Consider the following 144,179-nt stretch of genomic DNA (forward strand, 5'->3'; position numbering starts at 1 on the left):
TTATCAGGATCTGTGAGTGACTTAGTAAGAGAAGAGCAAGGTGAAGTTTTGGAGAAGATGTTGCTTGAGGAGTTCAAAGATTTATTCCCTGTGGACATACCAGCGGTCTCAGAGGAAGCTGAGGAGGAAGGGCTATTTTTTGATGGATCTTTCCCTGAACGTATGCAGAATGCCAGCTCAAAAATTCGTCACAAGATTGTTCTGAAGGACCCTGACGCAACAATCAAAGAGAAGCAATATAATTATCCACTCAAACATCGGAACGCCTGGCGTAAGCTGATTGATCAACACCTTAAAGCCGGAAGAATCAGGCGTTTGACTAGTCAATATGCATCACCAAGCTTGATTATTCCAAAAAAGGACCCTACCGAACTTCCGAGATGGGTATGCAATTACCGAGTCTTGAATAGTCTGACCGTGAGGGACCGTTCATCATTGCCTAATGTGGACGCGTTGGTCAGATTAGTAGCCACTGGCAAATTTTTTTCAATCATTGATTTAACAAATGCATTTTTTCAAACCCGGATGCGAGAAGCAGATATTCCGCTGACAGCAGTACATACACCTTGGGGTCTATACGAGTGGTGTGTTATGCCCATGGGTCTGACGAATGCACCCAGCACTCACCAAGGAAGACTAGAAGAGGCGCTTGGAGATTTATTACACTCAATATGTGTCGTGTACCTAGATGATATTGTGGTTTTTTCGAATACTGAAGAGGAACACATTGAAAATACTCGACGCGTTCTCCAAAGACTACGGGAGGCAAATCCTTACTGCAGTCGCAAGAAGACTAAATTGTTCAGGAGGGAAATTAAGTTTTTGGGGCATTGGATTTCAGGAGAGGGTATTAGAGTGGATGACGAGAAAGTTGAACAGGTGGTGAATTGGAAAACACCAAAATCATCAAGAGGCGTCAAGAAATTTCTGGGAACAGTCCAATGGATGAAAAAATTTATATGGGGACTTCAAAATTACGTTAACAAGCTAACTCCGTTGACCAGTAGCAAGCTGGATCCGTCTAAATTCAAATGGACTGAGGCAGAAGATAGTGCTTTCAATAACATTAAGAAGCTTATGACATCACTGCCAAACCTCAAGACCATCGATTTCGATTCTGACGATCCCTTGTGGCTTTTCACCGACACAAGTGGTTCAGGTCTGGGTGCGGCGTTGTTTCAAGGTAAAGAATGGAAGCTTGCATCTCCAGTAGCGTATGAATCACGTCAGATGACCCCGGCCGAGCGTAATTACCCTGTGCATGAACAGGAGTTGTTGGCAGTCGTACATGCACTTCAGAAATGGCGAATGTTGTTGCTTGGGATGAAAGTGAATGTGATGAGTGATCACCATTCATTAACATACCTCTTGAAGCAACGGACATTAAGCCGTCGACAAGCCAGGTGGATCGAGCTTCTCGCAGATTTTGACGTCGAGTTTAAATACATCAAAGGCGAAGAAAACTCAGTTGCGGACGCTTTATCAAGGAAGGAAATCGAGGAAGAGGATGTGACAGCGTTAGGAGTCGAGTGTGTGGCATCGTTAGTCGAAGCAGGACCGACACTTTCACCTAGTGTAAAAAGACGCATTCAAGCAGGCTATGTTAACGATGCATTTCACAAAGCTCTAGTGTCAGTACTGCCTCTACGAGATGAGTGTGTGGTACTGGACGGTCTGCTATACATTGAAGATCGGTTGTATGTTCCACCTGTGGAGGATCTAAGGCTGGAGTTGATGGAGGAAGCCCACAGTAGGTTGGGGCATCTGGGGTACTTGAAGACGGTGGTGGACCTGCGTCGCGACTTCTTTTGGCCACGAATGGCAAAGGATATCGAACGGTTCACACGCTCATGTGATACATGCCAGAGAATCAAGAGTGCTACGAAAGCACCTACGGGTAAGATGTTGACACCCAGCATTCCACACACCCCGCTCGAGTGCTTGGCGATTGACTTTGTAGGACCACTTCCAAAGATCAATAGCTACGACATGATCTTGACCGTGACATGTAGGCTATCAGGATTCACCAAACTGATTTCCTGTAACCAGACGGACACTGCCGAAAAGACAGCATCTAGGCTTTTTACCAATTGGATCGGGTCATTTGGACCTCCGCTATCAATCATCAGTGATCGCGATAAAACTTGGACATCGGCATTCTGGAAGGCCCTCATGAAACGTTTAGGCACCCATTTCCATATGTCAACGGTGTTCCACCCCCAAGCCGACGGTCGAAGCGAGCGCACCAACCGGACAGTCGGACAGATATTACGAACCTTTACATCCAAGAGGCAAAGCAAGTGGCTTGAGTCCTTACCGGCAGTTGAATATGCAATCAACGGTGCAATAAATGTATCGACAGGAAAATCTCCTTTCGAACTCGTCCTCGGCAGACCTCAACGTCCTTTATCAGCAGTGAAACCAGACGAGAACGACCCACCGGCAATCAAAAAGTGGTTCAATTTTTGGGAGGATGCTTGGGCTAATGCCAAGGACACCTTGTGGACCAGCCGAGTGCAACAAGCTGTACAACACAACAAAAAGGTACGGGCAGCGGCGCCTCTGGAAGTAGACTCTTGGGTTCTGCTGGATTCAGGTGACTGGAGCGGTAGACACGTGGGCGGAGCCAGCAAACTGCGCGAGAAGTTTGAAGGCCCGTATCGGGTGGTCAAATCATTCAACCACGGTCAAGACGTTGAACTCGACCTTCCAACAGGAGATCGACGTCATCCGGTTTTTCACATCTCAAAAGTCAAACCGTACGTCGAGCGTGAAAGCAGTGGGAGTGCGTCGTGAGGGAAAGGAAAGCAAAAGTAAGTTCCTCCCAAAGTATGCACCGCCAGGGCCTACTACTCCTAAATATCCTTGTCAAGAGAAAACATACCTCGGCCACTCTGTGAGCACAACTTCTTTGAATTCTCTTGTTGTTAGGAACCTCTTGGACAATGGCAACGGACAAAAGAAGAGTGGGCAGTGTTTCCTCAAGATCAAGATCAATATTAATTCACCTCAAGATTCACATATTAATTATCCTCAAGTTCAAAAAAATTATCAACTCATAATTTTATTTTGTTTCATGTTTTTTTTCTTTTCTTTTCTTTTCTTCTCCTTGCTTTTCTTTTCTTTTTTTTTGTGCTTTTTTTCATTTCTCTTTTGTGTATAATTTTCTTTAGGAAGCGTGCTTACATTACATTTCATTTATTTTCAATTTCATATTTTCCTTTTTTATTTCCTTGGTCTTTAGAGGGGCGTGTTGAACCTTTTTATAGGAGGGGAGACTGTAAGACCTACGGTCATTACACAGACATAACTCACCAATCACTTAAATATTAACACTTATACTTAAAATGATTTCTCATATATATTATTGTTCTCAATTCTACGCTTGGTTCCTTAGCGATTCGGGACTGACTTCCCACCCCTTATCCTTCGGAACCAGGTAAGCGTTCATATTCTTTCTAGTGTTATCATTCTTTTCTTTTGATGCTTGTAGAGTGTTAGAGCGATTCGGGACTGACTTCCCACCCCTTATCCTTCGGAACCAGTCTCCTATACTGGGTATTCCGTTGATTTGAAATATAAGTCTCTCGGGTTCTAGAAACCTGTCCCGCTGTGTGTTCCACGGCGCTCTCTTTGTGCATTCCCGGTGAAGGTTCTAAGGAACCTTACACTGCCACTTGGAGTTCCCTCAATACCATTGCCAATGAGCCCAAGAATTGGCTGAACCTGACACTCAAAAGATCCCAAACTGTGCATCCCAGTCAAAGCAATCCCAATTTCTCCATGCAGTAGGTGTGTTAACCCCCAACACGCTTGTTTTCATAGGTATGGTTTTTGATCATTCTCCTCCAGATTTAAAATCACTGAGTCATGTCATCTTACCTATTAATTGATCTTACAGATGAGAGCGCTTTGCAGGGGAGGTTTCCCTGGTGTAAGTTTGGCCATGCAGAACAAGGACACCACACTGATCTAAAGTTCACCAAGGTGTAAGCGCTGTGATACAACAAACAGTGGTGATCTTCAATACCATCATTAGCTCAAGCCTGATAATTCATTTCATTGTAGGCCAGATACCAGCAAAGAGGAGGAAATAATCCCAGGTGGAGGTGATAAATGCAGGGATAGTCTTCCAGGTACAGCAGGAGATGGAAGTGGGTCAATATCTGGTTTGATGGAACCAGGAATGATGGAATTGGAGAAAGCACCCAAGGGAAAGTGTTGACCATAGTAGTTGTGATGGATTACAGTCCCAGTCAAAGAGGTGGAGGTGTTGGGGTCAGGGGGAATCAATCCTAAGAGGGTGGGTTTTGCTTTCTCATAGTTGGCAACAGGAATCCAATCAAAACCAGGGCGAGTCATTGGTGGGCTCGCCTCATCAGCCTGGTGTATCCCATCAGCCTGCACATATCATATGTAATAGGTATTATGGATCAATTTAAAAAACATACAATTTGGAAAAAGCTTAAACATAAGAAACACTGATATATCCAGTCCTTGGCAGATGTGCAAATGTGTGCAGTACAACAGAGGGATTCCCCCAAGAATCTTGGGATTTGGCACAACAGTGACATTATCCCCTTCCTTCAAGTCTTTTGCAAACTGTTTCATCAAAGTGCGAAGATTATGTCTTCCGGTGCTAAGGATGCCAGACTGGCCAAAAGAAGTGTACAAGGGTCTGTTCAAAAGACTGCGGAGGAGAATCCAAGGGAGATTGTTGAACTGCTACAGAAACATCAGTCTTGTGACCATCTGACCCATTGCCTTTGCAAGTCATTTGAGCCACACTCAGGAGTAGTTGCATTGTGTTGGCTGTCTTTTGGAGACCTTTGCGCAGTATTTGACAACACATGGTTGTTGAAGCCGGTGCAGTCAGGTCAGAATGAATAAAAGATGTAAAGGAGGGGGGAGTGCTGATGGAATTCTTGTTGGTGAGCGTTTGGTGAGCTGATCCATTGACAAAGACCTTCATTTTGATGCTACAAGTAGCCCAGGTTTGGTGACAAAAATCAGAAACCCCAGTAAGCTTGTTGTTGCAGGATTCAAAATTTGCCTTCTTGAAGGCATGAAAGGAGCAGTAGCTGGCGGGCAACATGATTTTGGTGGTTTTAGGAGCATAGTTGACGTATTTGGGCTTGTTGGAATTCCTGCTAATTGGTTGGGAGCCTCCCAGCATTATTTTGTGTCTTCTGCCAACCGGATTGGGGGTGTCAGATACCTGGGTTTGCCAGATGTTGAAGTAAGTTGACATGAAAAATGTGTTGCTTTTCTGGAAGATGTGTGATGGAGTGGAGCAGTGTTGGGATTGAATGTGTCTATAGGTTTGTCAAAAATGTCACAAGGAGGATTTAAAAGAGACCTGGAGTGATTAGCTGATTGTGCCAGTGAAAGCCTTGATGACTTGACAGTGTTCTTGGGCTCAGCTTCATCAGGAGGGTTGAGCTGGATTGCTGGTCTCTTAAAAGGAGGCAATTGGGTGAGTCCCATCAGTCAGCATCAAGGTCACTGAGGATGCACCAGCTGAGTGTAAGGTGGAGTGCAGTTCTCCACCTTCACTGTATCAAATCTAGGTGCAAGCTCACAAAGAGCAAGGATTATTCTAATCCCCTTGTATGAATTACTAATCCAGCCAATAATCAGAATCAAAGAAACAATTAACAATTGAGAGAAATAGAGAGATTCAGAAATAATAAGATAGAGAACCTCAAGAGAAAAGAGAAGAATCCAAAAGGGTGGATGTTTGATATCTAAATACTCAGTAGTACACTCTAAACCCATACCCATGATCACATCTGTAACATCCTCCCTTAAACTGAGCTTGCCAATTGGTAAGAAGAAGTGTTGACTACATGGGAGAAATATCTTCAGTGATCACTGTCATCAAAAGTCATAGCAAGAAAATCACAACTCATAATACCTTGAGCCAACATAGCCTGGTTGCTCTGAGTGAGACTCACACGGGACATGTTCTTGATTTGATTATTGGATGGTGTGCTTACATGAAAACCAAACAATTCCAAATCAGCAAGAGCCACCAAATCATTGAGATGAGGATCAATATAACAAAAACAAAGGGACATGAGAGGTTTTTTTTGGTTAACCATTTCAGATTTGTTCTTAGATAGTGGGATCTTGTATAGTTACACAAACATTGAGCTGATTCTTGGGGAAACCAAAGGAAATGCCAGCTTGTAATCCACAACCTGATCCCTTTGTCCCAGAGGGTGCTCTGATAAAATTGAACTGCATACAAACACATGGCAATGTCATAATGTGACACACAACAATACTCTGCTATGTGACAGACAAACCTAAGCCCTGACCAGTTGTGTAGTGGTCACTCTTCTACAAGAAAACCCTTCTCTGGTTTGTGTTGCAGAGGTTCTTCTATATATCAAAGCACTACAGGCATAGTTGCCACAGATGAAGACATTTGAGGAATCTGTGGATAGTGCAGTGGCCCCAAGGAAAAGTGCGTGCAAGGTGTGCTTCTGAGGCAAATCATAGTCATTGGATGACCTCTTTAGCAAATGTAACAAGTACATTCAACTCCCTCCAAACCCATACCATTCTATGGAAGCCTAAAACTATGGGTTTTATGGGTGTATGGTTTTGGAGGATCTCCCTCATAACCCACAGATTAAGGTTTGGCAGGCAAAGTATGGGTGAAGAGGGAGATAAAAAAATTAACAAGCCAATCAAAAAAATCATTTCTTCATATTCAACTTGGAATAGATTGCAGCAAAGTGGCACACAGTCTTAGATGATTGCAACCATTCCATTTGTACTTGAATTTCCCAACCAAAAGTTCAAGTCTCTTCAGCTCATCATTGTTGAGTTGACTGGCAGCCTTAGCTGCATTTTATTATGCTATGATCTTCCCCAAAACAACTCTTTATCTTTCCAGCACAGTCTATGAGCCTTGTATCTGTCTACAACAATTTCTTCCCTCCACTGATAGGTTGCTTGAGAGGCTTGAATCTTTTGTTATTCTCTGTTTGTAGGGCATTGAAACCTGTTTTGATATCTGACATGCTGAATTGCAAAAGGTCTTTTGGAAGCATTTTGAGACTGGCTATGCTGAAAAATACACAAGGATGCAGGTTTTTTTCAAGCTGTGTCAAATTTTGGTTATGGCTTTTGACCTAGGTTTACTGCAAAAAACCTATGGGTCATGGGAATAGTGCGAGGTATGGGTTTTGGGCCACTTTTCCCTGCCCATAAATTTTATGGACCCAAATTTCTATGGGTTAGCTGGAAGTATGGGATTAGAGGGATATGGATTTTGAGGGAGTTGACTGTATTTATGAAGTGTGAGAAATACAATCATGATATATGCATGTTGATTCTATCATCTATGTCTATGGAAGTTATTAATATTCAAGAGAGTGCACAGATTTTTGTGCTGGGCATGCAGACATAAAGTCTTATATTGTGCCACAGGGGTGGTATATTGATATGTATATAACAGTGCTGACATCATGAAGTTGAATCTGATTCTTGATGATCTACCCTAAAAAGGCTGGTGACCACCAAAGTTAAGCCCAGTTCCCGTCTACTACTGTCCCGAAATCAGGAAAGTCAAAAGTCTTGCCCGGGTCGCGAGAGGCTGAAAGATGCATGGGTTATTGATATCCGATGTTTCAGGGCCGGGGCTGAGAGTGAACTCGAAGTTGAAACCGATTCTCGTCTGACTCACCATCTCATCTTTAACTTATCGCATTGCCATCCATCCACAATATCAAACTACCATCTACTTTAGGATCTCACAAAATGAATCACAATTCAAAGAACCAATTCAAGATGGGTTCATCAATTCAAATTAGCTCACATGACAGAAAACCCTCGAAGAAATTCACGACTATCAATCAAAACAATCGAACTGGAAGTAGCACCACCACATTACTGAATAGTTTTCAAGATCAACTTAATATTAATAATGCGAATGGAAATCATCATTTACGCCCGAATCCAATGTACGTTGTTAGGTTCATTTTATACTCTTGCATCTTCAGGCTTGATACATTTATTTAATCATGTTTGAGTATACGAATGGGTTTATAGGTCCTTAGTCCCATCACCTTCAAGGGGAATGAGTCATGAACCGGAGCATTTACAAAAACTAGATCTCACAAATCACGACTTTCAACTAAGATACTTTGCCGAATGGATCCAACCCAAGATCTCAGCACATCGTCATTCGTTCCCTAATCAATTAGCTATCAACATCCAACGTTCTCGTTTCGTGCCTACTAATACACCCGACAATTCAATCACTGACCAACTTACAAGTCTTGGTACCCTGCTTCGAGAGATTCGGAAGCTTAGGGAAGGTATCCTTGCTAGTCATCGGACCGATGAGTTTGCGATCCAAAGTAAGATTGTCAACATTCGCTTCTCTGAGTCACCTGATCTGACTTATCATTGATATTGATTTGATCTGTTGGCAGTTTATGAACTGAGTGCTGAACTAGCGCTAGAATCATGTGATTTCCAACAACTCAACTCGCTTCTTCCTCATCTAATCTTTAAACTCTACAAATCTGTCCCTCTCTCTGCTTCAAGATCTCAGAATACTTCTACTTCAGATGATCAAGACCTACAAGATCAACAAGACCGTCGATTGGTCTTCACTTGCGTGCTTTTACTCATTCCGATCTGTACAAGATTATCTCTAGGACAATTCCTTCACACCTTTCAAGAGATTCCTTTACCTCATCATTCGATTTGTAATCCGTCTACTCATTCAACCCGAGTTGCTAATACGATCAAGATCTATACCTCACTCAACCGAAAGAATTGGGTCCAATTCAATCGAATCACCACACCTCTTCTATCCAACTTAACCAACCGACTTGAAACCCATCAAAATAGTCAAATAGATTGGGATTCAGTTTTACTCTTACACGCTCAGAAACTCGTTCGTGAACAAATCGTTTGGAATTCATTAAGACTTTCTCATTATTCGATTTCAGATTTGAATTATTTATTGAAATCTTTATCTTTTGATACTTCTCATCAATTAGAAGATTGGTTAAAACTTAATAATGTTTATCGATTTCAAAATGGTAAAATCAATTTTAAAACTTGATTTCGTTGTACAAGTTGCTTCCGGAAGCATTTGTACATATTCGAGTCATTTGATCCTTTTTTCTTTATATATGTATCTTTCATTGTACTTTCTCTGTACCCATGAAGAAGTGATTTGATTACAAAACTTCTTCATCAATTCCTCATCCATATCTTTCAACGGAACTTGTTTAATCTTCATTTGTAAAGTAATATCTTGAATTAATATTCTTTTTGTCGGAATCCGTCTGCGCTGCCCGCTGTCCCTCGAGTACGCCTTCCAGAAAGCGCACAGTTCAGTGATCAAATGACTGAATCATGCGAGAGCACTTCAACCCCGCATAAAGTGTAAAAAAACTATAATCGCAATAAATTTCCACTTCTGGTGAATGACATTATTACAATCTTTAAAGAAAATTATTATTCAAGTTTCCTACAGAATGATTCGATTAGTTTATGTATAAGAGTATGAAATCAATAAAAGAACAGATCAGACAGAAACAAATAAATAAGAGTACGTCGAGAGATAATCTAATTACAAACAAAGCAAAAATCTATTTTGGAAAGAAGTATATAAAACAATCCTAAGAAACACAGTTTGATTATTATTAGTTGAAGCTTCTTTACTATACAATTTGAATCAAGAGCAAAAAAAATTAAGCAACTCTTGTGATCTTCAATAGGTTTTCTTGACTAGATCTTTCGATCGAGCAATTGTGGGTATACCATAAACAATTATATATACATCTAGTAGTAATACAAACTTGGAAAAAGATGATCAATAGTGACGATCGTATGAACGTCTTTTAGATGGATCTGATAAGGTTTCGAATGCTTCTTGAAGCTGTAGACCACGCAATAAGAAATCAAAGAGAGGGAAATTACAGATTAGCTCTGAATAGATTAGATATGGAGATAGATCAAATGAGAGAGGGATAGAGGGAAAGAAACTCGAACCTGTTGAAACACGTTGGTCGCACCACCTTTGTCGGGATGTAGTCTTCGACACAACGCTCGATAAGATCGTTTGAGTTCAGACGGCGTAACTGTATGAGAAACCTCAAGGATCTATACTCAACGCAAAGAGATATCAGTTCCACGATCCACATATTTTAAAGGATGAAATCAAGAAAACATACAGCATAATATCCTTTAGGGTCCCTTGCTGAAACTTTAGGACGAGGTGGAGGTGCTTGACGAGGTGGACTAGATCGTCTCGAAGAGTTTCGCCCAGTACTAGAGTTTCGAGACGAGTTATTACATTCTCGTTCGACCTCTCTGATCACAGCCGCTACATCAATCTTCAACCCTGTAGCCCATTGATCTTCTTTTAACAGTTTTGATATCTTTTGATAATCTTGCTGAGCTAGTTTCGTGTTTGATGAAGCGTTGTTAAATCTAGCTTGAGAAAGAAGTGCTCTGATTACATAAGTTCGATATTCAGTTTCAAGCTGTTGCCGTCGTTCAAAGTTATAATCGAGATCTGCAAAGATATGACTAAGCATAGCCTGAAGTTTATGGTTCTGGATAGGTTGCTTTCGATTTGCTTGTTGTTGCTAAAGATGAAAAAGAAACAAATGAAGAAACGTCGTAGTTGAGATATAGTGATCTAATATATGGAAAGATGGAGTTCAGAATGTTGCACTTACAAATACGAGGGCCTCACAAACTATTAATCGAAGTTCAACACGAAAGAGACGTTCCATTTTATCAAAAGAGTGCTCGAGTAATTGCTCGGCAGATTTAATAACTTGATTATGATCAGCCCGATCCATATTTTTGATTCGTGTCCAAGCATTCTTCAACACTTGAGCCCGACTCCGAATTTGACTAAACATAAAGAAAAGAAAAGTTAAAGGATTGTCAACAAAAGCTTCATATGAATCGAATCTTTCAAGTCGAACAAAATCTGTCTTCAGACTTACCCCAAACTAGAGTCTTCATGAGAGGCGAGAGAGCGATCAAAGGACAAGACGGCTTGCTCAAATTTTGCTTGAGCAAAATGAATTAAACCTTGGACTCGCTCTCGATCATATTCAGGTAACTCTCCAGCTTGAGTGCATTGGCTGTCAAAAAGATTTAAATGCAAAAGCACCCCAAAATAAGTTCGTAGTTACTTTAAGACAAAAAGGGGATTGGAAAACCTTACAGGAAAATCTCATAAGCCCCACTTCCATCACCCATGCGAGCTTTAACCTCAGCCTTCCAACAGATCAAAACTTCTGGAAGTTTTTGAGGAGAATTTGAATTACTATGAACATAACCCCAACCCATCCACATTTTTTCAATTGAAGCAATCGCATCAGCCAACATAGTCCAATTAGCCAATAACTTTGATCTTTCTACACATCCGACTGCCTCTTTCAACATATTAATTCGACTGATCAAAGATGACATCTCAGGATAGAGTGGATGAAGATAATCAATAAAGACAGAAGAAGTCGGTTTACTAAGATGTTCAATAGCTTCGTTCGCTTCAATAGGTTTCAATAAAGCTAACTGACATTTCACCAATCTCAAGACTCGTTTACCTAATGTTGATCTTAATGAGTCAGACAACCAAACAGGTAAATGAGTGGATTTTAAAGATTGAAGTAGATCTGCCGCTGCTGGAGTGAATTCTTTGAGAGCCATATAGGCTGAGGCTCGATTAGCGAGTGAGGTGGTGATACCTGGATGAGCTTGTTGATGAGGTTGATATTCGACTGGGTAAGCTTGAATGGCTTTGGTATATAGCTGAACGGCACCCTTCAAAGAGATCCATAGGTTTCAATATAATGCAACAGGAGAAAATGAGAAAATGAGTTGATGAAATTGTAAACTTACGGTATAATTTTTTTCTTGATATAGATTGTTTCCAGCGACTCTGAATCGATCGGCTCTGCCTACTTTTTCAGCATATAGAGCTGAAGTTGGAACACCAGGTACGAAGTTTGGTAAATTTAATTCCATTGAAGCAGATCTACTTGAAATTGATTTAGATTGACTTTTGATTGAATTTCTAGCAGATGAAAGATGAGAATAAGGTTTGGTTCGATTAAGAGAAGAGGATTCAGGATCGGATGGGTGTTCGTAATTCGAAGATCTCGAACGTTTTGAACGTTGATCGGAATCAGGACTGGTTCCTCTTTGTCTTTTGTTTAGGTTTGAATGAGATGGATTGAGATCTTCTTCGATTTCCATTGGCTCTGGTTCTTGATTTGATTGATGATGGTGAGATGAATCTGGTTGATGTCGTCTACGAGAAGAAGAAGAAGAAGAGTTTGAATGATCTAATCTCATTCTTTTTGAAGGATGTGGTTGAGAGTGTTGGTAGGTTAGTTCGATTTCTGGAACTGATGAACTTGATTTCTTTCTAGAATGTTTGAGTCTGATTTGATGAGTCATTCTTGAGATGAGATGAGATGAGATGAGATATCGCAAATGGGTATATTGGATGCTGGTAAATGGTAAGTACTTTCTTGCAATTTTCTTATTTCGTTTGACAATTGATTATGTAAACCGGATTAAGTATACTTAGCCACTTAAGTCTTTACTGCTTGATCCAGTCTAAACTGAAAATCAGAAACCACTTTGGCAACTGAACCATCCTCTCACTGTTAACTGAAAATTACTTTCCAACTTCATCATCATCATCAAATAAACCATCTTCCTGCGCTTGCGTGTTGCGTATTGCAGGTTTCAGGTTGAGCTTCATTCCAACTTACAATTCAAAAATAATTACCAAAATTGTCAGTAGAGTAAACCAATCATCAATTGCACCCCCGCAAAATCGAAATTTGAGTCTTCGACTTAAAGATGCCACACTTAACATCAATGTTAGGCCACAATACATAGACAGGCAAAATCCTTAGATTTGGCTTAATCTAGATATATCCAAGCGAAGTCGCAAAATGTAATTTTTTTTTTTTGGGATCTCCGAGCTTCGGACCCAGGGCTTAAGGCCTAAGCTAAGTACTTAGTTAGGGGTTTAGGGCATACTTAAGTACTTAAAGCTATGTCCTTAAGCTGCTATGGTGCCTACTGTATGTTGCTAGGTATCTTATGCACTTAGATACATAGGCTGGTGTTGGCTCAGCATTTTGCTCGACTTTGGACGTTCGATCACCTTGCTTGAGACGTATCATTGCAAGGCACATTGATCCTTGACCAACAAGAGAGAGAGAGAGAGAGAGAAAAACCACCTACCTAAATTCGCAACTTCTTGTATTGTTGAATGATATTTACTGTCGTGGCTGTGGAGCGATGACATCGACTCTCAATGCGGCATTCCTTGGAACACATTGATGGGAAGAATACAACTTCACAACCGTGGCAGCATCAACACTGTTGTATCCTTGCCTGAAATCAACTATGTGTCAGTAGGAACAAGCCTAGTCAGAAAGGAAGAGAACCTACGCATATGCTGAATGCTGCCTATCGATCTTTCAAAAGTATCTCCGGATGGTCAAAACTGGGCATGACTTCCGTGATTTCTCGAATAGGTTCTTGGAATCTGCAAAACCTTTGCATTCCCGAGAGTGCTTTCGATATTCTAAAGAACAATGTAATGTTAGCCCAGCTTCCAGCTCCAACCCCTAAGCCAACCCCTAACCCTAACCCTACGCACATTTTTTTCTCAAATCTCAAAGATTTCGGACCCGGGACCTATGCGGGGGGGACCTGTTACACATTCTTGACTTTACCCACTGTATATCAGGAGGAAACCATACATTAAACCATCCAATTTCCAAACCTATCCAAAGTCAACAAACAGGGAGGTACGCATATGTCAAGTAGGAATTTCTTCTTGATACATAATTATCCTCAGGATTTACCAAAAAGAGCCCCCAAAGATAGACCTTGAGGGGCTTGCATATCATCTCTGACACACCACTAAACCAATCACGTTTACAAAAAAATATGGTCTTACGGTTGCCTTTTAGACCTTCACAACCATCTTCATTCTTATTACTGAACAAAAGAGCCGTATTCCAAAAGGATCCCACTAAATCTAGCCCGGTGTCCGATATCCGGCGCCCCATATCGGTTCGGACACCGGGCTCTGAGCATATTAACGCCCTTATAAAAGATTGGTAGGGCGCAAAGGGGGGGGCTCATCGTTTTACACCCCCCCAAACCATCAAAACCACCTTATATGCCCCAAAAACGACCGCCAGACAATGGCGGTGGGGACCCGGATCCCCATCCCTCAAAAAACCCGGCCAGAACTTCGAACGAAGTGGATTCGATGATGAGCGAGATCAATTCTTTCTCATCAGGTATTCCAACAACTAACAATGGATTAGTCCAACTCATGCTCAAGATGATGGAAACGATCAACCAGTTGAACAATACGATCAACGAAATGCGTGAAGAAATCCGAATGCTTAAAAACAAACGCCAGCCTGCCCCAGCTAAAACGCCTCCGTCTACGACCCCACAACCTATACCACCTAGACCTACTGCTTGGATGAACCCATACCCAAAGAAGACCACAAATATGACCCAAACCCCGAAGGCCCCTCCAAAGAACTCAGAGATCCACAAATTCAAAGCTGCTACACTGATCATGCACGTTAAAAAAGACTCAGAGCCATTCAAAGGCCTTTCAAACTTAACGATTGTGGAAAAAATCAACACGGCATTAGAATCGATCAATGCAAAAGTCAATGACACCCCTGTTAGAATCAAGTGCGCGGCGCTCATGAAATCGGGAGATGTCCTAATGACTATGGATAACCGGCTGATGAAGAACTGGCTCTTGGAGAACAAGCACCGATGGACGAAACTAGCCCATAACGATTTCAAAACAACTCAAACCCGCTACCCCATCCTTTTCAACTATGTACCGGCTGAGATCGACGTACAACATTCAAGCTTTCTCATCAAATTAAGTGAACAAAACGATATTCCTCTCGAAGCGCTACACTCAGCTAGGTGGATCAAAAACCCAGAAGACACAAAGAAGAAACACGGTACAGTTGTAATCAACTTGGTCGATAAATCACTTTCACAAAAGATAGAAAAAGGTGGATTGAACTGTGATGGAAACAGGTTAAAAAGCAAGAATTATGTACAAGGGCCTACTATGTGCTTTAATTGTCTAGATTTAAATCATACTCACTCATCTTGCAAATTCACTGCTCATTGTGCTAAGTGTGGTGACCCACATAACTCGAAAGACTGTGCTAACAACGATGTTAGCCAGAACTGTGCCCGATGCGTCAATTTTGATGCACAAAGAACTAATTCTCAAATTGATAGATTTCTCCCCAAATATGCCCATTCCCCCAAAAGCTTAACATGCCCGCTGAGGAACACTCGCTTTCAAATTACTAAACCAATAATAACAGAAGATGAGTCATAAAAGCCCTCAAGTAACCCCAACCCCAGCACCAATGGACGACAAGCCAACACAAGACCTTAATTCATCAGACTTACCAACTCAATTTAATAACTTTTCTATTCTTCATTTCAACTGTAATAAATCCTCTCATGTTACCCTAGAAGTGCTTACTCAAACTCAGTACACTGTACTTGCTTTGCAAGAACCTTGGTTTAACCCATGCAACCTAAGCTTCCCAACACACGAATCCTGGCACCAAATATCAGCATACGACTACCACCCTACCTCATGGGAAGACCGCCCTAGAGTAGTTTTATACATCTCTAAACTAATCCGCTCGACCCAAATCTCAGTCCTTCCAAGCTCTAATGACATAATACTTGCGGTAGACATCAAGATGCCCAACTCTCAAACACCCCAATTACGAATCTTATCTTGGTACAATCCCCCAGGATCAATGAGGGGATTGGCCTCACTAGAAAGGTGGCTTTGTAGCCACTATGACCGCCGCATCCCTACCGTACTCACGACGGACTCAAATCTACAACACCACTACTGGAACCCCCCAAACTACAACAAAACAGACGCTCAAGCGAAGAAGCTATTACACCTATGTGGTACCAAAGGATTGAAACTCGCCTCCCCTAGGGGCACCCCCACTAGATTCTCACCCAACACAAATCCCACTACCATCGACCTGATATGGACAAGCTGGAACCTCACGGAAAAAGTGGCTGGATGCAAAGTGGTGCAAGAAGAAAGCGCCTCGGATCACCTACCAGTAGCTATAATCCTCGATCTTCAACTCATTCCCCCTGTCCTTGAACATATCTCATTAAAACTTACTGACATAGACGTTGATTTGTTCCACAGTAAGATCCGCAATGGCCTATCCCTACTCCCACCAGTGTACTTGTCAAAAAATGATATTAACTCCGGTACTATTACACTTTCTAAACTCATTCTTGATTCAGCACAAGAACAAGGGAAAAAAGTCAAAACCAACCTAAGGAAGTACAAAAACTGGTGGGATAAGGAACAACTCGACCCGATCCTCAAGAACCGAAACCGAGCTCGAAGATGGATGATCAAATCAAACCTCCCTGAAGCCCACAAGTGCTATCAGGAATGGCAAGAATTTTTCAAATCCAAAGTTCTCACTGCCAAAGCAAATCACTGGAAAAATTTCTTAGCCAGCAGTTCAGGTAATACCACATTCAAAGCTTTCAAATATGCGAAACCCGTAGCGTCTGGGGAGGTGGCCCCTCTATTTCAACAAGACGGAACAGTAACGACCAACAAGAACACCCAAGCCGAGCTATTATTCTATGGTACATCTGTTGCCCATGTGGAGGCCGACTTGTCTGACATCCCGACCAATTGTCGCCTCCCTACCGACCCCCCCAGACTCCAACACCCAATATTGAATATCGACGAACTTAGGAGAATCGTGGACAAGTCCCCCAACAAGAAAGCCAACGGTGGCGATGAACTCTCGAACGAATTGATCAAACTTGCTCTCCCAGCGATTGAAGTAGCACTATGCAAATTATTCAACGCCTGCTTCGATTTCGGTTTCTTCCCGGATGCGTGGCGCTCAGCAGTTACCATCATCATCCGAAAGGGTGGTAAGGACAATTACTCTGAGCCTAACTCTTATAGACCAATCGCACTATTAAGTTGCTTAGGTAAAGTCTTGGAAAAGATAATCACGAGTAGGATGACTTACTGGGCTGAGAACTTTAAGGTAATCTCCCCCTGTCATATGGGTGGTAGACAACAACACAGTACAGACGACGCCTTAGTCATCTTGATGTCGTGGATAAAAGACAAATGGCGGAAGAACAAAGTGGTCACAGCTCTTTTCTTGGACGTCAAATCAGCATACCCGTCCGTACACCGCGAACAATTACTTCACATCCTCAGACAACACAACTGCCCTCTATACCTGATACATCTTATTCAAGGTTTCCTATCCGAAAGAACGACAAACCTCCGTCTCCAAGACTTTCTCTCAGAATCTTTCAGTATTGAAAATGGGTTGCCTCAAGGCTCCCCGCTTTCAGTGATCTTATATATAATCTACAATTCGGGCATCTTAGGCAAAGAACCCCCCAGCCCAAACTCAGACAACCTCTCTCTAGGGTTTATAGATGACATAGTTCATGTAGTAGCGGATAACTCATTCCAAAACAATCTAATCCGACTCAATTCACATGCAGAAAGATCTTTAGAATGGGCAGCTCGTCACGGGGCCATTTTCGATAAGAAAAAAGCCCAACTCATGCATTTCACAAATAAGAGAAACTTAGTTCACCCGCCATTCAACTTTGGGAATATTATTCTAGCTCCAAAGAACGAAGTTAAATGGCTAGGTTTATGGCTAGACCCCAAGCTCACGTTTAACAGCCACCTGCATCATGTCAAGAAAGCAGCCGACTTTACGATCCAACAGTTCATCAGACTTAACAGATGTTATTCAGGTCTTGCCACTAAGGAGATCAAGAGATTGATCACAGCAATACTGATCCCTAGAATCCTTTATGGAAGTATTGCTTGGCTAACGCAGAAAAACCTCAAAAAAGCCTCAAAAATTCTAGACACGGCTCAAAACGCGGCAAACCGAGTGGCGATAGACGCTTTCAAAGGCTCCTCGATTGAAATGATGATGCATGATGTGTATATGCCGCCCTTTACACGTACTGCAATTCGAAGCCACCACAACTTCCTTCTCAAAAGATGCTCAGCACCGGATGACCACCCAACAAGAATTTTCATCGAATATGAACTTAAAACGGAACCTAAAACAATTCGAGGCCCAATCCAAGATGTCCTATGGAAACAGGACTTCAACGTTTTAGCTAAAGAAGATATTGAAATTATTTACCCCCATCCCATCGCGCCATGGTCTAACAACATGGGTGAAATTTTTAACCTTAGCTTATCAAAGGAAGAAGCGAAGAAACGCATAGCTAACCAAATCAAACAAGAAGAAGACGAAAATGATGCGCTGGTCATCTTCACGGATGGGTCAGTGACACAAGAAGGTGGGGGCGCAGCGGCGGTCTCCTCATCTATCAGCCGCACCAAAGCAGTCCTCTACCACAAACACTTTTCCAACCATGAGATGGAACTACTAGGACTCCTCCTAGCGACGGAACTGGCCAACGAATGGTTCAGACAACAACACCCCCGACCTCAAGCAGTAGCCTTTTTTAGCAACAATCAAGGAGTAATTCAATTGTCGCACAACATTCCTAAGGCTACTTCGGGCCAACACATTTTAATCCAGATTCGAGCCCAACTCAGAAGACTTCCAGAGAACACCAAGATCCACTTCTATTGGACCCCAGGTCACAAAGACGTAGAACTCAACGAACTAGCCGATCAACTGGCTGGTGAATCAGCTACCAACCAAACAGATCCAATGACTCTAAGGACAAGTCTTGGTAGCCTGAAACGGCGAACAAAAGCAATTACTAATGTTAAACTTTTTCCCTTCAAGCCAGGTAACAAACCGTACAATAGCGACCCAAAACTAACATCACAAGGTTTGGAAAACCTAGAGAAGGGTGCAACCGCAGCTATTTTCCAATTAAGGACAGGACACAGCCCGCTTAATGGTCATCTCTTTAAGAGAAACATAGTTGGTTCCCCTCTTTGTGATAAATGTGGCACGATTGAAAACACTCACCACTTTTTATTGTATTGCAGAAAATATTCGAAAGCTCGCAAAGCCATGAGATCTAGAATCAAGGAGGAGAAAGTCAAAGTTGACTGGAACAACTCCACCAAGTTATTGGATACACCTAAAGTTTTTCCCTTTTTAGCAGACTTTATCTTAAAAACTAAACGATTTGTACATGTCCGTTCTTACTTACAGGAACCAGACCAAGGAGATCGGCCCCGGAGCAAGGGAAGGAGGCGACGATAAGGACTAAGGATTCTTTGTTTCTCATTCTTATTTTATCTTTTCACTCAAAACGCTACCATCGAGCTGTTCAATCCCCATGTGGGTTCGGTTGAAATCCCACCTCCGAGACAGTCTCCCATACCAACGAGCTGCTCAATCCCAAATATAGGGCTCGGCTAGGATCATCACCTCCGAGGCAGTCTCAATTCGAGCTAGCAGAGCTGTTCAATCCCCTTAGAAAGGGTTCGGTTAGGAACTCGTCCTCCGAAACAGTCTCAACAAATGCTATCTGAGCCGTTCAATCCCCCAGAAAGGGTTCGGCTGGTACTCCACCACCGAAACGGTCTCACCAACACAAACCTGAGCTGTCCAATCCCCTTAGAAAGGGTTCGGTTGTACACCACCTCCGAGACGGTCTCCCAAGGGTTTTTAAAAAAAAAAAAAAAAAGCGAAAAACCTGAGCTGTCCAATCCCCTTGGAAAGGGTTTGGTTAGGAATATCACCTCCGAGACGGTCTCCCAAGGGTTCTTTTTATAAAAACCAGAGCTATTGAATCCCCTTAGAAAGGGTTCGGGCAGGATCATCACCTCCGAGATAGTCTCATCAAAGTTTTTCAAAAAAAAAAAAAAGTTTTCTTAAAAAGTAAATTAAAAAGTGTAGATATAAATTATCTGGATGTCCTAGAAGTCAACAAATTCCCTTGCTCCGACTAGATGGCCGCTTCTCTTAGGTAAACTAGTTCCTTCTCTTTCTTAACTTGTTCAGTTAGTGTTTTATGCAATAAAGGCTCAATGCACTTTAAAAAAAAAAAAAAAAAAAAAAAAAAAAAGGGGGGCTACTCTCCAAACCCTCCTTTCTTTTTTTTGGATCACTCACGACATACCATATACACACTCACTAACACTAACACTCTAATGTAATACAAAATGCAATTAAAGACTCGCTACTCGTCTCTCATTCATATTTGCAAAATTTCACAGGTAGATGTGTAGATGTGACCATCTTTTGTTTACTCCGACAACTGAATGTGCATGGGCATAATAAACGCATTATTCATTGGCATAGGCATAGGGGGCATACATAGCATAGGATTGTAACAATAACAGACAAGAAGGAAAAACAACCATAAGAAAAGCGGAGGCACAACACATACAAAAAGTGGTTTTAAAGTAGATCAAAGAAAGTCACGAAGAAAAGAATCAATAGAGAGAGGAATCACAAAGCTAGAGGTAGAAAAAGATTAGAGACAAGAAGGAAAGGACACAACCATAAATAAAAACGACAAAAGGTTGTCGGTCACAAACAGGTTACCACTACACCCTCGTGGTTGAGCCAAGAATCAATTTGCTCTTGATGAGTTTCAACCCACTGGGGCATTCTGGAATTGCTGATCGTGGCCAATTGGTAGTCGCCATATGTCTTTGGAAAAGGCAGCCTGCCATCTGAACGAAGGCTGACAAAGTGATTTCCATTCACAAACGCAAGTAAGATAGGAGGGTTATTGTTAGGTGCTGTGCGATACGGAAAAAAAGAGTAGCAGTTGCCTTCTTGGCGGTCGAAGAAAATGACAGGGCAGTCGTAAGCACTAGCAATGATGTAGCCTAGATAAGGCATCCGCAACCAATAAGCCTGTTTGCATGTGGGACCTTGAGGTTCGAGTCGAACCAGCAGATCTTCCATTAGTTCGGTGACATAAGACTTGCCCCGGGTTCGCCGAGTCTGCATCCCGCTCTTCATTCCTGAAACAGTTGAAATGAGGTCCTCGTGGTCCTTGCGAAAAGAAGATAGCTCTTCACAAAGTCTCATCCGTACCGATGCATAGGATTCGCAGTCGTGCAGGTTGAGTGACGCAGCAATGGCATAGTAGCCACAATTACCCAAAGCGGGTGGATTGAATAACGACGTGATGTAGGGAATGATGAAAGCAGGGAGTTGTTTCAAAATGTTGTGGTCTTCGGGGGTTAGGAGGGCCAAGGTTTGAAATATATTTGCTGAGGACGCAGTCGGAGCCGAAGAAGTAGAAGCAGTTGGTTTCACTGGAGCCGGTGCCTGGAGTTCTTTGGGTTCGATGAATTCAAATGGTTCGTCTGGCATGGGGAAGACTGCAGAACCAAAAGCGCGGCTGCATTCCAGAGTTTCTCGTACCACTGGATCTTCTCGGTCCTTCTCTAAATCTTCAGCAATCAACAATAAAGCCACTTCAGGAAGTAGCACTTGTCGAATAAAGCAATCAGCAGTAAGAGGTGATGCTTTTTGTTTGTTGAGATGATTGGCAGAGGAGGTATCTTTGATGAAGATTGACTCGAGTGTTCGGACTATTATTTTGAAGCCTTGATAACCATAACTAAAAGACACAATTGTCAACATCATCAAACTCATACTAAACGTTGTGAAAGTTAAGAGAATGATACTGACTATCCAGGGAGCTCTACCTCGATATTCTCCAATTGCCCAGGCATACGGCGACCCATTGAAAGCCTAGTCTTCTTCGCTTCTTCAAAGAAAGGGGATATTGCTCCATTGTTGACAATTTTGTTGAGAGTCGAAATATAGGTTTTGATGCGACTAAATGAAAGATATTCATGTCAGATAACAAATCAAGATTGAACAACGTGAACAGTGAACTTACAGAGGTAATCCAATAAAATCGATTGAGGTAGGCCAACCTTTTCTGACACCAAATGGTATGATCTCGCACTCGTTATGATGTAGTTGACAAAAATCTGCGGTTTGCGTAAACTGTAGATTCAAAATTAAACATAAATATCCGAATATTATGAAGAAAGATATGGTTTTTCAACTTACAGGAAGGGACATGGCTCCTGTACGCCCAATACCTTTGCGAATGTTTGGAATTGCAAGGAGGATAGCCTTCAATGCAGTGAGCTTGGAAGATGGGTCAGCTGGGAGGGGTTCATCACAAAACGGACACAAATTTTCTTCATTTTGTGATTCATCAGAAGATGAATCTAGTACTGCAACTTCTTCCTCATCTGAAGAATTGATATCAACGTCATCAACATTGTTCTCGGAGTTGGAACTTGGATGATCTTGAGCTTTATCTTGAGCTTCTTGGGCAAGACGACGCTTACAAGTAGTGACACGATGCCCACCTTCAGAACAATAGCTGCATTTGTTGACACGCCTTTTTTTGGAACTTTCAGCAACTTCAAAATCAGACTTCCATCTTCCCTCTTCGGAGGCAGCAGTTTGTTTCAAAGTGTTGTTTCGTGGGCGTCCTCGGTTATTGGTCTTCACCTCTGCATTCAAAATTGGTACAAGAGAGAAACGGTTGGTTTCCAGAAGTGATATCTCGGCAAAAAGTTTGCAAAGGACATGTTCTGGCAAGTCCAAAATATAATTGAATTTCACACGTGCGGCGGCCTGAAGCCCTTGATAGTTGTCCGGTGGAAGATCCATCGTAAGATGCCATTGGTTATGAACAGCTTCTGGTTGAAGAAAGTCAAAGTTGTCTCGGGCGGTGGCCAGTTCGTGCGAGCACGGTAAGCCCCAAGCACCTCGAAAAGTTCCAGTGCAAGGTTTCTTGAGCGAATTGGGAAGCAAGCTGTATTGAACCTTTTGATTAAAGAGGACAAAGATACCAAATGTCATTCAACAATTTGAAGAATATTATAGGAAGAAAGCTTCTTACCTTGAGTTTTTTGAGCGCAAAATGAGACACAATGCCATTCAACTTTTTGAAGAATATAGGAAGATCATGAAGCGTCTTTGTCTTCTCAATGCCCACAGAAACATTGATTTCGCTGATCTGATGCTCCTCGAAACGTTTAAAAGACTTGAAACAGGTTACAAAATCATTGTTTCGACCGTCGAGAAACCGCTTAGCTCGGAAGTGACTACCTTCTACTCGTGATGTTGAAGAATTACCAAAGTGAGGGGTTTGACCGGTGAATAAGGTGACAAATTTCTCCGTTTGATGGAGCCAAGTCCGTTCCAGGTATTCGAAGACATTGTGAGATTTTGCCATTTCGGTAACTGCCTCAAGATTAGCATTGTAATCAGTCTGGGTTGATGAGGCCACGAAGTTGTTCCAAAGCTTCATGAAGGTGGTCCAATCGGGTTCCAAAAATTTGTTCTTGCAATTTTTTGCAATATTGACGTTGATATGCCAGATACACAAAATGTGTACTGACTCAGGGAATACAGTTGCAATTGCATTGAACAGGGCTGGCTTGGCGTCAGTTGCAAACGTCTTAGGTGAGTTGACTGTAACAGACTGGTCTTCACTAGTAAAAATGACGTCTTTGAGCTGTGTGAGGGCCCATTCGTATTGGGATTCGATTTCACTGCTCATGAAGCACATGGCAACGGTGAAAGAACGGTGAGTGTTGGTAGTTCCAACGATATGTAATAGAGGAAGATTGAACCTGTTTGTTTTGTATGTGCAGTTGAGTGAGAGAACAGTTGGAAATCGGCGAGTGAGAGATATTGCTGAGGGACTAGCAAAAAAAAGGTTGAGAAGTGTGCCGTTTTCAGCAGTTAATGATTGGTGAGCCCAGTTACTAGCGGTGATTAAATCAAACAGCCCTTGAACAGGTGTTCGTCCGTCTAGCCAGTTAATCCTAAGACGAGACCGTACATTGTGAATATCGCGGACTAAGGGTTGAGACCCGGGTTCTACATCGATGAGAGTTCGAATTTGTGCCGCTCGAACTCCAGCCGAAGACAAGATGTCAATTTGATCGCGAATTTCAGGTTGGAATCGACGATAAATTGCCAAATTGTGGGGTTTAGCAAAAGGAGGGTGATCATGACTCAGTTTCACCGGATGCTTGATATTGTAAGTAACAATCCATCGATCCAGTGAGGCACGATAGTTGAGGGAGACTTCGAACATACATCCCGTCTTTTTGGAGGATGTGGATCAACCTCGGCTGTTGATATGTGTCTATCACCTAATGAACATCGAAGATAGATCCTGATGGTGGTCTGGTGTTCGGTCTTGTGGCTCTTGATGGCCAGTGCGTAGCCTTGATGGCGGGCAACCGCATTCATGTACATGATACCATTGTCCATCTGTAGAAAGCGTTTCCCAGCTTTAGGTCCTTCAAGTAAGCGTATAGGTTGAGCCCCTTTTGGAGTAAGATGTTCGTAAGCCTGCGTTCAATCAGTGAAAGATGGAGTTCGAATTGAAAAGCTTACCGATTAGGGGCCAGTCGCCATCTCGTTCATTTGCTGTGGTAAGGGTAAGCGCATCGATGCCCATGATTGGATCAATCAGATTAGGAGCAGGTGCATGAGATTCAATACCAATTGTGGTTGTATCACTTTGTGTCGATTGAATAGGAGTAGATGTTAAAAGAGTTGGCAGAACGGTTATGAATAGGTGAAACGGTATGAATAGGACTAGGTGGATCGTTTTGAAGAGAGGAAACGGTATGAACAGGCGAAACGGTATGAATTGGAATAGATGGAACGGCTTGAATAGGTGAAACAGTTTGAATGGGTGAAACGGTTTGAACAGAAGAAACGGTTTGAATAGGCGAAACGGTGGTATGAATAGGTGGAACGGGGACACTTTGAGGAACGTTGATAGAAATATTAGTGAAAGGGGGTGCAAGGTAAGCAGGATGGGGCCAGTGGTGATAGGTTACACCTGGAGGTTGGTGATAGGGAACACCGGGAGGTGGGTACCAGTAACTGGCTGGTTGGTTAAAGTGGTTATGAGGAGGGTGAGCGTGAGCAATATATGGAAAAGGTGGGTAATGTTGATCATGAATCGGAGGAGGTGGATTCTGATCTGAAACGTTTGACGACTGTATAACTTCGCCCAATGTATGTGGGGTAGATTGGGTGGGCATAACTAGGCTTTTCGATCTGCCAAAGTTGTACTGTTTGGGTGGGGATTAATCTTGTATGAGACACAATTCGTACAAGGGTGGGGATTAATTTGGTAGTTGTATGGGGGGTTGATGTATTATGCGGAGGGTTAAGGGGTTGTGAGGATTGGGATTGAATGGTGAAAACGAGTAAGGTTAAAGGTAGTGTGTGAGCGGGAAAGGTGATTAAGCAGGCAAGGGGAAGGGAGGGAAAAGGGTGAAGTTAACCTTGGAAGGAGATGTGTTATATGTAGAAGTGAGATGGTACGTACTTTACTCTCACCCTCCATCTCCATTTGGCCCTGTGTGTACTGATTATGCTGTTCGGTCCGGGCGCCAGTGGTTTAGCAGCCCCTGAGACAAACATTTATTTGTTTTAATTTGATTGATTGCCCCTTTTGAGTCAAGGAATGACATAAAAGGGCTGTGGGATGTGACAACGCCCACGTAAATAGCCCGTGTGGAGCCCTCTAAGGTCCGAGCTCAGCCAAAATGTGAGATTTTTGTCGGGTACTATTGGGTATTACCCCAAACAGGGCGGGCGCCGGATATCTCTTAAGCGGGCTAGATTTAGTAGGATCCCAGTATTATTCCCGTGATTTTTAGAAATAAAGAAATCTCAACACTATTGTAGTGTTATTCCAATCTGAGCACAACAAAACACAACTTTAATTACTAGCAAAAGCAACAATCAGTTTGATTGTTATTCCAATGAAGACTTATAGTCTTATCACACGTAAAGAAATCTCTCCTTTGATGTAAAGGGGCAATTTAGTGAACTTAGTACTGCTAAAGTAATTTAATGATGATTAAAAACACTCTAACAAAAGTATAAGATGAGTAAAAAGGGGAACAAAAGCCCGTAAAATCCTTAACAATAGTATATATCCCTCTAACAACCTTCAAAAATGGTCAACAACCTCCAAAAACCCTCAAAAACCGTCAAAATCAACAGAAAATTCTCCAATGTAACCATATGATGTCATTATTATTATTGTTTGTAATGATTCAAGGCGTGAATTTAATCAATTGATGTTAATAAATGATGAACAGATCTTCTTATGATGAATACAGGTGATTTTTTCCTAATATTCATAGCTGAAATCCATTTTTGGAATTACAAATTTTTTGTAAAGTTGTTCAATTTTTGATTACTATAGCTCATTTGATAGCCCTCGTGATGCTGATCATTTATCACCCCCATATCATCTGTTTCTGATGTGTGATGAATAAGTTATTGAGTTGTAAAGATTAAGAAAATAAAGTTTTGTCATGTAAATGTCACATGTAACCTCCAAATTCGAAATTCACTCCAGTTTCTTTGTTGCCTTATAACTTTTTCACTACTCCTCCGTTACTAATTATTTAAAGGTTGCACATTATGAAACCAATGATTCTGCGTCGAATGAACTATTACACACCCAATTCTGACAAGTCTTTCCATATGTAATTAACTAAAAACCTCCATTTTTGACAAATTTTGACTATTTTCACGTCTAATAATGATTTTTCTTCTATCAAAAGATCATTCCACAGCACTCCAATCAATCGCACAGCACTAAAATCAATCTGAAAAACTCTTGGCGCAATCGATCCATCAATGACATCACTACACAGGAATTAATACCATAGTACCCTTTTTCAAAATTTCCCTTTTCTTGAATAATTTCACATCCCTTATCAATCCTCGTGATTAAAGTTGCTGATGACTAATATTGCCCTTCCATTTCACAATAAAACCTTCCTGAACCAATAACTCTTATAATAATAACCTAAAAACCACTTTCCAGCCTTTCATACCCATATTTTCGAATTTTCCTTCAACTTTCTTAATATTCTTCTTCTTCTTTCATTCTTTTCATAACAGTTTCCATTCCTTAAGATCCAAACTGAATGTTCTTCTTCCTCAAATCCCTTCTTACTAATTCCTTTAATTTGATTCTCACTCTTATACTATTTTTATTGATCTTTTCGAATTTTTCTCCACTCTGAGATGGTCTTATCAATTGCTTATGTAATATATGATTTGAAAGATAATGAAATGAGGATTATGAATCAACTATGATACCCTTGATGACTAATAACTTCAATAATAAATTTGCCTTTGACCGAAAATACAAATTTTCACACAATTTTTAAATTTTTTGCTTAAGTAGAGATCTTGCTCACCACACCGCTAATAAAGCAAAGGCTTTAGGACAATCTAATAGTTTACTGGCGTTATTCCAGTACACTTTAATTTTCTCCTTTCGTAGTTTGGATTGAACGATTTTCTGTGCCCGTTTGTACCTGTTGCAATAAAGTAGAAAGTGTTCAGTAGTTTCTTTTACATGACAGTTTGGGCATAAAGGTGAATCTGTGAGTGTTCTTTTAAAGAGATGGGCATTTAGTGGGCTGTGTTTTGCCCTCATGCAATTGCCGCAGCTCTTCCTTTCTCCATACTTAATAGTTTTTCTGAAATTTCTTGAGGTTTAGTTTTGAAAGGATTTTTTCCTGGTCTCATGATCACCTTCTTGATGTTATATTCTTCCTTTGTCCGTTTCTTGATGCTACCTAGGCTCAATGGTAATTCAATTGAGTTCGTTCCACTTGTAGCTGCATTCTTGGCCAGCTCGTCAGCCTTTTCGTTGAGTTCAATGCCTGTGTGGCCAGGTGTCCAGTATAGTCAAATCTTGGTGTTAGCGGGTAATCGTTTTAAGCTGCTTCGTATCTTGATAACAAAGTGTTGTCCTGATGCTTGTCTTGGAGCATTATGGACTAGTCGAAGTACTCCTTGATTATTGCTAAAGATTGCTAGGTCATTATAACACGGTCGATGGCGTCTGAAGATTTCATTTGCCAGTTCCGTGGCTTGTAAGAACCCCAGTAATTCTGCTTCGTGGTTTGAGTAGTTGTCTATTGAGTTGATGGTCACTGTTTTACTAGTCGATCCGGTCACTGCTGCGGCTCCTCCCCCTTCGGCACTGACTGAACCATCCGTGAAAATGATCAGCGAGTTCTTCTCCTCTTCCTCTTTGACTTGTTTTGGGATCAGATCTTTTGCTTCATCTTTCGTCTTGTCAAAATTGTTAAGTACACCAATGTTAGGTGTCCATGGAACAAGAGAGTGTGCAAAGATTGTTTCAATTCTCTCCTCTGCGAGTTTGCGGAAAGTTGGGTAGTCTAGTACTTCTTGAATTGGGCCTTTATGTTTTGATGGCCTGAGCTTGAGCTCGTGTCTGATGAAAACTTGTGTTGGGTGGTTATTGGGTGCTGCTAGTCTCTTCAGGAGGAAGTTGTGGTGTCTTTTCGTCGCTATCATCGAGAACGGTGTGATATAGGCATTGTGATTGAGCATCTCTGTCGAAGTGCCTTTGAAGGCTCCTAAGATGATTCTGAGGCTTGCATTCTGTAGTTGAGATAGGATCCTATTTGTCTTGCCGAAGGTTCTCTCGTTTAGCCATACTATACTGCCATATAATACTCGTGGGAGTAAGATAGCGAGTGTCAGACGTTTGATCTCACCCGGCGAGAGGCCTGAATAGCACTTGTTTAATCTTTGGAGTTGATGTAAGGTGAAGTCTCCTGCTTTCTTGATGTGTTTGAGGTGCTGGTTAAACAATAGCTTTGTGTTGAACCAGACTCCTAGCCATCTCACCAATTGCTGAGGTTCTAGCGTTGTGTCTCCAAATTGGAAGCTGAGGGGTTCTTTGAGTCGTTTGTTCGTGAAATGAATCAATTGCGCTTTCTTCCTGTCGAAGATTGCTCCGTGGGTGTTGGCCCAAGTTAGCGATTCTGTAGCTTGTTGTTGAAGGTTGACCATGTTGGTTTCCAGAGATTTCGACGCCACTACATGGACCACGTCATCGATGAATCCAATCGAGAGTTTTTGTGAGGCTGGGTCTAGACCGTCTACCACTGCGGAAGCGCAGCCGGCCCGCAGACGGTCTGCGTTGCCGGTCTCAAGACCGGCAAAACCCTCCGGTGGTGTAAATGTGAAGGTGTTTTTGGCCAAATGCCCCGGCCGATCTCACGCTCGAAATTTGACATCAGCCCTACACCACAGAGGTGTCTTGGCCGCCTACAGGCGGCCATGGCAGGCCAGCGGCAGACCGCCAGCCTTTGCATAGGGGCAGGCCGTCTGCCAATAGCCCTCACGCGAGACGCCTGCCAGGCGCCTACTGACTTCGCCTGCAGGCCGGCTGGATTTTGCCTGCAGGCCGGCTGTGATCTGCCTTCCAACGGTCAGCAGGCACCATCGCCCGACGCATTCTTTTCAGCTCTTGTATCGGGCATTTCCCGGGATTCGGACATTGGTTACGGGTAGCTCGGGCTCAGCTCAGCTCAGCCTCAGCTCAGCAGCTCGCGGTACATAAAAATCATCAAAACCGATGAATTTCATGGTCACAATCTATTACAATTTGGAGGGAGGAACTCCGAACTGTGACAAACACTTTCAATAATAAAAAATTCAAGGAGAAAAAAAACTAGCAGAAGCAGAACATTTGTTTTGTACTTTTCTTGATTCAATAAACATGAATATTAATAAAGGAAAGAGGTATGTTAATTCTAATTTGCTGCTGGATTGTGGATCGAGCTAGTATTAGATCCAGACGGAGTCGGATTCGCTCCGCCCCCAGCGATGCGTGCCATGATGGCTTCGTCTGATGGCAAGTCCAAAGTGACTTTTGGCTCTCGTTCTTGCAGGTGCTTGAACCAAACTTTGCCATCGAAGTACTCGCGGTCCTCCTCATAGACAATTTGATAAAAGCTACCACAGAACGATGTCAGTCAATGAAAATCATATGTAACTATATGATTGCTCACGCAGTCGTATAGTCTTCATTCCCCTTCAATCGCAGCTCGGAAAGCTTCCAATCCACTACAGCCCAAATGGATTCAGATCCTCTACCCCCTTTGAGCACCAACCGCGCCGCTTCTCGACGCTGAGCAGAAAGAGAAATGGTATGAGCAAGTAGTTTTCCAAAAGGGATCATTTCCTTTGACTCACAAGATAGGCAATTCGTGCCCGTGTTGGCCGGTCGGTCGCTGCCCAAACGACTTCCACGCCAACCTTCTCACCGGCAACTCCACACCTCACAGCCACCTTGAGTTTAACTATACACAATTAATCAAATGTTGTATATGTTGTGAATTGTAATAACTTACGCGTTGGACCATGCCTTTGATATTCGGAACCGCCACGTCAACCCGCTCTTTGGTTTTAGAATCGTGAATGCCTACCAAGAGCTGTCTTGGTGGTGAGTTTCACTGCTCCCAAATAAATACGAGAGATGAGCAAGTGGAAGACTACCTACAACGTTGTGCAATTTTTCTCTAGCATGTTTGCCAGCCTTTTTTAGGGCGCTGGCATAGGTCTGTGCGTCAGGGGCTTCTTCCACTCCGCAGATCTGGCGAGGAAGGTGCTCGGCCGCGAATACCGCGCCTTCTTTCGCAACGGTTTTCTAAAGTATACCAAACATTAGAGCGAGTCAGATCCTTATAAGATACCAGTGTAAAGTAAAGGTACCTTACCTTGATAGTATTGAATAACGAGTCTGGAAGATACCCTTCCGACACGCTTTCGAGCGCGGTATACGACTGGATTATCGGTGAGAAAAGGAGTTTGAGGGCCAAGGGGTTGATCAACCCCTTGGCAAGTGCAATGTATATCGATGTCAATTCTCTGTTTGAACATTTGATATGTACATAAGACAGAAGCCTTACCAGAAGTTTGGAGCTGGGGCGCCACTTTAGGGCGCTGTTAGGTTTGGCCAAGGCGGATGCTGGTGCTTGTCCTAATTCGGTTTCAGGTGATGGACCTCGAGGTGGTGCTTGTTGCGAAGCAAGTGCAGCAACAGCCCTTGTGATCGTCGCAAATTGATCAGTTAACGTGTCAATCTTACCATTGACACGTGCTAACTCCATGAGGAGTTTGGAATTCGCGGTGACCTGACCCAAATGCCGGTTGGTCTCACCATATACCTGACCAAGTCGAAATTAAAAAGATATACAAAAAAAATTGATTAAACGACAACTTGAATGAAAGAAACGAAAAGAGAAGAAATCAACAAGTCTGAACAGACTTACCTCCGCTTGGTCCTTCGCGTAAGCAAGAAAAGGGCCTTCCAAACCACACCTCATCGCCATTGCGTGAAAGGTTTGCATGGTTGGGGCGGGGAGGGGACTTGAAAACATAGCTGGCCCGTCGCTGACTTCATCTGCTAGTCGATTAGGGTTTGGTAAGTCGAGATCTCGGAAATTTCGCAAATCTTGTTGATATGCGAGACCGCCGGATGGCGGTTCAGCACCAGCTTGTGTGCTGAAGCGTTGACCTGAGGGGGATCGAGACCGGTCATCGCGTTCTCTTCGAGGTGGATACTCCAAGCGGCCTTCGACATGAGGGTTGGGAGTCCTCTTGTGATTCATATTGCGAGAGGACTCCCCACCCTCATGTCGACCTCGATGGGAGTCCAACGAGCCTGGTTAACGAAGTGATAGTGAGGTAAGGTGGGATGATTCACCTGTAAGATATCATAACCGTTTACTCTCACTGTTTGAATGGTTCCTGAGCGAGCCATGGTTATTGAAACCTTGAATTGATCCACCTTGGGATGGCATCTCGAGCCCTTCGCCAAGGTCGAGACTACCTCGGCCACGGAATTGACCACCTAACAAAAGATGTCTGTCAGTACATACAAAAAGAGTAACGCCCACTCAACTTACTGAAATTGTACGGTGTTTCTGTGTTCATGGTGAACTCGAAAGCTCTCGATAAGTTCTGGGAGGAAGTTGGTGGCGAATTTTTGGGTCAGAATGATGAAAGCCCAACCTCACAGGTTTGGGCTTGCACCTTCCCAAAATAGGAGGCCAGGGGGAGCCGTGGGCCACATTTGACAGATCTGTGTGGCCCACAGGTTGACAGCTGATCGATCTGTTGGTCAAGAAAACTTCTCGAATACTTCGCAAAGATTTCGTTTGTTTGAATTTTGTTCGATATTGAATATATCGAATAAAACTTCACCTCCCGCCTTTAAACGATGTCCCCATCGCGAACTCGCAGCCAAACTTCAAAAAAGAGAAAGGTCTCGGACCAATCTTTCCTTGGGTTTGCCCATGATATGTGAGTGCTTTTTTCAAAATTGATCAATGGCTAAAGCAACCTCGACCAGGACTGACCTTGTGCTGCTTTTTAGAGTTTTGGAATTGCCAGCGGAGCGAAACCCCACTCCGATTAAGCAGTAGTCTGCCCAGCCAATGGATGACTCCAGCTTAGGCGCTCATTCGGCCTCACTGAATGTCGAAACTCCGTGTTTGGATACTCTGGAACCAGTCGATGATTTAAGTAAGTCAGTCCTTTCTATTTCCTCGCTTGTTCGAAGGCTCATGGGAAGTTCTTCTTACGTAGAGTTCACAATTGATGGGGGAACCGTCTATTTTTCGACTCTTCGACGTGTCATGGCCGCCACGTCTTTGGAAGAGTATATTTGATTCGCCCATTTGCAAGAATGTGAAACGAAAGAGGTCCTTCGAATACTTCGCCATCACGGAATCAACCACTTCGATTTGTTTTTATTTGTTGACTACGTAAATAGGGAACTGTTGCATAAATGGGGAATCTCTCACGGAAGCAGCGCTCGACTGATGGTTCACGCTGTCATGTATTATCAATTCCACGTTCACCACGGGGTTTGAATTCCTATGTTTTGTTCTTTTTTTTTGGCCTTGTTTTTGGGCTTGATATGTAACACGAGCCTTTCGCATCTTGCATGACAATGATGTTATCTCGTTTGAAATAATCAGATCTTGCCATTTAAAGTGTTCTGATGTCTTTAGCTGTTATAGCTTCAAACATGAATGGAACTTGGATTGTTGCATTCGCGCGAGGCTTTGTTTGCGCATAATATATAAAGACTCGTAGAAATTGCCTCAAGTCTACAAGACATCCATCTCATTCCCCCCTAAATATCCAAGTCATTCACATTATCACCAAACCAAAATGAAAATGGTACGGCCTAAAATTCAACCTCCTTATATTTCCTCTCATCTCATTGCCCAAATAGAGTTCATGCGCGACCTTGGTGTCAATCTCGACGCCGTGGACAACATCCTTCGTTATGTGGATCACCGCAGAATGGAAGCACACGCCAGCATTTCCCCTCGTATTAAGCGAAATGGCTCCAATTATGAGGAGTGGCTCTACGCGGTCAATGAATGTTATTGGTGGTTCACCGGTAGAGGTTTTTACTTGTATGAACCTCCCTCGGCAATTACGACCTTACGCGATTGGGTTGCAGATGAAGTGCTCATGGCCATCATTCGGGCAACTGTTCATCCAAACCTCCTACCGGCAGTTTGTATGGCGACAACAGCTCATGAGGCTGTCATGTGGGTTAATTGGTACCACGAGCGTGAAGGTGAGTTTTGAATTGTGTGCTCCTTGTGAACAATACTGATTATAATGATTCAGTGCAAAAAATTCGAGTTGGTTTCCCCTGAACATATGTCCGGCAATGTCATCTTGTTTAGTTGACAGTGTAGCATGGTGAGTATTTCATCACGATACTTACCAATATGAAAATATAGATTGACATATGTTTGAATCTTTGGCCAGGACCTGCCAAAAAGAAAGAATACAAGCAGAAGGGTTTTTTTTATCATGCTTATAATGGGATAGATGACTTGTTTTTCATCAAGGTGTTATATATATGTGTAATACCAAGTGGAACATTGGGCTGTCTATGGAATCCAAAAGGGGCTGCATCAATCACCAAAAATGTTATCCCATTGAACCATCTCCTTCTTCAAATGTTCTCTGAACCCTGGTGATTACCTTTTTTTGCTGGAGATGGTTCAGCCTTCCAAACTTTGAGACCCTTGGTGATGGCCTGGTTCCAATTCTCAGGTGAAACTGGATTGAGTTGATAATCTGAAAGGCCGCGGTGCACATGGCCATTGTAATGTGATCCCGCATTGAGGATGAATGAGTTTGAATCAACATGTTCGACCCCCCACAGGCCAATGGTTGATTCCCTCTGCTCAATTTTCTTGCGGTGGTTCTTGGCCAATTGACAACCAGCATCATGGCAGTTATGTTGAACGTTCAGCAAGCACACAATGTCCTGGGAGCCATAATATGGTTAGTCAATAAGAACACCCAGTTGCACTATGAGGAGCTGAACCTTACCTTGACATTGATGATCACAATTTCATCAGTTACTTTAAGTTCCCGCATCCCATAAAAAGGGTTGATTGGACCCTTCTGACATTTTTTGATAATAAGATGGGTGTGGGAATCAGATACCCCCTGGAGTTTCCAGATTGATTGCACTTGGCCAACCTCGCGGGAGTTCACCTGCCATACACAAACATCAGCACTCTGCCTTACTTTAATATGTATCAAAAAAATACATATTGGACAAACCACCAGAAAGTCATTTTTTTTAGCCTTGTGTCGCCCAATTAACTTGATACTTTGGTACTCTTTCAACTTTCCTCGGTCGACACTGAGTGGGATGCAAGATGGTGCAACTGATTGTTTCTCGCACAAGGCTTATGAGAGCAAGAAGGTGAGTTAGATGAAGCCTTCCAGATATTTGAAAGAAGTTTACTTACGGCCAATCTAATAGGTGGAGACACACCCCAAAGACGAGTCCAGACCCATTGCCTGAAACAACTCAGGTACTGAAGATAATAACGCTTGCAGTTTTGGGCCACTATGGACACGCGAGTTGAGATCACGGTCAAAAAATGAAGAACCAGATACAAAAACCCGCATCATCAACTGGGTGTAGGAAGTGTTTGCTATGTCTTGTCCTGGACTTTGATGGTTTGAATGAATGGATTTGTGGCGAGTGATACCGTTGAAAGATTCGAGTTTTTCAGTTGCAAATAAACAAGCCGGTCCAAACCTACGAATTGAATCTTGTAGGTGAACGAGCATGTGAAACTTGGGCTTGTTGACCCAGCGAGCGTTGAGGGCTACCAAGTTTTTGAGAAATCTGGTTATGGCGATGTCCAGTTCAGCTAGATAGGCTTCCATGTTCGGTATTTCAGTCTGAAAAATATATGATCCTAGAAGACATAGAGATGTCCACATTTCGCGTTTTTCGTCACTAAGGTGTTCAAAGAGGACAAAGGGGACGGTCTGTAACACAGTTCAAAACTCCTTCCCCACTAGGCTCTGATAGTAAGTAATCATTGTGTTTGGTTGAATGGGCGGGATATTCAAACCACTAGTATTGAAAGCCCTCCAACGACCAGAAAGATTGTTGTAGTTCTTTGAGCCGGCCTTGATATTTCCTAGTTCTTTCATTGTGTCGCGGAAGAGATACTTTGTGGTACCCAAAAGTGCCACATGGAGGACCTCGACTGGAGTATCTTTGTGACCGTCAAATCCTACAAAAAAATTTCTATGGCTCAGCTTCTTCCAACTGAAAGCAAAGTATAATGAGAGAGACTCACCTTTGAGTCTCAACATGGGATTGAAGATATGTTCTCCATGTTGAGCATTGATGTCTTGACAGAGTTTCTCCACTTCAGAAGGAGGGAGAGACTCATGGGCTACTTGAACATTTTTCTGGAAAAATTTGTTCATAGGATCTCGAACTCCAAAGTCACGGCTCATCTTTTCAACTCGAGTTTTAGTGTTGCGCTGTTGAGATGTGTTCCAAATTTCCTTGGTCCATCGTCTAGTCTGGTCCCAATCTCGGCCCGGTAATAGGCACTGCAAAGTTCATTCAGTTTTTCTATCTGGAAGAAAGAAGATTGGCCTCATACCTTCTCTCCATCTTCATCCAGGCCAAGAAAGTCTCTGACAAAATTTTCTGATTGTTTGTCAGCCTGCTTTGCTACATGTAGATCACACATCCGACATGGTGTGAGGGTGTTGGCCGGGTTGAGTGTATTTGAAATCTCTGCGTGCATTGGAGAGTCCCCCAGGTGAAAAAGAGACACCGCCATTACCAAGACTTCTTCACCCAGATGTTGGTCATAACAAAAGAAGCCATTTGTTCCATAATCACTAGAGGAAGCAAGTGCATGTTAATTACCCAAGTAGACCCATTTCAACAACAAGAACACCTCACTTTAGATCATCAACAACCTGATCAAATAGCTCCAGGGCTGTCGCACAATTTGAAGTGGCCAGGAAATGGATGTTGAACTCCTGGTTTGATAGATCAGATGGTAAGCCCGCCAGGGTAAAGTAGATACTCATGTGTTTGTTCCACTTTTTGGATACATTTCCTGAAGTGTCGTCAGAATAAAGAGCGAGAGGAACATGGCGGATCATTTTGCCTTGTGCCTTGGCTCGCCACGGGTCTTCAATTGGATTGGATGGTACTGTTGAATGTTCAGATTCTTTCAGGACAATGATTCACATTAGCTCTTGAGTACATTTAGTTCACAAATTGATATGATTGGTGACACATCGACTTACGATACATATGATTCCCACAAACGGTTTTCAGAAGAACTCCATTCTCCACCTCAATATGTCCAAATGATCGCCAGAAGTCTTTGCAAGGAATTGTGAATAGCATGTCAGAGTCAAAAGCGGAATCTTGAGGAATGATCACTTTGAGATGAGACCGGCGAAGAGGATCGTGTTTGACTATTGCTGGTAGACACTTGGCCATAAGACGACCATCCTGTTGGAAGAAGAAAATAGGTACTACAAGCTGCTGAGTCCTCAGTTGAACTGGCTCGTAGATGTAGTAGTGGACATTGTCGGATGATATCATTTGAACACGTAGATCAGGAGGGTAATCTTCACGCCACTTTTCACATTGCGATAGCCGGTTGATTGGCCCATCGATGGTGAGCTCGGGCACATATACCAAATAGGGGCTGACCAAGGGGTTTGCCAACTCCTGTGAGCGCAAATACTTTAGCTATGTCTCCAATAGTCAGAGTGAGTAAAGCTGGCTCACGTTACTTATGATGAATTTGACATCCAAACCAAACAGTGGATTCCCACATGGACTAATCCTTTCCCGTATATCAAGACCCATTTTTTTCTTCAATCTTTTGACAAGTGCCCTCAGAGTGCCCCAATCTGGCAGAGTGACTCCCAGAATGCGCAGGAGGGACCGTATTCACTGGTATTGGACACGCGAGAGGAGGTTCTGGTTTGAACCAATCATGAGCAAAGCTACCACATGCTGTCACAATTGAAAACAATCAATGAGTGTCTAGAGATGCAGTATACTTGAGCTACTTACCTCTTTCTTTTTGAAGGGGTACCATTTGGCTGACTCCTCAATTCTAATGCCTGAGAGCTCGTGGTCCAACAATTCCTCGTAGACAGCTTCATCTTCAGCATTGTCAAGTCCTGTGGTCAGTGCATCAAAGGCATCACGGAGCTTATGAAAATCCATCTGGCTGTCTGAGTCATCTGATTCATATCCATCCTTGTCTGTTTGGCCAAAGGAGCGGAGGAATGAAAGTGGTGAAGGTGGGACCGATTGTGATTCGGAAAGATGGTCATTGTCTTCAAAGTAGTGGTTCAGGTTGATTGCTGGTGGTGTTGGTGATCTCTCTGCAGGGGTCGGATACTGCTGACGTAGGGCTCGGTCTTCTGCTTGTCTTGTGAGAAACTGCTCTGAGGCATGTATGTGCGCCGGTGAAGCAATGTGAGCTTCATACAATTTCATAGTTCGGCTTTGGGTGCAGACATTACATCGATACCTTAAAGGGCTCTTGCTTTGTTCAACAATGACTGTCATGAGTTGAGTGTCAGTTCAGCTTTCATTGACATTCAGATGTGATTGAAATAAGACTTACACCGTGGTAGATCATTCATGGTTGAGAATGAGCGCGCACAAATGATAAGGTGGCTGTGGTGAGGTGTGTTTGGGACAAAGTTCTTTTGGGAATCAAGTGAAACCACCGATGTCCGTGGTGGACATCTGGTGGCGGTCTGTTGGCCGCTTGCACGCGGATTTCCGGCCGGATGAGGCCGGAAACATGATGCCCGCCTGCAGGCCGTCAGTAGGCAGCCTGCAGGCGAGTCCGCGATCTCAAATCTGACCTGGCCATCGCGTTTGGCTCGCTGGCCTCAAGATCGGCTGCAGCCCGCTTCTAAATGGCCTGCGAGTCGGTCTTGAGGCCGAATCTCGACCTGACCAATCTCAGACGGCGTCAGGCCAAAATCTGACAGAAAGCCCTTCCGTGGTGTAAGTCCCTCGCTCAAGCCTCGGGCCTTTGGCGCGAAGGAATTTGTTAAGTTTGCTTTGTACAGGCCGCTTCATCGGCCATTTCCGCGCTTTTTCTAACAGATTGAAAATCGAGAATAGGAAAGATTTCCGCAACTGCTTAAGTGTTTGTCCTTATCAGGATCGAATTGAAGGTATTTAACGTTTGAATTTAACTTGTCATCGTTTGGGATCCCGCATACGACATACTCGTTTCTTTCGTTTCTTTCCGCATCGAGTCAACGCAAGGACCCGATGAACTAAGTTACGATCAATTTGAATGATTGAATCGCTCAGAATGGAGATCAACCTTTTGTCAAAAGGTATATATGAGAGGTGCTCCGTGATGAAGTACTTCCGTTCGTTCCTGCTTTGAAATCTATAAATCTTTCATTCATTACTTTCTCAGAAGTCATCAATTTTCTCAATGCTATCATCTGTAATACTACTCATCACCCTGCTTCAGCAGACATGCGCGTTCCCCCGAATGGTAAGTTGAGCTTCTACAAACACACCTTTCAAAGTATTTACGAGCAAGGACCTCATTTTGGGCCACTCTCAATAGTTAGCGGAGCGGTCCGGCACGCTGAATGTAACATCTGAACAACAGGAGCTACAATCACGGGGGCTTCTGGACTTGGTACACTTGATACCAAGTGAGTAGTCTGCCTTGATCCATTGAAGTTGATCACAGAAAACGTATTTCCACTAATGTCACGTCACTTCTAGCTGTACTCAATCTGAAGCCCGTTCTTCCAATTGGTCGTAAGCGAATCCCGGATGCCGATCATCCGTTCATGGTCAGTCATATCGACATCCAAGACAAAGTCAATTTCTGAAAAGTCTTGTACCTTCTGGGACATTTTTCTCTCCCTATAGCCACCAGGGCCGAATGACATTAGAGGTGTAGAAATCGCTATTTGAAATATCATTATACACGATAGTTTCCTGACATCACTGTGTTCAACATCTAGGCGGTTGCCCGGGTCTCAATATAATGGCAAATTATGGTTATGTCAGTGCCTCATCACTTGATCTTGCATATTGGTACTCTGACAAAACCAAGCTCCCTCAATATCTCTTCATGTACAGATTTCTCGCAATGGCATCACCGACGCGGGTGAAGTGATGTACGGGATGCAAGAGATGTTAGGATTTTCGTTCGATATTGCTGCGATCATCTTAGTGCTAGGCATAAAATCTTCCTTTGATCTCACCACGTAAGGCCCTCTTGTCCGTTTGTTTTGTTAAATTGGCTCAAAATGTTTTCTGGTATAGACTCAAAACCTCCATCGGTCGAACAGACTCTAGGACAGATGGTCCCCTATCAGGGCTTTTTGGAACAGCTTCCGGCTTCTTTTCCAAAGCTTCTCATAACAAGTTCGAAGTCGATGGATCCCTGACGCGCGTTGATGGATATTTTGCGAATGGAAACACCGATCATTTTGATAGCAATCATTGGAAACAATATCGACAACTTGCCAGTATGATATGTTTTTCTTTGGAAATCTATTCTCAGATTTAATTCTGAGTACATCTTACATCCCCTCAGTTGATCATTTTGGAGGAGTGATGGATTTCAAATTCGAAGGAGCAGCCAGGTTCATGCAGGTCAGCCTGCAGATTTGACCAGTTGTATCATGTTTTCTACGTACTTGAGAATCAAATTCTGAAGCTCTGAATCTTTATGCAAATAGTACAAGGAATGTCGTGAAAAAAACCCCGAGTGTACATGGGTGAGCAGAAGCGCCGTTCTGAATCAAAGTATCAAATCGCTTACACGCACTGATAAAATTCCTCATCAGGCTTTGGGAGAACAGTTAGTAACCGCAGACTCTGTGGCCTTTATACTACGAACAATTGGGACGTCTAACCTTCATATAAAACAGGCTTCCACTCTATATAGCTCAGGCTTTTGTATCCGACACGTTGACATCAGCTGATGAGAATGGAAACCTGTTACCTCCCGATGTCAAATCCGTCGAGACCTTCTTTGGAATAGTTGAAAATCCAGATGGGACGTTTTCACGTGGCGTTGGTAAATTACCACCTGGTCCCGATGGATATTGGTATCGTCGTTCAGTACCCCTGACAGTGTGTATTGTTTCATTTACCAGATTTTGAAGTACGATGAAGAACTGACCCAAGCACGAATGCCCACACTCCTAGTTCGTCGAGCAGACCTTGAGTTTAACCCAAACACTTCTTCCTTGTGAGTAGGATCTCATCAAATAATCCCAAGTTTTCTTCTTTGTAGCCATGCAATCGTGCTCTAGATTCTGATTCATGTTGTTCTGTACAAATTTGAATTCACCTCTAGATCCTGTAAGTGCTTTCCTCAAGATATGGTGTGGGTGACTAGTTTTGTCTTCTGATCAGGCTTCTCGTTGCTCAATTTCCAACGCCAGGTGGTATTCGGGAGAAACAATGGAAATCTTGGCCATTGGGACGCGGACTTGACTGACCTGCGGAACATTGAGCAGGCCAATGTTGCTTGTTACATACTTCAACAAGTTAAGTTCTTGAAAACCAATACATATCCGATTCCTCGGGTAAGAGAACTCATAAGATAACTCGGTCACTACTGTAGACGCGAGATCCCAAGGACTCAAAACACGCCAATAATCCGGTATTAAATAAAGCTTTAGGTGTCCTGCTTAGCAACACTCTTCAACCCATTTTTGAACAACTTGGCTGCAATTGAGAAAACCGGTTTTCTAGGCGGCTGTCATACGCTCGTTTTATTGTTTCTTCTTCTGCATTATTTTATTTCATCAAGCGTCGTCATGCCCTACGAATCATGTACCACCACAACGTACGGAACCGCATTATTGATGTTTTGAATTCACGCAATCAATCTACATTGTTCTTGAGATTTGAGACATTCGAAAACCATAAGCAATTTCTCGAGTGCAAAGTCAGATCAAGAATCTTAGGGCTGTAAAGAAACTATGAAGGCACGGTTACCGTAAAAATTGTAAAAGATGCAACTGAGAATACTTCAACAACAGGAAAGAGAAAATGAAAAACATTCCTACACACAGATATGTCTTTATAAGAGTGCGGTGGAAATTTTGAGTGGATGGAATCTAATGAGCGCAAATGAAGAACTAACATCACATGGGACTCCATACCTCCAAAGTGCCTTTGAATGTTTCATGCAAAAAAATCGTCTAGGAAGCGGCGATGATTTTGTGATCCCTGAAAGTGCCTGGCATAACACTACATACAGCGAGACAGAATTTTGGAAAACAAAGAGTTCCACTTGTGAGGGATTACTATTAGCTTCAGCTTGAGGCCTTTTGCAACAGAGTGTTCTGTTTAGGCCAAGGATCTGGAGCTTAAGAAGCCGAGAAAAAAAGCTTCCAAAGGTGTGACCAAGGTTTGATATCAACAGGGGTTGAATCGCACCAGATCGCACCCCCATGTCCCCTCTGCCAAGGAGCAGTTCGGTATATGTGATACTCGGGGCTCAGCACTTCGTGATGATACACAGAGCCTAGTTTTGAAGTCTTCTCGGAAGATTCTAGACTCCCCTGGTGCCTCATAGGTCCTCAGGAAAATGCACGCAAAAATGTCTACACGTATCTGCGTACATCGTGCACTGACCGAAGACATCCAAACGTATTTTATTTCCAGTGATGCCTACCTTGCGCGATCATCGTGACTCAGCGGATCGAAAAGTGAATACCATGCACACAGCTCTCTGGCCTCATCCGGAATGAATTCGAGAAGCTTCATTGACACTCACATACAACATTGTGCGTATTCCCTTTGGCATCGAATTGCATGTTTGCTTGACAGCTGAAGCGCTGGATCAGCATTGTCAAAAATCAAGTCTCCATCGCTGATCGCGAAATCCCTCTCGATAGAGTTATTTTTCAACTGGTTTTCCGGCATTCCTTCACGGGATGATCTAGAATTTCTGACTATACTATAAGATTGCAATCGATTCAAACATCCGGTCTCCTCACTGCCCATAGTTCATTCGCACAGCGTCCATAGCTTCCCAATCCAACTCACAAGATGTTATTATCGCTATCAATAGTACTTCTGTCTCTGCTGAAGCAGGGTTTTGCTTTTCACATTGTAAGCCTACTTCTTAACGCCCCTTGCAAGCGAGCCAAGAGCTGACGCGTATTTCTGAAAGTTTGAAACTCGAACCAATCGCGCAAGTCCGCTGAGCACGCAGGCAACCGACAATCTCCTGAGATCACAAGTTTTGAGTGACTTCATACCGAGTCAGCCCCGTATTTTTCTTCCTTCATTGCAGTCTAATCATTCCAGAATATGAACCCACTAACACCGGAGAATTTTAGCTACCCTGGATTTGGGACCTACCATTGCTTCTGGTAGAAAACGAATTCCAGACGATGACCACCCGTTCCAGGTCAGTGGCATCATCTCGGCAGGAAAGATGCCTAAATCTCTGACGCGGTTCTTCCGGCTGCGCTCTATCTCTATAGTCTCCTGGCCCAACTGACATCAGAGGTAAAATCTCAGAAATAATATTCAAATGATCACGTCGTGTTGATATCACGTTTACAATGTCTGGCAGGTGGTTGTCCGGGCCTCAACATCATGGCAAATTACGGTTATGTTGGTCATGCATCTTTCATCTTTGAATGAGAGTATATTGATAGAGCCATGCTTCCATGATTTTTTTCATGTAGATCTCTAGAAACGGTATCACCAATGTGAGTGAATTGATGTACGGGATGCAAGAGATGTTGGGGTTCGGGCCAGATATTTCAGCGGTCATCGTGGCGCTTGGAGTGAAAGCCTCCTTCGATCTCACATCGTAAGGCCTTCTATCTATCGGTAAAGTGCTTGTTTATCAGATTAACTAACCTTTGGTCTCTCTTATAGACTCAAAACTTCCATTGGGCAAACAGACTCGAGGACCGATGGGCCTAACTCAGCACTTTTTGGCACGGCTCCCGGTTTCTTTTCGAAAGCTTCTCATAACAAGTTCGAAGTGGATGGATCTCTTTCCCGCGTGGATGGGTATTTCGCAAAGGGAAATACCGATCGATTTGACAGCGATCATTGGAAGAAATATAGAAAGCTTGCTGGTAGGAACCGATCTCATATATTCATCTATCTCAGTCTCTATTTTTATACTAATTTTGATCATTCCAGTCGATAAGTTTGGCGGCTTGACAAGTATTGATTTTGATGGAGCTGCCCGATTTGAGCAGGTAAGCATGCAGGAGCTTTATCACATGTACATCTTTCCCTTGATTGATGATTGAAAGCTAAAAATATCAAACATCATACAATCAGTATAAAGAGTGCCGCGAAAAGAATCCCCAATGTCAATGGGTAAGCATCTCTTAGAAGATCCCCAAGAAGAGTTAATCAGCACTGACATGCTTCCTTTTAGGCTGTCGGTGAACAGTTAGTACGAATACATCTGCATCCTTTCATAATGATATCACCTGAGCAACTTTCTACGAACTAGATTTCCACTCTATATAGCCCAAGCTTTTGTTGGAGACACGATGACTTCGGCCGACGCCAACGGAAACCTATTACCTCCTGATGTCAAGTCTATCCAAACATTCTTTGGTATCATTGAAAATTCGGATGGAACCTTTTCACGAGGTGATAACAAATTGCCACCTGGTCCAGATGGATTTTGGTATCGTCGTACAGTGCCACTTAGTGTAACTCTTTTTATCTTGATTATCTGTGAAACTTCAAACATGAAAAATCTTACCTCAACTACCATTATGATCTTGACAGTTACCCCAACAGGCGGCCACCCTGAACAAAACCTATCTGGCGTGTCAGTTATTTCCCATTCATGAATAACTCCTGCGCTGTATTCTGATCGTGCCTACCTTGACATATAATATGTTCACATTCACTTGTAACTTGTCAATGCGTAGATCCCGTAAGTTCTTCTCGTTTTATTTGACCAGTGAAGAATATAATCCACCTGATTTGATTCAACTATAGGTTGAGTTTGGAAGGAACAATGGAACCCTTGGCAGTTGGAATTCAGACTCAGTCGATCTTCGAAACATAGAGCAAATTGGAGCAGCCTGTTACCTACTCCAACAAGTTAAGTTGCTGGTCCGAACACGGTTGGACACCGTATTTCGCATGGGTGGCCAAATGCTGACACGGATTTGTATTTTAGATACGCAATCCCCAGTACTCAAGATACACAGATGCTGCAACTATCAATAAATTGGGTATCCTTCTTAACAACACACTTCAACCCGCATTTCAACAACTTGGCTGTGAATGACCTAATCGTGTTCTACCCAAGCCTCGTATCAATGTACTCTCTATCTTATCATTCAGCGTTTACATTTGTGCATCATCTATGGAGTTGAGGACTCCAGTTCGTTTTCCTGTGTGCATTACATCTCTTTCAAATCTCCTTGTTATATTTGTACAACATTCTTCCAGCGGTGTGTCTTCCGTGTCTTCATTGAGCCCTCTTTATCTGAGTTGAGTCAAAGATAGATTCGTCATCAAGTGTATCCTTTGTTATCCTTTGTTCTCCTTTGTAATACTAAATTCCTTTGGTTATCGTCACCGTTTTAGGCTGTGTTTCTATTGAAACCCATCAGGCTTATCAGCTGTCTGACCAGTACTTTGATATCCTCAGGCTTATTGTGACGTTACTATATGCATACAGATAATGGACTGTTGATGCTTCCTCTTGAATCTTTCTATATTGCCTATGTTTTCATCTGCTTTTACCAAAAGTGCTTTGTCGGCTTCAAAATAATTTTCTTCGTTTGATTGAAAGGCCTGAAGCTCAAATGCCCACGTCGCTTCGTTTTCTTTGTGAGCAGAGTCAAATGTAAGGAAAATGGAACGGAATATGCCTGATAGCTAAAATTGAAATCTACGGTCTACTTCAGAACCCCCCCTGACAAAGATCAAATCTGTACAACTAGTCCTCCATGCATTCCATATCTTGACGATGTACGCGGGCACTTATTTGCGCTCGGGAACAGCCTAGCGCGTGGTCACTGGCGTGCAACTTCAAGCCATCTAACTTGAGAGGGATACCGATTTGAAAAATTGAATTGATCATCGTATTTTTGAATCCCTATTCATTCGGCCACTACGAAACATTTGAAAGGAGATGTTGACATGTCTTTTGATTACAAATTAGATTGAAGAATAGAAGTAAAGGAGCTCAGAGTGAGGGTATTGAAAGTACTAATTGATTCAAATATCGGCAACGACTCGATACGAATATTCAAAAAGTAAACTCCTGCTCATCATCGCAAAACAAAAACAACAAGAACACATTTCAAACAAGAGAATGGAATGGTCACCAAACAAGACATTGAGATAAGGAAATAGATCGAGGAACACGTCGCCTGCCAAGTCACAAGAGATTTGGGAAGAGTCAAAAGGATTAGATCACTCAAAATACATAATGAATTCGCGCTCAGAAAAGATGAATCGATGGGAAATGAAGGCAGAGATAACATACCAAGATGAAATCGAGTCGAGTTCTTCAAACTTCACATGTTAAAAAAGGTCGAGGAGGACCAGGAAGACCGCAGTTTGAGGGACCTTCACCTTGAAGCAATTGAAGAGTTTGTTAGACTGGTTTATGAAATCATGAGAAAGAAGAACTGTAGGAAAGATAACATACCTAGATCAATTTCAACAAATTCAGCTGGAAGGGGGATTGGAGCATCAAGAGGTTTCGGAAGAGGAGCTACTGGACCGAGGTCGATATCGTTCTCAGGAATAGTTGAACGCTTCTTTGGAAGAGTGTCGTAGCGAGAGTAAAGAACATGAGAATGGAAATAAGCCCAAGGAAGAATGATGTACAAGTTTTTAGCGATGAGTTTAAGGATGAACGACTCTGGAACTTTGAAACGAGAGATCTTGTGAGTGCCAAAAATCAAAAAGATAACAAAGAAGAAGTTCAACGGGAAGTAAACAAAGAGGGTTTTTTGAAAACGAGGACCGAAGATCTTTTTAAAAGTTAACTTGGGGAGATTCATGATGAAAGAGAAATGGAAGAGAAGTGGGAAGGATTCAAGAGGTAGTGAAAAAGTTTTATGGAAAGGATAATCTGGTGGTGGTGGTAGAGAGTTGGGAAGGAGAGGAACAGCGATCAGAGAAACTTAGGATATTTGTACCCGATACATACAGCTTCGAAGCTGATCCACACGTGACCTTTCTAAGAAATGTTATCATATACTTAGGATGATTTTATTGGAAATGTATTGTAATGTTTTATTTCTCGTGTTCAGTAGCCCCATCTTCGCTCCGTGATGGTACTGTATGCTAACAAACCTGCTTTTCTCTGTATGTCTGCATACTATGCCAATCATTCAGTGCGGCTCTTAGTATACAACAACCTCTGAGGAAATTCCTAAAGTTTTGTTAATTGTCCTTTTCTGTTCAGTGGAATCAGCTTCAACAAACTCGCGCTAAGATTACAGGCTGATCCCAACCTTATAGGTCACATTATGCTTTCTCTTCACTAAAGTGCAAGCTGATGCAGTCCAAATCTTGCCCTAATAAGATGGATTGAATGACTCCGAAGCAAGCTATGGTGCCATCGATTGAATTACATCATCTTTTGATTTCTCCTAGGAGGTCCCTCTACAGTATCAAAGAGCATCACGAGACAAGCTCCGTCATGGAAAAGGCTTATCCGAAGACTCTGCGGTGACATGTATCTGACCACAGGCTCATTTGAACATTATCCTCAACTCACTTCATTTTCCGAAGCATCTCTTCGTAAGTAATCTGTCCCACTCAACAATGGTGAGGTGATAGCTGGACTTACGTCTCCCATTCTACCTTCCGGATTAAGATGAAGACGACATATTGCAATAAATATGAAGAGATTGGTAGAGTGTACATCTGTCTTTTCTTCAATTCGTTTTTCAGCCATCACTTCCGCTGTCGTTCAAGTGGAGAAGTCCACTGCTCTCCTCTTTCAAGCTGTCGAAAACAGGGACAAAACTGATTGAATGCTAAGAAATCAGCCGGCCTACAATTCACAAGCTGAATTCATCAACTGATGTCATTGCGAGGGGAACAAATTGAGAAACTCGAGTCTCAATGAACTGTACATTAAAAGTACTCTTTGTTCAATCACAAATTATGCAAGCAATCCAATATCAAAGCATTTCTCAAGGAGTCTTCTAAGCTTCCATACTTAGTTGATATAGGCCCGATTTATTCAATCACATGTTGCATGCAAAGCGTTCACAAATCTAGAGTGATCAGATTGGATGTTTTTCAAAGATGGCCTGAATGTCGTTTTCCAATCTTTCAACATATGAACATAATTATCAACGTCTCTCGATGGTCTCTGTTGCGCGTGATTTATTTTCTGACATAAATTGAGAGCTGGACATTTTTTGCTCTGTCTCAATGCACATCGAGTGGCTATATGCGCTAGACTTGCAAGTAGACAACTTCAGTCCCAATATGTTTAGACCTCCAAGTTTCCTTCGAAGAGTATGGTATTAGAAAGCCATCTCATCTCAATAGCATCTCCATGAAGTGCTTGATTGGGCAAGTCAAAAATAAGAAACATGTGGAATGATTCTCAGCGGACTGATTGGCCTTGATGCCATCAAATCAAAGGTTTAAGTCAATCAAGTCAATTTCCGCATGTCTTCTCTGTTCTTAGATGCATGAAAACTGCGTGTGCTTTTTACTGCAAACTCAAGTATGAAACACCACAAGACTTTGACGGATACGCGGCCACCAGAAGCGCGGAATGTAGATTCCAGCGGGAAAACGTAAAATACAAATCGTCTGATGATCCGCCATCCGGGATCCACCACAAATCGACTTGTTTACCCTTAAAGGTAGTGGATGTGTGGCCCAGGAATGGTCGGGTTAATAGTCCTGGCCAATCGGTTTCGGTAGTCGTTGGCTTGTCGGAAAGCCATTGACATCATTTGAGATGTATGCTTGTCAGTCGATTTTCTAGCCTTGCGTGACATGAGAATCTCATTATACACCAGCCTTGAGTTAACAGACGTTCTGTTTTTCAAATTCGATGAGATTCGTTTAATAAGACAAAAAATGCAAGTCGATGAAGTTGTTTGATAGCTACAAATGTGATACTGATGCCTCAAATAGACCGAAGACTTTTAAGGCAGGTCATATGGCTAATATTTGAGGGTATTTACTGAGTTTTTGTCTGTTTAAACCCAAAGCTTTCTACTTCTCACGCTTCATCACATTCCTCACCTGCGTCTTCCATTCATAAAAGATGCTACTTGAGGGTACCCGTTCATTTTTTCCCAATGTATTCACGCCTCAAGACATATCTCAGCGCCCCCAATATGTATAAGTCTGCCTTCAAAAGCCATAAAAACTGTGCCCAGGCGTCTGTTATGAAGAATCATGGAATTTGATGTTGCAGTGGTAAAACAAACGCAATGTGTTTGCATAGGTAAAATGAAGTCTTCCATGGACAAGCCAAATAACACTTTGATTGTGATACGAGAAAGATTTATTTACTTGTTTATCAAACAATGCTTACAAACCTCCTTTCTGCTCACCGAACCTTTCAAAAAAGTACATCATACATCATCTGTCTTAAAAACAAAACAAAAAGATAATTGTGAAACAAAACACCAAAATGATTACATAAGAAAAAATGATGAATCTAAGATACATGAACCTGAACTAGGTTTAGATTTAAATAAAGCTGATGAAAGTTCATCTTGAAGTATATTTGGAAACCGTTTTAAATAATAATCTTGTTTTAATCCATTTAAAAATTCATCTAAATCTTCATCTTTAATTAAATGAATGGTAGATCCACCCCAACCAGCACCTATATTTTCGCCGTCCCCAAAAGAAACATACGTAAATCAAAAGGTGTCAGAAAGACATTGAAGAAAAATCCAAGAACTCACCTGTGAGACGTGATCCTAATGATTTATATTTTAAACCGATTTCAATCAATTCATCAAGTTCTGGACAACTACAATCATAATCTTTTGAACAACTTTGATGAGATAGATTCATAAGGTTTCCTAATTTTTCCAATATATCTTCAGTTTCAGAAGTTTGATTAAGAATTAAATTTTTAAATTCTTCTACACGTTTGGCTTCGGTTAACTGAAAAAAAAGAAATTCAATAGATGATTAGAATTTAAGATTAGTCGATGAAACAAAAATGACGAACAACATGTCGAATTCGATTAAAAACCATATATCTACCCTTCAAAGGTATAGCCTCAATCCCATCCTCCACCTCAGTAACAAACTGATCCATCCCGATCTCCAACATCTCCAAAACATGACCAATCTCTAAACCATTTTCATCACCTAATACCTCATGCTTCATTACATCAGTTTCCCGGCCAATTTGATCCATGATTCCTTTTAAATTGACATGATTTTGTGATGAAGTTTTAGGTAAAAAGTGCTTTATGATCAATTTACTTCCGATTCTAGTTTCAATGACTCTTAGATTATATTGATGTTTTGCTGCATCTAATTTGGTGGATTTGATTAAACTATTGGCGATCACAAATGTACTCGGCGGGTTTGTTGGAAATGAAATTGGGATTACTTTTTAATCTGGAGTGAATTGACTGTCAACATAATTCAAACAAATAGATGAGTCAATGAACAAAATTGAAAATTGAACAGGAGAAATGAAAGTGCTCACATGTAAAGTAATTTATTGATTTCACCAAAAACTGAGGCAGTTTGATCCATCCCACCTACACTAATCCGGCATAATCTTTCACTTTCGATTGCTAATTTGATTACCAAATGTGTCTTAATGACTTTTGATTTACGACTCAATAATCTTCTAAAACTTAGAACTGATCCAATGGTCATTGTAGCTGATGATGAAAGTCCGGATCCGATTGGTAAATTCCCATCAAATAAAAGATTAATTTTGGATGGAACTGAAACTTGATAAACATTTTCTATCGAGTTCAAAACTGATTCTAATGAAGCCTAAAATGAGAAAATTGACCGATCAGAAATTAAATTGATGAATGTAAGTATGAATACGATGAAGAACATTACCTGGACATACTTGACCCAACCACCTGTAGGACGAGGGATATGATGATGAGTTTGATTAGAATCAAACGTAAAAGAGAACTGATGTGATTGAAATTGAGGATTTGTATTTGATAGAGAAACTTCAACGAATTGCGAAAACGGTTTGATCGTATATCATATTGATCTTCAGAACTTGAATCGGGTTGATGATCGAATGAACATGCTATCATCTATCATCAAATCGAATTCAATAGCAGTTGGTAAGACTGAAAAACCACAGTAATCGATATGTTCCTATATATTCATTTCAAGGAAACGGAATCAGTCTAGACCTTCGCCCCGGCCACTCCCCGGCCACTTCGACCTACCCCGCAGCCCGAACCCGCGGGACCCCCGCAAGCCGAGAGGTACAATTTTTTTCCCGAGGCCCGCCCTCGGATTTCCCGGCGGGAGGCCGGGGGATGCGGGGGGTACCTCCAAAAAAAATCCAAAAAATCCAAAAAACCCACCAAAATCCGAAAGAAGACACGCCAAGGGGTATGAAGCTTGCCTCACGACGCAAGGAGGTAAGTATTCGGTTCAATCGCGACTAGTGCGACTTTCAAGGGCTTCAAAGAAATTTTTCATCGAGGTTAGTGTTTCGATTTCATCGTTTATAACCCGGGGTTACCTTTTATTTCCACTTTCCCCCTCCCCAAAAGCCCTTTCTTATCAAAGTTAACTTCAATTTGTTCCATTTGATATCCGAATGGATCAAATCAATCTCACTGGCGATTCAGCAGTGGGGGAAGCCGGCGATAATCAGGATTCGAATGTCAGCACGACCAACAACAACGGTAAACGAAGCTGGGTATGGACTCACTTCAACCCCAGCGCCTGCGGGAAAAAGGTACAGTGCTCTGTTACCTCGAAATGAGGGATTGAATGTGGGGCCCTCTTGGCTCGTGATTCACAATCGAGCACAAAGGGCATGTCCGATCACCTGACCTCCAAACACAAGCTTGAAGATCCCAACAAGAGGACCAAACGTATGGGCATGATCGACCAATGCGTGGAGAGTGGGAAGACCAAAAAGATGGTATGTAAAGCGAGCTATTTTCATTTCTTTCTTGTTCTTTTTCTTCCACATGGACCAGTTTCAACTTGCCTCTCATCCATGTTCTTTGTTTCCTTCTCTCTCGAAGCCTCGCTTGTCTACTGCTTTGTTAAAGATGGTGATTTGTTATCTCATTAGTGATTGCGACCTGTCTTTTGCGATGATGGAGAAGAAGTCCTTCACCACCTTACTTCGTCTCTGTAACCAAGAAACCACGTCTATGCTGGTCAAAGAGGATGCTCTCTCTCGACACTTACGAGAAGTCTTTCTATTCCATCAAGATCACCTCAAAGGACAACTCCTTGCTGAAGCTCCTGCTGTATCTTACACCCTTGACGCTTGGACCGCCCCCAATAACACCGCGTTTATGGCTATTACTGCTCATATGATCAATTCAAAATTTGAGAAGGTCGATATCCTTCTTAGTATCCCGCACATTGAGGGTAAGTTGTCTATCTCTATTGAATTTTCTCATCTCAATGTTTGTTTTTTTACTGACACTTACTTTTAGGAGCTAACACTGGAAAGAACTTTGCTGAATTATTTATGGAAGCAATCAAGCGTTACGGTGGTCTCAAAAACCTGGCTTCAATCACTACCGACAATGCATCTTCGAACAACACAATGGCCAAAGAGATTGAAAACGCTTTGGGTGGTACTTTTGAGGCTGACAAGCAACTCTTAGGCTGTGTAGCCCATGTACTGAACCTAGCTGCTCAAGCTGGCCTCAAGGTCCTTGGTCCTCTTGTTGAAGACTCGACCGAGGATACTCCATCCAATTGAATGGCGATCAACGCACTTGTTGACACTCCCGATGGAGCCCATGTGGACATGGCATCTGTCTACAAACGAGTCCACGGTCTTGCTACCTACACTCGTGGCAGTCCTCAGCGCCTCGAGGCGTTTCGGAACTTCATCCGTCTATTTCCATCCAACTTACCCACTCCAACCGCGGCTGAGTGTCTAATCCTTGATGTTTGAACTCAATGGAATTCCACCTACGCTATGTTTGAGCGCGCCTTGTTACTCAGGTAAGGTTTTTTTTTCATGATCATTAACGATATCATTTCACTGATATTCAATGATTTGATATTGTGTAGGACTGCCTGCGAACAATTCTCGGCCACTCCGGAGGGCGCAAAGTCCAAATTATCGTCGATGGAGTGGAAGCAACTCGAAGTTATGATGAAGTTTCTCAAACCTCTTAGTGATGCTACCGAGCGTCTCTGTGCAACCAGGTATCCTACAATCAACACTGTTATTCCTATCTATGTGGTTGTGATTAATAAGTTACAAGCAGTGGGTTCTTTCTTCTGCTCACCTCCTTAACTTCGCCACACTGACTTTGTACATCTCTCCCAAACTCAGGTTCGGTACACATACGACTTGGCTCAGCTTATCCCAGCAGCGGACGACATGATCAATAAACTTTGAACTTACCTCACTGCTGCGTTAAAGAAGCCAGGCCCCATTTGTGCGACAATCCTTGATCCTTGTGTGAAGCTGGAGTTTTACAAAACTCACTTTGACTCACTCTCTATATGTGGTCACTCGTCAGACTCATTGAAAGCGGACTTTATCGACGCGGCACAGGCTTATGCCAGCTTTGCCACTCCTGACATCATCAATACCCAAGCTCCAACTCTCACACCTGCTACATCACTCGACACCAAACTTTTTGGGGTGCCAGATCTCGGTGACAATAATTTGGTCACAAACGAGATTACCCGTTACCTCTTGGAGCCCCTCGAGCACAAGGACAACCATATCCTTGCCTATTGGAAGGGAAGGGTGAAGGCTTACCCTGCCCTGTCTGCGATGGCACAGGCTTACCTCGCTATTCTGGCAACCAGCTGCCCCTCTGAGCACGTCTTCTCTGAAGGGCGTGCTGTCCTCCAACATCAGAGATCAGCACTCAATCCGGCTACTGTTTAGCGTCTTCTTTGTGTTAAAGAATGGTATCGTGCCTTTGGGCCAGTTTTTTTTGATTGCCTCAATGATTAGGGATTATAAATAAATTAGTCTACTTACAAACATGTGTCTTATGAAATTGAAAGTACAAATATGTACCACTTTGTCAATGCAAAACAACTCCCATCTCCCCCCCCAGAGTGTCTTCCAAACTGTGGGGAGTGTGGGGATTTTGCTGGGCTCCCGACTCCCGCCCCCGCGGCTCCCCGCGGGATTTCCTGTCCCAAATTGCCTCCCGCATCCCGACCTCGCGGGGTCGGGACCCGTGGAGTCCCCGGAATTCCGGGGCCGGGGCAAAGGTCTAAATCAGTCAACCATTTCAAGAAGGTTCGATGATAAAATTATCAATGTAAAGTTCAAACTTACACCGTTGATATTTAGGCCCTTGCCCCGTCCCCGAATGATTCGGTGGTCTCTGAAGTTAAACCCCCGTGGGACGGGGATTGATCTCTGTCCCCTATTTAGGGGACGGGGATTGGGGAATTCCGGGTATTCCCCGATTTGACTTGAAAAAAATGAAGTCAGATGAGTCTGAACGACTCCTTCATCATCAATCTTGGGAATCAACAAATGGTGTATGCAATCATCTTTGTAAAGCAAGGAAACAAAGTAAGATGATTTTGAGAACACTGGAGAGTTAATGAGAGTATGAGGATGTGATATCTGTGAAGTAGAGATTTTACAATCAACATTTTGAGGTGATTGCAGACTATAACATCAGCATTGTACAATGCACCGAATGTGCGGTACCATTCTGTTACACAAAGAATCATTTCTAATTTTTTGGGTGTTAAAGATGAGCGCTGATAGCAAAGGATTCCTCTGCCTTGAGAGAAGACCCGCTCGGACGGGGTACAGTCAAACCAGAATCGCTTGGCCGATTTGATTTTTATTTTACTTCCTTCACAGCAATACAGGCAAAGCTATAAGCATAGCCTTGTACTTGCATTGAATTTTGAACTGGGGCTGTTGACCAAATTGCTCAACAGCTCAGCTATTCAGCCACCACATCTCCCTCAAATGCCTTCTTATTTTCTTAATCTTTCGTTTTCTTCATCTATCCCATCATGCCTTACGTCAAATATACTGCTCAATTGAAAGTTATCGCCCTCACGAAGTTCATGGCGGGTCAAACGATGAAATCGATCAACGAAGACTTGACCACTGCAATCTCAGCCCATTCCTTCTCTCGGTGGAAGTCTCTCTACGACAAGACTCAAGCAGTTGTGAGGAGCCCGGCTACCTACGAAAAACACGGTCGTAAAACCATCCACTCGGACATTGATTGTCAGTTCATGGTTGAACTCCTCGAAGCCAATCCGACAATGTTCCTAGACGAGATCCAAGAAGCGATGTATGATCACACCGATCTCATCGCTTGTCAACAAACCATAGCAAATGATCTAAAAGAAAGGCTCTTTCTTACAATTCACAAAGCCTCCAAGGTCGACATCAATCAATCACCCAAACGTCGAGCAATCTATTCCGGCCAAGTTGCTCATTTGCCACCAAGTGTTTGGTATTCTTAGGTTAGTCAAACTTTCACTTCTTTATTCCAATCCACAATCTCCATGATCCTGATTTCATTTTGTTCTTATATATATGAAGACAAGACCGGTCTTTGGCCACAGGATGTGCAAAGGAACAAGGTTCGATCTCAAAAAGGAGAACGTCCAAAGGCTTTGAGACGCACCAGGGCTGGTTCTCACTATAGCATGCTAGCGTCAATCTGTGAGTTGGGTTTAATGGCAGTCAATACCAAGGTGAATGCCTACCACCAAAACAAATTCGAAGCGTTTTTAAAACATGTTTTAGTAAGTGTTTTCTCTCTCTTTCAATTGTTATTGAGCAAGTTAAATTGATTATCTTGGATTTGAATCAAGCTTCCTGTCACGCGGCCTTACCCAGAGCAAAACTCGGTCTTGGTCTTGGATAACGTGTTGACACATCACCGTGGAGCCATTGAAGCGCTGTGCAATGCAGTAGGGGTTGTCCTAGTTTACTTATCACCTTATTCGCCGTCTTTCAACCCAATCAAGGGAACATTCAAGGTGTTCAAGGATGCCCTTTGTCGGAACGGGCTTTTTGCTGAGGCGCTTGACAAGATGGGTTGTATGAAGAGGGTAATGAGTCAGATTTGCACCAGCACATTCATTAAGAGTCTTTATGTGACTTGTGGGTACAGAAAAAAAGAGTATGCAGAGGTGTGAAGAACAAAGTTGTAAAATTTCTTCATGTTTCTATTTCTAAAAAAATCAAAAACATGTATGTTATCCAAAATGATTGAAGAAATGAACTTATTTTTTTCTACTCTGAACACAATTGAGTGCAACTTGAACATGAATCAATTTGATTCAAATAGCAAACTACTTTACAATTGATGCGATGGCATGGACTGATTTCCGTGTTAGTCAGCAACTGTCAAAATCAGTTCATGATCATGAACTGATTTTGACAGTTTGACAGTTTGACAGTTCATGAACTGATTTTGATAGTTCAACAGTTCATGATCATGAACCGATCATGAACTTCTGTCAATATGATAATATCTCAGTTTTATCGAATCAATGACTCAAAACATTGAGTGAGTAGTTTGGAGCATTAAATGTTTCACTAAAGAACCATTTCATCACACAACAGGCATAAAAAACAGGCAGATAATAATGTATACGAGTACTTTAGTTATAGTATACTGTAGCTACAAGTTTTAACAGTACTCTTTGAGAAGAGGGCGGATCAGTACATTTTTTTTGAGGGTGGAAGAAAGAAGGATTAAGAAGACAGAGCCGATCTGTTTCTCTTCTTGAGGTCCTCTTGATACAACGCAGGCTTTTGATGAAGGCAAAGAGCAGGTCCAAATTCAAACCCAAACTCTCTCATCTTTGCAAAACTAAGCTCTTTGGAGAAAAACATTTCGAAGTCCACAATATTATATTTCTTGAAAAGGTGTCGAGTTTTTTGATCCTCTGGGCCGATCAAAGAACACTTGAGGTAGTCCTCAATCGGAGGAGGGGTTCCTGAGGCTGGTGAATCTGATTGAGGTGCAGGTGCAGCTGCAGGTGCAGCAACAGCTGCTTGGTTTTTGTTGTTGTTCAAGGCCAGAAGAGCACTGATGGTGTCGAGCGCAGAATTAGAGGTTGATTGGTTGTTTGATTTTGATGTTGGAACCAAGGAAACCCATTTGAACTCCGGGCCGCGAGGTGGTTTCCTGATTGTGACGCCTTGTTTCTTTTTTACCTGTGTCAAAAAGATCAAGGATAGTTAGTCTTGTGGTTTCATAAAATAAGATGAAGATTGGAGCTGAGAGGAACTTACAAGATCATTTACCCAGATAAAATCCCAGATGACTGATTGACATCGCCTGGTCGGGGTTCTTGATGTTAAGACATCCCATGCACTCCCTGCCGTTAATCGAGAAATCACTATACAAGGCCATCAACGTCGTTAGTTAGGCCTGAACTGCTGCATCAATATCTATACTCTGTTGTAGAAGAGCAATGAAGAGTATGATTTATCAGAAAAAAATTGAAAACAAGAAAATAAAGGTAAAAGAAACGTACCAACATCTCTATCTCATCTTGTTGAGCCGGAGCCAATGCATCAGGAATGTTATGGTACATTGCTTGGTTGAATTTCAATGCCTATTTGTTAATTCAAGATGTTAGTGGAAGTATCACTTCAAGATTGAGATCGAGAAGATTATTTGACTTGCCTTAGAAGTAGTTCGTTCTTGAGTCTTTGGGTTCATCATGTCAAAACAAAACCCAACCTTGTTGTTGGGTTTCTTGATCATCATCTTCTTGAACTCGTCCAATATCGCTTCCATGTTGATTACCGGCAACAAGGACTTACCAAAAGCCTCACCGTAATTAATGTAGCCCTTGAGGGTTACTCGTCCTTCGTCATCGGCATCTCTGAATAAATTGCCACATCCAGCCCATGGTATCCAAATCAAAATGTGAGGGTGTGACATAGCGGGAGCCTCCTTTGATGCATGAATAGGTTTTTCATGTCAATCTCTAATAAAATCAGATTCTTAGACCTACAGTTTCTATCAGCTAACATACTGTGCTCTATCTTTCAAAAGAAAGATCTCAACATTTCTTCAAATGAGATCACATCTCTTCAAATGAGATCATCATTGTATTATTGCCTATAACAAGTTGAGAGCAAATCTTCTTCACGCAAATACTAATGCAGTGAGAACCTGAAGTGATTTTTGCGTGAAGAAATGTTTTGATTGCATGTTCAAAAATACGCTGTCAATTCAGAAACAGTGAAACCTATTGAAACCCCAGACTTTGAGTCACTGGTCAAGAAAATCTAGAGCTCGCACAATAACCATGGCAGCTTGCAAGAGCTTGAAGCTGCTTGAAGATAGAGTTCAAGTAGAAGGATATTTATATTCCACCGAAGGGAATATGCTTATATCACTTCAGTGGTCATCATTTAGTACAACGTGAATCATCTTTTGAGTCTGGCAACGAACCTCAACTTCTCACACAGGAACAGCGCCTCTCATTCATCCTCGAAAGCAACAATGTCTTCAGATTCGATGTCAGACTTTTCAAATCCTATTTTGTCTTCTTATTTACCTAGCTTGGCTGGTCTGGATCGAGCAATAGGCAAGTCTTTTCAGATCCGCCAGCTATAATACAAGTGACTAAAGCATCAAACTACGAATCTGATCGAATCTCTCAACATAAACAACGTACTCATGGACTCTCATACCTCTAAATAAATACCAGTGATGATTGTCGTATCTGAGATCGGAGACAAGACATTCCTGCTGGCTGCCTTGCTAGCCATGCGACATTCTCGATCGGTGATTTTCCTGGGGGCCTTCTCAGCTCTTCTGGTCATGTCCATACTCTCAGCAGGTCTAGGACACATCTTACCCACTCTCATCTCCCGACGTTACACAGTTCTAGCGGCCTCAGGACTCTTCCTGGTCTTTGGGGTCAAGATGTTACACGAAGGTCTTGTGATGGAATCGGGTACAGGAAAAGTTCAAGAAGAGATGAAGGAAGTTGAAGATGAAATTAGGGAAAAGGAAGTAGATATGGATGTAACCACAGCCGAGTTCAATTCATTAGAACAGGGTAGACACTCAAGTCCAAAATCGACACCTCCTCGACTTTTAACGGGTGGTGGTAACAAGGGATCACCGGGAAGACCTCGTCATAAGAGATCAAAAAGTCAAACTCAGAACGGACTGAAGAACTTGGTTTACCTAGTTCTCTCACCAGTCTTTGTTCAAACATTTATTATGACCTTCTTGGCCGAGTGGGGAGACCGTAGCCAAATCTCAACTATCGCACTTGGAGCCGCTCATGTTCGTAATTCACATTTCAAATTATACATTTCGTATTTTTATTCAATGATTTGACGGAGTCTGACGGCTTAATTATTTTGTTCACATCGTTGTGCCTTCTTCTCGTGGATCGGCGATTATAACAGAGTGTATATCTGGTATGCATTGGTACCGTATTGGGGCACGCATTTTGTACATTCTTGGCTGTCATGGGTGGTCGTTGGTTGGCTACTAAAATTTCAGTTAAACACGGTAAGCAGCTCGATGTTAATGAACGCATTTGTAAATACTGACATTTGAACGTTTCCTCTCTCTAACACAGTCACTCTAGGAGGTGCAATACTTTTCTTGGTCTTTGGAGTGTTGTACCTCTATGAAGGATGGTTTTGGGATGAAGTAGAAGGAAGTATAAGTGATGTGACTTCTGCTGCTACCAAGATCATCAGCACAAAATCAGACAGTCCTTAATCAGTCAAACTTGAATCTGGAAGATCATTGTTCGCTTCTTTATCTTTGCATCGTCAGACAATGTCACTCTTTATTATGTTTTCTAGTTTCTACTATGTTTTTTAATTTTGTGTCGTTGTTGGATGGGTAATCATGGACCTTCTCTGGCGTACGTGTCATTTATTTAAAGCTATGGCGACTTGTTTGTTTATTTGCCTGGGTGTTTCAGATGTCAATAGATTGTTGATTTGAGATGAGTGTACTGTTACAAATGATAGAAGGTTTTGGGAGTGTCCGTGATCTGTAGGTCTTTCTATTCAATTTGTTGATAGAATCTATCTTGTTGAGTTTCATAGTGGCCTTGAAAATTTCAACTTTGATCCTTGATGGTTTGTGTGATCACATGACAATTTCTGAATGGAGTTATACTTACATCATCATTTTCGGAGCCAGACCAGTAAAAATAATTTGGCACCCATCAGACTTATTCACAAGTGTCCCATAATCTCTATTTGTTGTGTTGACGTTAGGTTAGTGTGCTGATGTAAGAAGACCCGCGGAGTGGATTATGATGTCAGCTTCGGTGAATTTTCAACATTGATTATCCTGGTTTTTCCTCCTGAGTTAAACAGGGGTGAGCTCACCAGATGAGAACCTCTGTATATGGTTCCAACAAGAGTACTGTTGAGCAGAGATGAGGGTGAAGGAATCAAATCGAGTGAGTTAATCACTGTAAAAAAAGCGTGACGATAGGACTCCAGAATTGTAAGTCAACAAAATGGTCAAGTCTTTACTGGATCTTACCTTTTCTTTAGAATAATTTTATCAGAAGGCTCACACAGTCTATCTTTCTTTTTTGTAGTTTGAGTCTGAAGTGAGGTCGAAATCTCGATTGCCATTGCTCATATATCAAAATGCGAACGCAAAGTCATTTTGCGTGAAAAGTCTGCTCATTCTCGCTCAAAGGGTCAGAGTTTGCATCAGCAATGTTACAAGCCCAAGAGCTGAGGTTGCTGATGCCCTTTCTATATTGTGAGCAGATACAAAGACTAAATCGAACGACAGGTCAAGAGACCTTTGAACTCAAATATCATATATTTACTTTAGTTTACTTTCATCTTGGATTCAAAAACAATTTAATCATCAAAACATCAAACATGTTGAAACGCTTACGAACATTCGCTCGGAAGGCTGGCAGGAAATCCATACCGTCTAGCTATAATGAGTTCTGTCTAACAGAACATGAAACGTCCATTTCTAGACGAAGAACAATTTTATCCTTCATGTCAAGTAATCCATCACTCCCTACAACAATAGCGAATTATCAATTGGTTGAAGAGATAGGTCGAGGAGCTTTTGGGGTGGTCTGGTTGAGTAGAAGTAAAAAAACCTCACAAGTTTATGCTATCAAAGTAAGTGAACCCCATGATATTTTTTTCCAAAGACCTCGAGTATCAACTTTCTTATCGTGAACATGGTTCTTGATACAATCCTTTCAGATACTCGATAAACAGGAACTTATAAGTCCAAAACAAAAAGAAAGTATAGAATCTGAAATTAAGATTATGAAAAAACTCAGAAAGAAACCATTTGTTTTACAATTTCACGAAACTTTTGCGAATTCAAGATACGTTTTTATAGTGATTGAATACGCAGAGATGGGAGACTTATATAACTTATTAGTAAAAAATGGCAAATTGAGCAAAGATCAAGTTGGATATTATATCATACAAATCTCCGCTGGATTAAATGAATTACATCAATCTAAAATAATTTATAGAGATTTAAAGCCAAGTAACGTCTTATTGACTCATGAAGGTCACGTGAAGCTTGCAGATTTTGGTTTATCTAAGGAAGTTAGTTCATTTGATGATGATAAAACAGGTTCTTTATGTGGCACTATCGTTTATTTGGCTCCTGAAGTGATTAGAGGAGAAGACTATAGCTTCAGTATTGATTGGTATTCTCTTGGTATTCTTACCCACGAGCTTTACTTCAACACTATTCCTATAGCCAACGGGGATCCACCAGGTGAATGATTTCTATCGCTGATAATTCTATCAAGATATCAAGTTTGAAGCTCATACCTTTGTTCTGCTTTGAATCATTCAGAAAACTCTCATGAATTAATGAAATTGATCATGAATGGCGATTTGACCCTTGATCCGGATCTGGAACCAGAGGGTCAATCTTTCATTTATTGGTTAACAGATTTCAATCCAAAAAGAAGACCTAAAGATTTCAATCACATCAAACTACATCCTTGGCTTTCTAATTTACCTTGGAGGAAGATTCTTCTAAATCAAAGTGATTATGAAGGTGGTTGGTGTTGATTCAATGGAGTTGACACAGAGGTCAACAGTATGGGTGATTCTTGACTCGTGACCACTAAAACCAGTTACACTTCTGGTTTGAGGTAATGGGTCCGTCTTGAACTTGTTGGCAGAGACAAACCGGTGGCTCATTGCTTCATGTGTAGCACCGCTGTCTACTAAGGCTCTCGCAACAATGGGGGTGGCACTCTTAACTTCGAAAATAGTAACAAAATCAATGATTTGCGTATCTTTTATTTCAAGTGAATTTAAGCTACTACAATCTTCAGTTAAGTAATTACCGCTCGAGTGTGGCACCACTAGCACTCCCGAGCGCCTCCATTTTTTGAGGCTTCAGCTCTTCCATCGTCCTTCTCTTCTTCCTTGACACCATCCACTTCAGCAACTTTACTTTTGAATTTCCCATAACCTCCATATCCTCCTCTACCTCTCCAACCTCCTCTACCTCCACGTCTTTTTCTAGTTGGACAGTCTCTAATAAAATGATCATCTTTACCACAACTATAACACATTCCCATTGCTCCTCTCTTGTTATACTCCTCATTTGATATGTTAACACGATAAGCCGAACAATCCATTGCATCTGGATCAGTAATAGTGGTTGAGGTTGAAGTTGTGTTGGTCGAAACAATTGGGTGGTGCGTGTTGGAGTCTCTTTTATTAATTTCATTATCAAGTTTAATAGCTAACTTTGCCATTTCTTCAACTTCCTTGAATTCGTCCCGTACCATATGCACCGTGATTTCTTTCTTTAATCCTTGCTTAAATTGAGATAGTAATACATTCTCAGGCCATTTAACTATCAACGCTAATTCCGAAAACTTAATCCAATAATCTACCACTGCCTTTGTTTGAGTTAACGCCCTCATTTCTTTTTCTGCTTTAGCCAATCTTTCAGAGTCAAAGAACGTCGCTTTAAATGATTCAATGAATTTTTTCCAAGTAACTTGTTTCATTTTATCTTGGTCGAGTAGTTGATTGGTAAAATTTTGGCTCCAAATACTGGCTTTCCCATCAAGGTAAGATAACGCGAACGCAACTTGAGCTTGTTCGTTCACAAATGCAGCAGCATTCATTTGCATATATAAGCAGACCTGATTAACATAAACTTCGGCTTTCTGTCCTTTAGTACCATCATATTTATTCGGAGTGGCGATCTTAGGAGGCTTTATTTGACTAATCGTTTGCGGAACAGAGGTCTGAGCGATCGGGGCGGAGCTGTGAGGTAGTTGAGTGGAGGTAGTGCGGGTTGTTTCAAATTGACGTAGTCGTTGTTCTGCTTCGTCACTTCTTCTCTCAGCTTCTTCTCGTTTCTGCGATTCTTCAGCTAAGCTTGCTTTGACCTCTAAGAATTGAGTGTTTAATTCTCTCATTTGCCGTAAAATCTCGGCCATAGAGGGCTGTTCGTGTTCTGGATTCATTGCGGTCTCTTCTGTCTCGTAGAATTCTTTTTCCGATGACTCCGAGTCCGTTGAGTTAGAGGGAAGCTTAAAGTTTGGCGTTTTGGAAGGATGCAGTGGTGTTCGAGATTATGCGGGGTATAAGTTATCTTCTTTAAATGTTACTTCTGTGGTAATACTGAGTAATCAACTTTCTTCTAACTTTGCTTGCGGAGTGCAGATTAAGTTTATACTTTAATTTAACTTTATTAACTTTGAAAATCTTTCTTCTTAACTTCTTTTAACTTTCTTCTTAATCGTTCGTTTTGATTTCTTCTTACTTTTGGTGATTCTTCTCTTGGATCTCTTTTGATGAGACTTAGCAATATGTTGTAGCTTCGAGAGGGAGATGCAAGAGAAGCTTTAAGGGTGGTCTCGTGAATATAGTAGATTGCTAAGTGAGGAAAAGCAATATGTACAACGGGAGACAAGACTAGTATGAACTCTACATGTAACACGCGTGACAGGTCATAACAGTCGCCTGTAGAGACTGATAAAAATTGAGACTTGATTCCAGGAGTTCCCCTGTTGTCATGTTGCTTGTATTTTTTAAAAAAGACGCACCAAAACTTATTGTCATGCTGGCTTGATAGATATCTTGATGATGTATCTTATTATCTATGTATGTATACCAATCCTAACACACTGAGTACGATGGCAATGGACAATCTTTGAATTGGCTGGAGAAATCAAAACTGAAATACAGTGGTACAGATGATATTTATCTACCCTTTCTTCATCAAAGCTTGAGAAGTTCTGTGTGAAGTTCGCTAAGATGCCCCTATGTGGCATAGCACTGGCACACCATTGGAGTCAAATGTAAAATAAATTGCAGATAGTAAGAGCACCCACAGTGGTTCCCGTTCACATATCTGTTTTTTAGTTAATTGAGATTAGATTATATGTCGACACACAAGACTGGGCTTGGTTTTCTGCTCATTCCTTTCAAAGATTGAAAAAGATGAGAAAATGACTGCCTGAAAATAGTCAAATCCACATATTTCACATTTGAGACAATGCTTATAATATGTGCAGAAAAGAGGTGTGCCCTGTGGTGCAATGAATATGTGCCTTGGGGTTTTGTGTTGTTTCTGACCATAACAAAGTCTGATATGTTGAAGCCCTCAGGCACAAGTTGTGTTTGTGAAAGCAGAGACGTTTTTTATTTGTTTTGATATGATTCTAATTAGAATACAAGTTGTAGGTGAAAGCCATAAGAAAAGATCTGTGTTTATGGTTTGTTTGGACAATGGCACAAGACAACCATGCTTAGATTTGATGTTGTGGTACCAACACCTGAAGTACTCCGCTTCAATCCGCTATTTTTTTGTGTAGTGGTGCACAAACCTGCTCTAGTGTACCCAAGCCGTTCTTGCTCCACCATTGGGACTAAACTGCTACATGCCCAAAGGAGTTCAGCAATAACCCGCTTGCGCCCCACCACCTCATACAGGCCTTGCAGCGGGCAGGATTAACTACATGTTAGGGGTTGGGCAAAAAACTGACCAACCGGTTTTGCACCCTTGAGAATCAAGTCAAAAACAGCCAAAGATGGCCAAAATCAACTGGGTGCAGGTTTCACAGACCCTTTGCTGTGCCAGGTTACCCAAAAAGACCCAAAGTCAGTCTTTGGGTCTGATTTTTCTCCTCCAGCCCCACCAATAGCTCAGCTTGAAGAACTCAGGTAAGTTTTTGCAACTTTCACGGATCTTTAAAAGGTGCAAAAAGGGTGTTTGCGAGGCTTGTGGCACCACAAATTGCTTTCCCTGTAAGAGCTTTTGAATGGTTAAAGTGTGGGCGTGATCACAAAACAAATCATACTGGTCAACATCTTTGGAAAGCAAAAAGACAGATAAAAATGTTGGTTGGTTCGTAGTGGCTTTGATATTAATTCTGAGCCATCTTGAAAGTATTCCCAAAAATTTGAACTTTGATTGAACTTTGATTGAACTTTGATTGAACGGTGTTTGGAAACTGGTTGGTTGGTTTTTTGCCCAACCCCTATTCACAGTCTTTGTCTTCAATAACAACAATAGGTACACAAGCAGCCAAACACAAGGAAACAAAGAAACACAGCCTATCAAAGAGACATAGGGTGAAAAGAAAGAAGATCATTGCTGCACCCTGCCTCAAACTTATCCCTGATATTGGTAGTTGTTAAAGTTGATTGTATCTCTTGAGAGTTGCTTGTTGTTTACTTGGGATTGACTTTTCATTTGCTAATTTGACATCTGCCCCTCATTCACCCAAATTTTTGATTTTGACTTGTAATGCCCTGATTCATTGAGGGTGTGTTCACTTAACAAATATCTGACCAGAAACCATGTTCTGAAAATTTTTCATGCAAAAATGAAACATGCACCACCAAATAGACACTTTAAATTTTGCAGAATGTGGTTTCTCACCAGAAATTGCTTATGTGAACGCGCCCTGAAAACAAGTCAAGTTCAATGAATCAAACAGTTCCACATCTTCAGGGCTCTCCTGTGCAATGTACTGAATCAAGGTTAGAAATGATTGCCCATATAACAGACCTTACTATTGGTGTGTTTGTGGATCATGATTTACAAACACAGGGGTGAGACCATGATGTGCTTAGTGGCTGGCCATATCAAGGTCAATCCAATAGAGAAGACTGTAAAGAAATCTTGGTCAGGCTTGGTCTTCATTGGTGAACTTTGATGCAGCTACTGTACAATACTCTTTGACTTGATCTCACCAATTTTCTTGCTACTATATGCAGCTCATATTAAAGCATAAGATGGTCAAAAAGTGGATATAGAATATCTCAGATCAGGTTTGCTAAACATTTGTCCCAGAGCAGCTCAAAGCTAATGACACTGCCAGATATGATGTGAGGGTTGGGTACTTTCTTGAGTACTCAGGGCTCACTAATGGGGCAAAATGGATCTTATAATTCAAGTAGATAGATTTATATTGCAATTATAAAAGTATTTACAAAGAATTAAAGACAAAGAAAGGGATGAGGAAAGGAAGATAATGTAGTACAATTGTTAATAGTGAAGGATGGATCCTAGTCCTTCCTTTAATCTTCAAGTTGACAGATTAAAGAGTGATGTAAAGTTCACTAGACTAGTTGTTCTATGGTCACTAACCTTGGGTTGTTCTTATGGTCACCAACCTTGGGTTATTCTATGGTCACCAACCTGGGTTGTTCTATGGTCACCAACCTTGGGTTGTTATATGGTCACCAACCTATGAGAGTTCTACCTAGGGGAAGTAGAGGCACCAGAGAAGGTGAAGAGTATTACTTACTTTTAATCAGGGAACAGATTAAAGTAATGAAGATATCACTAGTCTTATATTTATAAGACTCTTGATGTTACTTCAGTAGAACTTTAATTTGTTCTTAAAAGTAGTGTGTAATAAAGCTTGGGGCAAAATCCCTGAAGGCTGAGAGAGGAGGGGTTTATATACTCTCCTCTCTAAACCTAATTGTAGTGATATTTGTTTTTATCACTACAATGGTTTAGGGATCATTACTGATTATTGATTATATTGTTTGTACTTAATTACACATAGTAATATTAAGTACTTGGTATGTACTATAAATATATTAACTCTTGACACTGAGTTACGAGGTGTAGTTGATATGTTATTACATATTACATGTTGTTTCAAGTGTTCTTGTATATGTAATTGGTATTTTTATATAATTTGTTACACGTTACATACTGTTTACTAACTGTATGTATATGTAATTAGTTTTCTATATGATGTTTTTATATTATATGTTAGTTTTGGGTACATGTATATGTACTCAGGGCTGACATATGATGATGCACCACTAGATACACACTCCACTACCCACAAATTCTCAAAGAGGAAGCACTGGTGGAGCATTGTAGTATTTAAAGCTCAACAAGAGCTTTACAACACTTAAAAAGGGATAATATACCAATGTGTAACTAGTACACCACGGGGCTACTTTGAACTGGGACCACGTGAAATGTAAGTTGGGTATGACCACGCCAAGTGGTTGTGTAGAACAGGTGGCAGCAGTGTGACCGCGCGGCTACGTGGCCCTCACCCAAGCCTGTCACCCGTTCTACACATAAGCTCGCTGTGAGCAGCGAGATCACATAGATCACGTTACACTAATGTGATGTACCAGCCTTTTAGCGGGTGAGCTGATGTGGGTGAGCGGGACTTGTCAGCCAGGTGCTCAGCACCTGAATCAGCTTGGATGACTCGAATTCTTGAGAACCCAGCGAGATTTGTACTTTAGAATTTTTTGGTTTTCATTTTTATTTTTTTTATTTTTTTGAGGGACAGTGACGTCACAGGTTGTTACTTCTCCAAATCCCATTGACCATCCAGATTCCGAACTTAACATAAGTCCCATGCGGACCCAACCACCAACACCACCGTTGTTCTTCTAAGTCGTTCTGCACATGACCCCCTCAAACGTCAACACGTTGATTGATCACAAGAAGCCTCACTCTCGCATATTCAATAGCGAGGTTCATCAACTGCACCACATTAATGTAATAGATTGCAAGAACAAACTTGGTAACATCATGGTAAATTTGGCTGTCCTTCACATCAATCTTTTCTGTTTGATTTTCTTTTTATCCTATCATATTCAGTGATGCCCTTTATTTTCCTTTAACAATATCATTTCACTTATATTATTGTAAGTTTCCCTCTGTTTCTCTTCTTCAAAGACTCATTTTGATTTGATCATCCTTGGTCCTTCCTATCTTGTTCTTTGTGCTGATGACATTGTACTTTGATGATCCACAGATTGACAGCTTTGAAAATATCCTGTGTTTGATCACTCTTTACTCCACCTCTAGACAAAGATGCAACAAAGTTCAAAAATTCTTTAATCAGGTAATTTGTTTGTTCTTCTTTATCTCTATCCACTGAATCAACTCTGACACAATCAAAATGAAAGCAATGAAGAATAGATTGAGCCGAATGGAAATAGGAATTTCAAAAGAACTTAAACAATAAAACTTCATCATGCTACTTCAAAGCCAATTTTTCTGAAGTTCAATAAATGATCACACAATTCAAAATACAATGAACCAATCAAAATTTACCATTCTTTCTCAATTCTATTGGATCAGGTGAGTCAGTAAAATCAGCTATAGTAAAACAAATAAAATCATTCAACAAAACGGATACACTCAAGACAAGCTCCTTTCTTTCAAAGTAACAATCTATGAAAACTCAATAGATCAAGTGAGATGTTCTTGTTCTCAAACATCTTAACTTCACGATTCAAATTTACTGATTTCTTGCAACAGCTTTTTATTCAACTCTCCCTTTTTATCTGACTCTCCCTTGTCCATAGATTGCTCAATCACTGGCTTGATCACCTGTACATATTAGGCAAGTAATACATACATCTATTTGGCTTCATGTCTCACATTCAGTCATATCTACATCATCAATTCCTTTGATATACAAAGATCCCCATCACCTTTGGATCTATTTTATTCTATTTGAGTCTTTCTCTCTCTATTTTTTGGCTGTACTCTTCCAATCTTATCTTTTGTATCAGCTTGATATATGTATGCAGTATTTGAGAGTATTTGCCAATGCAAACAGTAGATTAATTCCGTTATGCAAAATTCTGTCAGCAAAAAAACTGCCCATCTCAATTCAAGTGGGCTGGCTATTGAGAACAAATAAGGCGGAATGAGCACTGAGGGGAATTACTCAACCTGTCATTGGGTGATCAAGCCCGCACCGTTGTCATTTTTGATAACTCACCTTGTCACTGTGTGAGTCATTCCACCTTGTTATGATGTCAGATGCTCACCTTGTTATGATAAGGGTCAGATTGGGTGAACCTCACACTGGCTAGCATGTGTGGCTCACATTGGGTATGACGATGTAGACAGCATGCAGAGTCAAAATTCACGTGAGCATCACGTGCCAGCAGCCCCGTGGTGTAGAAGTTGTCTGAGACTGCCGTCTTCAAAAAAACCAGCACAAGGGCACTTGCTGACCGCTTTGTGATGACAGAGAAAAGTATAAAGGCATCTCAGGTTGTACATGAACTTCAGCAAGGCAAGGTTTGAAGATGTTTTAATGAGTAATTGATTGGTTGAAGAGAAAAATTGAGTTCCTCTTTGGTGTGGTTTGATTATGTGAAAGGTAAAAACACTCAAGAGACTTTTGCTATCAAATTACCAGATGGTAAATTCTTTCTCGTGTTAGAAACATCAGTTTGCTTACAAATAGTCAACTCGATGGTTTATTCAATTCTTCAGATAACCGGTACACAAAAAAACAAATCTAGATCAAAACCGTCTGTTCAAGAAGACTGCTCGGAGGCAAAAATTCATGAAGAGTGAAGTGTATATAAGATTAAGGTGAGTTCATAGTTTATGAAATGCACGGTTTTGGTTGAAAGATAGAAACCGACATGAAAATTCATGTGGCCTTTCACAACCTCCTCTGTTGACTCCAATGCGTCATGGATTCTGGCAAGATCTGACAAAAGTTCTGGACAATCATCACTTCGGACACTTCATGTCCTGACGAATCGTTCAAAAACCGTAAAAACCGTTACTCGAATCCAACCTTTTCGATTCGACTTTGATTTCTTTTTTTTCGTCTTTGCTCCTGAACAACAGGATTCTTGACAGGCACTCACATAGGAACTTCGACTATTTACAACACAGAGATTTCAGTGTCAAGATTCGAAACGAAGTAAAACCACAGGTGCGGTAAGGCAGTGTCGCCCGTCTATGATGTGCTTGACAAAAGGCACATGATTACGTGAGTTAAGGAGACAAGGTGAGCCATTCACATCTTGAAGTTTGTCAAATTATTTCGTATAAGAAGATGAACTTCATTCGAACGTCCATGAGGATCAGTATAGCTCGGAAACCCTTTCTCACTTTTATTCTTGCTGACATACGGATTACGGCCACTTTGATCATTTACTTTTGTCTTTTCGGGCAATTGTTTACGCCACGCCAATTCTCTCCAAGACTCACAGCCAACCTTCGATCAGGCCGAGTTCCAGCTATCATGGACAGAATGTCGCCCTTGCTGACACCCAATCCATCGCTGGTCTCATTATCAACTAATAATCAATTGAAGTTTGACTTTTGTAATTGAACTGAAACTCCCGTGGTTTATGATGGCAATCAGCGTCCAAATCCTTCATGATTTTGCCTCGGTCACAACGGCCATTATCAAAACTTAGTGGTATGTCTTGCCCTTTGATCTGATATGTGGCAATGCAGGGTGAAGATAGGGCTTTTCAATTAATTTAAATTGAGATATGTTTGGTAGTTATTCAAATTTCTCATTGAAACTCTACAAAGCCCACTGATTTGATAAGATGGCTGTTGTTTGATTGATTAAAATTCAGGGAGGGATGATCAATTCAATTAAGAAAGCTGGAAGATGTTGTGGATACGAAGGCAAATTTTGATTTGAACTCGGTATAAGGATATTCTTGACTTGAGAATATGCTTATGTGAGTGTATAAGACCCTTTTTTGTTTTGTATAAAGTGTATGCGCTGTTCCAGAATCCAGACTGATTCCCACTTTACTCTGACTCAACTTCAACTTCTATTGATTGACACTTTAAATTTTATTTCCAATCCATCAACATTCATCTCACTCACTTTTCAAGGAATCGATTATCATTATTCAATTGGAATAGCAAAATACCTTCTTGATCAATCAAACTACCACTTTATCATCTTTCAAATCAACCAATCTCATCATGACTATCACCACTTCATCGATCTCAACTTCAGCAGCAAATCAAACCAAACCTCATTTACCACTCTCTGCTTCAAAATGGGCTACTCCAAACCACAATCAAGCATCATACTCAAAACCGATCAACAAAAAATCAACCTCACCGTTCTCACCATCTCCTACTATCATCTCGTCATCTTCATCATCTTCTAAACATTCATCACCTAATTCGACTATACCGTCAACTTTATCTCAACAACGAGCTTCATCAATCATCACACCTTCACCCTCATCATCGCATCAGCAGCAACTTCCCTTACGTCATCAAAGGCTGCCTCGCTCAGGCCAATCTATACATGATCCTCGTCATGTCTCAATACAGACATCCGAATCAGCTCAACTTAAGACCCTTGTACCCAATTCTCGCAGTCTACATCAAATTGAATCATTACTAAATCGACTCAAACAAAAATCACCTCGACCGCGTCCTCCACCAACACAAGCACGTAGCATGACTAATGTTTCAACGGGTCACATTTCGACGTCTTCAAATACTGCTGATCTTCCTTCATCAGTCATCAAACCAAAAATCCATTCCACTCCAGATATCATTCAAGCACAATCACTTGAATCCCCAATTCCCATTCCCGAACCTCAATCAGTGGAACCGCCAATCACCATTCTCGAATCTCAATCGATTCAACCCTCGATTATCACTGCAGAAACTGATTCAGCTGAACCCACTATAACAATTGTCGAAGGTCAATCAGATGAATCCACTGCAACCATTATTGAATCTCAATCAATCGAACCCCCAATCAACATGATCAAATCTCAATCAGTTGAACCATTGATCACTACTCCTCTCGAATCTCATCCAGCTGGAACTCCGGTTACCACTGTCAAAGCAAACCCTTCTTTCCTCCTAACAGGCAGCCCAAACCCGCCTGAACCATCTCTTTCAAAGTCCTTGACTCCACCTCGACTTCGGGTGGACACCATCACGGCATCCAAATCATCAAACAAGCTTCCCACACATTCTCCTACTACTGCGACTCACACTCCTGCCTCGAGTCTGTTTAGCTCCAAACTGGATTGGGCGCGTCTGGTTGACGATTTCGAATCATCGGAAGGAGCTGATGAACTTCCAGATTTGACGGAATGGGCCTCTGAGTGCACTGCTACCACATTGCCACGTCCTCAGACTGGTGATGTTCGTTGCCTTTACAAGTTTTCATTCAGAAAAAGTTATTCAAGGTACTGATCTCCTTTGTTTCTTCTCTCCAACAGTCAACACAAATTGAAAACGAGGAATGTCGATCAAAGTATGAAAGTCAGAGTACATCGAATTCCGATCGATCTTTGCTCACAAAACCAAGCGCTGAACTACGGCAGGCAAAATCAGCTGATCCTTCAACTGGCCGTCGATTTTTCTCTGAGCAACAGAAAAAATCAATCACTTCTTTGTTACTTTCACCCGATCAGAGCTCCAGTCTAGACACAAAACCAAGTGAAGCAGCTCAAACACTTAGTCCGAACCAACGTAGACGTCAGCCAAGGAGACAAAAACGCTCTGGAGCAGCCAGTCCAACAGTGCCCAAACAGATTCTTTCTCCTCCGTCAAACAAAGGCACAACAAATTCAAAACCAACTGGAGAAAAACCGACGATGACGAATCAATCACATTTGAAGGCAGTTGAAAGAGAAAGCCCCAAGAGCTCAAGAGTAGATCAATCAAAATCTAAAAAAGCTGTAGACTCTATCAAGATGAACTCAGAACATCCATCAGATTCTTCTCCATCTAAAGCCAATGAGTCAAACAAGAGATTATCAAGATCAGCAGCATTACAACAACATGGGAATGCTATTCAAAGATTACTTAGATCAGCAGAAGATCATCCTTCTTTGGTTGATAAACCAAGGTTTAGAAAGCTTGAAGAGAAGAAGAATCAAGAAGAATTGATCACCAGAAGATCCAATGGAACTCTTTTGAATTCGAATCATCATAATTTGGGTACCAATCGAGATTTGTTTGGAAAATTAACTGGGATTAGAAAGTTAAATTCAGTGGAAACTTTTTCGACTTGATTATCTTTTTTAGTTTTTTTCATCTTTAAATGATTAATGATGTAGGAAAGTTTGTAGCTTGTTTGTTTTTTGTTTTTTGTTTTAAGATATTTATGATACTGGGTATGTGTGTGTGTTTTTGTAATTTTTTTTCAAAAGTTTCATTATTTAGGAATCGTAAACTCTTCATGTAGTAAGTACTAGTCTTTTCTCTCTCTCTCTATTTCTCTCTTGTTTTACATTTTTTTCTTTTTGTATTTTGGGATATATTAAGTAAACTTGATAATTAGGGTTTTTAAAGTAAAGTAGAATAAAGGTATTTTAACCTTTTTTCTTTTTCTTTTATTGGTTTCTTTTGTTGTTATTTTTTTTTGGTTTTGTTGATTTTTTTATTGATTTGTGAATTGTGTGATGAGTGTATCCATGAGTTAAAAGGGAATGAAAAGAAAAATAAATAAGCATATGATGAATCATAATTGAGATTTTGTGAGTCATAGCTCTTTCTTATATTTAAGATTGGCTTGATTAAGATGATCAACCCATCTTTGCCACATTGCTTTGGTGATTGAAGGACCTTCAATATGTCATGAAGGCAGCTGATAAAACAGAAGGTGAAAAAAAGTTTTATTCAGTTCAGGCTCACGATGGTAGGTGATAAGGAAGACTTACAATACAATTGGTGCAGAGGAGCTAATTAATGAATTTTAGATGATGGTCCAGTCAACGCCTGAGACTGTGGCTTTTAGCACTGCTGCCGCTCAGATCAGTGCTTGCTTTCTCACCTTATCCCAAAACTGGCCACCAAGACTTCCTGGAAGGTAGGATTTTATCATCATTTTGTTTGAACCTCAAGCAGATGCAAATTATGGTTTTTCCTGGATGGGACTCAAAATCAAGGGCTGTGCCCTTCAGAATCTGCAGCCCTTCTTTACAGGAGATCTTTCCGGTCGCACGTGGTGCATTTTTGCAACATCTGATCTCTTGCTTCCTTCGAAGTTCGATTGTTAAGGATCTCCACGGAAACTGACATCAATATCAACTATGTCGATATCATCTGCAGTATGCGTCTCTATCAACGGGAGTCCCATAAATTTTGGTTGTGCTGGGTGTCAATACTGACAGTGATATTGGATGAGTTCGGCTAATAGCGTAAGAGCAAGACTGGTTTCAAAAACGTTGCTCGCATCCAACGAACTCACCGAAGTGATAAGTACGTTGTTCCCAGTCCTCCCCGACAGACCTATGACTAAAATTGAGAAGTCCCTGTTGTCAACGTCTGGCGTGTCAAGGGACTGCTTCGAACACGGCTAAGTTTACATCGCCGGTATCTCTCCTCGGCCTGTCATCGATATAGCTCTAGACGGTATTTAAGCACACCACCAAGCTTTTTGAAAGTCATGATTACTTCCATCCTCCATCAGCCTTACACATCGTACTCAAAGGTTAATACACTTTTTAATATGATTTCTCGCATCTACATCCTCGTTATCTTTGCTCTTTTGACTTTATTTGGGAAGGGCATGTCCAACAAGTCCTGTAAATGGGCTTTTGTGCGTGTTCCTAATGATCCAGCGCATTCGTGTAAGCAGAATATTTCTGAAAGGGTCCATGAACTTAGTTAAAGACTGTTGGGTTGTGCCTTTCCAGACTGCAGGGATGTACGCGACACATATAAATATCCAAGTGCGGACTGCAAACCTCAACTACAACGTAAGTAATTGTCAGAAAATCTTTTCAGGTGGCCAATCTTGATGAGCACCACTGATGCTAACTGGCTTACAGCTAATGGCGTCCCTCAAGGCTCACAATGCGATTCCAATCAGTTTCCCAACGGAATTTGTCCAACTTGGAGGGCATCAGGAGTGCGCAGGGTGAATGAAGTAACTTCATACAGTAAGCTCAAGTAATACATGCAGCTATAGGTAGTATGTATCTTGCTTGATATCTAACAATCAAATTTCTCATTTATTTCCACCATCAAGTGTGTGATCTCTTGACCAAAAAGGGGGCCACCCGTGATAAGGATCAGTACACCAAGATTAAGTGTAAACTTTTGACAAATGTGGTTTGTAAGTCTACCATCAGCTTCAAGTTCATGTCTCACATTGAAGAGTCCTGATTTCAAATATGATTATGACAACTTTCAGTTTGTTCTGGAGACAAGGGAGTTTTTGTGGGGAATGATATCCCCTGATAGGAACATGGAATAGCCCTATGAAGGTAAACTGTGCACAGCTTGGGAGGGCGCAAGCACATGGTTTTTGCCAACTTTACTATGGAGGTGGCTCATGTAAAAAAGCCACTTTTTGCGGTACCTCAATACACCAAAAGAAGAAAAGGTTTTGAGACAGGCTGGGGTCTCAAATCTGTACATAACACATTGTATCTCATCACAAAAAGCTTGTATCACAGTGATCATTTCCAAGTTGCAAATATTTGTATATTTAATCATCAAGTCTTAGTCAGAGATCTCCCCATAATTGGGCTAAGATTTCAATTGTGTGAATTCATCATGATTCACTACACCAGGATGCAAATTTGCCCTTGAGTTTATAAAAGTAAGAAAACAGAAACTGGTAAGGACACTGGAAGGAGTCAGAAACATATTGCAAAAGAATGATTGAATTCTAAAGTGCATTCAAAACAATTTGCAATTTTCCTTTATTTTTTACAACAACAGTGCATATATTGTCAAAAACCCAATTTTGGTTCAAAGCTGGCAGGCATTGATAAAATAATCTAATGGAGATGAGCCTCAATGATGACATGAGATCTGTGTTGAAGTCTTTAACAAAACAAAAGAATATGAGATCTCTCAACAGTGACTTGACAAGATTTGAAGAGATCAAGACAAAAAGGAAACCTTTAACAAAATAAAAGAATATGAGAATTGTTGACAAGGAGCTGACAAGTCTGAAAAGATATAGACGAAAAGAAAACCTGACAAGGTTTGATAAATGGAAAGAAAGCTTCAACTTTCTTTTCCCCAAATGGTGAGGTGGATAATGTCAAAGAAATCACAACACAAGTACTCAATCCACCTTTAACACATTACAAGAATATGGGATCTCTTGACTCCATTCTCTAAAGCTCTTTTGAGTAGAGCTTACTTCTTAGGTGCATGATTGGAAGCATGTTTGGCTGTTCTGATTACCTTCTTGCGCACAAGCCATTGATTAAAATGCTTGATGTGAACTGGTCTGCCTCAATGCTTCCGAATTGGGCCGTACTTCATTGTCCTGCCGCCGGGACAAGCAGAACAAGTGAAAAGAACCTTGCCATTGATTGCTTGGTGTGGACAATCAACAAAGCCTTTTTCAAATTTGAGATCAGTCTGCGGTAAGAAGAGGCAAAGGCATTGAAAAGACAATTTACATTGATCTCTCATTGCTGACGGAGTGTCTGAAGATGTCATGATTTTGGGTGTTGTGGCAGGTGACATTGCGAGCAGTTTGAGTGGTGAGGTGATTACACTGAATAAGAAGAGAAAAGAACCCTTCATCTTCTGATCCAGGGACCTTCTAAGGCCACTGTCAATGACAATGCCAGCAGTTTGAGAGTGATTACAATGGATGAGGAGAGCAAGGAATCTTCATCATCTGATCAAGGGGAATTTGCAAGGCCTGTGGCTTTGCCCACTGGCAACAGCGGTGAAGCAATTGTTCAACATCAACTCATCCGCTGATTTAGTAAACCAGTGGGAATGTTGTTCGTGATCACGTCTTTGCCCTTGTTTGTGAAAAATACAGTGCACATTGGTACCTGCCCGTGTTGCAACCAGGTCTCACTGGTATACTTCCACAACCCCGTGACAGCAGATTTTCAACCAAAAATGACCTTGTGGTGTGGTGGGTTGTTTTGCCAAGGCTACCTCAGCAACCCATTCCTTGGCCAACCCTAGCCCTCAATTTGGTGTTGAACCTCCGGTTCAAACTTCTACCCCAACTGTTCCACCCAAGGAACTTTTGCTTCCACATGCGACTAATCCTGGCTCAACTCTTTGATGTTCTTCAAGAGTTTGCCTACCTATTTCACAGAAGTCATAATTTTTACTTCTCTCCCTCTAAAAATGTTCTTTCTCTTTTTTGGTACTCCAGGTGTAGCACCAAGTTAAAGGGGGGATGGTTGTAGCGGGGTACACGGCCCAAGTCTAGGCTGAAACATGCCCTTAAGGAATAAGGTCCTAGGCATCTCAGACTAGTCTCCTAGACCATTTCATTATGAAAAAGGTATACTGAAAGGGTCTAGATGAAACCCAGGTACCAGGCATTAGTGCCGTTCATTTTGTAACTTCTAACTCAGCCATTTACATTTTGTATCACAAAGCAAAGTTATTATAAATAGAAAGAACTATTCCCAGTTGTAATAATTCCCCAGTCAGAAAATCTGTATCATCTTTTAAAGTTTACTTTTTCTTGTTATCATTCAGATTCTGGTTCATATCTTTTTCTCTCTTGTTTTACGCTTTAAAAATTGGAAATCTGCATTTGAACTTCACTTGTTGTGTTACACAGCTCATTGTATATGCCATTTCACTGTCTTTGCCTAAAACCTAAGATATTCAGGAAGATCTTCATGATTTTTCCCTTTGCCCTATCATAAAAGCTCACTCCTAGGTCCAAAAACCCTGATTACTTAACATGGGTATTTTGTCCCTGTTACACAGATACAGCATGTTAGCCCCCCCAATAGCCCCTAATACAGCTCCTTGGGAAGATTGTTTTTAGATGTCCACGCTGTACTTGGACAAATCCTGCTTGAAGACTTGTTAAATTCACCAGCGGATTTGATATCTGGGCTGCCCCACTCAATCACTACTCATAAGTGTCTCAAACTTCAAAAAGGCTATAATTTGGGATATGAATGTCTAGTTTGTTTACAAGATTTGAAAAAGCTTTGGAGGCCAGATGAAGAAGATGGTAGTACTGTGGCTAGATGACTTTAGATGGATGATTTTAGGGAAGTGGGAAAGTGGTGTAACCAGACAAGGTTTAAGACCAATGACTCATGAGTGAGGTTAAAAACTCAATTTGGGGTGTGATCAAGGCAACACTGCAACTGCTCCGCACAAAAGAGCGTGTGCGGAGCAATTTTGGCCTCCGCTACAGCCCTTACTCTGCTGAGCGCAGCCTGCGCAGCGCACCCAGGGGCTGAAATCCCCTGAGCGGAGCAAATCACTATGCACCGGGCCCAGACCCAAGTTGCTCAGCTCATGAGCGGAGCACTCAAAGACTTCACACTCAATAAAACGCTTGAATAAACGCTTCCAAAAAAAACTCAGAACTCAATGATAACACTCAAAAAACACTCAAAAAACACTCAAAAACTTGAACACAATGAACTCGAAAAAAAGACTCGATGACGGACACAGACTAACACATGTAAGTTTTTTAATCCTTATTCTTCTCTTCTTTTTCTCATTGTGGATTTGTATATTATTTGTATGCTAACTACCTTCTCTTTATTTGTGTATGATTCATATACTAAATTCCTTCTGTTTATTTGATTCCTCTTGCTCTTAGCACACCTCAGTTTCTCTTAACTTGTTCACGGCCGTGTTGATATTTGTTTGAGGTCCTATTACCAAACAATCAATTTCTTATGCTTCTAACGTAAGTGCTTTCTCTTTTCATCCCATTCTTCCATTTTCGTGTTACTAGCTAAACTGTTCTCTTTCTTTCTTCTTGTCTTCTTGCTTGGCACCTTCTAAGACTATCTAGATCGATTTGATAGATTCTTTCCACTCGCTTTCGTATTTCAAATCAATCTATTTCATTGTAGTCCTTTTGCCGCGAGTAAGTTCTGTTTCTTCTTTCTAGTTCATTCGTATTATACCAACTCACAGTGCCCGTGGAGAGAGCCCCCGACGTTGGGGGCTCCAACAAGTACAAAGGCTTGCCTTTGTACTCTTGAAGGCCCCCGACGTCTAGGGCGCCCTTCACAGGCACTGTGACTAAAAGTTCTTGTTTTCATTTTTGATTTCAGGTCTTGTCTTCGCTTTTTAGTTTCTTGGTGTTTTAGTCCCAGGGGGAGATTTTGAAGAAGCCATGAAGGTACTTCAAGCTTTTATTGATAGCAAGAAAAAAAAGGATAGCACGGTAAAAAAAAGATAGCTCAGAAAAAAGAAGTCGTAGGGTTTTTATTAAGTCAAACTTTATTCTCTTTGTCTTACATTATGTTGTGCATAGATATATATATCTATGCTTTTATTTTTTTTTGTCACATTTATCTTGTTTTCAAAAATGGGGCAATGTGCGCCGCTCATAGCAATGTGCGTAGTGGTGAAACCACTACGCACACGGAAGTAAGAAAAAACAATCAAAAGAGTGATTCTGTGCGTAGTGCAATTTAGCACAGCGCTCCGCTCCGCTCCCAAAATAGTTCAAAAACTTGAGCAGAGCGTAGCGATTGCGGTGTTGATCAAGGTGATTTGAGCGGAATTGCCCCTGACTCAATCCAATAATCCACTCTGGAGTCAATCATTTGCCAGACTCAATTATTTTCATGTACAGTCCCCTCCAAGTGGTTTACGTAATCATTCAGGTTCTGCAGCGGCGGGGCCGGGGCTTGTCGCAAACCCAATGATTACAAATACTAGGCGTGGGGACGTGTACATTATTGGTGCAATATTGGCTGTTTAAGTTGATCAAAATATTGCATAGTTGATTCAATGCAATAGGGGGTTTCAACTTAAGTTTTTATGGTCTTTCCACAGTACAACAACTTGTCTGAGACTGTAAAGATTGCCATAAACATGAAAAAATTTGGGACACCTTTTTAGGTGTCCCAAATGCTGCCAACCATATATTTGGGGGTTTCATGTTGTGTTTTTTACAGTATTTTTACTGTGCAACAACTTGCCTGTTGTTGTAAAATTTACCACAAACGTAGAAATTTGGGACACCCAAAAAGGTGTCCCAAATGATGTTGACCATATATTTGCAGGAAACAAAGACACCTTAAAGTTTTAGAAACTTGTTTGTTTTGTAAGAGTTTTATGCAAAAGTATCTCAACTTGAATCCCCGTAATGATTGTTTCAAGGTGCAATATAATGCACCAGCCAAACGTAGCGTAAATATGTCTTATTCTAGGTTACACTGACAGCAACTTCAAAACATTTCTAAAGGGTATTCTTGATACTCCAATTTATTTTAGGTGATTAATGAGCCATGCCGGCCTTGACATTCAAACAGGTCTGAGTTGACGCTGGTTGGTCGGAATGCTATTGGAGGTCTACAGGCCTGGCAAGTGCCATGTTGACGTAGTGTAAGCATCAAAGAATCAGCTTTGCTTCAGCAGGAACCTGAAGCCGGTTTTTGATTTGGATGCTTTTTGATAAGCTTTGAGGATCAATATGAGCACTGGAATCAGATATTTTTTCCCAAAACTTATTGGATGATAAACGGTACCCAAAGGCACGACGGTACCGTTGGTTTCCAAGACAAGAGTGTGTTATCCTACGGGGCTGTGTCAGGAAGGTTATCCTTATATCGAGGAGAACCTTCCTCTTGGTGCATACATAGGTTTAGTAGGAAGAAGAAAAATTTCCTCCTTCTCACAGAAAATTTCTCCGTCTTCTCCCCCACGCGCCAAGATTCCTTCCCCCGTGATATCCCACACTTGCGCTAGGAAATCCTCCCTATCACATTTCACTCTCACTTTGGTCGCTCAATTATCTTTTCTCAAAAGTCACATCGAAGGCACATCGACATTCCCAAATAATTTCACCCCTTCAGTTAAAATTTCATTAAATTCTCCTAACTGAAATGACCAACCCAAACGCAGTAGAGACTAATTTAGAAAAGTTTAACGCGCAACTAAAGAAGACAAGTGATAGAGTTCGTAGCAGACGGGGATCAGACCCTACCGACGTTAGAATTGTCTCAAATGGACCCACTCAAGAGGTGGAGTCATCCGACGCCAACACGGATACGTCCAATGATGTGACACCGGCATCTCGTGGGGGAAGAAACCGGGGAAGAGGCCGGGGAAAGAAAATGTCGACAGTTACGACTAGAGCAGCGACAGCAGCCAGACAGCTAGCAGAAGCAAATAAGGATACGACCAATCAAACTGAGGCAACAGAAACTCGCACCAGCACAGCCAACAACACATCAAGTGCGACTGAAGTACAGCCACAGGCTTCACAAAATGCGACCACAACCGTCAATGAGACGCAGATTGATACGCAACCCGCCAGTTTAATATCCCGCAATAATGTTCCAGTAACGCGTAAGTTCTGTTCGAAACGGAGATCCTCAGTTTAGACCCACTTGATAAGTGTTGCCGCGAAAGCGAAGCCACACGATGTGTTGCCATTTATATAATGTTGCCTCGTATAGAGATGAATAAGATGATTAACAGAAGTTAACATACCATGGTTCATTCCTTTTCCCATCCTGATCACCGAATGCAGCGTCTAAGTCCCCTGCTAGACGAAATACGGTCACTGGCTCAGAAATCACCCCCCCCTTGTGGTTTCCTTTCTTGGTTAGCGGCGAACGGCCTAGCGGTTGTGCCAAGGAAGAATCCTGTCGATTTGTCATCAAACGCAACTGTCAGCGACGACCCAGTCACTGTACATAACCAAGTCAACGCACTCACTAGTGGAGCCAAGAATACTCAACGCGCTAATGGGGTAATTACCGGAACAGTCCGTCCAACAGGGGCAAGATCGAGAAGCGTGGCCTGGAATGACCTGACTTATGATTCAGACACCGATGAACCCACCACAACCACCAGCACAAAAACTGTCAATAATGCAACTGAACCGTCTAATGCGACCTCCAACACGAAAAGCACCGAATCGTCCACATCAACGAAAGAACCGATAACTGAATGTGGCGAAGAAGGAATAGAGGTAGCGGGTTTAGTAGGTCTGTCAAAGTATTTTGACAAAAAGATGGTGTCGTTGAAAGGCTACATACCTTTGTCAATCTTCAATTTACAATGGCTCAAAAACGACCTTATCAGGGATTTGTTCCGTCGCCAAACAACCAAAGAAAAATTAGATGACAATTATGTTGGTGTAAATGTTCCAGACAAATGGAAAATGTTGTTCGGGGAATGGGTAATCGCATTTGACCTCTACGTAGCCTATTTACGACACTACAAGCATGACGATCTCGCCAATAAATTCGTACTTCACAAAGCCCATGTTATGGATATCAAGAGCGAGAACGTCAACTGGCCAATGGCTTTCAGATATGACCTAGCGATCCGACTTACCGTGTTGACCTTCAGAAACGCAGACGGGAAGTTAGCGAACCCAGCACTCCGTACTGCAAGGTTTGAACGTGACGCCTTCAGAGACACCGAGAGGTGGAAAGATTTCCAACCGGCTTTCAGTGACATTAACCCCTATGCAAACGGCCAAATTAAAGAACATATCAACCCTCTTACTGGGAGAGCAAACCATCAGAACTCAGGAACTTACTTCGGATTCCCGAGTACCAGCAACTCAATGCCTCATCACCACCCGAACATGAACCACCAGCTTGGCAGCAAACCGAATGCGAGGTCCTGGAACCACACCAATCAACAGAACCTAGACAACTCGTATGGAACGAACGGATATTTTGAAGACAGGCGAGGTGGTGGTAGGAACACGAGAGGTCGAGGAAGAGGTGGTTCTTATTTCTCAGGAGGAAATGGCGGAAGAGACCCAAGCCCCCCAGGCAGACGATTTGCTGACCGCAATAGGGTAGTGGATCCTGGCGTCGGGATGACCGCAGAGACAATAGACGTCATGACGATCGTGACTATAATTCAGGCAGGAAGCCATTCAATGTCAAAGGAGAGGCAAAGTAAGCCAATGCGATACCGCCTAACACTATATCCATAAAATCTGTTTCTTTTCTGTGGTAGTGTGTCTTACCATAAGTAGGCCGATACAGCCATGATGGCACGCCTCCAGACTTAAGTCTGTTTCTTGATTTATAGCCCATTGGTTATGTTCAATCATCTTCCTATGTCCATGTGTCTACTTGATGTCTTGTGTCGCTCTCCCCATGCTTGACTCGTAATACATGACTGATGTGTCGAATTGAGCGGTAAATCTGACCTTTGTTTACGTCCCACCATTTGCCCCCCCATCTTTGGTTTAGAATTGTGCCGATCACCAGTCGCCTAGTGAAGGTGCCACGAGGTTTACCTAGACCCACAGTGAATCAGTTGCGTAACAGTGCACCGATTAAGCTACTGCCATATAGGAACTCCGGACCTACGTACAATAATCGGTGGCCGGAGGAAGCAGCTAGGAGTGATCTAAATCTGCCAAGATGGAGGTCGTTGGTGAAGTCGTTGGGAATAAAGGGAGACGCAGAAGAAGTCCTGCGAGGTTGTCTTCTCGGGTTCCATCAAGGGATACCTGACCATACACTTGGTGAGAGAAGATGGTACACACCTCCCAACCACGATTCCGCGAACCTAGCAGCAGAGAAGCTAGAAAATACACTAGAGAAAGAGAAGAGAGCTAGGAGGATATTCGGCCCGTTCACTCACGAAGAAGTGTATAACAGGTTCGGTTTCTTCAGATTGAGCCCGATGGGCAGTGTAACCAATGGCGACGGTTCCTTTAGAATAATTAACGACATGTCCTTCCCGCACGAGGACTCAGAAACACCATCAGTGAACAGCTTTGTGAACAAAAGAGAATTTGAAACTAACTGGGATGATTTCAAGGTCCTAGTCATATTCTTCAAAGACAATCAAGGCAACTTACAACTCGCCATTTTTGACTGGGAGAAAGCGTATCGCCAGATAGCGACACACCCCTTGCAGTGGCGTTACTTGATGATGTTGGATTTGAGGAATCGTGTGTGGGTGGATACGAGGATTCAGTTTGGTGGAGTTGCAGGATGCGGAGTTTTTGGTAGAGCGGCGGATCTGTGGCGAGAAATAGTGAAGAGGTATTTCAGACTGGAAACCGCATTTCAATGGGTCGACGACAATCTCCTGGTAAAATCGGAAGACAATCCCACTATGATCAAAGACATCGTCGAATTAAGTAATGAAATGGGAGTCGTGTCGAGTTTCGAAAAGGTCCACGAGTTCGCGGAAGAGCAACGATATATTGGATTTGTTTGGAACGTGAAAGAGAGAACGGTCAGACTACCAGTAGAGAAGCTAGAAGAGAGAAGAAAACAAGTTACCGAATTTCTAGTCCCAGGAGAATCGTTTAGGTTGGAAGAAGTAGAACAGCTGGTGGGACGACTAGTCCACTGTACTTATATTCTCCCACACCTTCAATGCTGCATGCCAGGACTCTATAGGTGGGAGCACCAGTGGAAAGTACCTTCAGCGAGAAGAGTTGTGCCAGAGGATGTCCTGGGAGATCTGAAAGAATGGGATCAAGCATTACGTACCTTTGATGTCAGACGAATTATACCAGATTTAGACCCAATAGATCTAGTGTGGGTAGGAGACGCTTCTTTGACCGGGATCGGAGTATTGGTTGGGTCGAAGTGGGCAGAATTTAAGTTGGTGGAAGGTTGGAATAAACCCTATCCGTTCCAGGTCACCCGAAACATAGCCTGGGCGGAAACTGTGGCGATACGTTTAGGATTGATTATGATCAGTAAAATTCTGGATATAGGAGGTAAGGAATTAGTCGTACTTACAGATAATACGACCTCGCAATCGGCTGTAGAGAAGAGACGTTCGAAAGATCGGGCAGTAAATGGAGAATGGAAAGAAATCCAAAAGCTGCTCATGAATTTACACGCTGATTTGGTAGTCAAAAGAGTGAAGTCGGGAGATAATATGGCAGATCTGTTGTCCAGAGGTTTAGACACAAGAGCGATCAAAGAGCAAGTTGTGATCAAGATTCCATCAGATTTAAAGGCGGTTGTGAAGCAAGTACTGTGACAGAGACTGACCATACGCGGTATTGCCTAAAACTGTATTATGAAATTGAATTCGTCCAAGTTCTGTTCTTTGTTTGGTTCCGAACCAAAAATTCGGAATGTCCGAGTAGTCTTCAGACAACCTCCAGAGTAAATAAACAAACCAAGACACATTTGACTTTCCAATGCCCCGTTCGTTGTTACATCTGTTTTTTCCTTTAACCTGATTTCTCCAACCCAAACCAAGAAATTTAAGTCAACTTTCCGTCAGTATAACTTTTTATTAACAGAAGATGGAGTTCTTGAGAGATCGAGATGGAATCAATACCACATCACACGACAAGGTGAAAGCTTACATGTTAAGCGGGAGTTGGGCGGAATCAACATTGAGACACTATAATGCCAGAGTGTCTAAACTGATGGCATTCGCTCTCGAGGAACGAATACATCGGTACCTTCTGTTACCGATCAAACCATCTATCTTGTATCGTTTCGTTGTTTGGGCAAGTCCACCGTTATCAGAGGGTACTTTGAGTTTAGGAGCACCACCAATCAAAGCGACTACAGTACGGACTTACCTGTCGGGCGTAAAGGCGTGGCATCTGTTCCATGATGCAGAGTACCCCCATCACGCTACTCCAAAAGTCGAAGCTATCCTGAAAGCGGCAGCAAAACTAGAGTTGTTGAGAACACCAAAAATCCCGAAAAATCCAGTTTTAATCAAACATCTGTTCACCTTATTAGATACGTTATTGAGTGGAGGAGTTGAAAATCAAGTAGCCTACACTGTAGCGCTGGTGGCCTTCTGGGGTATGGCGAGGTTAGGGGAACTGCTGAAGCCGGTGTCGAGTAAAAATCAAGTATTAGTAAAAGACGTAATATGGGATCCTATGGAAAAATTCTTGAGAATCAAGATACGAGAGGCAAAGCCTGCAGTTGTGGGCAAAGTTCAAGAAATCCATTGTCAACATCAAAGCTCACTACTAGATCCACTTGGAGCGGTGAAAAGGCTTATCATGGCAACCGGTGCGACGGAAGATGACTCCCTGTTTTCTTACCGGAAAGGAGATTGTCGGATCACATTGACGAAGGCTAGATGTCTGAAAATTTTTGAACAAGTGTGGAAGAAGACGTCAAATGATGGACTTACAGGGCACTCATTCAGAGTGGGCGGTGCTTCGCTGAGGTGGAACCTTGATAGTCCATTGGAAGAGATCGTGTCAGTGGGAAGATGGCGATCAAAAGCATACAAGCTGTATATAAGAGAATACACAGAACAGGAGCTCATTAGGACGGAACAAACTTAGTAAAAAATTCACGTTATTGGTTTCTGTATTTGAATGCACGGAGGATTAATTCAGTGAATCTTGCCTTACTTCTTACTTTGATCAGATGAGAGACTCTTGGGGGGGATTCGAGTTGGGTTGGGGATGTACGACCTCAGGCCACCGTAGATGGGTGATCACAGGCTCAGGACGATACCCTGAGTCGTGGGGAAGAGCTCCCCCATCTACAGTCTCCAGTAGTCCTACTCCCCTCGGCACCGAGGGCCCCCCCCCAAGAAACCAAAACCTCTCTGGCACGGGATGTTTGGTTTAACTAGGACTGAATAAGAGACCAACAGAAATGCATAATATGTAATGCATCGTGAAACCAAACAACAAAGTCTAGCTCCCAATCCTAGATATCACACAAACTGAGAGTGGATGATAAACGGTACCCAAAGGCACGACGGTACCGTTGGTTTCCAAGACAAGAGTGTGTTATCCTACGGGGCTGTGTCAGGAAGGTTATCCTTATATTGAGGAGAACCTTCCTCTTGGCGCATACATAGGTTTAGTAGGAAGAAGAAAAATTTCCTCCTTCTCACAGAAAATTTCTCTGTCTTCTCCCCCACGCGCCAAGATTCCTTCCCCCGTGATATCCCACACTTGCGCTAGGAAATCCTCCCTATCACATTTCACTCTCACTTTGGTTGCTCAATTATCTTTTCTCAAACCCGCCCACCACCCGAAAAGATAGGTCAGGCATAAAGTTAATCGGTACTACGTTCACTGGTACCACGAGTGTAAACAGAAACAAGGATAGGGTGTGCAACACCAGAAATTCAGGTAGCCTTAGAAAACCGGATAAGTAGTTCTGGTGAGAGAGAGTATTCCCCCCCCTCTATAATGCCCCCATATTTTCCATTCATTTATATGTATGTTAGTAGAGAGTAGATGAGGGTGCCTAGTGTAGAGCGTCACGAGAACTAAAGTGATAGTGTTAGCTATAGAACTATCGAAACAAACACGCTTTGTGACAATTGCATTATAAAGAGAGAGAGAAATAAAGTTCTAACCTAAAGTGATAGTGTTAGCTATAGAACTATCGAAACAAACACGCTTTGTGACAATAGGAAAAGCAACACAAGTTTTAGGAAGGAACAGGAACTATTTATATGAAACGTGTTTCAGCACGGCGTTACAAAGATGACGAAATGGGAAAACAAGAAACCGGTCTAGGCCTAAAACATCTCAGACATTCCTACATCTTCCAACGGTGTAGAACTCCTACGCAGTGTAGCGTAGGCTGAGCCGGAGAAGGTAAGAATCACCACTCGTGAGAGCGGATGAAACTACGGTGCTTTTACGCTGCCTTCAACCTTAAAATTATTGCAGTTCAAAAAGAACTAGAACAACTCTTAACAATTTTCTATCCCCACGAATTCCTCCCGTAACACAAATTTAAGATTTTCAAAGAATCCGCAAGGTTTGGCGGACTCCGATGATACCACACACAACTCTACACGACGTTGTGGTGTAAAACTACGTTGATTTCGATGTTCACACAGCTTCGAATGCACGTGTAACAATTTACAGGGCCAAAATGTAATTTTGGATCCCTGACTCGACCCGGCCTCGACTTGAATCAAGAGGCGCAAGCTGTTGATTTGGATTTAGTCCTGACTCCGACGATCTCAAGACGATTCTTCGACTCAGCTCAGCAACCAGCAACAAGAACACAACAAAAAAAACAAAGACTACACTTCAATAACAACTTTCAAGTGACACGATTTAACAAAAGCAAGTTCTTCTTTTCCCTTTCCCTTCTTTTCTTTGATCTGATCACAAGCAACTAATCTAATTAAAACTTTTCTTATCTTTCAACTCTTGAACTTTGAACTAGGCACTTGATCTCAAACACTTAATCGCACTCAATATCAAGACAATAACACTTTTTAAAATAACTCGATCACACTTTAGATGCACACAGTAACACTCAAACACGCACACATACTCGGACTCAGACACGAACACACTCCTAGATGCGAACAGACAGATCCCCCTTTATATATCTTTCCCTAACCAAAACCACAACTCAGCCTCAAGGCTCTTTCCTCAATCTTTCCCCGCTTTGTTCCTTTCGCTCCAACCGATTCCGACCGATTCCTTTCTCACCTCGATCACATGCTTTTGACTATCAAGCAAGTCTTTGTTCATTTTAATCTGTTTTCCTCTCTCATTGTTCTATCTTATCTTTACTAACTTCAACACTACCTCCTTCCAATTCAATCTCTATTTATGTATTTCGATTTTCGATTTTTTTCCTATCTCATCACTGATTCTTTAATTCTTTATGTGTTCTTAATGTAGCTTTATTTGAATCACTCGATCAGATTCTTTCCCAGGATCTCGCCCTCAACCAATTAATATCACACCATCTTTCAACCTTGATCTCCAATCTTTTGATTTTGATTCTGACAGCTTATGTTCATTCCTTTTATTAAGTTATTTTACTTTTACTTGATCTTGATTTCTGATGACACTACCTAATCCTCCATTTCAACTTGTGCGCCAAAATCGAACCAGTTCTTCAGTTGATTGTTTCAATATCAGTCAATATCAGTCAATGATAATCTGTATACATTTCGATTTTTGCTTTCATTTTCATTTCTTTGCAGCTAGCCACTGACTTATGTTTTTAAGAATTCCTCTTTCATTTGTCTGATTTTGTTTGTATGTAGTTTATCTAATGTAATAATGAGATGTTATAAAGTAATCAAGGCACCTAATTCAAAGCCAGAAAACTATGATCAGAAATGGGATGAGCCCAATCAACTTGAGGATGAAACTTGAGCCTTGAGATTATGAATGTAAAGATCATTAATTGTGAAAACTGTAGTTATGATAATGTGATATCATACACTGTTGAAGGATTTGCTTTCCACAACGGTCTAAACCGAAAACAGGTGAGCCTAGGCTAATTGCCAAGCCATCCTCAATGCCTAGGTGGCCTTAGCCGTAACACCCCCCCCTCAACCTTTTAGAGGTTAGTACCAATTTTAAGACATGCAGATGTTTTTCTTGTGAATTTGAAAAATTGTATTACCCAGTGCCTTAGTAAGGATGTCAGCTCGTTTATTCGGGCCGTCAATCCATTCAATCTTGATGTTACCATCGAAAACTTGCTCGTTCACATAGTGGAATTCTTGAGCAACGTGGTGTGACCGCTTAGTGAGATGAAGATCTTGTGCCACTTTTATGGCAGCTGTGTTGTCGCATCGAATGATCGTGATAAAAACCTTCGAAAATATGTCTTGAAGAAGATTTTGAATCCATATGGATTCTCTCGAAGATACGCCGAGCGCCATGTATTCTGCATGGCAAGTCGAAGTCGCAACACAGCTTTGCCTCCTTGACGCCCAAGAGATGAGATTTCCAAATAAGTAAACGGCGAAGCCGTGCGTCGATCTTGAAAATTCCCCCCCCCAGTTTGCATCACAGTATGTAACCAATTCATCTCCTTCATTCATTTTCTTGAACCAAATTCCATCATTACACATACCACTAAGATATCTCAAAAGATGTTTAAGAGCCAACCAGTGCTCTTCCCCTGGCCTCTATGAGAATCGAGCCAGATAATTTACCGCAAAAGACATATCGGGCCGAGTACCTATTGCCAGATAAGACAATGACCCCAGAATTGAAAGGTAGGAGGATATGTTGATACCCACAGCGTTTTTATCCAAAGTGTTGAGGTGAAGATTCGCGATCATAGGTGTAGCAGTTCTTGAGCTACTGAAACCGGTGGATTCGAGAATGTTAGTCGTAAGAGAAGGTTGTGATAAGAAGATTCCTGTCGCAGAGTGATTGATCTTGATTCCAACAATCTGTTCAAGATTGTCGTTCCATGTAAGTTGAAAGCTCTTGAGTAATGATTCTCTGATAAAGTTGATTATGTCAATTGATGAACCACAAATTACTCCATCGTCAACATGAATCCACAACATAGCGATGTTACCTTTATAGTGAAGAACGTAGAGACTTTGATTGTTAACACAGTATTTGCAACCCATGTTGGAAAGAACACTTGAAAAGTGCTTCCACCAGCACCTTGCAGCCTGCTTTGTGCCGTATAGGGCCTTTCTGAGAAGTAAAACGAAGTTGGGATTTGAAAGAGTTACCCCATCCGCCGCTCGAACGTAAATGACTTCGTCGATCGGGCTGTGCGGATATGCTGCAACGATGTCGAAACCGCGCATATGCCAGCCTTTATTCACACAGACAGAGAAGATGATCATGAGGGAGGTAAACCGAGCTGTTGGTGCGAATGTTTCAGAGAAGTCGATTCCTTCTCGTTGTGTAAATCCACGAACAACAAATCTTGCTTTTCTCCTCGTCGCATTTCCATCACTGTCAGTTTTCTCAACAAATACCCATTTACTTGACACAGACTTTTCCCCTTCGGGTAAAGCTACCTCCTCCCACACGTTCAGCCTTGTTAACATCTCAATTTCTTTCTTGCATGCCTCTTTCCTCTCACTTGCATTTTCACCGTAAATTGCTTCCTGATAACTGTGAGGCAATTTCTGAGCGATCCCTGCTGCTTTCGCGTGTAGCAGTGCAATGGATTTGTCCTGTTTGCGAATAGTTTCAGTGAAGTATTTATCGTCAAGTAAGTATGAGATAGAAAGGGATTCAATGAGTCCACGCAGTTCTTCATGTGCTTTGACGGAGTCTTTCATGGATAAGATGTGTTCGAGAGACCTAACGTCGAGTTCAGGAGGTTTGTCGATATCTTCTGTTTGGTTAATCGGGATGGATTTCTTGTTCAACCATCTAGCGTGAGCAGAGTCAACAAATTCGTTAGTTGCCTCATTCCAGAACCTCCATCCTTTCACACCTTCAAGATATCCCACAAATCGACACTTAACAGCCCTGTCATCCAACTTCTTCCTTTTCTCAACAGGAACATGCACAAAAGCATAAGAACCGAAAATTCTCAGATGATCTACTTGAGGCGCAAAACCGAACATCAATTCAGTAGGAGTTTTCGACCGGTATTGGAATTCGGTGTTTTGTTGTGAAGCTGAGTCGCAGTGGTGAGTGCAAAACCCCAAAACCGTCGAGGTAATCCTGAGTCTCTCAGAAGTACCCTCATAATGGATTGAACTGTTCTATTCGCTCGTTCGATTGAGCCATTCTGTTCATGAAAATACGGGAGAGAAGTTTGAACTTTGATTCCACGCTCAGCAAAGTAAGCTTTCAAATTCTTGTTGACGAATTCACCTCCACCATCATTTCTCCAATTGATGACCTTCTTGCCGGTCATTCGTTCAACCTCAGCAATGTATGTCTCACTACAAGAAAGATAATATTTTCTGGGCAGAAAATTAAATTATTGATACACAAAAATATTGAGAGGCCAGGAGGAGAGCAAAAGATGAATAAAAATATGCATCTTGTTCCCTGCGTTGAGAGCTTCACTCTGCATATTTTTCCGTATTTTTACAGTCCATATTGATAAGTGTACTAACAATAAACCTTCACAATCATCCAATTACAACCTGTAACAAGCACTGAAATTTGGCTCATTAGTGTTTAGAGAAACTTTTGATTTCTGAAAATACTCATAACTTTTTCAATTCCGGTCCAAAACACTCGATTTTGGGTGCATTGGTAAGCTGGAATTGTCCTCCAAATAGTTCATAATAGGACCACACAGCATGCTGGTCTGCTAGAAAAGATATCATCTTTTTTATACATTTGTACATACAGATCTATAGAATGATTACCATACTAGCTACATAGTTCTTGATCTTATGAAAGTTTGAGAGGAAGAGTTCAGCTTTCTAATGCACTTAAAATCGAGTGTTTTGAGGCAGATTTGACAAAGTTATAGGCGTTTTCAGAAATCAAAAGTTTCTCTAAACACTAATGAGCCAAATTTCAGTGCTTGTTACAGGTTGTAATTGGATGATTATGAAGGTTTATTGTTAGTACACTTATCTACGGAATGCGAGACGTTCCAAAGTGACAATGCAAAATTTCAAAAATCAAAAATCACAATCCCCGGGTGCGAAATTCAAAAATCAAAGACAAAACTACAGAAAATACTCAAATACAGGGATAAAACCCCTGTACTGGGGTAAAAGTCATGGCAGAAACCCCTTTTTGCCCAAATTTCCAGTGGTCAACACTGTTTTCATTGCATTGTCACCTTTCGACAAAAAGTACCAGCAACACCAAAAATCAAAAAATCAAAAAACCAAAAACCAAAAACCAAAAAATACATTTCTCAAACTGTACAATTCAAACACCAATGTTAGATTCTACTGCAGCCAAAAACCACATGTTGGCCAACTAGCTACAAGCTCGGTCTCACAGGTATCAACACCTCCAATCGGAGACATTCTACCATCAGTCTCAAGAGCTTCAAAGTACCTGCTTCCTGTCTCGCTCTCCTTCAAAACCTCTTTCATCATCATCAATCCTCTTCGATTGTCCTCGATCTTCCTCAATCTTTGTCAACCGTCCTCGATCTTCTTATTTCTTTGTCAACTGTCCTCGATCTTCCTTAATCTCTGTCAACCGTCCTTGATCTTCCTCAATATCTGTCAACTGTCCTGGATCTTCTTCTTTCTTCGTCGACCGTCCTTGAACTTCTTCTTTCTTCATCAACCGTCCTCAATCTTCTTATTTCTTTGTCAACTGTCCTTGATCTTCCTCAATCTTTGTCAACCGTCCTTGATCTTCTTTGACCGTCCTCAATCTTCTTTGATTATCCTGAATCTTCTTCGACCGGCCTCAATCTTCTGCAATCCTCATCAAATCACCTTCTGTCTCCATCACCAACTACACACCAACATGCCAGCAAAAATATCTGATGAATGAGTCTGTTTCAATTTTTTTTTCATTAACAAAAGGAAAAAAAAACAGTTGGGATGATGAGTATCTCAACCAAAAAAAATTCAAACACATCTTACTCAAACCGATCCATAATATAATTTTTTTTTTCATTAACAAAAGAATACATAAATTGAGTATATTACCAAAATATACTACCGAACAATGCTTTCAATCATATTTTGATGCAACTCTTCCAGTAGATATTTATTTCTTTAACAATAGGCAGACAATTGTTTCAATATGTAGTTTTTTTTTGTTAACAAAAGCCAAAAATATTGGACAAACCTTTCAAACATGTTGTAATTGAAATGTTGCAATATATATTTTATATATGTATATCAATACATATATAAAAATGGATGAGTAATTAAACCAAATATTCCTTTCAAACAAATTCACCACCAACATATTTACCTCGGATTACAAAATCCAAGGTATCCTCGGATGCAAAACCTCAGACAGAAGCTTCCCGAGGTTTTGATCCAAGGTAATTCTCAGGGCAAAGAAATACCTTGGGCAAAAACCTCGGACAAGGTCTGTCCGAGGATTTGCCTCCGATGATGCCTCGGATTTCTCAACCCAAGGCATCTATGCTGGCAGTGATTGTACCAATGCGTTTCAATGTACATATTCATGATATTTTGATTTTAACGGTAAAAAAAATTCATTTCCCCATAAAACTATAAGTTTCATCTTATTTAATTCCGAAAAGAAAATCCATCTTATTTAATTCCAAAAAGAAAATTTTTTTGAATCAGATATATAAATTTAATTTTTTTTATTTGAATTATAATTTTGAAAAAAAAATTAAGAAAAAAAAATATGCGGATGTTCCAGCCAGAAAGGCCACCTACCTGAGCTGCTAGGTGGTCTGGCTGGAACATCCAGGCCACCTAGCTAGGTGGCCTTACCTTAAAAGTAAGGCCACCTAGGAATTAGGTGGCCGTGCCATCGCACTATCACTCAGTGATAGTGCGATGGCATTGCGGATCGGTCCAGGGCCAAGCTGTGGCCTCGGCCCTAGACTCCTCCATCACACGATCACTCAGTGATCATGCAATGGAGGGGCCACCTAGGAATTAGGTGACCCCTCCATCGCACTATCACTCAGTGATAGTGCGATGGCATTGCGGACTGGTCCAGGGCCAAGCTGCGGCCTTGGCCCTGGATTCCTCCATTGCACGATCACTGAGTGATCGTGCAATGGATGGGCACCTAATTCCTAAGTGGCCTTACTTTTAAGGTAAGGCCACCTAGCTAGCTGGCCCATTCGATTGATCAGTAAGCCACCTCGTTTCCAGGTGGCCTTACCTTGGAGAAGGTTGGGCCGGGGCCTAAGACAGTCTAGGCCCCGGTAACTACATGTCAACTATGATTGGTTCTTGAGTAATGAACCTTTCCGTGGTACAATCTCTGTGTGAACCATATGCTGACATGTGAGATATGTAAACATATCAAGTGTAAGGTGTAAGGCTACATTTGTATACATTGTGTAATGGCTGACCACAACTCAGCCACCATTTGAGTGGAAGCATTTAACCAGTCCTTTGTTATTTGATTCTTCTGATCTTATTATTCTTGAAATCTGTTCTGTCCACTTTCTTCAATTTGTTGAATCAACCAAGGTAATCCATGTTCTTCCTTTGTCTTCCCATTTGTTCCTGACTTCACCAAGATCAATACAGAACATATAAGAAGAAATATTATATCCTCAAGAAGAAATAGAACCTTGAAGAATCCACAAGAAGCCGATAATAATTGAATGTAGATTAATAAATCAATCAATATTTCTCAAACATCTGTTCCATTCATCGCAAAAGAAGACTCATATAATTCAAAACATTTACCACTCATGATTCACTCACAAACAATTATTGAAGACGGAAGTACTTGAGATACATGCAGAGATGTTTATGTCTCGTGAAGGGCAGGGCAAGTGACTGAGGGGACCCCCAACTACCAGCCTAACCCTTTGCTAAATGTATCTCAGAGCTTCCTGATTTCAATCCTCAAGAAATTACTTTATCAATCATTCCTTAAAACAATTATTCATTAATGCAAATTCACTTATTTCAAAAGATTTACAGCTCAAGGTTATTCACATTGACTCATGGAAGACGGAAGTACTTGAGATACATGCAGAGATGTTTATGTCTTGTGAAGGGCAGGGCAAGTGACCGAGGGGACCCCCAACTACCAGCCTAACCCTTTGCTAAATGTATCTTGGTGCTTCCTGATTTCAATCCTCAAGAAATTACTTTATCAATCATTTCTTCAAACAATTATTCATAAATTTATATATTCATGTCATTCATACTCAATCATTCAATCCATCAAATATTTAATCACTCATTGTTTATTCACTTTATTCATTATTTCATTGCATCCCCACACAAATTAAGAAATCTTGATTTTTTGATGAGCATTCCACTAATCAAAACAATGTTTTTTTTACGTAGATGCCAAAACCAGTATCAGACCTCAGAAAGCAAAAGCTTGCGGAGTGCCAAAAGAGGAAGAAGGCTCAACAACACAATGCCAAACAGGATCCAGTCCAGGATGTTCAAAGAGAATGTGTCAGTCAAAGAATTAAAGCAGGAATCAAAGACCGGTTTGGCTTGCCAGAGGACTGTGATGTTTTCCAAGTTCCTCAATTTGGGAACGCGAAAGAGCAAGTAGTTACCTATGGAACTGTTCTACTTGTGAATCTGGCTGGAAATAAGCTTATATGTGTTGCTAGGTTCAACAAAGTGGTCAAGTCCCTCAAGCTTTATGTTGTATTCACATGGCTGACAATTCTTGCTGCAGGACCCCGCCAGCATTGACCCTGCAGAAGTGAAACTTTGGAAAGACTTTTGAAGGGCTATCAAGATCATGCAGCAACACTCTGGAGCCCTGCGTGTAATCAAGCAAAATCATGCAGTCAAGATGGTACCGCCCAACAAGCCGCAAGGTACTATGAGAGCATTTGGTCACAGATCATCTGAGCGTGCTGGACAAGATCAAAGCGGAACAGTCATTGGTTTGTTTACCTTCACCTTTTCACATGAGGATCTTTCCAGAAACTTAATATGTTCCATGTTTTAACACCCGCAACCTATGCCAAAAATTCAGCTACCAGCGAGGATCCAGCCAAACTAGACAAGGATGAAGCCCGCCAAGATGAACGTCCTTGGGTGGTGGACGTTCATGATGAAAGGACTTATTCTTTATCTCTATTTGTGTATGATTCCAGCAAGAAACTGGCAGACGAGACTGATGCCCCATGTGTTTAAGATGATAATTTTGTGAGCAAAGTATTTTTGTAATTTTTTGGAATTTTTAAGAGCAACAAATTTTGGAATACAAGTTGAAATGAAAGAATTTACTCCTCATTTTACACCATGTGCTGATCTCTTGCTGGAATGTGAGTTTGTTCCCCAGATTTACCTCCATACAACAGCTCCATCTCCTCCCATATACTTAATTGTGCTATTTTTGGGCAGAGCAACCCAAAGTGCTTGCATATCCTATTGCATTTGCGCTGGTATAGAAATTCTCCAAGCCTTTCCTTCCAGTGTTTCCATCGCACCAAGCCATACTGGGTTATGGGTGAAACAAACAGTCAGGCAAACATTTTGCATACAAGCACCAATCTACTTACTTGCTTGGATCCACAATCAAAAGGTCTGTCAATACCAAACCCACCCCCTGAAGATCCGCAACCATTCTTCTTACGTTATAGTGTTTATGATACCAATGACTGAGAGCTTGCATTACATCATTGAAAAAAGGACTTTCAGAACCCCGGAGTTCAAAGTTGTGATTGCTGGTATACTTGCAGTATTGTGTAACATCAAGTACTTCTTCAAAGAAATAAGCACATTCAGTGGTAGCACCGCTTCCCGCATAGACCAGAAAGTTTTGAACCATTGGGAAAATAAAACACAGGATTGAGCAAGCTTGAAGAAAGTGTATTGATTCATTTGACTCACACAAATGTTGAAAAGAAGATTGAAGCCAATTGAAGAATACTAAAGAAGATCAAAGGAGATCGAGGGATATCAAAGATGATTGAAGATGATTGAAGATGATTGACGCCGATTGAAGAATACAAAAGAAGCAGGTTTAATCCAATTGAAGAGTACTAAAGAAGAATATTGAAGCCGATTGATGAATACTCAAGGAGATTGAAGCCGATTGAAGAATACTAAAGAAGATTGAAGGTATCAAAGAAGATTACAGAAGATTGAAGCTGATTGACAAATACTAAAGAAGATGGAAGCCGATTGAAGAAGATTGAAGAATACTAAAGAAGATTGAAGCTTATAAAAGAAGATTACAGAAGATTGAAGCCGATCCAAGAAGATTGAAGTAGGGTGAAGAAGATGGAAGCCGATTGAAGAAGATAAAGAAGATGGAAGCTGATAAAAGAAGATTACAGAAGATTGAAGCCAATCCAAGAAAATTGAAGAAGGGTGAAGAAGATGGAAGACGATTGAAGAAGATAAAGAAGATTGAAGCTGATAAAAGAAGATTACAGAGGATTCAAGCCGATCCAAGAAGATTGAAGAAGGGTGAAGACGATCAAAGAAGGATGAAGAAGAGTGACGACAATCAAAGAAGTTCAGTGTAGTGTAGGTTTTGTTGAACAAGGTGGATGGGTGGAGACTATGACAAAAGATGGATGAATGTGGATGAATGACTGGCCAATATAAGATGATCGGTGATGGTGTGTGGTGTATGGGTTGTGTGATTGGTTGAGAGGTAGAGAGGTAGAGAGGTGGTTTGTACAATTTTCATCATCTAATGTGAAGTTTTCATCTTTGGGGTCTTCTTTTATGGTTTGTTAATTGTTGTTTTTTGATTATCAACATTTGTTTTTTGATTTTCGACTTTTGTTTTTTTGATTTTTGAATTTTGTTTTCCTCTTTTGTGGCTTTCCTGGTAGTTTTTGTGTCAATGCGACAATGGGGTGACAAATGTTGAGTTTCAAGTTGTCAATCTACTGAAATTTGGGCCGTAACCTGGTCTGAAAGTGGTTTGTGCCATGACTTTTACTCCAGTACAGGGGTTTTTGCCCTGTATTTGAATATTTTCTGTAGTTTTGTCTTTGATTTTTGAATTTTGCACCCGGGAATTGTGATTTTTGATTTTTGATTTTTGCATTGTCACCTTGACACCTCTCGCATTCCGTACTTATCAATACGGACTGTAAAAATATGGAAAAATATGGAGAGTGAAGCTCTCACCGCAGGGAACAAGATACATATTTTTATTTATTTTTTGCCCTTCTCCTGGCCTCTCAATATTTTTGTGTATCAATAATTTAATTTTCTGCCCAGAAAATATTATATTTTGTGTAGTGTCTTAATATAATCCTGAGTTTCATTCTTCGATTTGAGCAAATACGTTCTCATAAATGTTGAATAGATGTCACGAATTTCGAGAGAGTATTTGCACCCTGATATGGTCTTGACTGGAAAGGGACCACACAAATCAGCAACAATTAGTTGTAGGGGTTCGTCGTAAGAAACAAGGGATGGTCCAATGGTGGATGTCTTGGTAGATTTCGAAATAGCGCATTCTTCACATGGCGTAGTTTTCGTTAACTTTTCCGGCAATCCTACACAAGATCCGTCACGGATAAGCTTCAGCAATGTTTTGTCATTTGGATGACCTAGGCGTCGATGCCATAGATTAAAGTCACCGATTACAGCCGCAGTGGTTACATCGGGACAGAGTGCTCGTAGGATCCATTTCCTACCTGAGCGTTGGGCAGTTGTAACCCTTGAGTTGTTCTTCCATAACTCAATTCCAACACTTGAATTTCGAAAAGATACACCTTCTTCTTCTAGTTGAATCCCAGATAAAAGGCTATGTCGGAGAGTCTCACACAAATAAACGTTTTGAATGTCAAGAAATTCCGAGGAATTTGTTACATTGCATATTCTAACAGAACCAATAGCAGAGATAAAAGAGGAAACAGAATGATTCGCCATTTTAACTGGAATAGGTGTAATGTTTCGAATAGAGATGAAATAAGAACGATTATTGAATACATGATGAGTAGCCCCAGTATCGAAAATGATGGTTCAAGGTGCAACGTTAGTGTCCATTTGAGCAATGGTGATGTGTCTGCCGTTGACGCACCCGGTGATGTCGATGTCAGCAAATTGTGGCTCCACAATTCTGGCATCCAAGGTCGAAGCCGATTCTACAGATCGCTCCTTGGCCTTCTTGGCCCTGCAAACATCCTCCTTATGTCCTTTCTTCTTGCAATAATAACACTTAAGCTTTGATGATTCAAACTTCTTCTTAACTACCGCCGTCATTCCTTCAGCCACACCCACGGATCCTCTTTTGAAAGCAGTGTCTGCAGCCCCAAGAGCCCAGGTCATGTTAGAAGATCCAATCGAAGCTTGAGGATCGGAACGAATAAGTGGCTTGAAAGTATGAGTAACATCCGGAAAACCGCTGGGCATACTGTTCGCCAGTATCGCCGCAAAGTCATTGTCTTTAGTCATCATGCCTGAACGTTCCAATTTTCTTCTTATGCCCGAGACTTTAGCAATGTGACTGTCGATTGTATCGGAAGATGGATCGTACATAGTGGTATGTAAATCATGGTGAAGTGAAATTTGACTGGCATACGTTTGACCTGAGAATTGTGCTTTGAGATATCCGTAACGTTCAGAGGGGACAGTCGAGACTTGATTTAAGCGTAAACTCAACTGTTTATCGATTGTCCAGTGCATAAGTGATATGACACCTTCAGCGTAGTCGGGATTCCATCCAAACTGAGTCGGCATAACCCCTTGTTGAAGATAAGGAACACAACCAGGAAAATGAACAAGTAAACGGCGAACGTCGGCATCCCAGATGTCGAAGTTTGCCCCGTTGGCAGCTAGGATAGCAAGTCTGTCCAATTTGATAGGACAGGCTTTCCACAAGGATGCAAACGACGTGTTGTTAGTCGTCACCGGGGTAGCTGCTTGAAAGATGTTAGTCATGTTCTGAACATTAAGCTGTTCTTGAACATTAGTTTGATTGTTTTGAAGATTTAAGTTTTGTTGTAAGTTGCTTGGATTAGGACTATGTTGATTGACGTTAGATAGTTGCCCGGTAGTACCACCGTTGCCAGTAGTCTGAACGTCTTCCATATTCGATGAGGGTGATGATTGGTCAGTTGCGTCGGTCTCAATGAGTTCTTCAATGCAATTAGCGTTGGAGAGTGTGTTATTTGATCCGGTGTTTGATATTTCAAAAGATTCGTCTTCGATGCCGTCGGGTAAAGAATAGCTCATAACCTGTAGAGCGGCACGAGAACTAAAGTGATAGTGTTAGCTATAGAATTATCGAAACAAACACACTTTGTGACAATTGCATTATAAAGAGAGAGAGAAATAAAGTTCTAACCTAAAGTGATAGTGTTAGCTATAGAACTATCGAAACAAACACGCTTTGTGACAATAGGAAAAGCAACACAAGTTTCAGGAAAGAACAGGAACTATTTATATGAAACGTGTTTCAGCACGGCGTTACAAAGATGACGAAATGGGAAAACAAGAAACCAGTCTAGGCCTAAAACATCTCAGACATTCCTACATCTTCCAACGGTCTAAACCGAAAACAGGTGAGCCTAGGCTAATTGCCAAGCCATCCTCAATGCCTAGGTGGCCTTAGCCGTAACACCTAGCCCACCGTTCAGAGCTCCCCCATCTACAGTCTCCAGTAGTCCTACTCCCCTCGGCACCGAGGGCCCCCCCCCAAGAAACCAAAACCTCTCTGGCACGGGATGTTTGGTTTAACTAGGACTGAATAAGAGACCAACAGAAATGCATAATATGTAATGCATCGTGAAACCAAACAACAAAGTCTAGCTCCCAATCCTAGATATCACACAAACTGAGAGTGGAAGACGATGCCATGTGATTTTGACGAGCAAGAGTTTGTAACTATCCCGTTCGTTTGGATCTGATCAAAACACAACATCAACCTGGTGAAATCTAGAACACTTTTCAGGATGTTGACACCACATGTAGATACAAACAACCCTGAACTTTATCGGTGGTTGGTGTGTTTGTGAGATGAACCATTGGCGAAAGTATGACATTATCGAATGAATGCTATTCTTTGATAGCAATGGAAATTGACCGAAGAATCAAAAACAAAACTTGAAGGCGCTACGCCAGGAACCCGATAACGGGGTTAAGAGAGGAACAAGTATCACACTACAACATGAGTGGCAGGAAGTACATATTTACTACAGGCCCACGCTTGGCAACATTAGAATTTTGCACTCCCATCTCTGACCTCGCAGACAGAGACAAGCGCTAGGTTGCATGCACGAAAGACAGGCAAGGCAGGCAAGGCAGACATGGTCTTGGATAGATTCCAAGGCAACCAAAACTGGTCTTTCTTACCTTTGTTTTTGCTTTTTGGAAAACCATTCGAATCAAAAACCGGCTTCAGATTCCTGCTGAAGCCGGTTCTTGAAGTTTACGGCCCTGTACGTCAGCATTTCAGGCCTGCCGCCTGCAGACCTTCGAGATCATTCCGGCCTAAGATAAACCTGCGTAAAACCTGTTTGCCGAATGGCGCGGTTTTTCAATGCTATGCATATAAATAAGATCCACGATGGGAATATTCCTTCAACCTGACCAAGATCTTAACTTTTTGAAGACCCACCAAAAAACCCAACTTATACAAGTGATCGCCCGTTATGCTTTTCTTCAAAGTCGCTATGCTTTCTGTTCTAGCAGGTGAAAAATTTTGATCTCTTTCATGAACTGTTGTCCATCTCTACTTACTCATACTAACCTCCGTCAATTGCTACAGCCGCTATTTCGGCTCAGTCACTTCAAGAGGACAGACCGTAAGAAAACATTCCCAGATTCATATTACAATTTCTTGATATTGCTATTCGACTTCAATTCCAATAAGTGTTGTGGTGCTGAATTCATTGTATGTATACAGAGTCGCTCATCGAAGCCTGCAACGACGATCAGGAGAGTAAGTAAAGACTACCAGTCTGATGATTTCAATCTCAATAAATCATTTCAATCATTCAATCAAAGTTTCTGACTGATTTCAATCACAATTCTCAAATTATTTCCTCCTCAAACCAATCTTAGTGACACTGGAAAGAAGCCGGACCCACGATGTCCCCCGCACTCCACCGGTTGTTGATTTGGTAAAGGGGTTGATCTTGTGTTTGACAATGGAGATGAAAACGAATCGAAAATTGGGTGGGGTTCAATGAAAACATGTCATAAACGTTTGATTTGTATATGCTTCCCCGAAAAAAACAGATCAAATCCTTTATGGCCATATGCAATCATTTTGCTTTCTTTCAATGGTACAAGTATCGCATGACTCCATGTTAACTCTAAGATTTGCCATTTGGGGCGTGTTTTAAATTTATGTGACCTTTGCTATACAAGTCACAAGATCTATTATTTTTCATGAACTGTAAGTTGTTAAACGTGAATGAGACAAGAGAAATACGTTCAGGAAATATATCACCCCTGAAGATGTCATGTTTTAGGCTACAGAAACTATATTTGTGGAAGTATATACCGATTCATTTATCTATGTGTATATCATAAACATAAAAATTACAATTTGAGAAAATAAAATTTGACATTAGTTCAAGTATTGATACATCCACATTTATTCTCAAAGACTCCCAATTCCGGATCAAGTCTTGAGCAAAATGTGATTTTTTTCGCAAAATGGAATTTATAGGTTTCTATTAAAACCTTTTTCAATTTCGTAACTGATAATTTCTGTTTCTTGAATTTTGGGTCCTTTAAACCATTTCTTAGCATTAAAAATCCACCATAAACTAATAAAAGTCATCCATCCTCCGTATACCATACAAGTCCAATTCATGTTTTCCGCACTAGAGAAAATACACAAATGAAGAAAACTTTGTCAATTTGGTGCAAAGGAAAAAATTGAGACATTCAAGATTTGAAAAAAATGATATCCAAGGGAAAAGACTACTCACTTGAGACGACTACCAGTTTTTGCCGGAAGACACATAATCGGAACCATCAATGCCACAAATCCTGCACCTAAAGCACCTATTGGTTTTCCAAATTTTCCAAGATGCCATGGACCTCTTTGAAAGTTTGAATTTCGAATGAAAACTCTCATAGAGATAGGAATTGCAAAAGCTACCATAGCAGCTATACCGCCTATAGAAAAGATTGCATTGATAGCCAAAGGTCCACCAAAGACGAGTAAAAGGATGATAATGCCGATGAAAGTATTGAACCAAACTGCGTTCACGGGTGTTTTTGTTTTTGAGTTGACCACTTTTACGATTTTTGAAAATGGACCAAAACAATCATCTCGTGCATATGCATAGGCAACTCTTGAACCAGCTATCATACATGCTTGGCCCATAAAGAAGCTACACCCAATCGTAAGAGATAGGATGGCTAGTGCTGCCCTTTGAGGTAAGACTTGCAAGAGATAAGCTGCCCATGGTTGAGCGAGACTTGAGTCCAACACGCGATCGATGTCGATGATAGTATAAGCCACGATGATTTGAATGATCCAACCGATGATACCACCGATACTGGATGTCATCTAACAGAATAGCCAAGCAAATAAGATTACATGACATTCGATATTTCTCAGTGAATAGAAAAGCTTACCACAATTGCTCTCGGAGCTGCGATGTTTGCGTTTGAGCATTCTTCACTCAAATGAAATGATGCGTCGTATCCAGACATGATCCAAATGACTCCAATAAAAGACATGAGGATTGAAACTCCATCTGGATAATCTGTACCGTTATGAATACTACCCCAAACTTCACTACTTGAAGCTACTCGGTTCATAATCTCACCTGTAGATGGATTGACCTGACCAGCTCGAGTAGTGGCGAGTGGTATAACAAAGATAGTGATAAAAAGAGCCGCAAAATTTAACAAAGTACCATATCCATTCAAGGTTGCGATAGTTTTAGTCGGAAGTGAAGAGATAGTAGCTTGAATAAGCATAATGACTGCAGTTAAGATAAATGTATGAGGATTTGTTGGAGTATAAGTAGGATGTGTGATTGAAACACCAGCAAGAATCATTGAAGAAAGTGCGTAATCTACAGAAGGTGCACCGGAGATTTGTGCAATCCAATTTGACCATCCGGTTAACCAAGCTGCTAAAGGTCCAAATCCATCGGGTGCAAGTACTGCAGAAGCATAATAAAGTCCACCACTTGTTGGCATTGATGAACATAATTCTGCTAGACTACATGCGATACATTGGATTGGTATCATAGCTACTATCCATCCCCAGGCCATTCCTGAATAGATATCCCATTAGAAAAAAGTGAATCTGATTAGAAATTTTACATGCGAGAATAAAGAATAGAATCTTACTAACCACCAGTTCCAGCATAAGTCAAACCATAGAGCATAACTGAAGCATAACTTGGAAGTAATCCCATCACACTAAAGCTCACTCCAAAGGTTGTCCATAATCCGAACTCTCGTTTGAATTCTTGCTTGTATCCCAAGGCAGCCAAAGCTTTCTCGTCTTCCGATGAGGGTAATGTAAGTGGCTGATCCGTACTTATGAAAGTTTCATCTATAACCACTTTAGAATTTCTTTTATCGTCTATATCCATGATTGATTGAATGTTATAATTTTTAACAATGCCTTGTACGTGGAAGAATAAAATAATTTGAGATGGGATGATTCCCGCGAGGCTTTGAGCAGAAGATAGGTGAAGTTTAAGTTGCAAAAGATGTGGATGCTGTGAGGAATTTTTTAAATAGAGTACATATTGGAGTGATTCACAATCTAATTTTCTAAAACTTTGATGATAAGGATAGGCCTTTGGTATAAACAGCCTCCCACTAAACCAAAACTTCAGCGTGGTACAGCGTGGTACTGATCAACGAAAATGTTCACTGGTTTTCTGCTCGTTGTATTTATTCTAACCCAGCTGAGACAGAAGCAGGCGATCATGATTGAGACTGATCAGTCACCGCGGTAAACCCGCGAGTAAGAAGCTTGAAGTGGATAGGCTGCTGAGAACTCTGAGGTAATCGAGTTCACAGAGTCCCTCTCATCAAGCTCCTTGTGCGTAAAATCCCACCGTTTCTCTGAGACTCCGCTGCATACTTACCAGATTCGGCCCAGTACACTTCCAACTTTGAGCTTGCGGTGGGCGGGTTGTTTACGGAAAACCACCTTTTCTCAATTGAACCAAACTTTTGAACTCAATCCAAAAGTTGCCTTTCATCAGCAATGGTGGAGGCCACACATGCCCATACATATATCTTGAAACACAGTGTGAGATGAGTTCAGTTGAAAAACGCGTTCGATCATGACCTCTTGATTGCGAAATTCTAACCATGATTCCCATCATGATATCAACAAGTGACTTCATCAACCTAGAATTCGAGACAGGGACCTCGCAACGTTTTATCTAGCATTTTCAAATGACACTCCATTTCAGCCAAGTAAAAAACGTAAGTGATCTTCTTGGGGCTCTCAAGTAGCGTCACGGTCGCGCCTTCACCCATGCCCCTACAATCCTGCAACAAATTCAAGGAAAATATAGCTACCTCCTCATGATACGTGAGGTGAGTGCATACCAAACAAAGTTCATGTCCTTCACTTCACAGCAACACATGCAATATTCTTGCTAAAAACGAAGACGACTTACATGGGTGTATCATGATGCTTTACAAACAATGGCACATCAGCAGCTGAAGAACCAGATTCAGCTACTTGTATTGTACAACAGCAGCTCCAAGACAAGGTTTTTGCGAGATCACGAAACCCTAGAGATAAACTCAGATCGGTGTAGATAAAGATTACAGCATGGAGTTTTGTATAAGATTATGTGCACATTTTCTCAAGAGATTGACTGCTTACATAGAATACACGTCACAGCACACAAGATATAAAAACAGATCAAGATAAGAGGAGTAAAGTGATTGTCACACCCATGAAAGTACATCAACTAAATCACTCAGCATGAAATAACGTTTTCGAAAGATGAATGAAATCTGCGATGTTTGTGTCACTCGGAGGTGAAGTTCTCTGTCAGCTTGCGGCTTCAAACTTGCCATCCGAAAGTTGAACGTTTCCCAATATTTTCCAATCTTCCGAGCTGCCAGATGTCCTAACGAGGAGAATCTCAGTGGGCTCAAAGCTATCAAGTCCTAAAAGGTTACCGGGAGGTACCAGCTGTCCAGAACTTATCAAGCGTTCAATGATGGCTTGTTTCACGTCATCCGTCAAGTCACCGTATACTAAGCTGAGATGAGGAAAATAAGGCGGTAGTTGATCCAGCTTGCTCGAGTCCAGTAGATTGCGCTTTAAGGTTGCGTTGAGTGACATTAATTCGGGACTTTTGACAAGAGAAGCCAAGACGCACTAACTCAAGGCAAACAGATGTGTCAAGGATGTGTGAGCAATTTTTTTCACGATTGGGGTTCCCGTACGTTAAATCTTACTCAACTTGATAAAAGTGACCTCCGCGTTGAACTTCTTGAAATCGAAGTAGAAATGGTTTTGATGTACATCCTAGTTCGGTTGAATTCCATTCTTGAACAGATTTTGAGACCAATTCTAAGACTTTTGATATATTCGATCAAAATAAACCCCAGTAAGAATTCGATTCATTAGGTTTCTTGACTTTTACATATGTTGAAGTTGATAAGGAAAACTTTGGCAAACTTTGGTCGATAGGTAAATCAGGTACTTGTTCATCTGAAATCAAAGTTGCATGAGGTTGGAATGATAAACATCCAGGAGTTTCTTCTGATAGTTTTGAAATCAATTTATCGAGAACTTCAAGCTGTGTACCGTTCGGAGATAACCATAATGATAATCCACCTGTGCCACACAAAGGTTGATGAATTCACAAACGGATTACTATTTATGCGTTTCAGAGTTGAAAGTATTACCACTACTGACTCATTTTGTATTTGTTATGCGTTTGGGTTTTGGGTTTTGAATTGATGATGGTTCAAGAATTGAGTTGTGGATGCTTTGCTCGAGATGTCGGTGGGAAACAACGGCTCCGCAATCTTGAAAGACCATACTATTACCAACCCGAGCATATCCGAAGTCGGGCCGTCACAGCGGATCAGACTTGTGGCCCGCAGCGGGGCTTTTGGCTACATATGTAAACCCGACATTCCCCTGGCCTTGCATTGGAACACGCATGACCAGAATCCTGATTAAAGATTCCGACTGGATGGCTGTCACAGGGGGTTCAAGTTGGCCGCAAAGTGCCTATTTTTTGTTACCTTTGCCTTCCAGCCCTTTGAATCTCTTTTTTTTTTTACAAAAAAACCTAGATTGTGCTTCTCAGGAGGGGCTTTCTAAAAGGGTTTTGAGAATTTCAAAATGATGAGCAGTTTTTTGATGTAGGGACAGTTGTATTTCAGGCATTTTTCAACTTGAGTCTCTAGTCCTCACTGCACTGCCAGCAAAGATACCTTGTATTGTAAAATTCGAGGTTGCCTGGGGTATACATCCCCTTGGACTGTGTGTCCAAGGAATTAATCCAAGGCTTTCTTTGCCCTCAAAGATTGCCTCAGATCATATACTCAGACATCAAATCTGAGGCTATTGCCATCTGAGGATAGCTCAGATTTGCCAATCTGAGGCATATTTGTTGGTGGTGCTGCTGTTAGCCAGCAATTACACACCAAAAAAAGGAATACAGGGTGGCAAGAGGTTTTGGCACAGGAGTTGTAGTTGGTCATCAAGGGGGTACTCCCACTGTATTGACATGAATAGTACCAACAATGTGGGGCTTTTTTGCCATGGGGCCCCTTGCTGGCCATAAGGGGGTACTGAAGCTGTATTAACATTAATATTTCTGGTGCCATAGGGCTATTAGATGGAAAAAACATTTTGAGTTACAATCAGGATATTGGTGGATGGAGACAACATTTTGAGGTACAGTCAGGATAGTGCAGAACAGATTTTTTTTTCAGGTTGTAATCAGGATATTGGTGGACAGAAAAAATATTACAAGTTACAATTAAGGTATTAGTGGATAGAAAAAACATTTTGGGTTACAATTGGGATATTGGTGAACAGAAAAAACATTTCAAGATACAATTATAATATTGGCGGACAAAAAATACATTTTGAGTTACAATTAAGGTATGAGAACAGTTCAGATGGTTGAAGCCATCATCTGAAATTGCTTTGAAATTTCTCTGAAATTGCTTTGAAATTTCTCTGAAGTTTCTGTACAATTTATTTGAAATCACTTTGAGAACTCCTTGACGTTGTGGCAGCCTCTGGCCTGCTAGTGACTAGTAGCTAGGGGATGTGATTCTTTGTTCAAAATGCAAATATAATGTAGTTTTTCTAGAAATGGGCTCCTTGTGGTGTCAAAATCTCAGTATAAATTTTCATTTACAAACTGGGTGACTCTTGCACCAACACATTTTTACCCTGATTGATTCAGTGTAAATCACTCGGTGCAAAATTTCACATCCCCATTGAATTTTTGGCAATTTTACATGTGTAGTATCCGTACGAGGCACAAGGGAGGTTGTGTTGGTCCATGCACTCAAAGATCCCGGCTTTCTTAGAGAGTGGACCAGGCAGTAGCGTAACTGTACGTGCACTGGCTCCTCTCTCGGGAAAATAGGAAAGGACAATTGCGTCATGCAGTCATCTGACTAAAGACTGGATCATTCCTAATAAGACATGATCAGTTGTCCTTCAAGATGCTCTTTCCCCCATCACTAATTTTCTTTCTTCGCCGGAAGGATCTCTCTCTTCCTGCTTTTCGTTCTCCCCTTTTTCCCTTTTTGGTCCTCCCACCCACCCTACTCTGTATACGTCCTAGACAGAACAGAACAGAAGTTCTTAGTTCGGGGTGTACGCTAACCCCTCCTGTTTATGTTACAGGGCTTTTGTCCTCTTGTGTTGGTACAAAGCCCTCTGGCAACCCATAGACAATTTGGGCATTTTGAAGCTAGAATTGCTAGGGCTCCTTAGCAGATGTGTTCCTTACCCCACACACACGATACTTGTCGTGTGTACATAAGGAGACAATTATATGTATACTTATGTTTAGAATAATTGACTTGTTTTGCAATTTAATATACTCGAATTGCCTGACTCAATTCTTAGTTCCCCCTGAAAAAGCTCCCTACAAACGGAAAAGGGAATGGATAGGCTGGTTCTAGGGCTGTGGCCCAGCTCTGAGTGTGATTAAGCGGCCACAGGGCTTTTCCCAGCTCTGGGCAGACTAGAGGAGATCCTGAAATCAATCAGGGCCTAACAGGGCACACCCTGAATTAATTATAAGAGCTAAAAAGGAGCAAAGGGGCTAAAATGACTTTTACTGTGTGTTCAGGTGTATGAAATCGTATATAAAGCCTATGCACAGGGGCCAAACTTGATGCTCACATACATGTGAGCATTGTACACTTTCCTGAATTCTCCAAAGAAGATTGTTTCTCTGTCAGATTCCTTCAATTGGAAAATTTGATAGTGCTCAGGTAATCAGGCTGTTTTGCTTGTTTTTTTCCATACATTGCTGGAGAATGCTCATTTCCATCTTGTATGAGCATTCTTTGAGCTCAGTCTCTCAGATGAGTACTCAGAATCAGTTCATGAGTCACTGCATACTCAGAACAGCTCAGCACCTTGTCCAAAATCCCAGATCAGCAGGCTCCAAGACATACCGCTGAGGATCAGCTGAGTGGCTGGGATGAAGTGAGCAGATGGGCCAGCCCTCCCTCAGGCTTCTTTGCTAAGGAATGATGCCTGAGGAATGCCTATTTCATCTGCTCAGTTCCTGTTTATCATTTAATCAGCTGACAAGCAGGAAGAGAACAGGAGGAAAAGGGAAAGAATTTGGAAGTAAAATTGAACAAATGTTGAAAAAAACAAGAAAATTTCAATGCTCACCCTAATGTGGGCATCTATTGTTGCCCCTGTGATGTGAGCCTGTCAGATCTTGAAAAGAACTATGGGCGCCTACTCAAAAGGTTTTTTTTTGAATATCCATTGAAAAAAATATGGGCAACCAGGCAGAGAGGGCTTTTATGACTCTTCTCAAGGGTTTTGGTGTGTCAGGGTACATACTGTCTGCTTCCAGAAAAGCATTGGGCACAGCTGCAGAGCCATGGCCAGGTCACAGCCCTAGTTGGTTCCATAGGAGCTGTTTGGGGTCTTTTGACCTTAGCCTCTTAGGACCCACTGCCTAAATTACACCAAAGTTGCCATGAACCTCCATGAACAAAATAGGAGATGAGTTGAATGTTTGATCAGTTTGCATGATGGCTGTACATATGTTTAGATCTTGTAGAAGTTTTGTTATGGCTTCAGTTTGAATAGAAAGACAGAAGTTCAGGGTGCTTACAGCCAATTTGAGCATGATTGACCCTGATTGACCCTTATTTTTTGGAAAAAAGTTGTTGCCGCGGTAGTCAAAAACCAACCAAAAAAATGACTTTACAGGGTTTGTGTTCTTTGTATTCTCAGGATTAGCGGAGGAACAAAACTGGGTCAAAATGAAAACCAGGTTTTGGGCTATGATGCACTTTTCAAAAACAAATTCATTCTCAATTCAGCTGTAAAAAGCACTCAACCCACCAGAATGTTCTATTAAAGCCCTTCAATTTCAAATCAAACCAACTCAACCTAACCAACAACGAACCTCTCCTCAGACGACATCATTCTCATCATCATCTTCATCATCGAAACCACGTTCAATCCCCCGACCGACTTCTCTCTGAGGCTATCGCCCCGCCTCACCTTCAACCCCTTGTACAACAACAATGCCAACATCTAGTTTAGCAGAAAAGAGATTATGTCTTCTGAATCTACCAACCGAAATTGTAGTTCAGATCATCGATTTACTTTACGATCTAGCTATAGATGAAGCAGACGATGTGATGGATTTGAAAAACTTACGTGGAAAGAGAAAGAATCAATTTATTCATGGAAAGCCTCGACATTATTTTACAACTCTAACTGAAGATGAACCGATTCTTAATAGTATTCAATCATTTGCTGTTGTGAATCGAGCGATTTATTCTTTATCTTGTACATATTTATGGAAGGTAAGAAATCAGGTTTTCAAGGAACTACCTTCTTTTTTTCCTAATCGTCTTTAGGTATCTTGACTGAAAAACTATTGATTTCATCGAATTGGATCCTTATCTTTTAGACCATCAGTTTTCCTACTCCGTTACCTGTGGAAATCGATAAGTGGACAGAAGAAATTCTTCCGAAACATGGTCCACTTGTGAAATCTTTATCGATGTATTTATCTGAATCTTGTTTAATGAGTCCTCAAAACCTTTCAACTCAAATCCTTTATGATAACGTGATTCGATGTCCAAACGATTGTGATATTCCAAAACCAGAAGACTTTGAATCTCGTATCGCTAAACTTAGTCCTATTAGCGTCTTACAAATCCTTAGTCAATGCGTCAATGTCGATACCATTACGATTTATTTTCCGGATTCACCTAAACCTTACCAAGCTCAACATGCTCAACATCTTGAAAACCTCTTGATTCCATCACTTAGAAGACTCGGTCAATTAAGGAACCTGAATCTTTCAACTTCGTCGGACTTTTCATATCGAGAACAAATAGCCAGTCGAATCGTTTCACATTTACCATTACTAGAATCCTTTTCCTTTGTAGGAAAACCCACAAGATTAAGATCATTCCCATCAATACCGACAGATCCAGTAATGTTATCATTAGACCTTTCAAGATTACCCAACTTGAGAGAACTTGATCTTTCTTTAAGTCATTTTGTTGATTCACGTTGGGTACAACATTCTTGGTCAAATCGACTTACAGATCTATCTTTAGTGTTATGTGAAAACATTTCAACTTTTGATGTACCGAAATTTGTGAATTTCTTTGCTCCTACTTTAAATAGTCTTAGTCTTGCTGTTGGGTTAAGACATCTAATCGGTCTTTCACAAGCTAATAACAACAATAACAACAACAACAACAATAACAATAACAATCTTAATAATGAACATCCGATGGATGAAGATGAAGATGAAGAAGATCAATTTCCCGATGAAGATGACGAAAGTGATTTCTCAGATCCAGAAGATATCAGTTATGCACCAGAATGGAATCCGACTCAAACCTTCAATTTACCTGAATTAACCAGACTAGTATTATTAGATGCAAAACCGTTTAATTTGATTAATGGATTTCAAGAAAGTCAAAAATTAAATTGTTTATTATGTTGTCAACCAGATTGGGAATCGATTCAATCATTAGTTTTAAAAAAAACTTGGCCTAATTTAAACTTATTAGGTTTTAGAACTCATAAAGCTTTATTCAAACATAGACCATTGATTGATTTTAAAATGATTAAAAATCCTGCTTTTTTAGAGTTTTGTGATCAGAATGGGATTCAATTTGTTGTACAAGAAGATTCTAAACTATAGTGATAGTCTTTGGTTTTGGTTTTGGTTTTGGTTTTAGTTTTGGTTTTTATGGTTTGGAATGAATGAAAAGTACAATTTTTGAATGTTGATGAATTATTTATTTGAAAACTTATGTGATCTCTTTATACCTTTTCTATTGTTGTATTTGGCATTTATGTATATATTTAGAATCATGATCATCTTTATCCTCAATCCTCAAAATACTGAGGTGACCTTATGGCACAGCACCCTGTCCATGATGGTACACAGTCTCCAAAATACAAATGTAAAACCTCACAATGCTCACATTCCAACTTTGGAGTCAACAGCACCCAGCTGCAGATTTCTTGGATTTGTTGAGGAGCCAGCAAAGCTTATCTGGAGGTTTCTGATGCAAATTCTGACGTTATTTTGGGAGGTTTTTGGCTCATAGACACACTCACATCATGAGAACTACACTATCTCAAAGGATGTGCCCAGACAAGAGCTTTTGAAGGTACAGTCAATTTCACAAAGCTTGAAAGCATGCCAATTTGCTCCAGTTTGGCGGGCAAAAGTTTCCAAGCTTTCTGAAATCGACTGTACATACTCTTGATCTACAACTTCAAGGTCTTCCTGTTGTTCTATCAGGGCACAATATGATTGGTATCACATTCACTGGTTCCGGTAAAGTTTGGTCAGAGCTTTGGATTCTCTGGGGAAGCCTGACGGATTCCGCAAATCTTCTTACTCTCATTAAATCTCAATTGCTTGGATTGCTCTCTTGATTTGATGGAGAGGGTGGTAAGAGCATCCCCAACGGTACCTTGTAAACATAACAAATGTAATATGTATTTTACGTTTACAAGGTGTGGTCAAAAAACAACCATCCACTGGTTGCCAGAGGACCCTGGATGGTTCCTACCAATGTGTCTGACAAAAATTAGGACATTTTTTGACTTTTTTCTGGAAAATTATTAAATTTTAGCCAAATTAGGACTTTTTTTGTCAGAAGCCTCCCAACTTTGGAGCAGGCTAAGCTGGTTTTTTTTTCAAAAAAGTTCAAAATAGGTCTTTTTTTGTCAGATACCTAAAAGGCCCTGAGGACCAGCCAAAAGCCGCCGGGATTGGTCAGAAGCCTGATAAAGAAGCATGATGTTTCATTTTTGCCAGTTCCTGGGTGCGAACTGGGCAATCCACATATGTGTTGTTAAAACACTACCAAGGCACAACGTTTACTAAGCCCCTTCTTTATCAGCTGGGTTAGTGGCTAACTGACGTTGTTGTTCATCCTCATATTGCTTGACCAACTGATCCATCTTGATGCTTAGAAACATCTCGCAAACCATTGAGGGGACTGAATAACTCCCCTCACTTTCAAGAACTGATGCAAAGTTTGCATCATTTGAAGGCTTAAACACAGATGATGTCAACTGCATCAAGAAAGCTTAATGTCCAGCTGTGTGGGTATAAATGAGAAGTGGGCATTGCAACAGGCCATGCCTGGTTGTAAGTCACGACCTGAACACCCACATGTGATAGTATTTTCCTTGATCCTACACTTGTTACACAAGCATGTGAGAGATTTTGCAGATTATATAGTGCGTGGAGCCAAGTTGTTGTCAAATTCAAAAGAAGGCCCAAAACAATTGCTACACCTCAAAACCTATTGTATTAACCAGCGGATTGGAGATCTGGAATGCTCTCATTGAGAACATTCCATGCATATCTTTTTGGATGTTTTTTTAAAAGAGTATATCTATATCAAGACATCACCTTTTTCAATTTTTTCTCAGCTTTTGGACTGCTCTCATCCAGAGCAATCCCTGCATATCTTTTTGGAGAAAAATAATGATTTCTTGTTTTTTTTCTGACAAATTAATCTTCTTTGGCAAATGTATTTTATCTCCGTGAGTTTTTGTCATAGGAAGTTGAGCAAAAGAACAACTTGTCACCCAAGAGCTTGGTGACTTGGGACATTAAACCGAGCTTGAGTTGAAAGAGCAGCAAACAATCTCGCTGAAAAAACCAGAATACAACCAGATTGAACCATCTGAAATTTGAGCTGGCGGGGCCAAAAGGGCAAATTATCGAGTATTTAACTGTATTTACTTGATTCCAAATTGCCAAGGTCTTGCCTCCACGCACTATACACTCAATGGTGTAATGGAATACACCAGCATGGTGACAACCAGGTGACAGTCCGCTGCTTGATTCTGCCTAACCAGACTTTTTTTGTCACAAGCATCCTTGGGCTTGGGTACTTTCAGGACTTTTTTGGTCAGATGCATTTTGGTCCAAAAACCAAATCCGGACCTGTTTTGTCAGATAGATTGAAGGTCAAAAAGGCCAAAATAGGACTTTTTTTGTCAGACGGCTCAGTAGGAGCTTTCCAGGGTCCTGTCGCCAGTCTTCGCACAGCTGGCCACGCGTGTGAAATTTGTTTAGAGGGATAACGGGTCTCACATGTCAAGACCTCTATGCCTTGAGGGTCATTGGCAAATATCCAGGACACATTATTTGTGTCATATTGGACACAATAATACCACATGTGTCCATATCACCAAGCAATCATAGCTTGTGGATCCAAAAATAACAAGGATCATTTGGCTCAGTGGGTGTGTCTATAGTGTTTTTGGCAGGGGTACAACATTCAAATGCCTTGCTGCATGTGCGCATTGGAGGTGACCCAATTATTCAGGGTGAATACAGCAAGCTGTACATTATGAGATGACACTGTACGCCTTTTTTGCAATTCAGGACCGTTGGAGATGCTCTAATATCTCCATTGTTGATGTGACCAACCCCAAGTCCCTCACTGCTTGCCGCACGCCATACCATGAGATAACACATTTCAATTTTTCTGTCGTTTCTGGCTCAACTACATAGAAACAATGATGATGAGGCTTACATATTCCGGTTGGCGGAAAAAGCAAAGCCACACTCACATCCATGGCCTACTTTTTTTGGAAAAGATTTGGAAACGTAAAGACGACCTTGCGTTTGTGTCAGAAATGTAACACTATTTAAAATTTATGTTTCCAGCGGTAGAGCACCGGAGACTACCCGTGAGCACAAGTTGTCAAATCTATCAAATGTTTGCTTATGACTTTTGAACACATCACCCAAAGTTTGAAATTGTTGAGACTGTCTAAACTCATCAGAGTCCCATGCTGTCAAATTCAGAACGCTTGTCCAAATTTCCCCTAAAAAACCCCAGCAAGTGGTTGTCCTTCTCATCCTAATAATTCCAGTCTTCAAAAGCTTTTTGAGCTCCCCCCGCTTCCAAATCGTGAACTCTGCATCATCTACACAATCGCCTCTCTGAAGCCCACTTCCTTTACCAAGATGAATTTCAGTACTTACCACCACTTTATGATTGTCTTTGTCATTTTCAACTTGATACAATTTAATCAAGGCAACATGATATGCAGAACATGGTTCAAGTATGAGAAAACCTATGATGGTCAGTACAGTTTTTCCTGCAGGGCTTGCAAACACAATTGGCACTGTGATTTTAATTTTCAATCCAACTGCATGTCTTCAATTGCACTGGCTCTAAATTAACTAAGTCCCACAGTCAGACACTTTCTCCTTGTAAGCTCGGGTGTCTGGTGAGGGACTTAGGACTAATCGGGCTTCCCTGGTGGTTGAGCAGGACTCCTTAAATTTGAGTTTGGCCTGGAGACATTTTCACCACCTCAAAAAGTCCCACTTCCACTCAATTAACCCCTGTTTGATTTTGAACTGGAGATATTTCACAAAATTCCCAACACATCTGTCTATTCAGAATTCCGTTAACTTTTTCTGAGCATCCACAAAAAAGCACAGATGTTTTTGGAATTTCAAATTTGGTTGGTGACAGTGACTGTATTTTCAAAACAAAATTTATAATTGAACACAATCCTCTTTCAATGAAAGAGGACTGCCATTTAATCCAGCAGCTGTGGTTAAAGATGAAAGGTGTACATTTCATTCTCCAGAATATTTTGGTATCCTCAGAAAGTCTGTAGCATCCAAACTACAACAGATAGGCAGCTGTAAAGCTGAACGGGGGTTTTGGGTTCTGGCTTGGCCACCAAAAGTATGCAATTATTTGCAAGTCCCTACCCAGGGCACCAAGCTCGCAAGGTTAAGAGAGCCCTGCGGTAGATTTGGACTTGTGGTAAGTTAGGCACGGGCTAGTTTATGAAGACCATAGTATCAGACATTTCCCTGGATCAAGCTGCCAAGCAAGTAAGCAATCCATCCTCCAGCTCTATTAGCAATATTACAACACACACTACTAATGGCAGATGAACTTGTACAGGCGGATCGGGTGTTTACCCAATGGCCCGCAATTGCAGCAGTCTCCTGCCAACAGAAACCTGAAGATGTGACAAGTATAGCCTCATTGGACCTGGCAATTACAGTCAGTGACATTACAAGCATCTAGACTGTGGGCATATGAACCAATGCTGACAATTTGCACCCCTTGAAATGTGTGCAACTTTTTACAATGAAGGATGTGTGCCATTTAATCATCCCAAAAATCAGATCCATGATTGTAAAGTCATAGAAAACATAATGGGTGAGTTGTCTCAACACCGGGTAAGCAATGCTGATGGTTGCTGTTGCGTGGCGGTGCGCTTCAGTTTAGAGACACAGCTGCACTGCAAAGCAGTGCAGCTCTTGAGGTGTAAGACCCTGCCAAGCATCCTACCCCTTGAAAATTGTTCTTTTTTCTAAAAGCAGCACAACAGCTGTTGTAGCACCGCATACAGCAACTATTGCGGGTGTTGCATGGCCATCCAACTGGTGCAGTACACAAATGTTACACCACATAAAACCACATGAGTTTCTTGATTTTTTCATGCAGGTAGCCCTGAATAAGAGGCCTATGTACTTGACACCGTGATAAATCACACCATCAGACACCATCTCAATTTGATCATTGACCAACTCGGCCTCAACATCAACATCAATGTTCTCCTTCACAAAATTGGTTAACAATTGATTCAAAGTTGAAATTTATCTGCATCTCAACATTCAGATTTAAATCAAGTCTTCAGACACATAGACCTTTGAGGAAGAGAATACTTCCTCAAGGAAAGCCTACTAAGATACACCAAGGTAAATCAAAATCAAAATCAAAATCAACCCTTTAAAATCATGAAAAGACCATCAATCCCATCAATCCTCAGTGATCCAAATTGACTATTCCATTGATCAGTTTATCATGAAGATTAAAATGAAAGCAAAATCAGGGTACATTCTAATGAATCTGATCCATCAAATTAAGATTGCAGCCATAATTCAATTATGTGTATCACCCACAATACGTTCACAGCTTTGTGATTCTTTCTCAACCAAGGAAATATATGAACAAATCAAACTGATCTTGGATGTCAAATCAGGCAAACTTGAGAGATTCTCAACAATTGTTATGATCCAAACACATCAAAATATATTGATTGACTGAAATCAATCTTTGATGGGTTGAGTTGTACTGGTTTCAAATGGAGTCAAGAGTCCATGGCAAGTGTCTTTTTTCACATGGATTTATCAAGTAACATTGCTACAGGTTGAATGTAAAGAGCATTTTAGTTTCTGACCATGTTGAGGATGTTGTTCTAGTGCAGATTCAATCCACTTGCTCTCAAAGCTTTCTTCTGAGAGGAATGAAAGGGAAGCCTGTGAATTGGGTGTGCCAATTCACGGGATGTGTTTTTACGCTCAGGTATAAAACACCTCTCCATCACACTAGGATGGTAGTGCCCATGCAAGACTTGCCTTAAAGGTATTCCTTAAGGTGAGGCTTGCTGGCTGCGGGTGAAAACCCTAGCGCCTTCCACAACCTCCGCAGGGAAACTCTTTGCTTTGATTTCATCAAACGCAACATGGGTTCCCTGGTAGGAAGGAGGATGCCCAGTCAGACGTCTGACTGTAGGAGGCGGGACAGAGAGAGGGGAGAGAGCTCATCAGACCCAAGGGCGGGTGGGAGAGCTATTAGCGTGGGAGAGCTATTAGGGAATGGAGGGGTCTGAAAAAGCTAACGGAGCGCTGAAAGAGAGAAGAAGAGGCGAGAAAGCAAAGAATGAGGATCTCCACTAGAAGAGACAAGAAGCGCTTACGGTCTTCTTTCCAAGATGGGAAGAGGAACGGAAGACGAGAGATCTTACCTAGATACCTCTTCCAAAAGCGTAGTCTCTAGTGAGATTACCTCATCTTTAGGTGGTGCCTGGAATGACGTCAGTGCCTGAAGCGGGTCTTTGTAGGCCAGAGCACAGGAAGTCATCCTGTGACTGTTCGTCATCAGGGCTGCTAGAGACTCTTCTAAACCTAGCTAGGTTTCTCTCTCAAGCTCCTGGCTCGTGGACGGATGTTATCCCTCGTTCCCCCTCAAAACAGAACATCAAAATGTCAGAAATTGTACAAACTTGCTTATGCTGTCTCAACTGATATGGTCTTTTTTGCTTCTGTTTTGGTTTTTGATTTCCTTACTCTTGTTCATTTCTTTTTTGGTTGTTTGTTTCAATTTTTTACTGTTACACTTGTTTGTCTATTGCCTCATTTCACTACTATTGTTTAGTATATTACTATTTCATCAATAAATACAATCAACCTTTTTTTGGTGTGCAGCTTAGCTGTTGCGCCTGTTGCGCAGCGGTCTGATGCAACACTGGCAAGGACAGCGTAGCGTTTTGGATTTTGAAATCTACGCTACCAGGATTCCAAAAAAACACATACAGTTGTCGCTCTGAAAACCCATCTACCCAATAAGCCATACTCTTGCTTAACCCATGCTTTTTTCTGTCCATATTTTTTATGGGCGGGGGAAATTGTCAGAAATCCCATATCTCTATCATTCTCCATAACCCATACGTTTTTGAGGCCAACCAGAGATGAAAAACCCATACTTTTGGTGTGATTTAGGCAACTCTGGCTCGCAGCGCAGGCAGAAGCGCGGAGCGCTGCGTCGCGCAGTGCTCGGCGCCACGGCTTTGTTACCCGGGGCCCTGGGCCCCGGGGAGCTCCGCCTCGCGCTATAATCTGGGGCCAAATTTCGTTGGGGTTACGCATTCCGCTGTGAATTTCCCCCAACCCTCCACTACTGCTACGCTACTGTACCAATCTGTACAATAGATGCCTGACTTCGACTTCCACCAGCCACCACCAATCAATCTACCACCTACCCAACAATCAATTGACCGGCCCATATCCCGTTTCTTTGTCCATGCGTCCATGATATTTCTTAGCCACTTCTCAAACGAAATCACTCACCATCAGGATCTTTTAGGGTGGTCGGACAAAGTTTTGTCTATAAAGGTAAGTCGCCACTTACCTTCTGTGGTTTTCTTTTTACCAACGACATCCTATTATCGTTCTACTTCTGACTTTTCAAATTTCTCGTTTACCATATCCCTTTACCTTCCATCAAACCATCAAACCATCAAATCATCATCCCAAACCCAAACATGTCCGATACCAATACCCATATTACCAACAACCCTGTCTCCTCTGGTTATGAGACCAACCAAGAGATTCCTGCCCCTAGACGTTCATCTCGTATAGTAACCCCTGCGAGACGGGTACCTGGCATGATAACACCCTCTTCTGACTCTCGGCGAGGCTTATTTGACCCTCATCCTGCAAGGGACGTGAGGGACGCTCACGTCCACCGACAACGAGAACGTTCCGCTTCGTTACCAGGGGATCAACTGCTTCGTCAACCAGCCCGTGGCCGATCAACAACCGTGTCACGTGGATCACTCAGTGTTGTAACATCTACAGTAAGTGAATTTCCTTTTTCATCTTTTTTTAATCTCTTATTCTTTCTAAGATTGATTTGAACTCGATCACAGGCTCCAGCTGCAGATTACTTCAACAGAGGCCGCTCTTCCTCTGTATCAGATGGCATCGGCGATATTCGTGTACTTGGAACCAATCGATCAACTTCCCAAGGTCAGGAAAGTAATGCAGTCGAGGTAAGTTTGTGTTTCATGTGTTATCACATGCACCTCTGTCTTAAATCATACCATACTGACAGCTTGTTCATTTTGATGCTTGTGCCTAGGAACTCTCTGGGCCTCCTCCTGTGGACTTTGCACAGGACTCGGATGAGGAAAACCTGCGTGTCCGAAAGCGCAAACGTAACCAGCCTGTTGAATATGATAGTCTGTATCTGTACTTTGGAATTCCAGTCCATGGAGAGAAAGACGTGAGTATCATTATTTTTTTCATCGTTTATTGGGAGAGTTTCAGCTGACCAATTGTTTGACCAGCCACTGGATCAACCAGGGTTATCCTATCCGTGTCTCTGGTGCCGAGCGGTTGTTCGAATTAGTGCAAGCTCCTGATTCAACCTCAAGACTCACCGAGATGGTCATCGGCATGCTGGTCGATCAGGAGCTGGATGTTGCCGTCGTGATCAGGCCATCGCGGCCGGTGCCAAACTCCCTCCAACGGAATCCGAATTACGAGTTCAACTTCTTCAGCAACAGAACCAATCTTCTCTAGCGATGTTCGTAGCTGCAGCACCCACCTTTTCGATTCAAACTTTGAATCAAGCTATAGTTGTGTGGCAAGTAGCTCAAGGTTTGCCATTCAAACGAATCGAGGATCCGTTACTCAAGTCTATTGTATATTGGCTTCGCCCGAACGCGCGGTTGTTTGGCCGAAAGTGGTCCGGTGAAGAAGCAAAAAGGTTGCATCTTTCACTCCGTGATTTGGTCATTGACCAAGAGCTCAAAGTAAGTTTTTTAAGTTATTTGTTAAAATTTATCTTGTATTTATTCATTTTTGTTTTTTATTCTTTCAACTCCATTTCGTTTTTGTAGAATTTGAATAGCAAGTTTTGCTTAATTCAAGATGTATGGACGGTATAAGGCAATCTCCACGCTTTTATCGGTGCTTCAGTATCTTATATCAAACAGGATTAGACTTACGTTGTGCGACATTTAAGCTTGAAGCTTGTCGCTTGGCATCACAAGGGACACTTGCTTGCTGAGCCCTTGGTGACGATCTTAAAAAAAATGAGTTATATAAAAAGATGAGTTTTTTTTTCAAAATCCTTTAATCCTTTGCATATTGGTTTAAGTTCTAACATAATTTTATTTTAATCTCACATGCTGGCAGGTGTTTCTGATTCCGGTAGCAATAACATCACTTTATCCCGTGAACTGCAACATCAGCTCTACAAAGAGGGCTTGAAATCGGGTCATCACTTTGGTTGGAAACCAAAGTCGATGTCAATTCGCTGTTTTTGTCACAAGATGGGACTAATTGTGAAAGCTGGAATTGATGCTCTTGGGATGAAACCCAGGCGCATTAGGCACAGCGCCTTGGGTAGATTTCCACAGGCAGAAGTTTTGGCTGTTATTGAAGAAGATCACAAGTCAGAAGATGAAGATTCTAATCAAGTCGAAGAAGAAGAAGATGATTTAGATGAAGACAATTTTGATACCCAAGCCGATGATGACCTTGACAGTAATCACAGCAATGAATCCGATTCTAACTCTGATCAGCAAGACGAGGATTTAGAACAAGAAGATGAACCTGAAAACTACCGACGCCGCAAGACTGCCTACCTGCTTGGAGATACTTACATGAAACAGCTCTGCAAAGATGTACGTTTTTTTATCTCCATAGTTTTATATTTTTGTATCTTTTGCTGATTTTTCCCTTTTTTAATTTGATTCTTTTTGACTTTTAGATGGACACTGTGAACAAAAAGCTCACACGGTCAAGCGGACACCGGGCAGACTTTAATCGACGCCGAGCCCGAGCCAATGGCCAACACAAACTCGCAAAGTCCCACCCACTCAAGGCTCTCTTATCCGGTCATGGCATTCGGTGGGGTATCCGCGCCGAAATATGGGAGTGAATGTGGGAAGCGCGCGAAGTAAGTCCCCAATTTATCTACAGTTTTGTTGAAATCAGTAACCTAATCTAAAAACTCTTACAGTTGATTGATAGAGTTATGAAGGAGGATTTGGCGGTAGTCCACTCGAAGAAGAAGCGTCGTCCAAGAAAAGATGGCAAGAAGCATGGATACTTTGAGGAAGTTATCTTCTCGGTTCAGGATTGGCAAGCAATGCGAGACCTCTTGGACATCCTCACGGTAAGTCTTTGTCTTCTGTTTTCTATATTTATGTTTCCTCATTTGATACTTACGTTTCACGCCTATTACTATAGCCATTCAAGATCCTGACTCGAGAGATGGAAGGCAATCACCCTAACGGATGTATGGTACTTGTCAAATATGTACAACTCAAGACATCAATGGAGGATAGGTGGAACAAGATGCATGAGAACGATCCACTTCAACCTATGGTGGATGTGATGCTTGGGAAGATTCGAATGTATTTAGACGAAGCTCTCAAGTGTGATACACTCATTCTCGCTGCAGCCTTCCACCCTGGCCTTTGTTTGAATTTTTTTTGCATGCCTTTGGAGAGGCCTCTCGTAGTCATGGACGTGCTGAATCACTTATGGAATCGGTTTTTGAAGCTGAGCGAGATGCGGCGGACCTTCTCACTCAACCAGCATCTGTGACAACGTCTCCTACTGGATCCCCTGTCAATTCATCTGGAGCCGACTTCCTTAATTTTTACAACAAGGTAACTACTTCAAGCAACCTCAATGAACTTGACCGATACCTCCAAGGTATCGATCCGATGATTTCACCCGATGTAAACAATCCACAGTATGCCTTGGATTGGTGGAAGGTGACTTTTTTTTTATCTTTGTTATTGTTTTTTTTATGAATTCAACTAATGTGCATTTATTTACAGGCTAACCAAGGTAAATACCCAGTTTTATCCACCTTGGCTCGTAACTACCTTGCTACACCAGCGGCTTCTTCTGCTCCCGAACGTTTGTTCTCAGTGGCCGGGCGAGTTTGTGCAGATGACCGAGGTGCATTGAATACCTGAATGATAGAAATGCTAGTAAACGGTCAATTGTGGATGCTAGAAGGCATCCCCTTAACTGGGGACTTTGCTGAGGTTGGCAAGATAATTGAATACGCCAAGAAGGCAATCCAAAAGAAAACCAGAAAAAGCAAGTTTTGATTACCGTATTAACTCTTCTTCTTTTTATTATCTTTTTTTTGGGTGTAACTGGTTTACATTTCTTCTTTTTTCAATTTCTCTTATCTTCTCTGCTATACACTTGTTTACAACGAGTTTTTTAAATTTTCTTTACACTCATTAAGACCTTTTTTGTCAGTTTACATTTTTTTACTCTTCTTTTGAAATGCAATGTTTGCTTTTTTTGCCTATAACACAGCAAAATGTTTTGCCTTTAACGCAGCAAAGCGCTGCGGGACAAAAGTACGCTTTTGGCTACTTTTTTTCAGAAATGGGCTTTTCCCGCTTGCGCTAAAGCTGCCAAGCTTTGCCCGCTTTCTTTTCCGCTGCGCTGTCTAAATGGCGGTTTTCAGCGCTACGTAGCGCTGCAAGCCAGAGTTGATTTAGGTCCAGACTGGTGAAAAAACTTAATTCAAGATTCCTTACTGTACTGTACAAGTAGACACAGAAAGTATGCAACACCCTTGGGGCCAAAATATTATCATAGCATATGAATTGTGAGCCAGTCTGGCCCCGGGATGACATATCTTTGAAATAAAAATTGTTTTTTTTGAAAATTCACTCTGCTAACCCATATTTTGCCCCCAGAATAGGATTTATGGGTTATCAGAGAGATCCCAATAAGACATACTCCATCAAAACCCATATGTGTTGAAGTCCATAAAACGGTATGTGTTTTTGGAGAGACAACTGTATTTTGAAAATACAACACCACACAGAAAGACACTGTTGTGAGGCATTGCGTTGCCTACCCAGTGTTGGTTGTCTCAAATATCTCTCAACCAATACATGATGTCCCACTTTTCACAAACCACCCTATTACCTTTTAGTTTGTTCAGGCCGGCCCATAGTGTAAACTGATGAGAATCAGATTTCCAATCAGAACAAATATCCCAGCCAAACAGTTCAAAGGGAACACAGGTGTATAGTGAGGTACCTGAGATGAGATAGTGTTGCATATAAGATAGATACAAAGTCTGCAATGTTATTTTGAGACCAATCTTTTTGACATGTTAATATGGCATATCTCAATGATAAGTACATGCACAGTGTCATTTAACTAGTCACTGGCAGGCCAGTGAGTTCCATTCACCTCAATCCAATCTCAATTAAATGTCAGTTCAATATCAGTTTGACCTCCAATTATGTTTGAGTGGGGGATATGCATGGGCTGCATAATCACTCAAACCTTCCAGACATTCTGACACCTTCATGTGTGGACATGCAACCAAACTTTATTCCAGTTCATTCTGGAAGGTTGGTGGTCTGCTACTCTAAGGCAAACATTGAGATTGGATTGATATTGAACTGACATGGATTTGATATTGAATTGATATTGGATTGAGGTAGACGTACTCACTGGCCTGCCAGTGAGTAGTAAAATGACACTGTGATGTCAGAGAACCGTGCAATGATGCCAATGCAGCCACAATACTGTGGTGAGGGTAGTGACTCTTCTGGAGGAGGTTACTCTCACTAAATGTGGTACTGGGACTAGGTATGTGATGAACTATAAAGGTTATTCTTATATCTCAGAATAGAACTTGTTACAAGAATAGGTGGAGGATGAGAAGTGACCGAGATAAGCATGAGAGGGATGGATAGTAATTAAACAACTAAGAGTCTGCTGGGACAAATCCTGGCAGACTACAGTTAGTTGACTCTTAAAAAAGAGGTTTAAGTTGTAAATGAATACAATAGTGAGAACTGGATCCCAAGATTCTCCAATATCCTTCTATGTAACTGGATAAAGAGTGTTTATAAAGATCACTATCTTTGTTATCTCTTAGAGGTCACCAACCTGATGGTTATTAACTTGGAGGTCACCAACCTATTGGTTATTAACTTGGAGGTCACCAACCTAGTATATAGACTACTTAGGGGAAGTAGAGGATCCAGAAGTGAAGAATATAACTTACTAGGATCTAGTCAGGAAGCATCAAGGTAAATAGAATGAATCACTAGTATTACTATTTGTAATACTCTTGATTGTTATTCTAATTGAACTCTTGATGGTTCTTTAGAAAGTGGTATGTATAAACTTGGTTTTTCCTTTGGGGATGAAGCAGGTTCTGGTTTATATATTCTAGCTTTTAAACCTAGTATTGTGATATACACAATGTTTACAATAGGATCCCACTATTTAGCGCCCCCTTGGATGATATCCGGCGCCCCCCGGGTTTTGACAAATACCCGCGCGGCCCGTTGACACTCAAAAATTTACAGCCAATGTTTTGCAGAGTTGGACCTCAAGGGCTCCTTGAGGGCTCCTTAAGAGGGCACAACCTTGCAAATGAGCCCTCATTGGATTGTCAATCATCTTATTTAGTGCCCTTCCACCCTTGATGGGGCTACAAACTTCATTGAAGTAAACAAAAGGGCACCTGATTTCTTTTGTGCCCGGACTGGCCCCTCACATGCACGGACATTGGCCCTTCAAGCCAGGAAAGCATCCCCATACACAGCATTACATATAGGAGGGATCTCCCCTCTCTCTCGAACTTTCTCCCCTTCTCCAATTTTCCCTCTTTCCTTTTCACCTTTGCACTGATCGCTTATCCAACTTCAAACAACAAACAATCACACCCCCAAATCACACGCTACATAACTCCGCTATACAACCCTACACACTTCCAAGGAATTCACTCAAATACAGATCTCAAGCTCTTGACTTTAAAACTTGATATACATACAGTATCAGTTTCTTCTCCCTCTGTTGAAGTAAAACCTCAAAAGAAATCGGGATTTAAACCGATTGCATCATCATCATCAATACTTCAAATCTCAATCCTACTTCTGCATCATTTTCAACACCAGCACCAACATTTGTGGATAGTTCAACTAAATCTACAAGTTTTCAATCCACAATTGAAGTCAAAAATCCTGAAATCAAATCAACAATGATCAAAACCGAACCAAATACAGTATCTCAATTTGCTCAGATTACATCCAGATTGGCTGCTAAGAGATTGGAAAATGGAAATGGAAAGAGTTGATTGGACATAATAAAGAAAAAAGAAGACTCTTGTAATGAATGAGCAGGGATGTTAGAAGATGGAACGATTTAAAAGATTGATTACTTGAATTCTTTTGATGCATTTGTATGTTAGGTTTATCAAATTGAAGTAATTGTGTATGATGTTATAAGTTGTTGGATATGGATATACAATAGGTTGATTGAAGAAATTATCATTATAAATGAATGGTTTTGTAATCCTTTAATCCATGTTCATCATCACCCCGAGTGAGATTACACAAAGATCTTTCAAGTTAAAATGGCTCACTTTTGATCTTACTTACTGCTGACAGTGCCATAAAGGTTAAATGCGTGTCACTTACATGTCAGAGGAAATATGAACAAGCAAGGTAATCAAGGATAAATGGGGGACATGAATATATAACGTGTGGGAGCCCCTTCAGTTTAAAAAGGGGCTCCTGAATTGTTTGTAGCCTGGGTCCGACCCGAGAGGGGGCGCCGGATACTGCTCCAAGGGCGCTAAATAGTGGGATCCTTACAATATTAGGTTTGTATTTAATATTTTAATGTTTTTATGATTACGTACACTTAATGTTATGTTATGTAATCATTAAGTGTTTCATATAAGATAAGCCTGTTTTAACTCTTGATACTGAGTTATGAGATGTTACTAGTGTTTTTGTATGTAATTTTGAATGTTACATGTTATTTCTTGGGTATATGCATATGTAACTAGAGGTCATATATGTTTTTCTTACATGTTACATATAAATTATAGGCTGTATGTACATGTAATTATATTTCTAGGTGATGGTTATATATCATAGGTTAGCATTTGGGTAGTTGTGTATGTACTCAGGGCTGACAACTGTACTGGTATCGATACAGTACAGTATAGTACCTATAAAAGCGGGTACAGTACCTAGCAGTACAGTACATAGGAACACACTATTGTACTGAAGGTGCCAAAACCCAATTTTTTTTAGGTACTGTACTCAGTATAGTACCGGTGCCTGCAATCCAATACCAGTATCGGGTCCAATAGTATTGTGATTACAGGCACTATACCAATACAGTATTGGGCTTTAGGCTGCCATTCCCAATTCCCATCTGGCATAAGTCACCACGCCCTTTTCCCAGCAACACCCTTCACCCACCCCTTCTCCCAGCATACATGAATGACCACACCCTTCTTCCAGCACAACGGATTCCCAAAACCAATCACCTATCACGCCATGGTGACACCAGATTGGTAAGCCAGACCAGTTTCTTCATTAATTCACCTCTTTTTGAAACCATCCCACCTCTTTTTGATACCATTCCATCTCTTTTCAATCAATCTGACCCACTTTGTACCATTCTATCTGAATAATACCCCTTTGTACCATTCTATCCTACCCCTTCGTACCTTGCCTCAGCCTCACAGACCCGAATCATGTTAAATTCTCTAGTTGCCCTGCTTGCAAAGGATCTCATCAACTCAGCTTACTTGGACAAGAAGACCGAATTGGAGATTGATGGACCTTATGAACCAACCACTGCCAACTCTAGTTGTGTCAATGGTAAGAGTCTTGGAACTGCTGAAGAAGACAAGGAGTTTTGTCAACATAAAGCTAAGAACCAAAGAAACACGGCAAACGAGCTCCGCTCGTACTTGGAGATGGCAGAAGATCCTGCTCCTGAGGTTGGAGAAAACCCTCATCTTGCTTTGGAGTGGTGGAAGGTGAGTATTCAAATCTTGTCTGGTAATATAGTTCAATCTTTAACAGTCTCTCGTGTATTGTTTTTAGTTAAACAAAGGTAAATATCCTATCTTGAGCTGTCTTGCTCACGACTATTTGGCCATCAGTGGCACTCCATCCACTTGTGAGAGGGGGTTCTCATGTGCGGCAGACATTTGCACACAAGATAGAAGCTCCCTCAAGCCAAGGCGCATTGAAAGACTTGTTTGTGGCCGCATGTGGTCTGTCAAAAATGTTAAAATGAAGGGTAGATTTGTCAAAGCGGGGCTGATCATGGATCAGTGTATGAGCAATGATGCAGCTGCTCGTGTGAGGGGGAGATGATTATTGGATGGTTTTCTTTTTTTCTTTTAGTTCTTGATTTCAACTATTTAATTTTGATTAACTATCTTTAATTACATTGTTATTTCTTGCTGGTCTCATTCTGGTCTTGTTATCTTTCCTTTGTGTTTCTTGAAATAAAGCGTTTGTGTTTCCTACTTTTCTAGGTACTGACAGAGGATACTTCTTGGTATCTAGCCCAGGTCCAGTACAGACTGCAGTACAGTACCTAGAGGTTTTCACAAGATACCAGTATAGGAAAGTATTGAGTGTATCTCCATCCTACTGTACTGGGCTAAAGCCATAAGCTGTACTTCTTTTTAGGTGCTGTACTGAGTACCGTATCCAATCTGAGGTACTGTACTGAGTACCTGATTTCTGGGTATTGTAATTGCAGGTACTGTACTAGTATCATCAATACAATACCAGTATAGTATCGTGGCTGCATCATTGATGCAGATTATGGTTTGTGACATACATAGTGTTTTGTGTGAGTTGGTGGTCTTTATCTTTTCTTCCAGTTACTAGGAATTGTTAACGGTCTGGGTCTTACTGGCATCTCAGCCTAAACATATTGTGTGTGATTTCCTTTATGTGTCCTAGTCTTAGTGTTGCCTCCCTGTGCCTGAGTTTTTATCATTGAGTGATGTTTCCTGGTTGATATATCCTACTTGTTTCACATTCTTCATTCAACTTGTTAATTTTGAATTCAGCTTGATCTTACAGCTCTTTGAAAGCCATTGTCAAACACATCAAGATCAACTAGTATTAACAGACTATTCCACAAGCAAACCTATGTTATCATCTCTCGAAATTTAATTCACAATACAATCCATATTTCTCAGCATTCTCACATTAATACACGTGGCCCACTTCATCCATCAAAATAGCACCCTCTTTAATCATTGGGTATAACTCTCTCAATGATGCTACAATAGATGGGATGGCCGGGGATTGATTTTTATGAGCTTACACTCTTGTTCATTCAGATATGGCAGTGCTGTTACCTTGTGCCCTACATATAACAGTCATTGCTTTTCAAGACACTCTTTATTGGACCCTTTGTCATATTGCTTGTTTTTATTCACTGCTTCAATACACAGCTTTTCTACTATGCAACACCTCAAAAGCTCTTATCACTATTGCTATGCAAACGCATTCATCGTGCCGCCTCACCTTTCTATCATTCTGTAAGACTCTGCCCTTTAGATCTCACATGACCAAATTAATGCTTTTATTGTTAGCATGCTTGCTATCCTTTCTTTTCAAGGTGCCCTTTATTGTCTTGTACCTTTGTTGTGTAAGGACTCGATAGGATGATGAGAGATGAGAGAAGACTAATGAGGTCCTTCTAGTACTAAGTAGATTGCAACGTGAGGACTATAGTCTGTGCTCGACAGCGTACAAGATATGAGAGCAAACATGTATAAGCATATGTAGAGTAGCCTTATACGGCTCATAACACCACTCCCCCTTTTATGACTCAACCCCCTCTTGACGGGCTAGCATCTTTCCACGGGTTAGCATTAAAAACCCAGTGGGAAAAAAGCTTTAACCCTCATGACTTTCTCCGTACCCTACGGTATCGAGTTTCTGCTTGAGGATATTTGAGATTGAATTCATTAACAAGTTCTTGCGCATTACTCATTGAAGCTTCTGGTTCCCACGAATCATGGTTAGCATCATATCCTTTCCAACTTATCAAGTATTCAATTTTTCCTCGTTTGATTCTTTTGTCTAGAACTTCGGCTATTTCGTATTCTTCATTATCTTCAATTATAACTGGTTCAGGTGGTGATTGATCTTGATTCTTTATCTTGCTGGCTTCAAATCTTCTTAAAAGTCCTACATGAAACACTGGGTGAATTTTCTCCATTGATTTCGGTAGTTCTATTTTATGGGCATTAGCAGACATGCGCTTCAGTATAGTGTAAGGGCCAAGCCAGCGATGTGAAAACTTAGCGGTTGGTCTTGTTGTGCTTATGTTTTTGTTATTTAACCATACTTTCATCCCTTCCTTCCAATTAGGCGTAGCTTGTACCTTCTTGTCATGTTGATTTATCATTGCTTCTTGCGTTAACATTAATGCATCTTTGAGTTCCTTTTGGATGTTGGTAATTTGATCCATTCGTGCTTCTACCGAAGGGAGACACTGATCTCCAGTAGGTATGTCCGTAAAACTTACATTAAACCCGTAATTGGCCTTGAATGGTGACATTCCAATGGAGACGTGGTCGTTGTTATTGTAGGAAAATTCAGCCATCGGTAGAAGGGTGCACCAATCATCCTGTTTGTAGCTTGTGAAGTGTCGGATGTACTGCTCGACTGCTTTGTTTGTTATTTCAGATTGGCCGTCTGTCTGCGGATGGTAAGCTGTTGAAGACTGTGTCGTTATTCCCAATCTTTTGTGCATTTCTTTTGTGAGTTTTGATATAAAGACGTTACCTCTGTCCGACGTGATGGACTGTGGGGTTCCATGAAGTTTCCAGACATGCTTAATCATTAAGTCAGCTAGTTCTTCCGATGACAGTGTTTTCTTACATGGTATAAAGTGAGCCATCTTCGTAAGGCGGTCAATAGCTAGCTTACCCAAAGCCTGCAACGGTAAGCTAGAGTCCATTACGTAACGTAAAGAGACGGGCCATAGGGCGCGGGGCAGCCCCGAGAACCGGGACTGGTTTGAGGCGTGGAGAGATCCACGGAAAAGAGGAAAGGTGAAAAATTTTCCTCCTCTTTTACAGTTCACCCGATTCTCTCACGCCTGCTTATCTCCCTGCGCCAATTGGCCCCCTATTTCTGCTTATTCCTATCTATCTATTCATAGGAATTATTTTCGAACTTTCTCTATCTTAAAATAAATCTTTACTCTTATAAAATCCCCCTCTCCAAAGCCTCCCCTCTTTATCCATCCGATATTTACAGAGAATGGAAGCGTCTCAAAAAGAAAGACTTGTGGGGGCGAAGAATAAATTACATCAAATTCACCTAGAGGCAGAAGAGAAGAAGAGGCTGCAAGCAGAAAAAGAACGGATCCAAGCCAAAAACAGGGCGAAACGGGCAGGCTCCAGAGCACCGATCCCTCCGATACAGAATGTTGGTAATCTCGAAATGAAGATAGAAGGGATACAAGAAGAAGACGTAGAAGCTGGTGATGCAGACGGAGACCCTATCGAACCCACTGGCACGGAATCGGGCGTAAACAATACGACAATGGTAGATGGTGACGACGAGTTGTCAGAGCTAGAAGCAGAAGACAATTTCAAATCAGCCTTAAAGAAGAAGATAGCCAAAGAGAAGCGTTCGGAGAGTCAAGTTCCCAGTCTCGAGCGGAGTAGAAGAATTAGAGGTGAGCTTACATATTCTTCATGGAGAGGAGTCCCCTCTTCCATTAGATTTAGGCTTCGTGCCAAGTCATCGGCTGCCGAAGGCGCTGAAGATTATATTCCTTGTGAATTAATCGGGTTGCCGCTATCAGCGCCCCACCCGAGCTATATGATAGAAGCTGCTGTAAGCGCTCGCTCGGTGAAGTCTACACCACCCGGCGAAATTATTCCCCTGAGGAAATTTCGCGGGGAGGAAGACATCCCTCCTCTGTCCGGGATAATTCCCAGGCACAGAGTGAGGAGAGGCTGCTATCAGCGCCAAAACACGGTGACTCGGTTGAAGTCTAGATGAATATCTACTGACTGTATTTTCCTTGGACCACTGTTTGTCAATACCAGTTCCAACCGCGGCAGACAAAGGCAAAGATCCCCCCCAGGATTTGTCCATAATGGATGAGCTTAATTGGGCTGTTGAATTCGGCACAGCTGAAGAAGCCAAGGCTGCCTTAGCCAAAGTCGACGCCGTCCTGAGGAAGACAACCAAGTTCGACGCCCCTCCAGCCCCAGAGGTAGAACAAGCTCCTCGAGACTTGCCAAATCCAAGAGCTCAGGCTCCTCCTCCGTCGCAGACTCCGGTTGTGGTTGTCTCGAACTCGAAACGCAAACCGTGTAGTAGCGTAGAAGACCTCTCATCTTCTTCGGCAAACGAATCTGGAGATGACTCGCCCAAGAGGAAGCCAAAACATCGCCCAAAGTCTAAGAAGAAGAAACCTAAGAGAACTTCAGGAGATCCGGACTCGTCCGGCGACTTGACTCCATCCGAGCTCCCTACCACAGACGACTCTTCGGCAATTAGTGAGGCCAAGCTCTGCTATTCGGACGTCGATTTCAAATCGGCGGATCTCCCAGACTTGCCCCCGAAATGGGACAAAGGCTTTAAAAAGCTACGTTCCTACGTCCCTCTGACGGTATTCGTTAAGTCCTCTATTCAAGAGTGGCACGATCAAGATGACGATGAGAAGAAGAAAGCTAAGTCAGCATTAGGGAATTCTTCGGAAAAAGCTCGAGAACGTCAGATCACCTACGGAGAGTTCATTGAAATGTGCGACTTAGAGGAGCGATACGCCAGAGAAATCTACGGCCATGTGACCTACGCGGATTATGTTGAGAAGCATAAGATGATCGTGTCGTCCTTGAAGAAAAAGTATAATTGTTGGATGGTTGCTCTAAGGTATCATCTGGCTATTAGAACGGTTATATTTAGAAGGCGTAAATTGATTAAATCTAAAGTGAACGGGAAGACTGTCTTGAAGGATAAAGTCCGCTTACCGAATGGTCTCCAAGCTACTGTAGAAGACACTGTCAGAAGAGAAGCTGATAGAGCTAATGATCTCGGATTTGAGGACAACCCGTATGCCCCAGGAAAACCCAAATTCGGGTTCAACTTCACGACAGGCAGAGAACCTGTCCCCGATCCCGCAGCCCCCACGAAAGCAAAACCGGATGATGGTTCCTCGATCCAACGTGGTAATAGGGGAGGTGCGGGTAAAAGGCAATACGGAAGGAAGAACTCTCACAACAAGAGCTTCAAACCGCAAGGGAATCAAGGGGAAGGTTAGCATTAGCAACACCTACTCCAGTGGTTCTGAAACTGACCTGTTTGCCCACGGGTAGCGTCCAATGCAGCCGGTGGTTCCGGAACTCCAGCCCCTTTCGTAAAAAGGAACAACTTTTACAAAGGGGGTAAACAGAACGAGAGCACGGGTGCACAAAAGGCACATAATGCAGAGCCAACAGAAAAGTAAGCTAGACCTTTTCTGTCTAGATAGGCGGCAAGAAGGCGTAGAACTGACAGGATTCGACCCTCTCCTTTGATGAAATTCGCCCCCCTGAATTGGTTTCTCCCGTCTTGCTCGATTTCCCCCCTTTTTTCATCTTCTTGTAATCATTGTCTTGTGGTACGCATCAGAGTTTAACTCGCCTCCTCATAAGTTGTCATATAAAATGATGGAAGCGGTTCCTGAACAATGAAATCTGAAATTTTTGAATCAATCTCTTGATACTGTAGACCAGTACCAGATCCCACATAGCGTGCCAGACGACGAATATGAGATCAATCAGCGAAACAGCTGAAGACCACATTGCTGTCGACGCTAGATTAGTTGATAGCGAGCAAGAGGAATCGTCGTCTATGGCTGAGTCTAGTGAAGAAGATTCGAGCGGAGAAAGTGTTACTGTGGATCCTTTACCACTGTGGGAAAGAGAAATATTTACCGTACCGGTAGACGACCTGTGGCCAAGCCCGGTGCCCTGTCGAATGAACATTGAAGAGTGGGAAGTATACATGAAAGAAGCGGGTCTTGAGAAAAGCATTCCATATATATGCAACGGGTTTGAGTTCGGATTTTGTCTGGGCATCCCACAACACTCGATACAAAACCTTCCGTGGTACACCCCTCCGAACCACAAGTCTGGATTGGCGGTTCAAACACAAATTGAAAGAACATTAGCTAAAGAACTACGGGCTGGCCGGATTGCAGGACCGTTTACTCACGATCAGTTGAAAGACAAGTTCGGTTTCTTCCGCTCTAACCCAATGGGTAGTGCGGTTAACAGTGATGGCTCCATCCGATTGATCAATGATCTTTCCTTTCCTAAAAACGACCCAAATATACCCTCGGTTAACTCTTTCGTCAACAAACTTAACTATGGTACCCAATGGGATGACTTCAATCGAGTCGCGTGATTCTTACAACGGTTTCCTGGGGAATGGGAAGCCGCCATTTTCGACTGGCAGAAGGTGTACCGCCAACTGTCAGTACACCCATGCCAGCGTCGGTTCTTGATCATTATGGATTATCAAGGTCGATTGTGGGTCGATCTCGCCGTTGGCTTCTGTGGTGTGGCTAGCTGTGGAGTTTTCGGGGGCCCGACTCATGTCTGGAAACTGATAATGGAAAAAGTCGCAGGAATCAGGAAGATCTTTCGTTGGGTAGATGATAACTTACTTTTCAGGCGCCCAGGAGATCTAGTGACTTTAGAAACTATTGAGTTGATTAGTGGTAGTTTAGGAGTTCAGACAAATCCAGTCAAAAACCACGAATTTGCCGACGAGCAGAAATTTCTAGGCTTCATTTGGAATGGCCGAGACCATACAGTCAGACTGCCTGAGGACAAACTTCAACAGAGACGGAATCAAATTTTGGACTTACTTGATCCAAACCCCTGTTCCTTTAAGACAATAGAACAGGTGACAGGGCGCTTGGTGCACACAACTAATATTGTCCCGCATATGAAACCGTACGTTAATTCCTTGTATCGCATGATGAAAGGTTGGAGGAACAAGGCAGCCTTGAGGCACCTTACGGTGGGAGCAAGGGCGGACCTAGAGGAGTGGAATTTGTGTCTGAGTAATTTTAACTCGAGACCGATTATCCCTGAATCAAAAGCGTTGGAAATAGAATGGGCGGGTGACGCCTCATCATCGTTTGGGATAGGGGTGCTAGTAGGTAAACACTGGGCGTGTTTCGAGTTCGTAGAAGGATGGCAGTTAAAGAACTCGCCGGTTGGGAAGCGCTCCATAGCTTGGGCGGAAACAGCTGCGATCCGTCTAGGCCTGTTGGTGGTAAAAAAGCTCCGGAATTTTAGAGGTAAGCCTAAACCCTACCTACACGAACATGAAGTAACCCCAGTCTTGACTTCTTGTATACGTACATCGATGTTACTTAGGTAAGCGATTCGTGGTGTGGACAGACAACACTACGTCACAGTCAACAGTAAACAAGAGGAAGTCAAAGGATGTTTTAGTTAATGACGAGTGGAAAGAGATTCAAAGGTTACTTACCAATTTGGAATGTAACATTAAAGCGAAACGTGTCACATCTAAACTTAACCCGGCAGACGATTTGTCGCGAGGCATACTAGGAGATCTGTCCTGGTCACATGAAGTCCGAGTGGAGATACCAGCGAACCTGTTGTTTTTGTTACACCAAGTTTCGTTAGAACCCAAGCTCCCTCTAGCCACGCACACTATTTAGTAGCCGACGATGAGAAAGAAAGTGTGCAGCCCGGAATCCAAGCCAAAGAACCTACGGAGGATCTTGAAGCCATTCGGTGCGTTCAGGAAAGACGCTCTGGGAGTAGACAACTCGGAATCAGACGTGGTGAAACAACACTTCTTGAACGGGGCATGGAGCGACGGAACGCTGAAAGGTTATAATTCAGGAATCATTAAGCTCCATTGGTTCGCCACGGTGAAAAAGATTGAACGCCACCTCTTGTTACCAATCTCGTCTTCGGTAATGCGTCAATTCGTGGTTTGGGCGTCCATTAAGGAAGAAAGAATCACTGCGAATGACGAGTCCGTAAAGGCTTCCACACTGAAAGCCTACATCGCCGGAGTGAAGGCTTGGCATATCTACCATGGAGTCGACTTTCCATCAAACGTCAATCACTCAATCAAACCCCTCCTAAAGGCGTCGAGATTGCTAGAGGCAAAATTCGCAGATGTTGACCGTACGAGACCCCCGGTACTACTTTCGGATTTGGTAATCCTACTGGAAGAGTTACCAGACCGTGGAGAACGGGGGTTAGCCTTGCTAACAGTAGCCTTAACTGCGTTCTGGGGAACAGCACGCCTGGGAGAATTAATCACAGACGACCCTAAGAAACGAATGCCGAGGTGGGACGATTTGTTCTGGGCGAAAGATAAATCATACGTTAATATTGCCATCCATAACGCAAAAACCGCTGATCCAGGAGAGATTCAGTGGATCTTCTTACATCGACAAAACTCCCTCCTAGACCCGGTCTCGATGTTAGAATCTTGGTATGCGTTTAAGTCTCGGAAACCGACAGACAAAATCTTTTCAATTACTCGGAAAGGAGTAAAGGTCCGTCTTGGAAAGGCCGAATCGATTAATGAATTTAGAAAGATATGGAATACAAAACGTCCTAAGAGGAAGCAGTTACTTCACGGCCATTCTTTCAGGATCGGTGGAGCCTCACTCAGGTGGAATATGGGTGCGAGTCGTGATGAAGTGAAACGGTGCGGACGTTGGTCTTCAAAGTCGTACATGATATATTTGAGAAAATTCTCAGCGAAAGAGTTAAAGTCGACAGTCAGCTTGCTGGAAGAATTGAAGTGGTCAGATACAACTTAGGAGATAAGCGACTCGGGAAAGGTAGTACCTCCCGGTAGTTGGTGAGCTCAACGAGTTGAGGATGCTTGAATTATCCGCTAAGGTGCTGATTCCATGTCCCGATTGCGGTAGTATTCACGTGGTGAGAGATGTGGCTGAAGATCGTCGGAAATTGTCCCAAAACGGTATCTTCCAGAAAATTCTTAAAAAACCTTGTCTGCAACAATGTGTAAAGCAAACTCTATCTCGCGAACGCCAAGACTCTAGATCTGAACAGGGTGCAACCTACACTCACTCTCCCCCCTGTACTGAAGGTCGTGGTGGGTAGGGGTACCTCACGGAGGACCGTAGATTGGGCTCTTCCCTAGGCTCACGGCTAGGCCCCCCGTGAGGTTTGGGGAAGAGAAGACCCCAACGGGCCTCCTTTGTTCTCAACCCGGTTGAGCGGACTGTATCCCGCGGTAGACGTCTACCACTAGGATCCGCTCGACCGGGGCATACCCCCCACACCACCTCAGTAAGAAGAAAATAAAAAGTGTCTGTCAGGATAGAAAGACAGCGCTCGCCCTTTTTACAGTTGTGGTTACAAAGGAGCCTTTGTAAGGTCCTACTTCTTGTAACTACTCCCTAACTAAACCTGAGTTTAGTTACATATAAGTTTAGACTTGGTCTAATAGAGCCAACCCCCCTAAGAAGTCTCTTGTAGTGTTAGTAGTGGACTACCGTTAATATACTATCGTAACCTTCTGAATTAGGTAAATCAGTGATCAGGTCATAACACACGTCTACCCACGGTCCACTCGGAATTGGAAGGGGCATTAGACTACCAAATGGTTTTACAGTCCTTGATTTGATCCTTTGACACGATTGACATCCGTCTACATAATTGTTAATGAAGGCTTTCATTGATTTCCAGTAGTACCCCCTCTTGACTAATGCTAGAGTTCTCATTCTGCCTGGATGACCTGCTAGTCGGCTATCATGCCTTGATTTCAGTATTTGAACCTTCAGATTGTGATCATTTGGAACTACTATGTTTCCTTTGAAATATAAAACACCATTAATGTTCTTGTGGTCGTTCAATAGCTTTTTGAATGAAGATTCCTCGCATAGCTTTAGTAATTCAGTAATCTTGGGGTCGGATTTTGATTTGTTTTTGATTTCGTCTAATATTCTTGCATCATTCCATGCTAGTTCTGAATTTCCTTCCCCTAAATTGTAGGTGTTGTCAATTTCATCAATCTGAACATCTTGAATGATATCATCGTCCACTACCCATGATGTTATTAAGTCAAGTTCATCAATAAAAGCATCTGCTGGAAGGTTTTCTGGTTTAAGTAATCGTCCGAATGATAATTTTTCACCTTCTTTTGGCATTAAATCAGGTCGTCTTGATAGCGCATCCGGTTTTGTTGATTGTTTACCTGGTCGAAACCTGATCTCAAAATCAAAGCTTCCTAACGTCTCCGCCCATCGGGCTTGTCTTCTTGTGAGTTCTTTGGTTGACATAAGTGATTCAAGATTTTTGTGATCTGTATATACGATTACGCTGAGCCTGTTCGGATTTCCTTCAAGATACTGTCTCCATTCCTTGAATGCGCTGACCACTGCGAGCAGTTCTTTATCAAATATCTCATAATTTCTTTCTGCTTTGATCAGGGACCGGGAGAGGAAAGCCACTGGGTGAAGTTCACCGTCATCATCTGAAATTTGAGACAATACTGCTCCTAACGCATAGTCGGAACAATCACATTCCAGTACAAAAGGCTTGTACGGATCTGCGATCTTTAGTATTGGTGCTGTAGTGAAAGAATCTTTGAGTAGCTGAAAGGATCTTTCACGCTCCTCTGTCCAGTTAAAAGTAGTATCTTTTTGAGATAATTCATGTAGTGGTCGAGCTATTTTTGAAAATTGATCAATGAAGCGTTGGTAGAAGTTTGCAAATCCAATGAACGTCTGAACCTCAGAGAGATTTTTTGGAGTTGGCCAATCGGTGACTGCCTTGACTTTTGTTTTGTCCATCCTGATTTGATTTCGTGAAATTATCAGTCCTAGGTATGCAATTTCAGATTTTGAGAATTTGCATTTCTCAGGCTTGAGCCATACATTTTGAGCTTTCAGGATGTCCAATACTTCTTTCACAACCGCTTTATGGTCCACCCCTGGTCTTGTATAAATAAGGATGTCATCTTGGTACGCTGCTACATTCCGGCCTATGTGACTTTTCAATATGTCCTGAATGAAGTATTGAAAAAATCCGGGCGCTCCGGTGGGACCAAATGGCATTGTGAGAGGTTCAAATTGACCTTGCTTGCAAATAAAGGCTAATTTAGCTTCATCACCTTCCCTTACTCGCAAGTTGTTGTATCCATTTCTCATATCCAGACTGGTGAATTCATCTGCATGAAGTAGACTGTCTATTAATTCCATCGTCAACGGTAATGGATATCTATTTTTTACCGTAACAGAGTTGAGTTTTCGATAGTCAAAGCAAGGCCTTAGGCTTCCATCCTTTTTCCCAGTGAATAGCACTGGTGCCGCCCATGGAGATGTTGTACGTTGAATCGTGCCGTTCTCTAGGCCTTTTTCAAGCATTTCGTCTAATACCTCACTTTCTTTTGGTGATAACGGAATGACTCTACCAGCCTGAGGCGTAGCTCCCGGTAGTAGGTCGACACGAAAGTCGTAGGGTCGGTGAGGAGGTAAAACACTTGATTTGCTCTTTTCAAACATGTCGAGGTAAGCATGGTAGCATTCAGGAACTAGTTCGGCTGCGGTTTGGACAGGAGCCTTCAATGCAATTTCTGCATTAAGCTTGGCAGATACATTCCAAGAAGTCGTAGAGGCTTGGATATGAGACAGTGATGGTTGCTGTTTGGGGAGTACTTGTGAGTATAGGCGTCTGGTTGGTGTAAGCGTACCGAGTCGTGCAGTTGATCTTGGTAGTTTTCCCTGTAGAAGAGAGGAATGCTTTTTCATTGTTTCACAAGGCTTGTTTGATTGGGCATTGAAAGACTCACTCTGCGGGGGTATTAATGAGTCTTTTACGTTCTCTACCCCCTTGTCACTTTTCCTAGCTTTCCTCATTGGTTCCATCTCGTGGTCTTCTGAGGATTTTGGCGGATTGGACAAAGTCATGCTTTGAATGACTGCAGGTGATTCTTCTTGTGATTTGCTAATGGTCGGAGTTGTTTCAATAGACTGATGGAATTCTAAATGGTGTTTAAGCTTGCAACTGGTTTCTTTAACTGAATTTAGAGGAGACAAGAAATACTCACATTGCGGGGGCATTGATGAGTCTTTTACGATCTCTACCCCCTCGTCATGTTGCCTAGCGTGCCTATCAGGCTCCAAAGTATGGTCCTTCAAGGAGGTTTCCGGCCTTGACGATGTTGCTTTTGCAACAGCAATGTTGAGAGTCGGACCACAGGCTTTTGACAAACAGCTTTCATTCCAATTGATTCGTGAATAGTTGCGTTTTATCCATGGCATACCCAGGATCAGATCGTACTTGTCTCTAAGGGATGTGATGATGAACGTGGTTGGGTTGGTGTCGTTGTCGATGAGGTAGTCGCCAGTGTGGGTAATTTGAGATTCGTGTCCACTGAATCCGGTTACCTTGTGGGAATGTGGCAAGGGAGTTGTACAAAGATTATACTTTCTCACAAAATTGAGGTTCAAGGCTTCATGGGTGGCACCGCTGTCAATTAGGGCTCAAGCAGTGAGTGTTGTGTCAGAATTTGGGTCGTGGAGGGTAACATGGTTAACACTGCAGACATTATTCGGGTTCCCCAAGTGGGCAGGGAAAAATGATTGGGAGTATGATTTGTCATAAAATGGTCTATCACTCCACACCTGAGCCATAACACCCACACTACATATGTGTAGCAGGCTCAGTGAATATGTGGTTATCATGTACATACAGTTCTGCTCAGTTATCTGCTCATCAGGACAAGTTATTCATATGTAATACATGCTGTAACTTCTTTCAGATTGAAAAAAGCTTCCAAAAGATTGACTACATACACTGACTCAATGTTTTGGTGTGATCTCATCAACTCAACTGCATGTAACACACTTTCTGTTACTAAGACATAGCTTCAACAATATTGCCTGAGCAGCTACAGAATTATATGTAGTGAATTTTTGGGAAAAAAATTTCAAAGTCGAAAAAGTTACATGTGGTATAACATGTGATTTATTTATTCTGATGGGCAAAAAACTGAGCAGACCTGTATGTACATGATAGACAACTATTGACTTAGCTTGCTGCACATATGTAGTGTGGGTGAAATGGCCCAGGTGTGCAGTATTAGATTCTTTTATGAAAAACTGTACTATTAATCATTTTCCTCTGCCAAATTGGGGAAGTTGAATGATGTTTACAGTGTAATAATACGAGTGTCTTTCATTTCAAGGCTATCAATATCACCAACTTCCACACCTAAAGGTATTTTGCTCGGGGGAGGCACAACTAGCACTCCCGAGCTTCTCCATTTTTTGACAATTCTGATCTACTCAAGTTTGTATCACTACTCTTGACTTCTGACAACTGATTATCCAATTCTGCAATTCTAGCTTTTAATTTATCAACTTCATTATTTCTAAAACCACCACCACCTCCTCTTTTCTTTCTCTTCGCAATATAACAATCAGCAATCACATGATTTGTCTTTCCACATTCATAACAAGCGCGGTTTGCAGCCCTCTTCCGATATTCCTCTTGCGAGATATTGATTCGATAAGCTGAGCAGTCCATTGCATCAGGATCAGCAATAGGAGTTGATGACGGACCGGTAGCCATTGTTAAACTTTGAGAACGATTGTTTAATTTATTATCAACTTTGATTGCAAACTGAGACATTTCCTCTACACTTTTGAACTCTTGTTGAATCATATATATTCTGATTTCACGCTTGAGACCTTGTTTGAACTGAGACATTAAAATGTTTTCCGGCCATTTAACGATTAAAGAGAGCTCAGAAAACGTGATCCAATAATCGGACACTGCTCTAGTTTGCTTTAGATTACGAATCTCATTTTCAGCTTTTGGAAGTCTTTCAGTATCAAAGAACGTCGCTCGGAAGGAATTGGCAAATTTGGTCCAATTTACAAGATGAGCTTTTTCTGAATCTAATAATTGATCCGTGAAAGCTTGACCCCAAATGCTTGCTTTTCCAGTCAAATAAGACAGCGCGAACGCGACTTGAGCTTTTTCATCGGCGAATGACTCAGAGTTCATTTGCATGTAAATTCCGATTTGATTCATGAAGATTTCAGCCTTAGATCCTTTAGATCCATCAAATTTGTCTGGGGTTGCGATTTTAGGCGGTCTAACTTGTTGCACTTGAGTATAGGTAGCACCAACGTTTCCAGGAAACGTTGGGATGGTCGTGGAAGACATTGGAGTAGAGACTTGAGCTGCAGGAGCTGATTGTGATTGTTGAGTTTGAGTTTGTTCTAACTGTAACAATCTCTGCTCGACTTCTATACGTTTGGCGTCGGCAGCACGTTGATTGGCTTCCGCCTCTTCTCTCCGGCGGGTTTCGTCATTCAATCTAGCCGTCAAATTGTTAAGTTGCTGCATGATTCCAGCTAAACTTGCTTCTGACATGTTAACTTCCGACATATTGGGATCGATCATAGGTTCGAGAGCGTCTAAGAATTCGGATTCTCGGCCTGCAGAAGTTGTAGAAGTCGGGCTTTGGGGGGTGGTGAATTCCGGCGTGGTGATTGATTATATGAAAGGCTGATGATTAAGCTTTGATATTCGCGCTTTAACAGAGTTTGAAACTTTAAATTGCCGAGGGGATTTTCTAAACTTTCTAATCTAATTTTTGTTAATTTCCAACTTCTTCGTTCTTCACTTTTTTCACTTTGTCTTGACTAATAACTTTAATCTTCTTTTCTTTAAACTTTGATCTATTTTAAACTTTTTTCTTCTTTGCTTTTCTAATTTAAACTTTTGCTTGTTCTTTAATTTATTAACCTTCTCCGATCTCTTGGATTTAAGACGTTGCAATATGTAAGGACTCGATAGGATGATGAGAGATGAGAGAAGACTAATGAGGTCCTTCTAGTACTAAGTAGATTGCAACGTGAGGACTATAGTCTGTGCTCAACAGCGTACAAGATATGAGAGCAAACATGTATAAGCATATGTAGAGTAGCCTTATACGGCTCATAACATGTTGTATTGATAGTTACTACCTATAACTTTGTCCACGCAACATCCATTTTGTGATGCTTCTAACTAAATCCTCATCAATATCAAAGCTCCTTTACCTACTCTTCATTTGACATCTGTCCTCTGCATCCTACTCTTATCAACTCAAATCCCACATTCCAGCCCCCTTCTATTCCACTGGACATATCCATTAACTCAGTTTTCCTCCAATATGTGATGTGGCATTGGTCTCAACCTCCTAAAGGACCTGAAGTGAGGGTCTTCTCTAACCTTCTTGTGCAACAGTTTCAACATTGTCTGTTATAATTTACTCCTCAAACTTGCTGTATTATATTACTAATCTTCCATCTTAACGGAAACCCAAGGTAAAGCTAAACTAAAATACCTTGATGGACGCAGAGAATCTGTCCACAGATTCGCAACCATTGCATACCACATTATGAAACTGCCAATCCAAAACGTGTACAAATTCTGCTCTAATACAAAGGAAGAAGGTTAGCTTCTGTCTCAAGTTCTGTTCTGATTAATGCTGCCTTTCTTTTTCTTGAACTCCAGGCAACAGAGTCTCACTCATTGGGATTGCTTGAGTCAAGTGGTTTCTTTGAAGGACAAATTTGCTTATTGGGCGCCTGAAGACCCCATCCCAACAATTTGCCATCATTGTAGTTCTGTGCTCAGATATTAGATTGGCCTATAATAATGGTTAGCAAATTCTCATATAGCCATGCATAAAATGCTGTTTTCCTGAGATGCTGATGATCACTTTATCCCCAGATTGGTATACTCTGGAAATCTACAGAGGGTCAGACAGGGCCCTTTGGAATATTTTACTTGGAACATTAGGGCATTATTGTTTCAGTGAAGAGGACATACAATGTACATTGATACACAGCATCAGGTCTTTGAATGCTTTACAATGCAGCCATCAAATTTAATGTTGATATAGTGTAATGAAAATGTATGAGTGAATCGGAATAGGATCCTGTAAGTATGACACCTGATGAAAGCGCTACGAGTAATAAGTAGGTGTACTATATCCTGCTCTTAGGAATAGTGACTAACCTAGAAGAAGATAACACAATACAAAGAAAACATCAATCACTAGTTTATAGAAATGAAATGATAATAGAGAAGAACTATTAAAGCATCTGTTAAAGGTTAGGATAATAAGATTTAGCACATGTTGATAGTGTGAGCTGTGATCTATGTCAAAGATGTGACTAACAAACTCATATCAGATAATGATTCTATTCAGAGGGAAACAAGTTTATGAAATACGTACGTTCTCTTTTCCAGAGATGGGAAAAGAGAACTACATCAGAGAGCTCAAAAGATTAT

At 41.6% G+C, this 144,179-nt stretch overlaps 17 protein-coding genes across 17 annotated transcripts; 12 read left to right on the top strand and 5 right to left on the bottom strand.

Moving 5' to 3' along the window:
* Positions 1–7,773: 7,773 nt before the first annotated feature.
* On the top strand, positions 7,774–9,091 carry MELLADRAFT_112605 (uncharacterized protein; the record flags this gene model as incomplete). Its single annotated transcript, XM_007417122.1, has 3 exons — positions 7,774–7,976; positions 8,065–8,375; positions 8,451–9,091. 3 exons carry the CDS (start codon positions 7,774–7,776, stop codon positions 9,089–9,091), a joined length of 1,155 nt encoding a protein of 384 aa, XP_007417184.1.
* Positions 9,092–9,419: 328 nt separating this feature from the next.
* On the bottom strand, positions 9,420–12,499 carry MELLADRAFT_79446 (uncharacterized protein; the record flags this gene model as incomplete). The annotated part of the gene is made up of 7 exons (XM_007417093.1): positions 9,420–9,913; positions 10,027–10,137; positions 10,209–10,625; positions 10,719–10,899; positions 10,995–11,135; positions 11,219–11,817; positions 11,896–12,499. 7 exons carry the CDS (start codon positions 12,454–12,456, stop codon positions 9,848–9,850), a joined length of 2,076 nt encoding a protein of 691 aa, XP_007417155.1.
* Positions 12,500–24,595: 12,096 nt separating this feature from the next.
* Positions 24,596–25,132, bottom strand: MELLADRAFT_112607 (uncharacterized protein; the record flags this gene model as incomplete). Its single annotated transcript, XM_007417130.1, has 1 exon — positions 24,596–25,132. One exon carries the CDS (start codon positions 25,130–25,132, stop codon positions 24,596–24,598), a length of 537 nt encoding a protein of 178 aa, XP_007417192.1.
* Positions 25,133–29,698: 4,566 nt separating this feature from the next.
* MELLADRAFT_94247 (uncharacterized protein) lies at positions 29,699–32,022 on the bottom strand (the record flags this gene model as incomplete). The annotated part of the gene is made up of 12 exons (XM_007417101.1): positions 29,699–29,900; positions 29,957–30,075; positions 30,141–30,236; positions 30,299–30,379; positions 30,448–30,594; positions 30,665–30,781; positions 30,857–30,963; positions 31,036–31,114; positions 31,220–31,611; positions 31,684–31,800; positions 31,856–31,899; positions 31,967–32,022. The coding sequence occupies 12 exons, from the start codon at positions 32,020–32,022 to the stop codon at positions 29,699–29,701; spliced, it is 1,557 nt and encodes a 518-aa protein (XP_007417163.1).
* A 6,667-nt stretch (positions 32,023–38,689) lies between these two features.
* Positions 38,690–41,367, top strand: MELLADRAFT_73362 (uncharacterized protein; the record flags this gene model as incomplete). The annotated part of the gene is made up of 15 exons (XM_007417090.1): positions 38,690–38,815; positions 38,891–38,981; positions 39,055–39,125; positions 39,205–39,229; positions 39,300–39,340; positions 39,418–39,545; positions 39,604–39,809; positions 39,878–39,936; positions 40,023–40,061; positions 40,131–40,144; positions 40,215–40,419; positions 40,495–40,537; positions 40,560–40,564; positions 40,734–40,838; positions 40,916–41,367. The coding sequence occupies 15 exons, from the start codon at positions 38,753–38,755 to the stop codon at positions 41,027–41,029; spliced, it is 1,209 nt and encodes a 402-aa protein (XP_007417152.1).
* Positions 41,368–42,134: 767 nt separating this feature from the next.
* Positions 42,135–45,089, top strand: MELLADRAFT_73364 (uncharacterized protein; the record flags this gene model as incomplete). The annotated part of the gene is made up of 16 exons (XM_007417091.1): positions 42,135–42,414; positions 42,476–42,566; positions 42,645–42,715; positions 42,792–42,816; positions 42,884–42,924; positions 42,999–43,126; positions 43,195–43,400; positions 43,468–43,526; positions 43,612–43,650; positions 43,712–43,725; positions 43,790–43,994; positions 44,074–44,116; positions 44,220–44,224; positions 44,290–44,394; positions 44,474–44,789; positions 44,887–45,089. 15 exons carry the CDS (start codon positions 42,352–42,354, stop codon positions 44,582–44,584), a joined length of 1,206 nt encoding a protein of 401 aa, XP_007417153.1.
* A 3,843-nt stretch (positions 45,090–48,932) lies between these two features.
* On the bottom strand, positions 48,933–50,497 carry MELLADRAFT_94250 (uncharacterized protein; the record flags this gene model as incomplete). The annotated part of the gene is made up of 6 exons (XM_007417102.1): positions 48,933–49,126; positions 49,209–49,413; positions 49,481–49,835; positions 49,970–50,268; positions 50,341–50,363; positions 50,467–50,497. The coding sequence occupies 6 exons, from the start codon at positions 50,495–50,497 to the stop codon at positions 48,933–48,935; spliced, it is 1,107 nt and encodes a 368-aa protein (XP_007417164.1).
* A 7,639-nt stretch (positions 50,498–58,136) lies between these two features.
* MELLADRAFT_40202 (uncharacterized protein) lies at positions 58,137–59,168 on the top strand (the record flags this gene model as incomplete). Its single annotated transcript, XM_007417065.1, has 3 exons — positions 58,137–58,721; positions 58,847–58,952; positions 59,023–59,168. The coding sequence occupies 3 exons, from the start codon at positions 58,137–58,139 to the stop codon at positions 59,166–59,168; spliced, it is 837 nt and encodes a 278-aa protein (XP_007417127.1).
* A 1,262-nt stretch (positions 59,169–60,430) lies between these two features.
* Positions 60,431–61,480, top strand: MELLADRAFT_40213 (uncharacterized protein; the record flags this gene model as incomplete). Its single annotated transcript, XM_007417069.1, has 3 exons — positions 60,431–60,559; positions 60,647–61,178; positions 61,260–61,480. 3 exons carry the CDS (start codon positions 60,431–60,433, stop codon positions 61,478–61,480), a joined length of 882 nt encoding a protein of 293 aa, XP_007417131.1.
* Positions 61,481–70,451: 8,971 nt separating this feature from the next.
* MELLADRAFT_79449 (uncharacterized protein) lies at positions 70,452–73,147 on the top strand (the record flags this gene model as incomplete). Its single annotated transcript, XM_007417094.1, has 2 exons — positions 70,452–71,831; positions 71,909–73,147. 2 exons carry the CDS (start codon positions 70,641–70,643, stop codon positions 72,704–72,706), a joined length of 1,989 nt encoding a protein of 662 aa, XP_007417156.1.
* A 998-nt stretch (positions 73,148–74,145) lies between these two features.
* On the top strand, positions 74,146–74,879 carry MELLADRAFT_68504 (uncharacterized protein; the record flags this gene model as incomplete). The annotated part of the gene is made up of 5 exons (XM_007417083.1): positions 74,146–74,266; positions 74,333–74,395; positions 74,468–74,578; positions 74,668–74,754; positions 74,833–74,879. 5 exons carry the CDS (start codon positions 74,146–74,148, stop codon positions 74,877–74,879), a joined length of 429 nt encoding a protein of 142 aa, XP_007417145.1.
* A 5,573-nt stretch (positions 74,880–80,452) lies between these two features.
* Positions 80,453–81,388, top strand: MELLADRAFT_112616 (uncharacterized protein; the record flags this gene model as incomplete). The annotated part of the gene is made up of 3 exons (XM_007417123.1): positions 80,453–80,918; positions 81,182–81,276; positions 81,341–81,388. 3 exons carry the CDS (start codon positions 80,453–80,455, stop codon positions 81,386–81,388), a joined length of 609 nt encoding a protein of 202 aa, XP_007417185.1.
* Positions 81,389–82,170: 782 nt separating this feature from the next.
* Positions 82,171–82,588, top strand: MELLADRAFT_112617 (uncharacterized protein; the record flags this gene model as incomplete). Its single annotated transcript, XM_007417124.1, has 2 exons — positions 82,171–82,492; positions 82,554–82,588. 2 exons carry the CDS (start codon positions 82,171–82,173, stop codon positions 82,586–82,588), a joined length of 357 nt encoding a protein of 118 aa, XP_007417186.1.
* Positions 82,589–102,426: 19,838 nt separating this feature from the next.
* On the bottom strand, positions 102,427–104,326 carry MELLADRAFT_40209 (uncharacterized protein; the record flags this gene model as incomplete). The annotated part of the gene is made up of 4 exons (XM_007417068.1): positions 102,427–102,589; positions 102,698–103,284; positions 103,353–104,002; positions 104,083–104,326. 4 exons carry the CDS (start codon positions 104,324–104,326, stop codon positions 102,427–102,429), a joined length of 1,644 nt encoding a protein of 547 aa, XP_007417130.1.
* Positions 104,327–111,689: 7,363 nt separating this feature from the next.
* Positions 111,690–112,310, top strand: MELLADRAFT_73368 (uncharacterized protein; the record flags this gene model as incomplete). Its single annotated transcript, XM_007417092.1, has 1 exon — positions 111,690–112,310. One exon carries the CDS (start codon positions 111,704–111,706, stop codon positions 112,118–112,120), a length of 417 nt encoding a protein of 138 aa, XP_007417154.1.
* An 18,724-nt stretch (positions 112,311–131,034) lies between these two features.
* On the top strand, positions 131,035–132,065 carry MELLADRAFT_57823 (uncharacterized protein; the record flags this gene model as incomplete). Its single annotated transcript, XM_007417074.1, has 3 exons — positions 131,035–131,430; positions 131,547–131,781; positions 131,878–132,065. 2 exons carry the CDS (start codon positions 131,116–131,118, stop codon positions 131,580–131,582), a joined length of 351 nt encoding a protein of 116 aa, XP_007417136.1.
* Positions 132,066–132,842: 777 nt separating this feature from the next.
* Positions 132,843–133,872, top strand: MELLADRAFT_57826 (uncharacterized protein; the record flags this gene model as incomplete). The annotated part of the gene is made up of 4 exons (XM_007417075.1): positions 132,843–133,098; positions 133,170–133,242; positions 133,367–133,714; positions 133,793–133,872. Coding segments are annotated over 2 exons (174 nt in total), but the record flags the coding sequence as incomplete, so codon positions are not given.
* Positions 133,873–144,179: the final 10,307 nt, after the last annotated feature.

The sequence above is a fragment of the Melampsora larici-populina genome, assembly GCF_000204055.1.
Source record: "Melampsora larici-populina 98AG31 unplaced genomic scaffold MELLAscaffold_68, whole genome shotgun sequence".
NCBI classification, from domain to species: Eukaryota; Fungi; Basidiomycota; class Pucciniomycetes; order Pucciniales; family Melampsoraceae; genus Melampsora; species Melampsora laricis-populina.